Below are 144179 nucleotides of genomic sequence, written 5' to 3' on the forward strand. Positions count from 1 at the left end.
ACTGATTGATTGATTGATTGATTGATTGATTGATTTGCATTTGATTAGATGCACTCACATTAAAGTGGTGGGTCCAGTTGGATCTTTTGAGCAGAAACAATGCCCCTACCCCCAAAAACAATAGAAACTGCTACACTGGAAGACCAGTAGAATTACAAGCTTACGAGAGCTGTTCCCGGGGGGCACTCCCTTATTAGGGCTTAACGGGGACGTGCGGCCCGATAGGGTATGGTTTTCAGGCTTTTCTGTCTTGAACGGAGTATATATTTCACCTCTTTTTGTCTTAAACGGGGTATCTTTGCATGGACCAATGTCAAACAGGATAGGCTTATATGCCTGCAGAGATGTAACAAGCCAAAGTTTCACAAATTCTTTCGTATTGCTGACTTACATTGATTTCGGCATTGATACTTAGCTTAATTCACGATCACAATAAAGCCAGTGCGGTACTTGTTTATGTCTTAGACGGAGTATCAAAAATTGGCATTCTGTCTTAAACAGAGTAGGAAAATCAGAAGTTCGTGTCTTAAACAGGGTCAGGGTTTAAGAGGCCGGGCCGCACCTCCCTACCCGAAATTATGTCGAGTACCCCCCCCCCCCCCCCCGGGAGCTGCTACACTAAGATTTTCGGAGTCGGGTGATTTTCTACCTACCGGTCCCTGCTTTGTTGTTCTCTTTTATAACCGTTATTCACGGGTCGTCATGCAATTGTGTGCAAGTTTGGATCAGTGACTGAACAGTATTAGCAGCCCAGTTTTGATTTTGTAAGGAGGTTCTGCATTCTGTGAAATCTTGGTATATATATTTCAATCGTCACTCTACATTTTGTGGCTTCGTTTTAATAGGCAAAACAGCCATATCCCAGTTGCCTCTTACGTTTTAGTGGCACAAGATGAGGTCTGCCGCAAAACAACTCCAGCTGATCAAAGTGCGTTTCCATCACTGATCATTTTCATGCCAATAAAACGCATTTTCAGTTGGACAAAGGCGTTGTAATTTGCCTCGTTTTAAAACAGAGGGAAATGTTACTCAGGAATGACTTATTGTATATTTCGTGTCTTTTACATGAGGCGAGGTTGAAACCCAGAAATCGCGGGCTCAGTTGCAACCAGCCTTCACTCACTTCGAAAATGTTGAGCTTCATGGCGACTGCGCATGGCTATGTTTTACGGCATAGCAGTTTTCTTTTATGTTGTACAACTTTTTCAAAAAATGTTTTCATTTACTAAAAGCTTACACTTGATTAGACTAGTAATAATCATGGATTAGCGGAGTGCGTTCGAGACAATTTTCGTCGTCTTTACACGACTGACCTCCAAAGACGCGAACACAAGCACGTCGAAGAACATGGACAACTTCGTTGTTTATGCGCATCCTTACTGCGCACTTAATTTATGTCGTAATAATTAAGCGCGCGCTGATGGTCTCCGTTGCGTTCACTTCGCTTGCAGCTTTTAAATGGCCGGTAACCCCCAATTTTATTACATTTCTGACATGGGTAACTCATAATCTCACAGCGGTGAAAGTTTTACACTGAAAAAGTCAATGTGGGAAGATTTTCGCGCGGACGCACTAAACTTCAAAGCGACACACGAAATGACTCACTCGATTTTCACTTTTTTCGAGTTCGATGGCTGACTCAAACTCTACTTCCCTGGATGACATGCTTCCCATGACATTTTCGGTATTATTTTAACTTCGGGTACACGTTCCACGCATTAATTTTGTTTACACAAAAATGCAAATTCGATGCCATTTTGTTATGCATGAGATTGAGGCCCTCTGCATGAGGTCGAGGTCACTTGTAGCAGTCCAAAAAGTCTCAAACGGTTATGGCATCAGGCGATCGATACCCGCGGGACTGAACCATAGAACTCGCGGGACTGACGTTGGACAAACGACGCGATTAGTATGCGTTCTCCTTCGTCGAACGCAAAAAGAGCTAACGGCCGGACAGGGCTAGCGCCAAGTGAACCTATGTAATCCTCATTTGTTTACTTCCCCAAACTTGTTCCAATCTATTCTATCAAATTATTTTAAGGTTTAATATATCGTGACATACCCCTTTTAACTTTGACCAACCTTTCTCCCTATAACGGGATATTAAATCAGTGAAAATCAATAAAATAAAACAAGATTACTTCCGAACGAACTAAAGACTTCAACAGACAGAGTTTTACAGACAAAAAAAACGGAAAGTAGTTTTTAATGTGGTCAAAACAGCATGTCCACAATCACAAACACATGCGGTGTTGAAATCTATAGTTATAACACGGTCTGCCGACAGGAAAACCTGTAAAAACGTAATTTCCGTTTTAAGTTACCTCCAGTCACGAAACGGCAAGTTCACGACTGAAGAACTTGAACTCAAGAATACTTAAAGAAAGATATTTATCTTTTTTGCCAAGTATTTAATGACTATGTACTTATTGATAGGTCGTGACATGAGTGGAACGTGATTTTGCGTGACAATTAATTGTTTGGCTTCCTTCAGAGTTAAACAATTTGATCAAGGGGTTTGTATGTACTTGTCTTTTCAAATTTTTATAGTACTGCAATGTATGAAAGCACCTTTTCAACACAATGGAAAGGATTAGGACAATTGGATTAGGAAATGATGGGGTTAATTCTGGCCCTTAGCCTAAAAAAGAGCAGGAAATTTATCAAAAGCGTAGACTGAAATTTGAAAAAAATTACAATGAAAGTCATCAAGCGTGAGAAAAAATTGTGTAATCATTATTTCGCAACTAAATCAACTGTACGCACAGTTTTAATTTCAACTTGAGTGTGTTTTGTCTAATGGACGGATTACTTCGATGTGGGTCTTAATTGGGGGTGGTTTTAGCGGTTTATGGTTTTTGTCGGTCGAGGGTTTAAATGCTTATCCCTTTTTCATAAGCCCTTTGAGAACCTAAATATGACATTTGGCGATAAGCATCATTGATCGTCGGTTGACATTTTTTAAAAGCTCTATCATTATACTTTAATATACTTGGGTGTACTAGTGTATGCTTGAAGGGGCTGACTCGGTTTAATAGTCCAAGTGACGAAGAGGTATCGAGAAGTAGTTAGGAAGTGATGAGTTTTAAATAAAAAAACTTTAATTTCCTGTCTGGTGAACCACTTGATGTCCCTCACTGGTGGTCAGAAAAATTCTTATATCCGGCAAGCCAGACTTTCTCTGACTATATATTAGGCTCTGTCAGTTCTTTAAAACTACACTCTCTATCAAGACGAAAGGACGAAGCACGTGCAGCATTTTCAAAAGATTGAAGTCCCTGAATCCTTTGTAGAGTATCAGTTAGATTTATAAGGTATGGGAACTGCCTTGATTTGTTATTTTTATTTAAATCTCAAGACGCCTCTGTATGTTCTCAAGTACTACGGCTCAGATACGACTGGTTTAAGAGTTAAACGGGCTAGGTCACGGTATTTTAGGTAACGCTATTTATTTTCGTAAATTAAGAGCTCTAAACTTCAAATTCGCAGAGCAAAAGTCTTTTATTGACAAAATCATAGCCATATAACAAACAAGGATGATTTTCGAGCATTGTAAATGACACTTTCATACAAATTGAGATAAACTTGAAAAAAGTCGGACCGACGTTTTTCAAGTTTACCCGAACGCAATCCATTTTAATCTTCTCGAATTTTGCCCATCCATGCCCCTTTTTGACCTTTCTGTGTTTCTTTTGAGTTCTTCTATAGTTTTAAACCGTTATTGTGATATTTCAGTTAATTCTATGACTAGTTGATCAGTGCCAAAATTGCCTAAATTGCGTGACATAGCCCCTTAAATCATGAGCGTAACTAAAACGTCCACAGTAGGGCGATTTACCTTAAGTTTTTTTTCCTGACACTTCTGAACTAAAGTAATAATTAAGAAGGAGAACTTTGTGCAAAAATTTCTCAGAACGGACAAAGCCGGTTTAAATTGGTCATCAGCAGCGGTCTCTAGACTCGATTTTGACGCAATGACGCGATTCAAAGCCGAAACTTCAGACCTCTTATTTGTTCTTCAGGCCCTTGGTCTCCCATCTCAATTTCAAAGCTTGTCATGTCCGCATGTCGCGCGCTGTCGTAATTTTGTCATTTCGTCTAAAGGCGGACGCGAGTAACAGAGCAGAAGTTTCTCAGATATTTTAATTTCTCAACCAATTAAAAATGCGCGAGTAACCTTGGTACACAGAGCAGGAGTTTCTCTGGTATTTTCAGGGGCACCCAACGAGAAAATTTTACTATAGGTGTCGGGACATCGTGTCCTTTTTGTGCGATTTGAAGCCTTACTTTTAATAAACGCAAAGTAAAGTGTATCTTTTCGGATACGCTAGCTGAACTTTCAAACTTTAGGGACCGAAATACTATTACCCGAATTTACACCGAAACGGTCTGCTGGGTGCCCCTGTATTTAATAAGGAGTTCTTTTTTTGCTTTAAATTAATTTAATTTAATTCTTTGACAGATTAATTAAAAAACGACGTGTTCTCAAGTCTCAACTGATCAAAAATTCTCGATCGCAAAATATTTCTCCACCGATTTCTCTACCACGACGGGCGATTACTTTTGGACCGCTGTCCACTGTTTCAGGTGTTCACTGTCAATTTTTCAAAGGTGGGTTTGATCTCGCTCGGATCGGCTGAAATGACATCTGGGCTTATTTGTCGTATTTCCTTATACTTTGCTATGCTTTGCCAGGATGAAGTACGTTAGTTGGTTACCTGCTCAGTGATTAAAACAGCAACATTCCCGCTCTAATGCAAACCCTCATTAGTTTAGCCTGAGTTTGTTCCTTTCAACTTTTTCTTTATTGAATTTATAACTTCTTGATCAGCCACAGCCATAACGAATAAGGATCTGTCCTAGGCATGAATAGATTGTGCTAGTAAATTCAGGAAAAGTTGCTTCACAATATACCCAAAAGTTGCTCTAAAGTTGCTTCACAATATACCCAAAAGTTTCTCTAAAGTTGCTCAAATATCAAAAGTTGCCACCAAAATTTAGAAAAGTTGCTTGCTCTCTAGAGTCGTCTTGTTCTAGTTAAATACTCAAAACGTGTTTGTTTGTTTGTTGCCCGCCATTTTAATAAGGCCATAAACACAGCGTAAAATAGAACTTTTCTATCACAATTTTTTAGCAGTTGTCATTCTGAAATCTTCGCAAGCTGTAATTATTAAAACTGAACATGCAAACAGTTTTAACTGAGCGAACTCAGTGCATTGGAGACCATTGGAGGAAGAGTACAATCTGTATTTTCAATTTTCGACACATTTGGCCTACTTCTAAACGTTAAACCTTTCACAGAAAATTGTCAGAGAAGTATGTGAAAATATGGTTATTATGTTTTTATTATGAACTTGAACTTGGGTATTCTAATGAGTCTAAAAGTATTTTAGGTCAAATTTGAAATATAATACTAACGTTTCACAGGGATATCTCGTGACATTAGGTATAGCTTGCTGTGCTGTTACGGAAAAAGGGTGTCACATTCAATTACTGATTTTATCATCGGAAGTCACGCTAGTCAGTGCTAAAACCGGCAGACCCCTGATAAGCGCGCCGGATTTTTCACTATTTGCTTGTCTATTTAGCTCATTTGTTTGGTTGTTTAAGCAATTACAACTGCGACAAAAAGTTCACAGGGTCAGCCCTCTGTCTGCAAAAATAAAATTTGCACACTGAGTCCAAACTGCTAAAGCAAAGCGGCTTCTAATTTCGTCTTGTGAAGTTTTTCAAACCAACTAACTCACTGCCGAGTAACAAACAAGAGAATAGCTTCAAAAGAAGAAAACTGAAATCAAGCAGACCTAAAAAGCTGGATAGTTAGGGCCTCTTCACATGAGCCCGGTTTACGAGCTGTCTCAGTTACCAGGACGGATTTTGACCTCTGTTCATATGGAAAATTTTAGCCCGGTTGACGGGGATAAAATTCAAGAAACGAAGGCAAAATGGCGACACATAAAGTTGCATCTTTCGCGACTATCGTAGCTTTATTGACCCATGTAACTTTATTAATAAAGCTAATTCGCATATTTCTGAAGTGGAAATAGATACAAGGCAAAATTAAACCATTTGGACTGCCCAATTACGAAAGGGAAGCTATTTTCTCAAAAAAAGTTGCGTCCCGGCGACCGGGCTGGAGCGTTCATATGGGAAAATATTCTTCCCGGTTGTCGAGATCTCGGTTGCAGAAACCGAGATATCGGTAACCGGGCTGGCCCACCTTCTCATATGAACACATCCAAAATTTTACAAGAAAATAGGAGTGAGCCGAGATCTCGGTAACTGGGCCAGCCCGGTCAACCGGGATCATATGAAGAGTTAGTAGCGCAATCCGTGACACACACGATGTCTGAAAAACAAACAAAGAACCCATTAGTTAATTGATTAATTTACTCCTAAGTGAGTTTCTGACACATGAAGAACTTGGAATTTGAATGTATTTTCCAGAGCATACCTTCCCTACACGAATTAAAACCATTCATGAGATTTCGGTGAAAAATATATAGCAAGGTTATGGTAAACTTAATAATCATGTGTCAGAAAGACTTGTAACGTCGTTCAAATGTGAATTGATCATCACACTGCAGCATTCGGTCGGGTTTTGATGACTTTCTGTTTAAAGTGGAGACATATTAAAACATTTCGCGAGCTGAGTTGTCGATAAAACAAACCAGAATAATGTGGACAAGTATAAAAGGGACTAGTATTCTTCTAGAAGCCTTACATTTTTTGACACATCTGTCTGTAAATTTCGCGCCAAGTTTGTACGTACTAAATTGTGGAACCTTTTGGCATGTGTTAGCTTGTATTGGAGTTTCGACGAGGCTCCATAAAGAATTGATATACCCGCTTTCTGTAAGCTTGATTCGCCTTTTTGCAACTGGCTTCTCCAGTACAGTTGACGACGTTAATTTAATTAAAAAAGTATTACATACAAAATTAGTTAACCACAGTAAAATTGATGACCAGGGCATATCACTTCCTTTGCCGAGACAGCAAAGGTAACTTGTAACATTCACGCGACATCAGAAGACCTAATCACAAAATCAAGATTGAGCTGAAAAACAAAACATTATGACAAGGAATCGAATGGAAATTGAACAAAACGATTTTACCTTTTATGCAGGCTTTAGATGGGCTTAAGGAAGAATGTGTTTTAGCTGATAGAACGATTAAGCAATTGTAACTGATTTAGCTTCGAACGTCTTGAGGGCACGCAACTTAGTGATAACCATCTTCAGTAAAGTGGTTTATATGACGCGTCACGAGTCATCAATTAAGGTGATCACAGAACCCACTGCTAGACTGTTAGCCTTGACTTTCTTTTTTCTTGTGATTGACAAATCCAAATTAGCCACCTCACAATTCAGTTTAGCTCACGGTTGGACGTTTTTTCCTAAACAAAAGATTTCGTTGCTTTTCTGGGAGAGATGTAGATTGCTTTTCTCGCTAACAGCATGCCCCTGACATTTCACACGGAGTTCTCGACCCGAGCTGCCTAACTACTACAAACCTAAAGACAAAAATGTTCAAGCTTTGATCATTAAAATGCTTCAGATTTAAAATGTGTTCCATACGGAGCTGAAATTCTCGAGCTGCTTTAACTTACCCTACCCTTAAATTGCTTAATTTGTTTTCCCTGACAGTTTTTCGAAAGCCAACGGCAAAACCAAATGGCTCATTATAGCTGCTAGACAATCAACCTATTTTCAACACTTCGCCACCGAAAAGGGGACAACCGCTAGGAATTAGGGTCATTTTTTATACATTTGACAGTTCAGGGTCTCCTTGTGTAGCATTCAGTTTCAAAGGAATCCCAGCATTTGTCCAATACTAACGAACACTGTGTGTGAATCCAAAGGAGACATGTGATTTAAGGTTAGTGAAGGTAGATTTATCGAAATAATGGTGAAACACTATTCTGTTGAAAGTGGTGTGCATGCGGTAGAAGGCTTTTAAAGTGATATACTTCTAACTAGGAGGGAAACACTTAAACAAAGTAAGTGGCTCAGGATGGACTGAACAAACAGTCATTGAATGATGAACAACAGCTATGCTCGCAGCGAGAGCTTCACGGATTGCTGCTTTATACATTAGGGTTATGATGAAGTGCATTTAGATTGTTTTAGATCATCAGAAAAACAAGCTATGTGATGCCATGGCGTGGATAATGATGTAAATTGCACAAAAACGTCACGACAATTCCCTCAGATATGTGTAGCAATCCCGCGCACATCGGCTGAAATCTACATATCTTAACCAAGCAAAAAATGAATGTATGGGTGTATATAGTCAGATGAAAACGCATAATTTTAAAACAGCACTGATAAACAGTTCATGGAACAATTTGGCAATCACCCAATTAATTTCGATCAGCTGTAGGTAAAAATACAAACAGAACAATAACAATTACAACTTGTGTATGATCAGGTTTTAAAATAGTGTAAATAATGTTTTTGCAAATTAATACATGTATTCCCCATTCGATAGCATTCGAACAAATAATCAACACTTCTTTTATCGTATTTTATCAGTGTACCAGTCCAGTTCCGCATGGGAGATTCGCCATGTGAGTCCTGTTAACTGCCATACTTTGATCTCACTGTATCTCGTATCAGTTACAAGGCAATTTAACTCTTGCTGCATTCTCCTGAACGATGCGGGTTTTGTGGGAGACCTGTAAAACACCCATGCAGGGTGAAACTAAGCGGTAAGAAACGGGCAGCACTGGTCAACACATGATTATTTAGGTGCTGGTCCACTGCAAAATGGCAAAATCGTCTTGATGTATAATAATATTTTCCCAAAAAAGGCGGACTGTTTAAGAGAATTTGTACGCGTACGCTTTTCGAGGGCTACAGCATTTTCGTGGCTGCATAATAGGTATCATGTTCAAAAACTCTTGTCGGTCTTAGAACTGCTGTTTTGTGTGTTGAAAAAATTGGCGCAGTTTCAAGCGAAAAGTGAATTAAACCATAGAAGTGGTTTTATTTTTAAACCTGTGTAATTTAAATAGTTAAGCTTTCAAGTAAGTTATATTATTTTAAAAAAGAGTGCCACCAACCACTTCTGTTGAAACATAAGCCTTTCAACCAGCTCATCTCAGTTGCATCTTCAGTTAATTTTACCTGAAGGAAATTCGTGCGAAAAAGGCAAACAAAACGCCTTCTTTGGATCGTAGCTAATTTTCATTTTATAAATCCGCGGCAACTGGAATAAATTCTCAAAATTTGCACTCAGCTAAAAAACAAGCGAGAAAACTATTTTTGAACGCATTATTAACATGAAGCTAACTAATATAGAACATGTTTCTAATCAATTCAGTCGTTATACAAGGTCGAAAGCCCAGCCCCAGAAATCAAGGAGATAGTCGGGCAATCAGAGTGGCTGTTATCAATAAACTTATTTTTAAAGATATTAAGTTTACCAGTTCATCAAAAACATGTTATGCTTTCTATACATATAATGGCATAGTTTTGATTCTTTGAAAAGTTGTTCAAGTATTTCTCTTACCTGAGCCAGCCAATTGAAGTTCCGGAACTGGAGCAGATCAAATGAAACTTTGATTAACGGAGACATCGTGAAGTAATGAAAATGACACCGTTTTTATCTTGCAAAGAGAAAATGATATATAGCATTGTCATTTCAAATGACATCCATATGCACGCGAGGTGTCAATAATGTCCATTTCATTACACTGAACTCGCGTTCGTTGTAAAAGCTAATGATCGCGTTCTAAAACCCGCGTCACGTACTAGTATGTGAAAATAAGTTCGAAAACCGGCTCATGTTGGATCGTTGTCAAAGCTGTCAACTTATTTTTTTATAGTGACCGATTCATGAGTGGATAAGGTGCAGCTTGTGGTTACTTAACGTGAGATACGGGAGCGCGCGAGGGAAATAAATCACTTGTCAGCCCCGAGTAATGAGCTCTTGATTGAAGATGAACATGTGTTTGGCATATTTACGCATTTTCGGTTTTAAAAATAAATTGAAGAGTTTGATATTCCTTTTCTTGCTCATTAATGGCTGATTGAGCGCTGATGTTAGCAACTGTCGAAACTGAGGTATGTTAAAAGCCGTATTTTTAAGGTATTTCACGGTAGATACTTTGTTAAAAAAAATAACATTTATATCGCGTGAGTGTTGCAGCATGCGCTATTTTTAGTATTTTGCAATGGGACGATTTCAAATCTACTGGTGTAGAACTAGAAATACAGGTTAACGAACTCACTCAGTTGCGAAAATTATGATCGTTCGTTAAAGATGCGTGACAAAGATACAGTTAATATATTTACAGTCGAACTTCTCCTTACGGACATCTCTATAATACGGACATCTTAACTCCTTATTACGACAGTTTACTTGGTCCGAAAGAGACTAAAACTTAATTCATATAATCACTACCCATGTATTACGGACACTTTTCTTTGTCCCTTGAGTGTCCGTATTAAACTGAAGAAGTTCGACTGTGCAGGCACTGATGAAACGGCCGGTTCAGCAAGGTTTGGTCCTTACGCCCAGAGCGAGGTTTGAAGCAATTTGTTATAATTGGGTTGCATTTTGTAGCTGGTCCTTTCGATAAAATTCCTCATACGTTCGTTATCAACAGAAAATCTTAATTACCTTTAAATTATTGCACAATTGATAAACACTTGTTTTAAGAGATAAACCCATTAGATATATGTTTCGGTTCTACGTGGCTCTGTTAGAGGTGGCCTTGTGTTTAGGTATACTTCATAACATTCCTTATTCATTATACAGTGGAACCTCAATATAACGAAGAGCCAAGGGACTGGCAAAAAATGTTCGCTATAACGAGGTTCGTTATATCGGTTCTTTTTTATATGTTTTACTATTACTGGGGCGAAGAATATCTTTCGTTATATTAAGGACTTCGCTATAGAGAGGTTCGTTATAAATCGAGGTTCCACTGTTTATGGTGTGAAATTTCCATCATCTTAATATTTCCGTTGTAAAAAGTCTTATCAGTTCATTGTTTCAAAACCAATCTTGAACTTCCGTCATTTCAAAGGAATCAAGGCTATGTTTGTTAAAGTTAATTATTTCAACCCTAAAACTTATATTGTCTACATTATTATTCGTCGTTGTTTTTCTACACGAGCTCCTAACAGTGAAACTGCAACATTTGTGTTGCTTCAAGCATTGCACATTTGAATATAGCTCGTTTTAATAGTGAACAACAGTCTCTTGTCTAGGTATTGCACAGCGCTACACTCTAGTGCATCTTATATGACGAAATTTGCAAATTTTATTTCGTGTCGAGTTGAAAGAAATATTCTTTTGTGTATTTTATATAAAAACAGCGGGTTTATCGTTTATAACTTGTTTATGAACTGTCTTTTCTCTCTTAATTTGGATAGTTTTCTTTCTGCCATAAAATACATCAAGAAAGCATAACCAACAAAACTATCCTATTAGCTTCTCATGTTTCAGTATGTAGCAATTTTACAACCAGGTTTTCATGATCTTGGGCAAAAAGGTCAAATCGAAAAGGTCTGTGCTTCCTGCAGTGAGCAGTGATATGAAAGATCTGGAACATCGTTTCTATTTTGAAGATAACAAAAACAATTTAATATGGAGATTACCCTGATCAAATAACACGACTAAGAAAATATATCGCTTTCGTTTGTTAAACTGACCACCCAAGATGATTGGATTCTATTGGTGGCAGATCGATTCGTACAGCTAATGAATTTTTACTTATAAAGAGCTATTGGAAATTAAAGTGAAGATCGTGTACAACATTTATAATAAAGTGAACGTGCTATCGAATTTTACCTTACTTTACTTATTTCCGGGCATATATTCAAATTACTGGTCATTTAATACTGCAATGGATCGAACTCCAAACCGATATGTTCGATATATGTGACCTTCATGGGTTTTTTTTTTTGAGGTCGTAAAATTAATTAGAAAAATTTGTTTCTTAGACTTGGAATCCTATTTAAACCAATAACTCTCAAATTTGGCTAAGTTACTAATTTTTGGATGTTCTTTCAGATAAAAGGCCCAATTTTTCAATTCAATCGATATTGAATATTTGTACCCAGTCCCCTGCTCGTTTCGAACATGGCTAATTGATGAGTATAATACTCAATGAGTATTTTGTAGGCACAGAATACGTGCAGACATTTGTTAAAAACCTCAGACAGGACCGAGTAGTTGCGTCTTCCCGGAGATTTGTTTGATATTTGCCTGTCACGCAATCTTAAACGGGAAGAAACATTAAACTTGTCACAAGCGGACAAAAGTTCGGCCTTTTTTTTTAATTGGTTTAAGATTTTCGCATAATTTGCTCGTTATGTTTGATTGCCGAGCAGATCTTACTCAAAGCCAAGAGCATTACACAAGTATCTTTTTTAAGTAGTAGTGCTTGATTGAAGAGAAAAAATGTTCAGGCCCTGCAGGTCCTTATGTTGTTGAAGGCAAAAACAGTCAAACGTGATATTGTAAAACGAATATGGTATCGTTTAACTGTGAACTACAAAAAATCTTTTATGAGGGTTGAGTTTGAAAAAAAAAAAAGAATTTCCGGCTTAGGAGGAAAAAAAGAGTTGAAAAACAGCCAAAAAAATTCACTCCATTTTGCACCTTTGCCAGCCGACTGGCATTCACTACTTCAATAGCAACTTACGTTATCACTAATAATTCGAAATAATTCCACTAATGTTGTCTTCACACTTGCCAAACTTTACATTTTCCCGCAACTTTGTAAAGTTGCTTTCCTGTGCAAACAATGAGTTGTTTAACGGTAAATAACATACATATTTACTGACCTTAGGTCATTTTGCGGGGTTTTAAGCGGCAGCGGTATTCGTGTCTAAAAGCCGTTTAGTATAATTGCATTAATCCCGGCCTTCATTAGAATTGTCTGAAGTTAAAATAGTCTCTTTCACGAGCATTTTCAATTCCTGGAATTAATACCACTCGTGTAGCTATAGCCCATTGCAAGAGTGATTTTATATTCTTAAAGATCGGATGATATTGCTTAAGAGGCAACTAAGCATAAGAACTACCGTAATTAAAATGCTCAAAGACACTCCGCTTTTTGAGCTTTTACGGAATACCGACAATAGATTGACTTTTATACAATAGCTTTACCCCGAAATTACCACTTTGCAAGACCGGCCATAACCGAAGCGTTAGCCTCCATTAAAGACCGCTACCATTGTACAACATCAAAACAAGTCGGCGATAAAACACACACACAGCGAGCGACGTGTTTAATCCGCTAATATCAACAATGGAAAAACCAATAATTTGTTTACCGCAAAAGCAGTTATATTGTCATCGTTAACTTCCGGTGGCCATTTATTGGCGCGGTTAAGGCGCGTTTTTCGTCATCTCTAAAGCCCTTCACTGCTGGAAATGTACAAGTGAGTCGCGAAACGCGGTCACTCAAAGGTTGCCGGCCTTTGCATGGTGTTGACGGGGTTTTCTAATCGGGCTAATATGGAATGCTTTGATCAGCTTATCTTTTTATGAGCACGGATGTTAAGAAAACTAAGTTTCCTTTTCGTAAGTGGAGCGTTGGGATAAAGACTTGCAACTTTGTAATGTACGAAGAATGTTCAGAAAGGAAGTGAGTTAAATTTGAGGTGTTTATTCAGGCTATTGACGCTACGTTAATACACTTATAATGGTCGTAATTAATTATCTGCCGTACTTGGTTATTTTCGCTTTACAATGTAACGAAGCTTTGCATATATTGATCTAACTGATGGATTTTTTGATGTAGTTTTCAAAGATTGGTTCCTTTCGATTAACAAAGCTGAAGTTATTCTCTGCACTGTTTGATGTTTGTAAACACGGCGGCCGATGTAAACATTGTGAAGATTGATGGCTTTAACGTGCTTCACAGACCGTGTAATTTCGCGTTGAACAACAAAAAGCCTTTTATTTCAGACAAGACTAAACTACAATGAAAGAATCGCTTTGCACTTTGCGGCAAAATAAAAATATTTCGTGAGTTCTTTATTGAGCTTAAAAACTTTTAAAGACACCGCAAAAACGAGCTAAGAATTAACTTCCCCGGGGAAGCCGTGAAAGTATGCATACGAAAAAACCGAAATTTTTTAAATGTTTTCTTTTATTTCATGCAGTGAAAACACAAAAGTGAAGTCACACACCCGTATGAGGTAATGGAATGGTATATATCAAACCGGGGGCGACTTAACGAAGGCAGTTTGTCCGGACAGGCTTAGAGAACGTCTCTTAAACAGCGACAAGAATTGAAGCTTGTTCAGGTCTCAAAGAACCCAATGGAGTGGAAAATGGTAGGTTACTAGTGAACAACCTTTTATTAAATTAGGTTAGATATTTCATAGATTGTACTGCTATAAAATGAATTTAGTTTCAGTTCAATTTGTGAATAATACTTCACTGTTAAAAAAACAGTCTTGGGGTTAAATTGTCGAACCTCAATATAGCTACGAGTGTGCGAGGCACACTATGCTTTCATCAAGTGCATCGAAAGTAAACGGAAGTTTATTAGTATTGCACAGTAAATCAATGCTTAAATATTGTTACAGCAGCGCGTGTTTCATTGTTAATTGAGTTTTACTGCCTCGAAATTCCAATGGTTAAAATGATTAAAGACCCACCCTTCAGAACTCACAAGCCCCTACACTAAGTGTAAAAACAGCTAAGAGCTCACAACATCTTTTTTTTCGTCCCCTAAGAGATGCACATTTGAAGAAACAAGCGCAAATTTTGATTATAGATTTACGCAGACAAATCTGTACACTCCCACAAATATTGTTTGTTGCAGTTTTCTTTCAGACGGAACATTTGAAGACCAACATCATGTTGCATAAAATACAGCTTAACAATATTTTCTTTAAGTCTCATTTGATTATTTACATAAACGAAAAGAATGTTTGACCAATTAATATAGAAAAGTAACAGTTAATCAACATGCTAGATTCTTCTGAAGAGCTATTTGTTGTTTCTGAGAAGTTCTTCAGATTATCGCCACGTGTTATCCGTATATAACTGTAGCTGTATTGATCACTTTCGGTTCGATAACGGAACCCTACTGATGACGAAAATTTGAGGTCGCCGATATTTGAACGTCAAATTAACTTAAGAAAAACGCTAAGATAGCTTGTACGCAGCGTAGGAAAATGAACTATTGATTTGTTGCTTGTTTAAGTCTTTGTTTGACTAACAGTTGGCTAAAAAATTAAGAAAGGCATTACTGACGAATCATACTACCTATGCATTTTCTTCAGTTCAAATAACAACTGAAATAAAACTGCTTTCTGATTGGTTAGAGTCCAGCGAAAAGACCTGCAATGAAATGAACGAACTGACGTCAACTTTTAAAAACTTCCTGAGTGTAATTACGTCACGATGTTGTGGGTGCATGGAAATTTGAAGCATGATATAGTTCGAATATAGTGGTAAGTGTATAGCCCCGCTGATACAATCACTGACAGGCTATAACGTTTTATTTACCGCCGAGTAGTTCAAAGTGGCGATATTAGACATATTAGTTATGCCATTTTAAATGATGTTTTGACAGGATAATTTAATACTGACTTACAGCATCTGACGCACATTATATTTTAACTGAAAGCAATTGTTTAGTTTATTTTGTCACTTACAAGGCTTATATCAGGCGTTTTAAGCTGGGGGCCGGCATCAAATGCACTGCCCGATCTTACCGGGATCGCTGGCCACATTACACAGTAAAAGCCTTTTTGGTCAGCTTAAAGATGTTTTCAAACAAGACGTCGACTGAGCTTTTTGTTCGAGTAAAAAAAAGTGCTCGTATTAAGGGGGTACGGTAGTACGTAGTAATGTATTGAGCGGGAGTTAGCATCTCCAAAACACGTTTTGTGCCCATGTGAGCAAAAGCAACTTACTGTTTCAAGACATGAACATATTAATCATAATCATTTTGGTTTTTTTTTTCCACTAGATACTTTTATGTGTGATAGCGTTTATTATAACGACAAGATTGTCCGGCGCTAAGCCCAGACCAAAGCTGCGAGGTAACAATCAAGTACTGAGACGATACAAAGTAACATCAAGAGACTGCGATCAGCACGCACCACCAACATATCGACGACTGGCACTCCTGTGGAGTAAAGTCGGATTCCATCTCGCGGTTTTGTCCAATGGTACGCTACATGGAGTGAATAGCTCTTACTGTCGACAAACTCGGAGATGTAAGTAATACATCGATTTGTATTGTAGCTGTCTATTACTACTCCTATGGAAGACGCGGTGGCCTAATTGTTAGCGCGTTGCACTCGATAGCGGTCCGGGTTCGAGCCCTGGCTGTAGTCGTTGTGTCGCGTTCTGCGAGACTCTTTATTTTCACAGTCACTGTCTGTCAGTGCTTCTCTTCACCCAGATGTATAAATGGGTATCAGCGAATTCAATGCTGGGGCTAGCATTTGTGACTCCTAGTCGCTTAATGCTACAGAAACGGAGATAAGGTCCGGCGGTTTGAGCCAATTTGCACGACGCAGACTTAACCTTTATCTTAACTATTACTACCCCTAGGAAAATGAAAGTTACTTAACGACAGTTTCTTCATTCATGATCAGTATGCACACTAGGTAAAAAGTAAAGTCTGCGTTCGAGCCAAGTGGCCCATACCGCCGGACCTTACCCGGTTTCATTAGCATATAACGAGTTGGAGTATTTCTTCTCCCCCCTAAATGGGATGCTAGTTCATCGCAGGGTTACCCCCCAGCATTAAATTCGCCGGTACCCATTTATACACCCGGGTGGAGAGAGGCACTATGACAGTCGACAGTTGTCCAAGAGCACATCGCAGTGACCCCGGGCACGGGTGCTCGATCCGGAGTCCAGCGCGCTAGACATAAGGACAATGCGCTTCCCACAATGCACACTAGAATTGAAAGATTATGGCTGCTACCCCCTGGAATGGATGCTAGCCCATCGCCCACGGTTGCTACCAAAATAGGCCTAGACACAAAAAGCCGGATATTTTTTTAGGATTTTTAGAGCATCACGAGATTTTTAGAAATTTTGGGGATTTTTAGAAAAAATGGGATTTGTGGGGGATTTTTAGATGATTTGTAGAAAAAAAATTGTTCTTTTTTTGCCGCTTTATTTAAAATTCCTATGAAATGATATTTTTGTCCCATTGTTTACTAATAAGTGACTGCTAGACTGCAATCCAATTGTGCAGCGTTGTTTCCTATTCCTAATGCACCCCAAGATTTCCAAGGGAAGTAAGTTTCAAGCATGGCGGAGCCAGCGGAGGAGCCAAGTGAAGCTATTTCTACTGAAGATGAGCCCAGTGTCACTTGAGAAAGACAGAAAATTTTGGGATATTTAGGGATTTTTGGCAAATTTTGGGGATATTTAGAAAATTTTTGAGGGATTTTTAGGGAAAAAACTGGGAATTTCCGGATAGATTTTTAGAGCATTTTTCGGGACATTTGTGTCTAGGCCTATACCAAAACTAATGCTGTTCCTAAACCTTTCAGTTGAAAGTCTAGCCAAAAATAGCATCAATGGGCTGGGCTGGGCTAGGGCTGAGATTTTCATCATACGGGCGGCATTCTTGTCTACTTCCTAAATGGAAACACTTCAGTCAAGTTTTTTTGTCTGAAAACGTTAATTACTCTATGCAATATACTGTTAGCCATTAGGAATATTGATGTTTAATATTTTTAATACATTTCCTGTATCAGCGATGTTACAGCCGTCTGGTTTGTAGGCGGAATCGTTTTTGACCGTTTAGACCGTTATCAGCGATAAACTGAATGATTTAGGGACGGACCTTTATTTTCTTGGAGGGGGGGGGGGGGGGATGAAAAAGTTTCCTCTGCAAACTTTTTTTTTTTAGTTTATGCACCTCTGCAAACATTTTTTTTTCGAAATTCTTACTATTTTTTGTTATACATATCGTGTTTGCAAACAATTTATTTTGTCTTTCAAGGCCCTGCAAACAATTTTTTCAATATTTTTCATCCCCCCCCCCCCCCCTCCAAAAAAATAATGGTCCGTCCCTTACGTATATCGCGGTTTATGCAACTTTTTCCTCTCAACACTGAAATTATAATCGGGCGCCAGCTTACTAAAAACGACTGTGCTGTATAATAAAGTTCTCACTGAATGAGTAGAAAGTGCCTTTAAAACACTTCAAAGTTCCAAACGTTTCGGGCTCAGCCCTTCATCAGTGGAAAGTAACTGTGCTGACCTGTCTTATCCCCCCACTCACTCCACCCATGGAATGAATTTTTTTGGCGCACTAGGGGTGGTCACAGTCAGGGTTTTATTCAAGCTAAGCCGGATAGGACAGCCATTCCTAAAGTCATGTTTTCAAACAATTTGCCTTGCTTTATTGCAACTAACGTATCCTGTGTAAATTCTATTTCAGGTTTGTTTGAGCTGCAGGCGTGTAGCACGAGTGTAATAAGAATAAAACACGTCCAGTCTGGATTGTATGTTGCTATCAACAAAGCTGGGAGAATTTATACTACATTGGTAAGTAATTCCACTCAATTAGCTCTTTCTAAAAGTGTTTTGTTAGTATGGTAGCTTGTGATCAGTGAATGTTGACTTAGGCTCGATTTCTGCCGTATTCTCGGGTCCGGTCTTCGTTCCTCCCCGGGGAGATGACCGCGCGCTCATTTTCCCGAAAAAGCGGCTGGAAATCGAGCCTAATGTTGAGTTGGCATAAGAATTTTCAAGGTTTAAAATGATGGATAATATAACTAACAGTCTTTTAAGTGCCGCGTAGCACAGTAAACCGCATATCCACTCGCGTCCCTGTCTAGCTCTGCGCTTCCTGCAGTCCAGGTGGCCCAACAAAACTTAAGAATATATTCATCGAATATTGCGCGTCTATTGTGCTGGAACTTTAATTTGCCTTTCAGCTACTTGCGATGCATTTTTTCTCATTTGTAGTAAATATTTAGCTGTGTGTGTTTCGTTAACATTTGTCTCGGGACTACAACGATCTTCCTGACAACTGACAAGAAACCAAACTTTAAACAAACAACCAGCCCGAGTTTTTAATGGAGTTGATATTTATGTCTCCTTTAAATATATTTTCCCACTCACTATCAAACATTAAGATATAAGAGGGGTTTCCACTCGAGTATCGAAAGTAATTCGCGTTTGTTTTGGTTTTGCTTTACTTCGTTTAGTGATTGGTTTAAACAACTCGCGCCACTTTCTTAGCTCTCAGCCAATCAAAAGTAAAGGCAAAACCAATCGTGACTCGCACGAGCACGTTTTCCCGCGCTTCATGCCGGCTACATGTATCTGCTTCGAGTTTTGATTGGTTTAATGGATTGTGTGTCCTTTGTGATTGGCTAGAGTGATTACTCAGGTTTTGGTTTTGCGAAACTCAATTGAAAGTCGCACTGTTAATAATTGTGTATTGATCTTTGCGGTTTTTCTTTTTTTCAACAGAAGAGCCATAAGCCGGATACAATGCTAGTCCAAGAAATCCTTTCGAATGGTTTTACGGTGTTTTGGTCTGAAAGAACTTACAGAAAGAGTAAAGCCATGATGTTCCTTGCCCTGAAGAAAAACGGGGCAGCAAAAAACGCTTCTAAGCCAATACTCAAACACAAGTCTGTACAGTTTACAGTATGCTTTGTTAAAGACAAGAAAAATATTTTGCACTTTATGGAGAGATGTCTTTAGCAACATGTTGAATTTTAACACACAACAAATATGGCTGGATGCACTAAAGTGAGGCTGGATGTTCTTATTACCAAAGCGAGGCTGGTTGCACTCATTACCAGAGCGAGGCTGGTTGCACTCATTACCAAAGCGAGGCTGGTTGCACTCATTACCAGAGCGAGGCTGGAACATACCGCGAGCCTCGTTTGTAAGCATATGCATCATAGTGACGTCATCTCCCCTGTCCATCTCGTCCCCGATCAATGAAAAGAACTGGTAACGAGATTACTCCAATTCAGCGGGGATTTATTTGAACCAAAGGAACATTGTATACAATATATTTATTGAATCATTCTTGGAATCTGTACAACTAAGAAAAATACTTCCCAGCAGCTATTCGTCAATGTTCTTACAGAATACGCTTCAAGCGCTGGTTTTATATTTACACTCAAAACCAAGATCTATTTATTTATTCTTAGGATTTTATAAATAATCTATTTTACTGTAGACTTTGTAATAGTTATCGACAAGAGAGCATGACATAAGAGAGAGAATTCTTGTTACCCTGAGCACAGAATCCAACTTGAGCTATTTATAGATTCGCGCGCGCGATGAAGATTTCTCCTCGCGCGTTCTTGTATTCCTCACAGGTTTATTTTTCTCTGAAACAGAGAAAAAGGCGATGGAGTTTTACATAACTGCCATGTAAACTTCCAGCCTTTCCACAGGCTTTTTGTGGTATAATTTTTCGAGTTTGTTAGCTTCATATTTCGCATATCCCTCGCTTGTCGCTGATTCCTCCGTTTCGCGGGAAAAACACTGTCCACGCGAACTGTTTAGGTAAACTAGTCACGTGTTGTCGAATTGCAATAAGTTCTGGCTCTTGCTTCAACCATTAAAAAAAATAGCTCAAAATGTATTCTCTCTGTAGTAGGGTTCTCGTAGGCACTTCCTCTTCTTAAGTCATCTCTCGTTTGAAAATAATTCAGCCACGCTAGGTCAATAGGAACGGTGTCATTTTAAGTACTTTTACCGAAATACACAACCATGAATATATTTTCAACCAACATTTTCTTAATCTTAGTCTATCAATTAATCTTCATAATAAATAAAATGGCTTACAACAATTACATTTTTAACGTATCTTCTTTTTTTAATTTTGCTTTTTCAAAATTGATTAACACCAAATAAACTAGTGTCCTATACTTGTATAGTCAGATTTTTCAGTGACTCGACAAAACTTAATCAAGTCACTACTTCTTCACCCAAAAACCAAAACAATTTTCACTCACAATGTATTCTTCGCCATGTATGACGAGTTTTGGGTGCTTTCCTTTGTCGCAACCCCCGCCCTTAGCTATTTGTTCCCTTTACGGCCATTGTTACAGTCGTCACGCAATCTTTTTTTGAGTAAGTGTTGCGTAACGCAGAGAAGAACCACGTGACGACCCGCAACAAAGGATGCGACGGAAACTAAACAACGCAAATCCCATTCGAAAACACAACAACTAGGAAAAAAAACTAGAAGCAGGTAGCCTCCTATGCAGACGTTACTTTGGGCTTGTCACGCGTGACAAACGCGAGACGAGCCCAAAGAACGTCTGCGAATGAGGCTAGGAAACAGGGTACCAGTTTTGCACGCACGTTTATCTGGGATCGTTTGTTGTAGATTTAAAAAATCTTGCAAAATAAAATACTGACTCGAGTGAATTCCCGTGTTCGATTTCAGAGGGGAAATGACATTCACAACCTCCCCCCCCCCCCCCATTTAATTTTCTCCCGTCTTTACAAACGATTTCAAAAGTGCTTGCACGACAAATTTTTCTACCGATTAAACTCCACCATGCAATTTTATAAATTCTCAATCTAAATAACGCACACCATTGTCGTTAACTTCTCGCAAGATTTCAAGGCTGGTCCATATTTTGCGTTGAATCCAGGCAGTTCTCAAGGATAAACCGTGCCACATCACATGACGTCCAGTATGACACATGGGACGTGACCGCAGACCAGTAGTTATTCTCCATATATCCTTCTCGTAATGTGAAGTCGAGTCTCTCTTTCAAAACTGAAAAGGAAGTACAACCAAAACGACATTTTATTTGAATAGAAAATTACATAAACCAAAGCTGGTTTGGGTGATTCTAACGTAGATATCTATAAGTAGCGAGGCCGTTACATTCAGGTTTTAAGGTTACCATTGTTTCAACATGACAAATTAGTAAAACGACTTTTTCGCTTGGGCGTTTTGTTGCCCCATTACAGACCATGTGATGATACTCTTGAGAATTCTCGCTTTCAAATTTTCAAATAGTCGCGTGTATCTAAATAAATAAATTTTATGTGGATAAAAGGAAAATTCTCTAGAGAACATCACGTGGTCTGTAATGGGAAAACAAACCGCCCAAGCGAAAAAGGGACTATTGAACAGTAGTTTAGTAGTTAAGATTTGAGTTGAGATTTCCGAAATTTCTCAAATTCCAAGAAATTGTCCACAAACAGTCGCTAAATCTTGGAAAGAAAATGCGCCAAATCTAATAGCCGTTCAAACCATTCTGCGCGAAATTTTGCGGCGAGACGCGCGAAAAACAGCTTTTTTCGTTGTGCGACCAATGCAGACTTCAGGCCCCGGTTTTTCAAAGGGTGGATAACACTATCTACCGGATAAATCACTATCTAGTAGATAGCGCAGTATGTTTAGTTAACATTTATCCCCGGGGGGGACTCCCATATGGAAGGGACGGGGATGCTCGTCGGAAATTTTGAATTTAACCCCTAAAAGAGAAGCTTATGAAGACCCCTATTAAAAAGAGACTTTGTTTATATGAATCAAGTAAATATAAGGAATGAAAATTCTTTCGTTTTGGTTATTTTTTCGCGTACAACCCTAAACGAGACCTTGACGGCTAAAAATAATGGCATTTTGCCCAGAACACCCTAAGCGAGACCAAAATCCGAAATTTACACCCCTAAGCGAGACGACGAGCATCCCCGTCCCTTTCATATGGGACTCCCCCCCCCCCCCCCGGGGCATTTATCCAGTGAATAGCAATTTATCTGGTGAAACAACTGGCCCCAGACCTGCAAACTTGACCTCCGGTTAGCCTGAACAATTGCTTCGATTAAATAGCGCTCCGGTTAGCCTGTTTATGGTTAGCTTTCAATAGTGGTAACGTTAACACGATATTTACTTAGTCTGCAAGTCTGCTGTCTGTTTTTGTCGCACACCGCTGTTTTTTCGCTTCACGCTCGACGACTAACTAAGACTGAGAAAATAGGGACTGCTCGTTGTCTGCAATTTTCGATGCGAGGGAGAAATCAATTAACTGAAATATGGACTAAAATAAAATAAACAGAAAAAACCTTAAATTTTCGAAAATCAAGGTGGCTCTGAAACCGCTCCAGAGAAATGTTTTTAACTTTGCAAAAAGTTGTACCTTAACATGCTGATCATTATTCAATAATAAAAATTGGGGGTCACCGGACTCGTTTTTGAGCACTTAAAGCTAAAATTAAGGGTGTTTTTAACTGGTTATACCGTTGCTATGGTTACAAGTGATGTCAAGAAAATAATCACAATTTGTTTGCCAATGACTGGGCAATTGTTTGATACCATTTTTATAGCAGTAACTGAAAAATGTTTGTAGCAGTGACTCATCAAATTACATAAGAGCTGGAAAGTGCTGAAAACTGTTTTGTGCCTCCTTTACGATCTTACCTTTAGCTGGGACTGTGATGTGTTCCTCTTTCTTTGCTTGTTCATCTTTCTTGCCACTGCCATCTGTCTCTGACATTTCTTCTGACTCCTGACTCGAGTTACTTGACGTGGATGGTTTGGAGGAACCGAACAGGCTGGCTATCCACCCTGTTCTCTTGGAAGAAGCCGTCGAGCTTCCGTCTGTAACGGTATGTGGTTCAGTGTATGCGCCGTTAACTAACAACAATGAAAAGATTCAACTTTCAGGTTAAACATACTCGACCTCTATAAAATTAAGTCTGTTCATACCCTAGGAATCAATGGAGACTGCAGTCCCTTCTGTACCACTGACTAACACACGTTGCTTTAGCATGAAGCTAAGAGCTTCAGGAGTATGGCTACTCCATCTGGATGAGATGTTAGTCAATCACACAAATTGCGGTACCCATTTATACACCTGGGTGGAGAGAGGCACTATAAGAGTAAAGTGTCTTGCCCAAGAACACAACATAATGACCCCAGCCAGCGCGATTTCCACGCTTCTCACGAAATAAAGTGCATCTCAAATCGACGTATTATGGAGTATTTTTTACTCTAGAACTAAGATAGAAACAGTTTTAATATCATGTAAAGTTTGAATTTTGTTTTTAAGCCGAGACAACAGGTCATGCCACTTAGCAACACCCGTGGAAATTTCGTGGGGTTAGTCAATTTTCGTAGCAAGGTTTCCGCTCAAGAAATGTTTTGATTTTCAAAGCTTTTTGAGATTTCTTTTAAGAATCTTTCTCCAACAGCTCTTACCTGCACCGCTCTCCTTGGACGCAGCGTTGTGTACAATCACAATGTCGTCGTCCTCCATATTTTCTTCACTGTTAGGGCTCGCTGATCTGTCGCTAGCCTCTTCCTCCGTTTTATGCTTGGAGAAGCCGACTTTAAACAGCCCCCACCTACTAGCAGCACCAGTCTTACTCGGCTTGGCTTCAGAGTAGCCTGACTGTTTGCTGTCAAAGCGATGCAGTTGCACTGGAGGAATGTTAGTGTACTCTCCACTGATGAGCGGCTCTATGCGGTAAGCCTGAACAAGACAAAAAGCAACTCGTTAATGGCAAATAGACATGTTAGAGCCACCGTAGACAACATAATAGTAGCACGTGAAAGTACTGCTCAATAGCTTTCATTAAAATGGTCACACACTAGGGTTTTATCCATTGTATCCACAGACTAAAAGGTTAGAACCACCTTGTACAGCATAATTAACAATACCACATGAAAGTACTGCTCAATAGCTTTTATTTGAATGGTCAGACATTAGGGTGTCATCCACAGACTTAAAAGTTAGGACCGCCTTGTACAGCACGATGTTAGTTATTTTCATAAAATGTCTTACCACAGGGTCGGCTGGATGATAAATATTCACCAGACGCTTACAAACAGACTTTGGTAACACATGATCTTCAACATCATCTTGAGGTCTGAGCCCTCGTAATGCCAGGAATACCGCCAGAGGTGATCCCACACAAAATAAGGTTTCCACCTAAAAGTGAAACAAAACAAAAAACGCTAAGCTGAGAAAGAAGAATCAATTGACCCTTGAAAATACTATAACTTGTCAACTACACCTGGAAACAGCTTTTTGTCACATTTACGCACCTACATGTATCAATGTTAAGCTGGAGGGGGGCGGGGGGAAGCCGAGAAAAGGCAGGGGATTTGACAACATTGTTCCCAGGGTCAGTCTCTCCCCACCCCCCCCCCACCCTAGGAACGAGGTTGGGGATTTGACAGCAATTGTCTGCCTGTAACCGGGACTTCTGACCATTTTAGTGGACTCTCTAACAAAATTTTATTAAAGTTCAGTGACTTTTTAACCACCCACAAATGCCCTTTGGTGGGGCAGTTGAACTGAAAATCTCATGTAAGTTAAAATGCTCCTTCTATACCCAGCCTCCCCACGCATTTTTTTACGCCCACTTACGGTCGTCGACTGGTAACTAGTATCCGCTTGCCTGCTATGCACTCCGGTTAGCCTACTATTCACTTCGTTTAGCCTACTATGCACTCTGGTTAGCCTACTATTCACTTCGGTTAGCCTACTATGCACTTCGGTTAGCCTACTATGCACTTTGGTTAGCCTGTTTACGGTTAGCTATTGATATTTGTAAGGGAAACACGATATATAAGTTAAAATTTACGCATTCTGGGAGCCAGCTCCCGGTGGCGTAGCGGTATCACACTCGCTCTTCAGGCAGACGGCCCGAGTTCGATTCTACCCCGGGGCACATTGTATTGAACATTTTCCTTTTTCCTCCTTCATAAAATTCGAAAAAAAAAACTAAGTGTCTAAAGTGGGCGTAAAAAAAATTGCCCTCCCTACCCCCTCCGGCTTTACGATGATTGGAGCACAACATGAAAGCTTCAGTGTGAACTGTGCATTTGATTACTTATTTTAATAACAGCAAAACCATCTCTTACCTTAAATGGCAGCGCAAAAGGACACTCACTCGAACCTTTGTCAGCTCCATGTTTTTCATGTTCCACTTCACTGACCATCATGGCCTCAAGCCTCATAACCTCACCCCGAGCCTCTGCCAATTTCACTCTTAAGTTCTCCTTCAGATTACTCTCACACCCTTTATCCATTGGCTCAGGACTTGTTCTGCTAGTGACTGACCGCAGGTAATGCAGGCTCTCTGTAAGAAAGCCTGTGGTTTCTGTTGCATCTTGGGAGTGGTGTCTCAATTCAATGTCCCAAAGTGTTAAAATGTCATATGCAATCACACTTCCCAGGGAGTGGGCAATGATTGAAACTTTGCCATTTCTTTCTAGAAAGAAAGGATTCCTGGAGCAAAATTTTTTGTATAAATACATCATTTCGTCTCTTACACCATCAATGATCTGAAACAGAAAACAACACTGGTGGATATTTGAAGTTCTGTTTTTCTCAATAGTTTGTGATACATAACCTTTTCAAGAGATGTATGCAACTTTCAAAATTAATGATTCTAAACAACATAGGGCCGAAACACATGGAAAGATGTATACCTTTGCATGCATTGCTGACCTATGATAAACCGACTACTGCTCTTTCACAAGCAATAATTTAATTTAAAAATACTTTAATTAAAATACAAAAATTGTAGTTAGCTGTTTACATATTAATGATAAGCATTACCTCATATCTGTAAAATGGACTTGTGTAATACATAATATCCATCATACTTGTGTTAAGAACTTTCCTGAGCCCTGAGACTGAATTAGGTGTGATACACTCAATGGTACCTTGAATAAAGAAAAACCTGCGGTTATCTTAAAGGGACTATGTCATGGGGATTTCGCAGATTTTTGGTCTCAACTGTTCTGAAATAAGTTGTAGGCAACTTTACCCATGAAAAACATTGTCTTTGAACATTTAACGGAAGAAATAACCTTTATTTGGGGATAGAAATCAAACTTCGGCTATAAATATCGATTTTTTTGAAGGCGCGTGGAAACAACTTGAAAACGTTGGCTAACGTTTTCAAATTGCAATCCTTTTCCATCCGAGCCACCTGCAGCTAAACGCGCTTTTAAACAGTTTTACTGCTCTAAGATAGCAATTGTTAATAAAAATGGACCATTATTTTTAAGTTTCCTACGACACAAATATAAATTTGGGCTGTTAAAAAATCAGTTAAAATCCGTGACATAGTCCCTTTAATATTACTTAGGGAACTGTAGTCTGTATTCATGTACAGTGGAACCCTGGCATAACGAACCCCTTCCTAACAAGCAGACCAGCCAAAAACACTTGATGCAGTAAAATGCATGGAGTAAAAACTCTTCTATAATAAAGCCCTGTTATAACAAAGATGTTTTGCCAGTCCCTTTGCACTTGGCACTCTGGGTAGCCTGTTTCAGGCGTTCGGTTCGTTGGGGAGCAGCACGACAAAAACAGCGAGCAAAAAATCCCCTCACCATTTACTCTGGGTTGCATTGTACCCACTGTAGGTTGACGCAATAACTTTTGAATCCCATTAAAGGCCCAGGGGGGTACTCCGGCTTGTAAATGACGGGGATGATCGAATGGAGGCAAAACTCAGCACCCAAAAAAATCCCTAAGTCTTCCGACATTACCCAAAAAAATCCCTGTACCAAAAAAACCCCCCAAAATATCCCTTGTCAAATTACCCCTTAAATTGCCAGGAGGGGCAATAATATAACACAAAGAAAATCATAAAAAAATTGAACGCTTGTGTTTGTTTATTCATCATACCATAAATACGCCAAAGGCCGCACCAAGGCACTTTAGTTCGTTTTTAATACCCAAAAAATCCCCTATTTAAATCAAGTCACCCAAAAAAATACTTACCAAATTTTCCAACCCAAAAAAATCCCGGAATCGAAAATTTCAACCCTAAAAAAATCCTTCGATCATCCCCGTCATTAACAAGCCGGAGTACCCCCCTGGGATTAAAGGTAACTAAGAAATGAGCATAGTCTTGTGGTAAACGTACAACCATCTTGTCCCCACGAGTTTTATAAATCTGCGAGCCAGCGAGCCATGCGAGCCTGGTGCGAGTCATGCGAGTCATGCGAGCCATGCGAGCCATGCGAGCCACGCGAGTCAAGCGAGCCACAGTATAAATGTGAAGAATTTTTATTTCTTACATTTACATTTTTCAAGTAAAAAGACATGAAAAAAGGATCGGAATCGGACTGATCACAGTCCTTGATTTTCCGTGCCGCCATCTTGCCTCCTAAACGCGAGAGAAAACTGGGGAGAGTGCAAAATTACCGAGAGTAGGGGTGCAGGTAATTAGCGTGGAGGTGGAGGTGGAGGAGCTATTTTACTCGCCACTCTAGTGGCGAGTTTTGAAGAAACACTCGTCTGAAGAAAGAGGCAACCACATGCGACAGTCAGCGTACTGTCAGAGGTCTGGTAAATTTGATTCACTAAAGAGCAAACCTGTTAAAATTACGCGATTTACTTACCATTCTTGTCGCAAATACACGAAGTTCGAACTGAATTGCGCTGTTCTCTTTTTTTCTTGAATGATTTTTCACGTGAATAGCAATGAGTGACAGCTGTCATAGGATACCCATTCGAGTAGCGGAGCGGTACCGGTGGAGTTGTAAGTTTCATTCTCATGTTAAATGTTATTAAATTTTATCGAAATTGTTTTCAATATTCTTGGCGGATATCGAGCGATTTTAATAGAAAAAAAATAAAGAAATAACAACAAAGAAAAAATGAAAAAGGAAAGCATCGCCCAATTGAGCCATCACGAGGAACACTGTAGAGTATTTCATACTTCGGCCGCCAGCAACAGGGAAAGAGAGAGGACCCTGGGAGCGAGCGAGGTACCGTGGTACCGTTTATTCGTACCCAGCATCAACTCTGTTTACAAGATGGCGGCTTAAAGCGAAAGTCGCAGGTAAAACTCCACTGAGGTGCAGGACTTTTGCTGGTGGAATAAGCGACGACCTTCCCGACCAATTGAAGAAAAAGGGAATCGCTCACAAATGGCGTACAGACATGGCTCGCATGGCTCGCATGGCTCGCTTGGCTCGCATGACTCGCACTGTGGCTCGCGTGGCTCGCTGGCTCGCAGATTTGGTAGACCCGTCCCCACACAGTTCATGTAAAAATATGCCTTACAGCTCTCACAAAACCTTGAATGGATGGTTTGAGTATGTACTAGTATACAGCAGATAACTAAATTGTTTCTGTCAAAACTATAAAATTCATTAACTGGCACTGCAATTTATTACCTTCATCCAGTTTAAGTGATGACCTCCATTCCACAGGAATGAACTCAACTCGCTGATCATGTTGACCATCAGGAAACTGTTTTTCTAGCACTGTAGCTGCACCCTGACGAATGCTGGCAAATAATAAATTTTATAGAATGATACATTAGTGAAACTGAAAAGAAATTTATAATAAATTTAAATCATTTCTAGGGAAACTTACTCTGCACAACTCTTGACAATATTGCTCATATGTAGAAGCTGCCCGATTCCATGTACAACAAAAACCAAGTGAGAAATATCTGGAGGTCTGTCTTCAGGGCGGGCATCTGTGTGATAACCACGGTGTAGCTGGGTAGCTGGACCTGAAACAAGCAAGGCAGCATCCAGAACTTAGCAAAGTCATGATAGCCAAAAATTTACCCCATGGCATCCGTAACATTAATTGACTATAGTAAGAGTATTGCTGCTGCCCTTGGGTGAGATACTAGTCCTTAATATGAGTTACGTCATATTATTATATAAACTGCAGTGGTATAGCGAGTGGTGGCAAATCGAGAAAAATGGTATCACACATGTGTGATATCATTTTTGACCAATCAGCTCGCAGTTTGCCATGTTTCAATGCTCAATGAGCCAAAGTTTATCGACGCTAAGTCAAAACATCTTCGGATCTTCCTCGGGAATCTTCGGTAACCTTCGGAAATTCTGGGAAAAGTTCGGAAAATGTTCGGAATCACTCGTACGACCTTCGGACAACATTTTGAAGATCTTCGGAAATCTTTGGAAAATGGTCGGAAATCTTCGGAAAATCGTCAAAAACATCGTAATTAGTAGGTTTATATAATAAACAGAATAATACATGGTTGCTTGGATACATGAAATTTATCTTCTCGTGTTCAAAACCAATATCTAACTCGTTCCATACGCTCACTCGTGAGCTATCGATTTGAACACTCGAAGATAAATTTTACATCTCCGCGCAACCATGTATTATCCTCTAAAGATATAATTTTGCCAATACTCATTTATACTCTTGAGTTGAAGAGGTATTGTAAGATTTAAGTGTCTTGCCCAAAAACACAACACAGAATTTTATAGTTTTGACAGAAACAATTCTTTTCTTAGTAATCTTTTTAAATTATGTACATATTTTATTATATATTTTTAAGGTCTTTTACTGCCCCTGCCCCCCTGCTTATTTATTTTTTATTTAATGTCTTGCAGTGATGGGAGCATGCCTCCTTTTGCAAGACCCCCTGCAATGTAGATGTAAATGTAGTACTCACACCAGGACCGGTTGATCAAGCCTCAATCCATGTTACTATGCAGATTGGATTTAATCTTAAATCCAATCTGTATAGTAACATGGATTGAGACAATATAAACAAAAACACAAATTGGATTATGGCCAGCTGGAAGGAAGGGGCCCCAAACAAGTGTATGCCATGAAAAAGTGAAGATAAAGCAAAATAGCTTACCGTAATGATTCGATTTAGCGCCTGGGTGCTTATTTACTTTTGGCACCTTAAGGGAGGGCGCTAATTCGAGACAGGGCGCTTATTCGGAACAGGGCGCTTATTTAATTTTTTGCGAAACAACCAAATGTTCAAAACAAAACTTTAAAATATATATTAAAATAACTAACAATAACATAAACTGTAACAGTAACAAATTGTTGAAAGTTCAGTTACTTTTACAAGAATTGTTCATTTTAGCAGTAAATATATACATGTACAGTACGGAGAATGTTCATGAGTTTATCTTTTCGACGTTGACGACTTCAGTAGGGGCAGTTAGCCACAATAGGAGCGCTTTTTAGAATAGGGGCGCGTATAAGAATGGGGCGCTTATTAGAATGGGGGCGCTTATTGGAATAGGGCGCTTATTAACAAAAACACATTCGAATGGGGGCGCTTATTGGAAGGAGGCGCTAAATCGAATCATTACGGTACTTGACAAAGTAGCAAACTATTGTAAAAATAAAAATAAAAAATCACCCAATTTGTAGACCAAGTGAAGTTTCGCAATTCAGTATTACCTGAGGAGAATCCAATCTTTTCACCAACATTCCTAATGATTCTGGACTTAACGTCATCCCAGTAAAGCCATACATCTGTTAGATCATTCCACTCCACATAAAAACCTTTTAATTTGAGTCGGCCTAGTCCTACAAGCAAACAAGCAAAAAATAAAAGAAATCAACCAACCAATTAACCATCCCAGGCACAGTTAGTGGGGGCAAGGGAAAGACTGAATGGGTAAAAAAAAATTGGGCAAGAAAATCAAAAACATTTTTTTTCACCCCTTTCAACTTTCCCTCATCCCCACTAACTGCCCCTGGGACGCTGAGGATGCCAATTAACTGGCTTTGGGAATCTACTTGTCCTGGATCATTGGATGATGAACAAAATTTGTTAGTAACGAACTCAATTACCTTGTTGAGAAGGTGCTTTATCATTTTCAACTGGTCCAACTTGTAAACCCTAAAAAAAGTAAAAATGTCAATTCAGTAAGCCTTATGATGTAATTGTCTCATCAGTGCACGTTCCTAATTTGCTTTCTGTTTTGAAGCAACTAGAAGAATTACTAGAAGCATTGCTAGTCCCTCTAGATGGCAAACTAGTGCACCTGTTCCTCAGAGAACTTTGACTCTTCCATGAATAGGGTTTGTCATGGGCCCCTTTGTAGCTTACGGTCACATGGTACAAAATCTGCCATGCTGGCGGGCAAGCTATGCTTTGGGACATTCAAAACAAAGGAAAGTCAAGCATGTCTGGTTGAAGTTGCATTGTTTTGGATGTCCCAACACCTAGCTTGCCCTCCAGCAAGGTGTTAACTTGTACCATGTGACTGTTAGCTACAAAGGACCCATTAAAGCACATAATGACTTAGGGATTTCTTTTTTTTCTTATTAACACTATTTTTGTGAAGTTAGTTTAGTAAATTGCCGGTACATGTACACCAGGGTGGAGAGAGGGACTGTCTTACCCAAGCATGCACAGTAATGACCTCAGCCAGGTCTCAAGCCTGGTCTGGACCCCCTTGATCCAGAATCCAATGTCCTCTACTTCCCATGTTATAGGTGAGGTACCAGCTCCCTGCCCCTACCCCCTTAAACAACAAAAACAACAAAACCAGACTGACTCACCATAGACCTCCACATGGTCTGGTGCGACAACTCAATTTGCTCACAGTCTTCCTCAATAAGAGGCTGCCATGTATCATGAGAAGCTGATCCGGTAAACCAAGTTCCTCTACAAACTGGCAGGCTTTTATCTATTAAGATAACAACAAAGTTATCAGATTAAAGAAAGATAAAGCTATACATCAACACTGATATTGTTGGATATGGAAACTAGGATATGAATTCAGAATAAAGGATGGTGGTGGTGGGAAGGAGGGAGGGAAGAAGGATCCAAAAGCTTAATTTTACTGAGTTTCACCTGGCATTTAACATAAGGACTGTGTGAAATGTTCCCCAGATCAATCAAGTGCAGACAGTCAGTGTAAAACGTGGATGGAAGTGAGGGTAACATGGCTTTGTAACCCATATTTTATTATTTTACCCTCCGTCTGCATTTTCCCTTGGTCTGCAGTCTGTCTGCATTTTACCCCCAGTCTGCAGTCTGCATTGTCAGGGACGGTGGAACATTTTTCCAACTGGGGGTACTGACTAGTGACTTGAAGTGGGAGATGGGCTTTAAGCCTGGTTTTCACTAGCGACGCAAGCACAAGCGCAAGCGCAAGCGTGATCACGCAAAAAGGGCAAATTCTAATCCTTGTGCTTGTGCTTTCCGCAAGCACAAGCACGAGCATCCAAATACAATGCGCTTGTGCTTTTACTTGAGTCGAAGCCTTTTTCACGGAGAAAAAAGAGCTGTTATCCTTGCACTTATGCTTGCGTCGCTAGTGAAAACCAGGCTTTAGAGACTCTTCTCCTAGTAAGTCTATTTTTCAGAAATACTGGGGGCTAAAGTCCCCCATGACATGTTATTTAAGAGATGTTACATCCGGCTACAGCTGCAAGCAATCCATCGATCAATTAGACAACTTCTACATGTACACCAACCTTTCCAGTATATGGGAGTGCACTGCCTAGCAACCACATCTACTTCGTACAGGCCTCCTTTAACAGTAGGCATGTCATAAATCGAGGACGTGTTCAGGGGCTTAGTGCTGTCTTCAATTCGGTTCTCAAGCGCCAAGATTTGTTGATAGCATTGCTCAATAGCCAACGAATCACTGCCATTGAAAGGCGTCCACTTTTTGTCTTCTTTCACAAACCAACGAACTCGATCAGGTTTCAGCGCTTGCAGTTGATCTAGATGGTGCTGAATGCTCGCGGGACGTGGCATTTTGGAGGAATTCGATGGAGGTGGAGGTCGTGGAGGTTTACTTGGCATTTCCGTTTTCTTGGAAGAGGAAGGTTCGTCGCCGCCATTTTCACTCATAGTTATCTTTAGCAGATAGTACCTTTCCCAATAAATTGAACATAAACGTGGAGATCTCTCTGAGTCCCAGATCTGCAGCTACGGTTAATTGTGTGATAAATTCCTCATTCCAAAATTTATAAAACACAAAATTCAGCCAGAAAAAAATCCTTCGTCATACGCCATTTTTAACTGCGGTCTGTCCCAGTCTCTCTGTGAAAGACGAGACCGCGAGATACTGGGAGTGCAAGCTTAGCATCCGTGCCGTGATCCGCGCCAAACTTGCATTTCGTTTTCTGCAGGGATTTCTGCAGGAGGTTTTCTGCAAGTGAAAACCGTACAATTACCTGGAAAAGAATAGAAAATGGTTAGTGATCATAAGAGTGTGAAATAATGTAGATTGTAAGGATTTCTTTTCTTTATGAATCGCCGTCATTCCTTTGTTTTTTCCTTGGTTTTCTTTTCCTCTTTTATAATACAGTTCTTTTTCCATAAAACAACTGTACTGGCCCTGGTTCTGTCATGTCACATACTCCGGGGTTTTCTTCAGATTACCACTAGCGTCCCAGGCAGACGCTCTTTGCCCTCGTCACGCGTGGGTGGAAAGATTACGTGACGAGCACAAACAGCGTCTGCGTCAAGATGGCGGATCGTTTGTAACGCAACGTTTTGCTCTGGTTTTGTCACGAACTTCGTGGTTTTCTTCAGATTCCACGTGCTTTTCAAGATGGCGGATCAGAATGACACGGGCCGTGCAACTCCAGCACTGATTTTTCTGGCAGTTGCTGTGGTAAGCAAGGAAAGCTCAGCGATAAACCTGACTGTGCGATTAAAGGTACGTTCAGTGTTGGATCTGTGGCGGAAAGGGGGAAGATACACAGCGATATATCAAGGTAAGTGTTTATAGGGAAAGCGTTGGAGCAGGGTGGCAAAGGAGGGGTACCAATCACGCATCACGTTGAATTTTTGAGTTAAATCACGTATCACGGAGAAGATTTCCAAACAATCACGCATCACGTAAAAATGCATGAGAAAGTGTGCTGAGCTAATTTTGGAGGATATCAACTTTTTGATGATGTGTTATTGAAAATTATATTGTAGGCAAATTTTCTTGGATTGGTTGCCTGTTATTGTTAATTTTTAAAACATAAAATTACTAAATTGTCTTTTGGACAAATTTGTAATAATCCCAATGCCAAATTTCGGTGAATTTTTTTTTAAACTTTGAAGACTGGCGAGGTTATTTAGAATAAAGCTTAGTTCCAGAATTGAAAACAGCGAGCCTCTTTATCGACCTTCATTTAAATGTATTTTACCTTGAAGAGCTTTAAATATCACGGATAACCTTGAAGTAAATCACGTGTCACGCTCTTGTAAAATAGGCAAATCACGCATCACGTTGTGATGTCCAGTCCCGCATCACCCGGCTTATTTTGGTTCCATCACGCATCACCCTGCTAATTTTGGGGACATCACGCGTCACGCGAAAACCCTTTTCCACCCTGTTGGAGGAACCCCCGAGGAACCGTAACACTGCTTGCAAACTCCCAAACATTATCGATGCTATGTGCTAGAATATGAAGTAAATAAAATAAAATAAATTACCTTTATTTTGACACGGTAAAGATTAAAGCCATATGTGGGGCCGTGATCGAATTGGAATTTGGAAGTGTTGATTTTTCGAAGTTTATGACTTCGAGAAATTCCAAGCATAATCCTCGGAAATCAGCATACTTTTTTTTAAAAACGTATCATTCAGAAAGAAGCATGATATAAGCCCGGCTAGTGACGATGATATAAGAGCATACTGTAACTGAGCTGAACATTTATAAATCATGTGAATTTTTGAGCATAAACTGCGTGATCGACATAATAATCAGTCAGTCAGTCACGAGTGTTCAGGTTGTTTTGACATCAAAAATTCTTTACCATGGCAACATCAAAGAAGGTCAAAGGTGCCCAATTTTTGACCTTTTGAGGCTAATCACTTAAAAACTACTCGGTGAAAGTTTTTGTTTTCAATAAGTTTTTATCTAATCAGCAAAAATACAACGTTTTTGAAAATTTTGAAAAAAAAATGTCGGCAGAGTACAGAGCTATGTTATTTTTATATAAATTCAAGGTGACCCTGAACCCAATTGGCCATTTTTTTCTCAAAATTTGCAAAATAAATCATTTCATTTTTATTAGCCGTAAACGGTCTAAAAGAGGGCATTTTTAACTTTTTTCATGTTGCCATAGCAACATATTTTTGGAGTCGGACACTATACAGTGTTTGTGTGACTTATATGGAAATCTGAAGTCAAATAACTTCACAAAAAGAAGAATTCTGAAAATAAACGAATTGCAAACTTAGATACGAGGACTTTTTTTTTATTCATTTTAATAATCTCCCCTGATTTGTAGCTGCCAGCTGAAAAACAGCAGACCCATTTTATAAATTGTCTGTATCAGTTTTTTCAGGGACTGTGAGCCCAGTGTCAATTCAAGTTATTGCATTTGCGACAGTCGAAGGGTTGTGTAACTGTGAACATTAGAAATCTAATAAAGTCATTCTGCTCTGAGAAAAAAAAAGAAACGTCGAGAAATAAGGGTGTCGCCTAAGTGATGTGCAGTCCACTTTGAACTCAACCGTGAAAAAATCGCAAAAATGTAAACCCGCAAACGTTTCACGCCATATCATGACTGCGTCAAGCTTTAGAGGGCGTACAAACGAGCAGAATATTCTAATCCCTCATTGAGAGCTTAATTTAATTTGCTCGTCGAGGGCCTTGCTCGATTAAATTTAACTTGAGTTTTGACATTTCAGTACCTCAAAAAACCATGCGTAATTGCTTTAAAACCGTATTCTGTATTAACTGTTAGCAGAACCACGAAACGAACTTCTTCAGATATACATTTCGCCGATAAAAGGTTAAAAATAAAACTTAAAAAGAAGAATAAAAGAAGCATTCTACATTGCACGCTACCACCCTGAACTAAACAAACAAGTGCAATCACTGGACCTCACCTTGTTCCCAATGGGAACGGGTATTACATAACTGGTGTTATCTGAACTATAAGAACGATGAGCGTATACAGATTTTTTCACTCTGATGATGATCGAACAGATCGAAAACGTTTAGAATCAATTTTTAACAGCTTTTACCTTAAGTTTTATTTTGAACTTCTTCAGGAATCGGGCGAAGTCAAGTTGCGGAATTTTTGAGGAAGTAAAAGACTTATCAGGTATGCTGGCTCCCATGAAATGAGATCTCTAAAGACCCCATAAAACGATTTATAAAAGAGGTATGTATATATGTATGTATATTTCAGTCATGGGAAGCATGGATCGCGCAGTGGTGAGAGCGCTCGCCTCTCACCAGACTGGCACAGGTTCGATTCCCGGACCCAGCGACATATGTGGGTTGAGTTTGTTGTTGGTTTTCGTCCTTGTTCCAAAGGTTTTTCTCCAGGTTCTTTGGTTTTCCTCCCTCCTGAAAAACCAACATTTCCAAATTCTAATTCGACTTGAATAGAGAATCTGCATGAAAACCAGCAAGAGCTGATGTGGCTTCCTCTTTCAGTAAATATAGTATTTGTCACATACAAAAGTATTTTCAAATTGTCGAAAACCTCAAAACAATAGTTTTCTGAGTTAGAACGGAGTACGAACGACAAACTTGAAAAACATTGGCCATTTTTTTAAGCTCGTGGTCCGACGAAAGGATATCAAGCGTCCGCGCTTGGCCACCGGTATCGCTACGCGTACTTGAAGAACAAGCTTTTAGATTTGTTTGTTCATACGGAGTGTCTTTAATTAGCACGGCATTTTTGATATAAGGACACTTAAAAAGTTGATTTGTTTTTATACCTTTATCGAAATCTCGACTAAATTTGCTACAGAAGTGTAGGGCATGCAAGACCTCTCATGATGATAAGCTCTTGATTATATACTAAATCCGCTTAGTGACTTAAAAAGATAGAATGTTATAATTTTATCCTCTCAATGAAGTTGAGTGAGATAAAATAAAAACCGGATTAAGGGGTCTAGTGCACCCTATTTTAAGCGATTCTACTGCATAAAAGCTCAGTTTCTTAAAATTGAATGAAGCCTCGTTACAACTGGATAAAACTGTGTACAAACACGAAAGAAACAGAAGATTTCTACCAGGTAAGGAAGAAAGCTATAGGGGGAGCGACTCCGATATAAAATTGAGAAGAGTGATAACCGTACCGTTTACTAAGGGGTTAAAAAAAAGTGTGGTTTGCTGCCGCTACCGCTAATCTAAAATCCAAAATGACCACCGCTAGAGTTATTAAACCGGAAAAACAAAATACGTGAGGAATTACTTGTCAGAGAAGATCAAAGAAAACATATTAGAAGTAATCGTTCGTGTTTATAGCTAATAAAAGTTATGAAAATTTATAACCCACCCATAAATTTTTGCGCGCGCTCATTGGACAAAATGCATCACGTGGTACAAAATCGGACGACGGGTATCAGCGAATATACCCCGTCCGATTTGATATCCGTCGCCCGATTTTGTAGGCAGGCACAAAACAAACGAATGAAGTCACCTTATTTAATTCTAACTTTTAATGAAATCAGAGAGTTAAAAATAACGTAAAGCAATCAACTTACATTTGTTTCAACCACAGTTACGCCAGTTTTATTACTTAGGTTTTTCCCTATAAATTTACTGGCGATGAAACGCGTTGTAGAAATAAGTCGGAGGGTTATAAAATAAATAAACCCCTTTCTGGCTTGCTGGTGTATTGGAGGATAATGCCCTTGGCTGAAAGATTGTCCTCAAAATTTCACAGTTGCCCTCGAAGCTTCGCTTCTCGGCCAACTGTTCATTTTTCGACAATCTTTCAGCCTCGGGCATTATCCTCCAATATACCAGCCGCCTGAAGGGGTTTATTTACTAAATATACCAAGGATTAGTGTTTATCGGCTTTCGAACAACCTGGCCCGGGTTAACTTCTTGTTTTAGAATATGTTTCTACTTCTTTGGGGGTGAAAATGGATTCGAGCTAGTGCTACGAACACGAAACGGGATAATATGGTACAGTTTAAAGGTTTCTTTTTAAAAGTTCGACAATCGCCTCGGCACTTTTACATGGAACCCGCCCATCCCCCCAAGGAGGATTTTTTCGTGGTGAAGGCAATTAATCAAGTTTGAAATCGATCAATATAAATGAAAGTCTAGTTTCAGATAAGGCTCACGAATCAACTTTGTTGTTTATGTACTGCCGGAGATTTTATCAGTTGAAATGATTATTACAATCTCATGTAAGTGTGTAGTTTTTAATTAAAAATATTCATGATAAACAAGAGCTATCGAGAAACAGAACGTGACCTCAGCAACAGGAATGAGACCACGATTAAAACGGTGATAATGGTTTGAAATTATAGAAATGCGCTGTTCAAGTGCTGGCGTGATCATAACTAACGGGATAAGAACGAACGTTCTCAGAAAATCACGGAAAAGCAAAACTTAAATTGTGTTGGGCTGACACCTGAAAAAGGCTTCTTTAAGATTTGAACCCGCAGATTTTCACGGGAACGTAACAGATACCTTTTCTAGGAATTGGAAATGCGGAAGGACTCGGATTTATGTATATATAAAGAGGGCTTAATTTTTTGCATGTTTTATTACTGTCTGTGTGGTGAATGGGTCATACATTAAACCGATTTTAGCGAGTTTAGCCCGCATCGAGGACAAAAACACATACAAAAAACATCCAAGAAAACTCGTTGTCAGAGTATCTTGGTTTTCATTGTGGGATGACCGGGGTACATGGCAATTTTAAAATGACTGAATTGCAATTAAACAAGAGATCCGTTGCACAAGATAAGATAAGAAATAGCTCAATTCCGGAAACCACTACGGCACGAAAGCAAAGATAGATTTAGAAAGGGCTTGGCTCGCCTGTTAATCTGGTCTTTAGACGTCGTATAAACCGCTTAAATGTTGAATGCATACATTAATGATTGTGCCGTACCTATATATTGTTGGTTGTTATACGCTGATCATAGAGTTATAAAGATAACGTTGGATGTTGCATAGGGCTTGGATGTGATTGCAGAGAAGATTCTGTGAAGTTGCATTCATCTTATCACACAAGGAAACAGTCAGGTAGACATCGATATTCTATATACTTATTTATAGGTCTATTGCTTTAGGTATTATTTACTTCTTTCAAGTTTAACACCAATTTTATAGTCGGGTAGGTTACGACAGCAAAGAAATGCTTTTAATGTCATTTTCCCAGCGATGCCGAAGAAATTAATTACGCGCCCGTTTTCGATTGCGGTCTACACGTTCATCTCAGTGATCCTTCTACAGTCTCTACATTGTTAGCAAACAGCATGCATGAAGATAACCAAAATATTTAATTTGATTCACTATTGATTTTGTTGTTATGTCCCACACAAGAATCCTAAAACATGCCCCTTTCTGATCAATTTATGAAGCTTTTTTAATACAGTTTGCTCAAATTTTAGCCACCCATTTGCCTCGACTGAATACAGCATCAAAATTAAACTTTTAAACTCAGCTTCGGCTCAGTCCCATAGTTTGCTAGCGAAACAAATAAACAAATGCCCAGTGTTACTAAAACTCAAGGCATACATAAAACAACGATACACTCATTTTTACGTCTTTAAAATTATTAGTCAATTTTCTTTTATATATCTGACCCTCACGTAACTGGGATTAGCGGACTCTCATGAGGGAATAAATTTCTGGTTTGCCGATATCCACTTTGAGACCGACTGGGCGGGTAAGCAATGCAAGGGATTTTTTCAGTTTCCTTTCGTGAATCACCTGCAACTTTCGCTAAGGGGCAAAGTTGTTTTAGGTAAAACAACCGCTGAAAGTTCAGCTACGATTTTCATCTGTGCCAGCTCTCCCGGATTATCAGGGCGTCTCCGGGTACAGACTTAATCTCTCAGCCTTCCGTGTGGTTCATCAAGTTTCCCGCGTACAAAGGAAACTGAAGTGCTTGATATACATTTTTTTAATCGGCAATTTTGAGAGATTTTTTTAGACATTTGACACGTTTTTGTGGTGGAATCAGGTCAGATCCATTTGATTACTCCGATTGGGTTTTGGCCGGGTCAAAAAGAGGTGACCTTACATTGACGCAAATTGCCAATATCCTGGACTCGATTTGTTTTAAGTTTTAACACTGGATTTTCGGAAAGACTGAAGTACTTCCCTCAGTTTTTAAATTCCTTGGACGATATAGCAAACCGAAAAAAAGGCATTTTTAGTCTCTTGCGAAAACAGTAATTCTGGCAACAATGCTGTACGTTTCAAACAAGTTAAGATTCAGATCAGCCATGTTTACCCGAGTCCAGAGTCACTGAACTATATAAACTGGCTGCCCTATCAACCTGTAGAGTCGGACTGCAGACCCACGAAAATGCTTGAGGCATATTTTGGCGTTTTCTACGTGAAGGCTTTAATTTACAATTTGTTATTGGAATAAGCCGGTACCCTAGCTTGTGTTATAATTAGTTGGATTTATCTGGGAAGAAGAATATAAGTCTGAGACCTATATAGTTTGTCTGAGACATTGGACTCAAGATAAATGCGAAAAAAGAAGACGAATTAACCATCAAACGAGCTTTGAACAGAGACTTGTCACCCTAAATTAAGTCATGTTTTTTGTAATATATAGAAAAAGGAAAACCCAAAATAAAAGACAAACGAAAGAGAGAATTTGATATTGATCAACCGATCGAAACCTCTGTGGACGACAATTTACCCAGTGACGTTTCTTTTTTATTTTATTTCATTTTATTATTTTTTTTCTTTAATCTACGATTTATGTGCGTGGTCTGTTCTTTTTGTTTGATTTTTAAGATGTAACAGAGCCAAGTTTCCTTCCTAGATTCAAAATCATTCATTTGCCCTGCGGCTAATCTCTGAGATTTAATTATCTCGATACGAAAATCCGTCAGGAATGATTCAATGACAAGCTACACTAACAGAACTTTTAGCTGCGTTAGTTTAGTTTAGCACTCACTCCACATTAAGTTTGTTTTTGAAATAAAATAAAAAAAGTGATCCAGATGTTCACTCCATAAACAATGCGTAGAATGGAAAAGGCCTGGCAGTGATTCGATCGACCAAAACACAGTGAATTCAACTCATGGCCGCCCAAACAATGTTAATTGATTTCGCCGAGGTGAGAGCTTTAAAATGTACTCAATGGTTCCACGAAGCTAAAAACTATGCTTAGATGAAGTCTTTCAAAAGTCGTTGATAGTCAATGCAAACCTTGAAGTCAATGGGACTACGAGTGGGATACATTTGATTTTGATTTGTATATGAATACACCAACGAAAGCTTAGTTCTACACAAGGCAAACTGAGTTGTCATCTTGCATCAAAGGTACCGCATTTCCCTAATTTAGGAAATTATGTAAAATTGTCAGATTATAATGGAAATCTGTTGGCGAATCACAAACTATATCGCAAACAAAATTATTGTGTTGTTACGACAGGTGCGAGAATTGACATTAATTTACGCTTCGTATTCAGTTCTGCTTTCGTTAGAGCTCAGATTAGGATAGAGGACGCAGTACACTAAAAGTTTTTGCCACTTGCAGCCCCGTATAACTTAGCAGAGAAAGAAACGAAAATATATCAAGGTGAGATTATTCTACGTGTTTAATTGATCAGTTTTGGTTTCATTCGACACATACCAAGTAATTTTTTCCCACGTTTTGACAAGGAATATGGTTTTTAGCTCTACGTTCGATAAAAGCCGTGTTCCCTTCTAGATAACCCATTTCACATTTTAAAAAACAAACAATCGAAGCGGTTCAGAGGAAGTTAAAGCTTCTCTTCCAAAGACAGAAAAAAATAGTTATTTTATTTTTTATGCCATAGATTTGTTGATGTTATACGTACTTGTATCTGGAATATGACAGAGTTCTTAATCTGTGATTTCAATATTATAAAGAAATTGCCGTCTCTCGCAGCGATCTGATTTGTTTTCGCGCAAATAACGTCCAACGCACAATTTTTATGCCGACCCCTACTGTCAAAAATAAAACATCTTTACCTGGCAAGTAAACAATCATTTTCTTTTTTATGAGATGTAGATAAAATTTTTAGCTACTCAATGTTAATATATTCGTGTAAATTGAAATTTTACTATACTGATGTACTCATTATGTCAAAACGGACTTTAAAGTGAGGGTTAAAAATGAAGAAATTGTAGCTGATTTTCACATGTTGAAGTGTGGGATTATAATCATCGCATTCTCGATTTAATGTGCAGAATACGGGCGAAGCTGTTGAAAAGAGGACGTAAAATCGATAAAGAAAAAAAAAAAACTCAATTGCTATGATATATGATTCGTGTTGTTAACGAAGTTTTGCAATTTATTTCTGACAATGGGTTTTAAGGGAGGATGCTAAGCGAACAATGTGAAGCATTATCAGTGACATCTTGTCAAAGCTTGGGGGTTTAGTAGCATAGAAAGTTTAATTTTCATTAAAAGGAACCCTATGCCAGTTTGCAAAAAACACAATGCACCGATTTGTGGCTTGAATTTAGTTTGCCAGCTGAACTAAGATCTCTGTAACTGACTGTTTGGAGGATAAATTGTACAGTGGGAACCGAATTCTCGACTCCCAAAAACTCGATTCGAAGTCGCTTCCCTTGAAATTTCGTTTTTCAGTAAAACACTGCAATTTTATCCCAGATTTCCCGAACTCCCTGATTTTCGAACCAATTTTTGTTTCCCTTGAACTGAGATTTGAGAAATTAAGATTCCACCGTATTTCATATTGCATTTAGTACAGCATCGATGAGCTACATGACACATGGACAGTGTTTTTAGAACGCAGTGTGTATAAAACTTGTCTTTTTTACGCCCGGCCTAAACTTCGCTTAAATAATCGGCCCAACAAGTTCAGCTGCGATCTCAGTGGGGGTTTGGGGTGGAAAGGGAAAACATGTTGTAAATCAGAGCAAGAACAGGCTGAATAATTATCCTAAATAATTATTGTGCGCGTTCGGTTGTTTGCTTTTTGAATGAGGGAGACGTGAAAAGTTTGTAAAATTCAGGAGTAGTCTTGACGTAAACGATATTTTATCTAGCTTCCGGGAAGTAATTAATACTCCTTTTTTCAAACACCAGCAACTTTTAATTCGATCGTTGCTATTTTGAGTCTTTTCTGTCGGATGCTGACTCTACATGAAAAACCATTAACGTTAAATTTGTTTCCGCCTCTTTAATAGAACGTGATATATTTTTGCAATTAGTCTCTGAACCTCAGATGCGCATTTAAGTGGAACATTATATTCACCTTCTTTGATTATATTTGACAATTTACACAAAAAAGTCATATCCAATATTATTTTCTGTTTCGTGGGACTTTCAGATAAGTAATTGCCCCATTGAAAATACAACGCTGTACTACTTTACGACTTAAAACAAAAACAAATCAATTTGCAGCCCGCCTTACGAAAGTCCCACCCACCTGCTTATTTTAAGCACAGGCAGCCCAAGCTCACGTTTCGAGCGGTCGGAATGTGGTGGGAATTGTTCACTGAGAAGATTTTGCCGTATTTATGCTTAAAATTCAGGAAATATACAAAATAAAATTACTTTTGCCAATTGCTGAGTCCTTTTGCCTGTCTTGCGTCTTGAAGTGGCGTTTTAGGCGATTTTTTTGCTCCCTGTTCCTTCTTTCGACGCGCGGAAAAAATCGCCTAAAGCAACAAGGCAAAAGTAAGTTTATTTTTTATATTTACTGAATTTTAAGCATAAAAACGGAAAAATCGACAAACGGTCAAGTGTAACGCAACACCGATTACCTACCGTCCGCACGAAACGTGAGCTTGGGCTGCCTGTGATTTCAACAAAAGGATTTGTTTAATTAATTTTCGGTAGATATAATTCACCACCAATTTTCGGTATGATTTGAATGAAAACTGGAAATAAAAAAGGCGGCCTGGTGTTTTCAGAATCATGTTATTAGTTTCGGTCCCAGGGCGCTCTCGTTCCCTCGTTCGATTCTAGCTACGAACTGAATCCCGAGAAGAAGATTATAATGTTGTATTTACTAAAAGATTAAACGGAATGTAAGATTTCGGGAAAGTCAAACTTTCCCTTTAAAATTAAAAGTATAATAACAATAAAAGTTGCTGCTAGCATAATTAGAGGTCGGCCACGGCTCAAAACTCTGCAACATTGGTGTTCAATGATGAACCAAATGCTTGCTAAAATTCATTACTTCTTCAGTGTTTAGCTGGCGAAGAGAATCAGTACCAACTTACGAGATAATTAAGCCTTTTTACGGCCTTCAAACGACAAAGGTATATCGTTTTTTTTTTAATTTCCTTGTGAGGAGCCTTGTGTGTTTTCTCAGGATTGAGCGACCAGGAATCTGATTGATTTGAAACACAGGCGGCCCAAGCTCTCTATCAGATTACCTTTGGACGTGACTCTTGCTTACGAGCGGTGTTGTGTTACAAAGATTCGATTTATAAGGGCTTGTATGGGAAACAACGGTTTTGCTTTAAAAGAAAAAAAAATGTATATTTTGTGAACAAAGTTGACTTACTATGATTCGTTGTTTCATTCTTTGTTGTCTGCCAGATTCTCAGGTCGATACAACGCGTTTTCGGCGAGTTATCGTTATTTAGGTGTCCACTGCTAAAATAAAGACAAGGCTGTACACTGATTTCCGGAGTGCCCGCCGCTCGAAGCGAATAAATCCTCTGAAATTAGTCCTGTCGACCCAATTCCTCCACAGAATCAAAGAAGAGATGTTGAAGTTCCATGTCTGTTCACTTGATTCGCAATTCTGCGCTCAAACGCCTTCGCTACGAAAGCTTTTTTCCGAAATTGCTTCACTTCACAAATTCGAAATAGCCGCGTCCAAACTGGCGTGGACGTTCTCGTGGTTCGCATAGCATGTTGGGTGACTATAATTAACCCGACGGGGGTGGACAGCATCGATTTGTTGACAGCCATGCACTGGCGACAAATCGATGCTGTCCACCCCCGTCGGGTTAATTATAGTCACCCAACATGCTATGCGAACCACGAGAACGTCCACGCCAGTTTGGACGCGGCTATTTCGAATTTGTGAAGTGAAGCAATTTCGGAAAAAAGCTTTCGTAGCGAAGGCGTTTGAGCGCAGAATTGCGAATCAAGTGAACAGACATGGAACTTCAACATCTCTTCTTTGATTCTGTGGAGGAATTGGGTCGACAGGACTAATTTCAGAGGATTTATTCGCTTCGAGCGGCGGGCACTCCGGAAATCAGTGTACAGCCTTGTCTTTATTTTAGCAGTGGACACCTAAATAACGATAACTCGCCGAAAAACGCGTTGTATCGACCTGAGAATCTGGCAGACAACAAAGAATGAAACAACGAATCATAGTAAGTCAACTTTGTTCACAAAATATACATTTTTTTTTACTTTTAAAGCAAAACCGTTGTTTCCCATACAAGCCCTTATAAATCGAATCTTTGTAACACAACACCGCTCGTAAGCAAGAGTCACGTCCAAAGGTAATCTGATAGAGAGCTTGGGCCGCCTGTGTTTGAAATTGCGCAGCAAGAAATGGAGACGAAATTTTAATGTTGTTTTTTTTTTTCTTGTTATGATAATCTGTTCTAAATAAAGATTTTTTGATCATTTTTTAAAGTCTGTCAAGTGGTTATTCCATGGATTGTTTCAAGAAAATGTTTTAACGCGATTGACATATTTCAAATTAGTTTTAATTAGTCATTTTTTATACGCGTCCCATACACGCGAGATTACTTGTTTTGCATTGAAAGTCTTGAAGACCAACAAAAACATGTGTAAAAGTTGTCCGTGCGGGTTGTTTTCTCGTTTTGAAAACTAGCACAAAAGATGATGCACGAAAAGTTGCATGCTCAGTTGTTTGTTCAAGAATATGATCCAAATGCCAAAGGATAAAAGAAATACTGTAAAATGAGTCTGAGCATATACTGTAACTTTTATTTAAATCGTGTTTTGGTGGGCTTAGTTTTAGGTGCGATAGAGCGGTTTTCACTTGAGCGTCGAAAGTAATTCGTGTTTGCATTGGTTTTGCATTGCTACATTTAGTGATTAATTTAAAACTCTCGCGCCATTTTCTCAGCCAATCAGAAGTAAAACCAAAACCAATCTTGCCTCGCTCGCGTACGTTTTCCCGTGCTTCGTTCCAGCTACATGTATTTGCTTAGAGTTTTGATTGGTTTACTGGATTGTCTGTGATCGTTGTGATTGGCTAGAGTGATTACTTTGGTTTTGGTTTTACGACACTCGATTGAAAACTGCTCTAATGACTTGGGGGGGGGGGGGGGCTTCCAATCAGAAGGAATTTCGCGTTCTAAAATTGCCGTGGTAATCGCAAATGAAAAGAACGGTGAATGCTTGTCGTGTCGCTTAGGGTGTAAATTACGGATTTTGGCCTTACTAAGGGTATTCGAACCTATATTTTGGCAGTGTGGCGGCTAAAAAACTGTCATTCAGGGTTGCACGTTAAAAGAATACACAACGTTATTGTCTAGCTAGACCAACCAGGCATGATAAAAAAAATCTTGAGCCACGCCCAGACTGGCTTAGAGGTTTAAATCAAATTTTCCGACAAACATCCCCGGAGTCTCCCCTATATATTTTTAAAAAAAGAAAGACTGTTCTCTAACTAACTGAACGTCTGAAACAGGCTATTTTTACACACGTACAATTCTAACGAGAATGTATGTCTTTAAGTGTCACGTATATAAAAAAAATAATAGAGATAAATGAGTTAATATAAGCCATGGGATTATATTCGAGAGAGCTTATTATTGGAAGAATTTTTGTGTCTGAGATTTTATAATCTGGGGGCCTACGTTTTTCGGGTTCGGTCATTATCAATTAAAAAAAATTCGGTATTTACGAACAATAACTTCAGAGAATTTTTTCTAGATCTCCGGAATTTTTTTTTTGTCTGCGGAAAGGGGAAAAATCGCAAAAATCACAAAATTGAAACCCACAAAATTGTCCTATCCGTAGTGAGTGAAACTTAATATGTGCAATTGACCATTACAGCTTATTTTGTGACAGGGAAGATAAATGCCATGTCTAATGCAAGGTCAACACGAGCGGCTTGTCAAATAAGAAGTTGGTAAACATGAGGCGATGCTGCACAAGTCGTCTCCTTCTATAGCATCGTGATAGAGCAAGTGAAGTTGCGACCGACCAGCCCTTTCTCTGTGAGCTTCTGTGTGGTAAGGCTACAAGTTTGTATTATTTTACGTAAACGGAGTAACGAGTTTCTTCTTATGCGCTGAGGCCATTGTTAGAGGGTTTCATATTTGAGTGGTACACGGAATAATCCTTACAAAATTTGAAATGGTTGACCCCAGTAATTTTATGAGACAAGTCATAGTTTCTTAGCAATTCAAATAACGAAGAATGGTCGATTTTAATTCAGGACCTTGCCGAAATCTGCGAAATTAACCGTTAATAAATAAATACATGTAATTGGTCAAGGCGTAAAGATTTATCGATCATGTTCAGCAAAAATTTGGTTATAGCAGACATCTTGCGGCACTTTTTAAGCATAGATGTTGAACTATAGAATTGTTTCGAATGATTGCCTGTTTTGGAATCGAATGACTTGATTAAAGATGGCAGTCGATGAGTTATAAAATACTTTTCACATTCCAGAGTGAAACGATTCGTGTCTTCTGTGAGGGAAACTTTGAAAATCGTTTATTCCTTCTCCAAAAGACCGCGATAAAAAATGTATTTAACTCAGAAAAACCGTCAAGTTTAGATCAAATGAACCGCGAAGCGAAATAAGATTACACCCCTGTATTTTCCAGTATTTTGCTTTTGTCTTCTGTTTTGTTTTGGCGCGGCTGGGGGCTCCGGGGATAGGCGGCTTTAAGACTTCACATCTGCTTTATAGCAAAACATTTATGCGCTGTCGACACCGACGAGGACGATTAACAGCTAGATTTTTATCTTGGCTCAGTTTTATTTTCACGCCTTCACCTTATTGAAGCTAATGACGGTCATTTGTTTCCTGTTGCCTGTTAACCTGCGATCAGGCTTTCTTTTTTCGCCGCGAGAAAAATAACGCCTGATCGCAGGTTAGTTGCCTGTTGGTTTGCTTCGCTGATGCCAGTCAGCCATGCTTGCTTTGCTGTACATGCAATCCTACACACGTACTTTTTCATAGTTGTGAATGACCAAGAAAGATTCGTTTCCAATTTATTGGACGTTTACCACTTTGTTATTGCATCATCATACTTTTAATTGTCACTGCTATGTGTCTGCTATGTTCAATCATGGACCAATCATTTAAAAATACAAGATTACCGCCGTCAGTGGCATATTTTGCAAATGTCGTATGTTGTGTTTTATGTCTTAAGCAGGCTCTTGTCGAAGACATAATGACTAAAGAAATGCATCATGATTTCTGGCTTCAGGTATTCTGATTTGGGACAATTGTAGAGTCATTGTAAAGAAAGTCAAATGGTCGTGTTATGACGTGGGAAATTCAAAGGACCTCAAAAAAGGGACACACAAAGATCGAAGGAATTTTCACGTTAAAATTTCAAGTTTCAAGTTTATTGTTTCTCCCATTTATTTTGTAGGTAGACCTACAAAACACGTGACTCTCATAACGGAGCATTCGATGCAACGGGCAATAGTCACTAAAAATTTTGTGGAGCCAAGCAAGTTCTTTATTTCACAGTATACCACAGCACTGTGGATAGCGTGCCAAAATATAATACAATCTTTGGGGTATCTATCAACACAGGTTTTTCAAGCCCAGCATTTTTGTTTGTTCTTCATATCTCACACCACTCAATAATGATTAGAAAAACATATTATGTTCCTGTATTGTAAGGTGTGAAAGATATGATAGGATCTGTTTCACTCAACGAGCTTTTTTTTTCAAGCCACTGTGTTTTATTTTTCGAGAAATGTGTTCTAAACTCCCTCCACTGTAAAAGGTAAATTTCAAATCGAATGAGCAGACAAATTTTTGATATGTTTTAATAACTTTTACAGTTTCAAATAACCCAGTTCCCAGTTTGAAATGTATGTGTGCATTTTCTTGCCGCAAGAATTGTTCTCCATTTATCATTACTTATCTCAAATATGTTATTTATCCACTGTAAAGGGGACTGTAAAGTATCCGGTAGATCTCATCGGTTTGTCGCTGTGGTTTTGCTTATCTTGGAGTCTTGACATGATTTAATATCTCGAGTATCATATGATAAGGGGAAATGTTTTTTAATTGTTTTTTGCGGGATGCAGAAGCGCTTGGTACAACAGACTTGAATGTTTGTATCAACATTAGTTTGCTTGTATATAAAACAGAAAATAACCAAAAAAGGGTCAAGGTTACCCAACTATTACCCAAGGTTACCCAACAAATTAGCCATTTTTTTTTCAAGAAGCACCGTCTGTTATGTTACTTCAGTTAAAGCTAGCCGGGTAATGTTCATTGTTCATCAAAGATACATCTAGGGACTTGGCGTCCAACCGGGGAGACGGGGGCTGGGTGGAGGGGTTGTTACACCCCCAAAGTTTTGCTCCATAAAGCTATACAATTTTGATCCTTTTTCAGCCCTTCAAAGAATGTTAATCAGACCGTAGTTAAAATTTTTAAGAGGAAAGAATGAGAAAGTCTAATGTCTGGACGGACCAGAGTGCACAAAACATGCTCTATTTCTGGTAAAAATGGCCAAACTAGTTCTCGAGTGACAAAATGTCGTCTATCTGTTCACTCATTACTTTTTTGTAGCCTTTAATTGGGATTTCTTTTTTCTGTTTTCGTCTTCAAGACTGCTGATGATATATTTACCACAGAATGGCAAACTTACTAAAAAATGGCAAAAATTAAAGCCACAACAATTTCTTTCCATGAATAGGATATTTCTGAAAGTAGCAGGAAATAATTTACATAACAACACAGAACCTTAACTGGCAATACTCCACTGAAAGAATAACCAGCTGACGTAAAAATATTAAACCATTTGGCTGCGGGAAAAGCCAATTAACAATAGACGTACATAATTATGTTTGTTTTTCTTTGAAAAATCGCAATGAGCCGATTATCTGTAAGCCTGTGTAGACGTCTCAAATATTGCGACGTCGGAAGGAAACGCGGGAGGCTAAATCTTTCGGGTGGATATTCATGATTCATTTGTCTGTCTACAACATACATTCCTGGTTAGAAAACTGAATACTGTGGCCAATAATCCAGTGTATTGTGACATGTAAATAACTCCCCGCTTTATGAAATACGTATTTTCTTGTTTTTAATAACATATTGAGCGATAACAACTAAGTATAGTGCCAAAGATTAAATTTGATTAAACATGATTGGCCCGAATTGGTTGTTGAAGGGGTGGAAAGTCTATAAATAACAGAAAAAAACAGAAACGTGCGTATGTGAAACGTCCAAAAATACTACAGTGCCAATTGCGATAAGTACATAACTCGGTTCCCGTTTCGTAAAATACCGTATTGCCTTCGTTTATCTTAGTTCACAGTTGATAATTAGAACTGAAGTAAATATTCTAGAAAATGCTTTTAAAGGCGCGGCGATGTGCACTTGAAATCTAGAAGCGCTCAGGACTGTGCTAGCAGACTGCTACTGAAGTGAAATATTATACAGCAATTGAGCATTAGTTGCCAAGCCGCAAAGAAGTTTGAATTGGGGTCAACTTGAAAGGCGTGTTACGGCTAACATCAGGGGATGTCGCATACAATTCGGATTTTTTTGCACCTCTGTTCTGAAGACAAATTACGAAACAAAAGACGAGATCCGAGAGGAGACGTTTATTCGATCCGTGAGGTAAGCTTTGAGTTCGTTTAAATTTCATCAGTTTTTCAGCTTTGTGAAGAGGATAAATGGTTTTGTTGGGAGTTTTGAGTGAAATACGGCATAATCCTGAGATCTAGAAAAATCGACCATTAATCTCAGGTCTCAGAATAGCATTTTCTTAAAGGGACTGTGTCACGGCTTAGTTAAGTTTATTTTGTTAGGTTTGCTTAATACTTGCTATGAAACTTAATGTTTAAAAAGACTAATTCTATGGATCTAAGTAACAAACCCATGGCTTCATTGCAACCGAATGTGTCTCCCGGGCGTTATAATTTAAAGTTACCAGCAAGCGAGACCATCTTTGAAAACTGTTTAGCCCAACAATATTGCAAACCCCATATCGCAATCCGTCTCAATCTTCGTCACTTTTGGCCATCCGTACCTTCTTTTGTATTTACGGTGTTATTGAAATGTTTCTTTACTATATTTTAAGCAGTTGTTTTTATTTTTTCACCGAATTTAATGGGCATTTCCAGTGACTGAAATTGGTTAAAATTAGTAACAGTTCCTTTAAATAGCCTGAGTTTTAGCAAACTGGTTTTGTACGCGTGGTCGATTTTGAGTCTGGTAAACTGCCTTACAGCATATACGTAATCTCAACTGAGCGTTTTGCCATCATTCATCGATCGTTCAAGTAAAGAACTCAGTAAACCAGGTGAGGTTTTAGGTGAAGCTGCATGCTTGGAGGCTGGTTTAGGCCGGCGATTTATTGCTGAAGTGCGGATGATTGGAATTCAGACGATTGTCTATTTCCGAAGTCTTGATTAATTAAAGGAGTGTTGACACATGAATCAATGCTAAGAACAGTCATTTCCAGAGCTAATGTTCGATAATGCGTAATTCAGAGTGAAACTTATATTCAGTTATTCACCTGTAGGGGGTAGAAACAACGAACACATCTCCACTAATAAACTTAATAAACAAAACTAAATAAATAAAGGTACGAATCTTCAGTGCAAAGAAAAAGTAGCGGGAAGTGTATCGAAGTGCAGATCAGTTAAGGGCTCGGTCAGGTCTTCAGGCATTAATTCGCAGAAACCTCACGATTACGAGTTTTATGGCATCTCCTCAGCGAATTTCCGTTGCCTTTTTCTCTGTTCATTCGCGGTCTCTGATTCCAGGATGAATTAATATTCACCCATGCTTAGTAGCTTCAGATTCAATGGCGGCGACTCAGGCGGGCAATATTCTGATTTTAGATCCTCACTGGCAGTTATCAGTTTTACGTATCACTCATTCGTAGTCAGAAGAGACATTTGTTTCTAGGTTTTTCGTGTTGTTTTCTTTGTCATGTTTTCGTATTACGATATAATTTGAAGTACAAAATATTAAATTGTCCCAGCGAGTACACGAGTGTTATACAATGAATGATTGCAAATCTACTCCGTTTAGCGAAAATCCATGTCGTCGTTTTCATATTTTACAGATCTAGTTATTGCACTGAGAATACAACACAGGCCCCAGTTGTTCAAAGGGTGAATAGTGTTATCCACCGGTCATCATATCTTAAAAGACAAGCTGTGCATACCAATGGATAGTCGGATTTTCCCAGTGGATTACGCTATCCACTCTTTGAAACCGATTCCAGACCTGCGTAGAACACTGTTCTGAAATGATGTCTAGGACATCAAAGTCCCCAACACAAATTTAAATCTCTCACAGACATTTCTCGGCAAGGTATCTCAGCTATCAAAAGAGAGCTGTCAACGCAATGTTACTCAGCCCAGCATGTCTGTTTATCGTCCCGATCGCGAGTCGCATATCATCAGCACTCAGTATTGATGAGAAGAAACATATTGTATTTCTATAATTATTAGATTTTTTAAAAAAAAGCTGTTAAAAGGTTACCGGCTAGACATCACCTGACCCTATTTAACAGTTTTTCCTTCACCCCCCCCCCCCACCCTTTTTATTTTTTGGGGGGGGGGGCTTAACCCAAACCAACTAAAGAAAGCCATTAAAAAATTATTATAATTAGTAGCTTGTAATTTTAGAATTGACAATATTTTAGGTCAAACTCTAAGACACCATTTACGTAGATTTTTATTTTGCCTTAGGGATAATGATTCTTAGACCAATGGGTTCGAAAGAGATTCTTTCTTCTGTTTCTAAACTTTTAGAAACCGACACACATTTATTATAGAAAAGAAAACATAATTTCATTCTAACAAGTGCCTCCCACCAGCCTGTAGCCTGTAATTTTCTTATTTGTTTTTAAATGTTCTGTCCAAAACTCAGAATGATTTTCCTTCATAACCACTTTGTTTTAAAACTTAAGTAAATAGAAACATTTTAAGAATGTTTTCAGGCTCAAATCGTCTTAAAATTAAGCCCAAAAATTGACGTCCAATTCCATAGTAAATACTACTTTATCCGAGCAAAAACGTATCGTTTTACTTTGGAATTTCCCCAGAAGGATGCATCAGCTTTAAGAACATTGTTCTGTTTTGTTTCATATTCAGATTTGGTTTTCTTTTATCAGAGCTGTCATTTTTGCTTCACTTAAATCCGGGAACTAGGGCTTCCTGTTTGTTGGCTTCCGACTATCTGGATCGTCTGTCTCGTGTTGTCAGCCTGATTACCGCGCAGACCTTATTATTAATCATGTTTTTAGGCTCAATACTTAATTAACCAGTTCAGGTGCTTTATAGTTGGTAAATTAAAAAAACCTACTAGGCCTATTAACATAAAATTTGGTAATAAATATTAAAAAAGGAATAATTGTGAAAAGCAAATACAAGGCACCTGGTATAATTATTAAACTTTAGATCGGAAACGTCTCGCTTAGATTAAAACTATCCACAATAATCTGATAACTTTTCTGACAATCAATAAAATTTAAGAAGCCCGCTTCTATTTATAAATTATCGCACGAACGTGCGTCACATTTTCATATCATGTCACGTCTGCATTTTGATGACGTAGTTTGGCGCTGCGCGCATGAGACTGATTAAATTGTGTTTAGCGATGCACGTGGGATACTCGTCTCCTTTTCGAGTGGTTGTAGACTTCACACAAGGTGTACATTCGCTATGTTTGGAATCCACTTCACCTAAGCTTGACGCAGAAGGCTGGTTGGGTTCATAATTTTCATATTCAGCACACCCAGAAGGTAAATAAGTTGCACATGTTATCAACAAGCCCTACAGGAGCGACAGCCGGAAACTTTCCTGACATGACTGAGTTTGACTTCCTGGCTTTGCATTTGTCGATCTAAACATAATTGTATTACCAATATGGCGGATTTGTCTGTTTAAGCTCCTTGCATAGGGAGGGGCGGGAAAGGTTGGTGAAGCACGTCATGGAAATGTTAATGATTTAACAGTTTACTTTAATGAATGAAAAATGATCTAAATAAGGTCAAAACATGGAAATATGGGCATTCCAAATCGCAGGCAAAATGATAAAGCGAAGGCAACACTCCGTTACTAAGGGAGATCGCTTTTTGAGAATGAAAGACGCGTAGGCATTTTTAATTTAATCATTTAAACCATCTGAAAAAAAGGGAATGCGTTGCATTTTAATCGTTGGATCCACTCAAGATGTCACACTTAGCATTTAACACAAAATTTGTTTCATAATATCTACGTGTACTTTTACGTAATTACGTCAATTCGGACACGGACTTCCTCGCGAAGGTGACATGTTAAACAGTATGTTAAAGGAAGTACGAATACAGAGAATAAAAAAACACGGCAGCTGACAGATGCTTAGACAATCAGGCACGTTCATGCCAAGGAAGCAATTTAGGATTCGCATTTTGAAGTTTTTAATTAACGACTGTGAAACATCAAATAGCAATGCGCCGTGTCCTTCATTGAGTAATGGTGTAGCGTGGATCAAACACATCCTGAAGTAAGCAATGTCAGTATTTTTGTTTCACATTTAATGTATTATATTTCGGGGAAATTATTCACTGCTCTTTTGTTCATATTTAGCTTATAATCCAACAACGAATAATTTGGCGTTATAATTGTTATGCGGACGGTTGTTTTTATTCCAAAACCGATTTGGATTCGCGACTTCCGCAAATGCCGTTTGGAAAACGATCAATTTCCAACTATGGCCATCCCAATAAAATTTTTCGTTTCCCATCGTCCCGTCTCTTGTGATGGTGGGTCGGTCGGTCGGGCAAAAAAAAAAAAGGAAAAAGAATGAACGCTTGAAGGAAGAAACCCTGGTTACAAAGTCAACGCGAAAACGTGGCCTTTTCGTTCGTTATTCCTTAGTTAAAGACAAGGACATCACATCATACCAATTGTTGTTAATAAAACAAGATCGTGTGCTAGTAAATTAAAGTACTTGCTCGATACTTGCTTCTTTGACTAGTGCATCTGGATTTTTTTTTTTTTTTTTTACTTTTCGAAAAAAATGGGTCGGTCGGGCGATGGGAAACGAAACATTTTATTGGGATGGCCTATGTATCTATTCAAAGCTCAGTAATAATATTGGAAAATACGTAAAATTACTGCATCTTGTTATTACTCCACTGGAAATTTGGTGCCAAAACATAAATCTTAATATGGCCACAGCTCATGTGACGAATCAATCGGTCATTGAATTTTTCGCAAGACACAGAATAGAGTAAGGAACAACTAAGTTAGCCTTTTGATAAGGTTGTGTCTCAGTTTTAATCTTTTATCTTTGAAGAAGCAAAAAATGAAATAAGATCAATTCGTGAGGCGACTTCCGCTACCTCGCAAATGGCTGAGAATTTTGCAGTTTATTTGCCAATGAACCAGATTTAGTGTCATCGAAATTCATCAAATCGTCGTACTCAGTGTGATTCGTTCAAGCAGTTCAGATATCAAGTAAACTCGTGAAAAGGAAGTTGAAGCTACTTTAACTTGCAGGACAGGGGGATATAGACGAGTAGAATGAAGGGGGCCGGGGCCGGGGGGGGAGGGGAAGCATATGGTTTTGTCCATGTTTTCAGTGTAAGGATAGTTCTGTCTATTCTCACTTTCCTTATCGAGACAACGACATGATATTTCGAATTCTTGACCTATTGAGTAATAGTCACGCGGCTATCGTCGATGGGCGGGTGTTTGAATTTGAGCCCATCCGGATTGTCATTACCACGATCACTTTATAGACAACTGTCTTTGCGCTGGTTGTTCTATTCTGTGCGGCATACACTCTGCTGAAGAGACCCAGTGAGGTCGAAACAGCTGTCCAGAGTTTGCATTTTTGACTTTCAGTTTGGACTCTATCATGTCGTTGTCCCGTTAAGGTTTTTTCATTTCTACGTAGTGTCAGCCTTGCTTATCCAGCTCCTACGTACACTAGCAGCATTTTCGTCCGCGGTCCCTTGCTTTCTATTGTCGCTATTATATTCCATAGTTTCAAATTACATACTTCTTCATATATAGGTAAGTCTAAATTGAAATTGTGTTTCAGTTCGTAAAGCAAAGGGTATCAACGGGGTATCATGGTGATGATGATGATGATAATGATGATGATGATGATGATGATGATGAGGTTCATAGCTTTTTGTTTACCACATGTACAAAAAGTTCGAAATAAACAAGCTAAGGTTTCACTATGTTGTGCAAAAACTAAGATTAGATATCTACTTAGTGAATACAAAAGAGTGGTACTCTTGTAAGAGCGTCCCCCATACCCTTTGCAAAATTGAATCACGTTCAATTATTTGGCGTTTTCACGCATCGCGAATAATAACCGAAATGTTTCATGTTCACTCAAAAACCAAGGCAATTCCTGATTAGACCGATACGCCCGTGTGGCAAAAAAACACAGAAATTTGACTTCAGCGTTGCAGATAGACGTGTCTGTGAAGATCATAAACGCAACAAAATACCTGACGAAAGTTTCATTTTCAAAACCCAACCACAGAGCTCAAAAAGACGTATATTTACTAGAACACTAAACGAATCAGAAATTAAGTCACGCCAAACAAGATGAACCACGTATCCCATCTAATTAAAACTGAGTCCACGTGCACGTAAACTTGAAGATCTTAAAATTGGAGATCACGAATCACGAAAAAATAAAATTTTAGATCACGTTTCACGGGAAAATAAATAGCCCTAATCGCGTTTCACGTAAAAATTATAGATAGCCCTCTTGGAAATTGTTGTAGCTATTTTGTAGTTTCCTTTGGAAGCATTTCTTTTCTGACAGTGAAAACAGTCTGAAAATAAAACAACTTGAATGCAACATGTTTCACATAAATTACCCTATAATTATTCCTTTTGGTCACTAGAACAAGAGCGCACGTGTAAACAAATTATATAATGAAAACGTCACTCTTACACGGAGAAAGAGTTGGCAACGAATATAATACTTCAACCCATAAACTGCATTAAAATTCACCTGACTTCCAGATCCAAAATATATAAAAGGAAATTTAATTGTCTGGTGATGTATTGTAAACACTGAAGGCCCCTAAATGAGAAACACAAAACAAAGAGCTCCAATAATATGCGACAAAGGTGAGAATGCTAACCATACTACCAGTAAATGCTAGCCATACTAAACGGAAAATGTTTCACACACTTGCAATATGAGGGTTTTGGCGCAAATCCAAAAAAATGCGTTCGGGGCTTCGCCTGGCTCGCCTGCCGGCTTCGCCATTCTCGCCCCTCACTGTTTTTTTGGATTTGCGTCCAAAACCCTCATATTGCAAGTGTGTCGGGGTTAGATGACAGCCTTTCAACCCATGCACATGTATCTAGGCAAAGGCACCCTTTTAACACTTGTTGAGGACTGTCCTAAAACAAGTGGCCCCCGCCAAGCCCCAAAGAACAGGCGCGCCAGAATTATTTTTCAATTGAACAAATATTTTTTACTTTGTATATGCACCAAATGGCTGCCGCAAGATATTCGTCAGAAGTTTTGCAAGCTATGATGGAGGAAAACCTCCGTGAATTTCAAAGAAACCCGCAAAGAAATTTGTCTTTTTTACTGGCCAACACCGATTTTAACGATTGGCTCCGAGTATGGAAAATGGACATACCCGAAACCGAAAAAAACAACAAAGATCTTTTAATTTTTGCAAAAAAACACAAAAAAAAGTTTTATGATCTTTTGGAAAGTGAAATTGAAGAATTGAATGACATAAAAGCAAGCTTCGGGCTTAAAGTAAAATTTTCGATGAAAAGAAACGGAGTTACGCAACACATGGAGCACTATTTCAGAGAAAGAGAACCGCGTCTTTTTACAAAAAACACCAAAGACCGAATAAAAAAAGAGTTTGACGAATTTATTGACAAAGCAAAGGGAGAAATCGAGGCTTGGTCGGAGAGGGGCTCGGGGTGGGTTGTTGAAAGAATAACAAGGGCGTACACCTATGTTGCGCGTTATCGGCCATTGCGCGGAGGAACTTACTTGCCTTTGCCTCCCAAACTGGCAAACAAAAAAGCAATTATTAACGTGCAAAACAGTGACAACCAGTGTTTAAAATGGGCTTTGAGAGCTGCTTTATTCCCGCCTGCGAACGGAAAAGATCCTCAAAGAACAAGTAAATATCCCGTTGATGACGGCATAAACTACAACGGAATCGATTTTCCGACACCCCTAAAGCAGATTGACAGGCTTGAGGCGCAAAACAGAAACCTTGCAATAAATGTTTTTGGGTGGCACTTGAAAGACGGGTGTGTGATACCTCTCAGACAAAGCGAAAAAGAAAACAAAATACCCCGTATAAACCTTATGTTGATTGAGTCAGGATTGAAACAGCACTACTGTTTTATAAAAAGAATTAGCGCTTTGTTACACGACCAAACCAAACACAGTAACAAAAAACACTTTTGCATGATGTGTTTGACAAATTTTACAAGAGAAGACTTGCTTGAAAAGCACAAAAAGTATTGCAATGGGGTCAAAGGCAAGCCAACAAGAATCGAAATGCCAGATGAGGAGAAAAACACCCTTTCTTTTAAAAACTACCAAAAACAAATGAAAGCGCCTTATACGATTTACGCCGACGGCGAGGCATTGTTAAAAAAAGAGCGCCGAGAAACGCCCGAGAACCGCCAGAAAAGTTACACGTACAAAACAGAAAAGCACGAGGCATGCGGATTCGCTTACACGCGTGTAAGAAGTGATGGTGAACACGAAAAACCATTCGTTTACAGAGGAGAAAACGCCGTTGAAGTATTTTTGAACTGTCTTTTAATTGAAGAAAAGAAAATAAGATATGAATTGTCAAAGCCAAAACCTCTCCTTATGACGCAAAAAGACTGGGCAAACTTTAAAAAAGCCGAAAACTGCCACATCTGCGAAAAATCGTTGGTGAAACAAAACTTTTTAGACTCTTTGCCGGTTTGGCTTAAATCTAATAAAAAGGAGTTTGGTTACTTAGGACAGTTACACAAAAAATGCTATTACGAAAGAATAGAATTGGCGAATACTCTTAATAGCGGGAACCATTATAAGCTAAAAAAGCTTGAAAAAAAATCACACAAATTAGCCGCTGAAAACCAAAAAAACTGCCTAGCGTGCAAAGAGCCGCTTATCCAGCCGAACTACAAGGATGCGGTGAGGGATCATTGTCACATAACAGGCAATTTTCGAGGAGCCGCGCACAACGTGTGTAACTTAATGATGAAAATAAATCCAAAAAATATTCAAATACCAGTTGCATTTCATAACCTGAGTGGCTACGATGCTCACCATTTGATGCAGTCAATTTCGAAGATTTCAAAAGAGGCACAGAAAGAGGTAAAGTGTGTTGCAAACAACATGGAAAAATACATTACATTTTCACTGGGGGGTTTAAGGTTTATTGACACTTTGAACTTTTTACTTGGAAAGCTTGAAAAACTTGTAGAAGATACGCCGAAGGATGCATTAAATATGACGAAAAAGGTTTTCTTTGAAAAAAGTGAACTGTTGTTAGACAACGGAAAATATCCAAGCGAATACGTTGAAGTGTGGGAGGAATTTAATTATAACAACTTGAGTGAAAGTTTTTTTAAAGGTGGAGACGAAACTAAAGAAAAATGGCAAATTGTCAATAACATCCACATAACAGATGAAGGATACAAAGAAGCAAAAACCATTTTTATAGAAAAATTTGGCTTGTTAACACAAAAGGGGATTTATCCCTATGAATACATGGACTCATGGGAAAGATTTAAAGAAACAACTTTGCCGAAAAAAGAAAAGTTCTACAGTAAACTTACAGGCGAGCACATAACAGACAAAGAGTATGCACACGCGCAAAAAGTGTGGGAAACCTTTGGCTGCCAAAATCTTGGAGACTACCACGATTTGTATATCAAAACGGACGTTACCCTGTTAGCGGACGTTTTTGAAAACTTTCGAAAATTATGCCTTGAGAAGTACAATCTGGATCCCGCAAATTATTACACGTCGCCAGGTCTTTCTTGGGATGCGCTTTTGAAAAAGACAGGTGTGGAGCTTGAGTTACTCACAGACTACGAAATGCACCTCTTCGTCGAAAGGGGAATAAGAGGCGGGATTTCGTCGGTAAGCAAGAGATATGCAAAGGCGAACAACCCATATGTTAAGGGATTTGATCCGAGTCAACCAAAAAAATACATAATGTATCTCGATGCGAATAACCTTTACGGGTGGGCAATGAGCAAGCCGCTTCCGAAAAGTGGTTTTAGATGGAAAAAGGTTATGCCAACAGAAAAAGAAATAATGACAAAAAAAGAGCATGCAAAAACTGGATGGATTATGGAGGTGGAGTTAGAATATCCGAAAGAGCTGCATGACGCTCACGACAGTTACCCATTAGCGCCAGAGAAAAAGAAAATAGACAAAGAAATGTATTCGCCTTACCAAAAGAAATTAATGAATGATCTTGAATTAAACCCCCCAAACACTGAAAAGCTTGTTTTAACGCTTGAAGACAAAACCAATTACGTCGTGCATTACCGAAACTTGCAGTTTTATTTAAAACAGGGAATGAAACTCAAAAAAGTGCACAGGGTTTTAGAGTTTGAACAGGAATGCTGGATGGAGCCCTACATCCGGATGAACACAGAATTCCGAAAAAAAGCAAAAAACAACTTTGAAAAGACCTTTTACAAGCTAATGAACAACTCGGTTTTTGGAAAAACAATGGAAAACCTGAGAAACCGTGTAGACATAAGAATAGTAAGAAGCGACGAGACAAATAAAATAAGAAAATTGGTCGCAAGTCCATTGTATTCAAGGCACGTGATGTTTTCAAACGATCTTGTCGGAATAGACATGCGAAAAAGTAAGCTGTTTCTCAATAAACCGGTCTACACAGGCATGACTATCCTTGACGTAAGCAAGCTATGCATGTATGACTTCTTTTACAACCATCTGAAAAAGGAGTACGGGGAGCGTTGCGAGCTTTTGTATACAGACACAGACAGCCTTTTGCTTGTGATAGAAACAGAAGACGTTTACGCGGACATGGCAAAAAACATCGGCGAGTACGACACAAGCGACTACCCCGAAGAGCATTCACTTTATTCGAAAGAAAACAAAAAGGTGTTGGGGAAAATGAAAGACGAATGCGCAGGAAAACTGATTTCAGAGTGTGTTTGTTTGAGGCCGAAAATGTATTCAATAATGACAGAAGGTGAAAGCGAAAATGAAATCGAAAAAATAAAGAAAAACTTTCCTGAGGCAAAAATAAAAGAGTGCACTTGCGAAGGGGAAAAAATGCAGGTAATAATGGCAAACGACGAAGAATTGGTCAAAAAAATAAAAGAGAAACATCCGAAAGCAAGTGAGTCAAAATGTTGTAACACGCTGAAAGTGGACGAAAAAAATATAAAAAAGGCAAAGGGGGTGAAAGAGTGCGTGACGAAAAATGAGATAAATCATAAAGACTTCAAAGATGCACTTTTTCAAAACAAGGAAAGCTTTCACGAAATGCACATGCTAAGAAGCTATGCCCACGAGATGCATTCAATAGTGGTAAACAAAAAATCGCTGTCGCCATTTGACACAAAGAGATGGATAAATGAAGATGGGATAAACACTTTGGCATATGGGCACTATCGGATGGGTGCGGAGCACGAGAGCGAAGCTCTTGCAGAGAAGGGGCAAAAAAAAGAGCCCACCGCCCCATAAAAGGGAGTGAAAAAACTAACTAGCCGCCAAGCAAAGGTCTCTCTAGAGTGCTTTAATAAATAAAAAGCCACTCAGGAGTGCCCAAGGGGCTCAAGCACTAAGGGCTTGGTGGTAACTGTGTATTTGGAGGAATAACAAGCAATTCTTCACGCACGAAGCCGCGCTTTGGACCATCGTGCAAGTAATAAAGAACTGGCTGATTAGGTTTAGTAACAGACCTTTCAATGCTGTAGACTTTTAATGACCAAATCGGATCTGTAGCCCTTTTTACGCCGCCTTCCAGCTCGCCAGGTTGGTAGAGATAGCGCACATTAACGAGAGAGGGGAGTTTTTTTTCTTTCTTGCCAACAGGTCTTGTATATTTTGAGGACGGTTTTGACGAAACAGCCTTTTCTTTGATTGCAGCAGCAGGTTTCTTACCAGTAAGACTGGTTACTTCGTTGTTCAGAGCGGCAACAACTTCGGGTAGCCTTTTTACCCACGCTGTCGACCGCTGGCCAGATGGCAGGTTCATCTCGACACCGTACTGATAACCAAACAGGCGCCCTGCCAGTGTTTGATTAAAACGTTCAACAATAGCTTGATCTCTGTGAATGTTAACACGCCCGCGTCTAATATAGGTTTTGTGATTTTCCATTTCTTTAGTAACAGATCCCATGAATTCGCGACCAGGGTCAACTTGCAGCATCTGTGGCCATTTTAGTGCACTTCGCCTGTAAATTGTCTGAAAACCTTTTGCAACCTCAGTTGAATCTTTGGAGGTCAAAGGCTCGGCCTCTTTGAAACGGCTGGCAACGTCAACAACAGTCAGCGCGTATTTGTAAACTTTTCGCCCTCGCGGCAGTTTGTCGTGTGGCAGAAAAAGAAGGTCCGCCTGGTGGACCGCGTTTGGAGAAGAAACATCGAATTTTGGGCGAGGAACGTATCGTGGTGCCGGAAGGTAGATCTGCCAAAGGGCCTGCTTAACTAGCCACTTTTTTGCGGCATCTTCGGAAACCTTGGCAGCCTCGGCTAATTTTTTTATCGCAGCAATTCCCTTCCAGTAGCCCTGGGGGCTATAGTAGACTTTCGAGATTTTCTTCGAAAAGTTTTGCTCCCAAATCTTTGCATCCATGCGTATACAAGAAAAAAAAGAAACGTTTAAAGAAACCGAAAGGCAGCGTACCCAAGAGCAAGCGCGCCTGCGCCAACAAACATCAGTTCACCTTGTTTCTGCTGCTCGCTTGGCTGATAAAAATCAGAGAACTTGGGTTCTTTCGGAGGAATCATTTGTTTGTCAGGATGTGCCTGGTTGTAGAGTTTGAAAGCGTAGTCAGTGTTTGTGAAGTTCTGTTTGGCCTGCTCTTTTATTTCCGCGTTGGTTTGTATCCAGTCGAGGAGCTTGGTGCGGTCTCGAGAGTATTTAGCGTAAGCTGCCTGGTAAGCCTCTAGAGCTTTGTCGTGCCTTTCTTTTTCTTTCAAAGCGGCGTCATCTCCGCCACCCAAAGCTCGAGCAAGATAGTTGCCGCCAATGAAAGCAGCAGCGTTCAAGATAGCTCCGCCAGCCATAATCGCGACGCTTGCCATTTTGTTATTATACTATTCTAATTTTTTTTTAATTGGTTGGGAGAATTTTCTGGTCCTCGAGATACTGTTTAAGTGCAACGCTGCCAGCCATGACGGCTGTGAACTTTACATAGTTCATAAAACTGCTGCTTGGGTCGGATGTGAAGTTTTCTTTTACAACTTTTTTGGCAGCCCAGCCGATTCCGGCGGCAAGGCCAGTGAGAGTCGCGGCATCCATGAGTGTTTTTACGAGTTTGTTGTCAGACATGGCGGTTCAGTATAAAATAATAAAAAATATTCAATTGAAAAATTTTTTTGTTTATTCTTCACCGTTTTGCGAAGCAAAGTTTGCAACTTCTTCACCAGATTCAACTTCTTTTGTTTTTTTTATACCTCTTTTAAAAATTGTATCCTCATCCTTTTGCACCCGAATAGCGGTTTTAACGCAAGTTTTGGAAAATTCAAACCAAAGTAATGCAATACCAGCCATAGCTGCACCTTTAACAAGGCTGTCAAGAATAAAACCAAGGGACATTGTCGGTATAATAAATGAAAAAGAAATGTTCAAAAGAAATTTTTTAATCCATCGGACGGATTCCTCTTTGTTTGCGAGGTCTAATGGCATTTTGGATTGTCGAAGGCGTGTCTGAAGAACGCGTTGCAACCCTTCCAATACTTTCTGCTGTAACGCGCAAAGCGCGGGGTTCCTCTGGGACCCCTGGTGTGTCATCAGTTATAAGAGTTGGCGGAGCTTTAAATGTTGGACTTCTTTTTTCGTTTATAAAGGCTTTTATGTCTTCGCGTTTCACATAAGTTGTAACGATTGCAACGCCGATACCAAGCAAAGATATCCATTGATTTGTGGTGAGACCGCTTGATTGCGGCTGAGCCTCGGGCGGAGCTGGTTCCGTTACGGCCGGTGGTGTTACATTTCGCTTTGCAGCAGCAGATTTCTTTTCCTTTTCTTTTGCAATTATTGCAGCAGCCTCGACAGCAGCTTTTTTCTGTGCTTCACGAGCCTGTTTTGTTTTTTCAGCTGCAAGCTTGCCAGCAGCAACTCGCTTTGGATTTTTGGCAGGCTTTGTTGCTGGAGTTGTTGAAGTAACTTGTTTCTGTTCTTCTTGAGCGATCGGAGTTGGTTCGAGCTCGGCCATTTATAATAAAAAAAAATAATATTTAAATAGAAAATTGCTCAGCAAGATTTTTTGCTAAGCAATTGCTAAGCATTGTTCAGTAATTACTTAGCATTTTCTTAGCATTGCTCAGAAAAATCTTCAGTAGTGTTTGTGTCCGCATCTTTGGAAGCACCTTTGGTTTCGCACAGCGAAGTGTGCGACTTTGTAGGGACCCCTTGGGTCCCCCCCCGCTTCGTTTAAATCAATGTGCTTTGTTGTGATGAGCGCAGCATTTGCAACGGCAAGAAAGCGGCCGCATTTCAAAGCCAGACCGCCTGCCAAAGTGGACAGCTCTTTGCTGATGATGTAGTCGTTTTTGAGTTCCTTCTGATAATCATTGACGTCCTTGATATTTACGGCCATACCAACGACTTTAGTAACAAGAAAAATAAAGCTGTCAATCAAGCTGTCGGTTGTTTTGGATCCAACGTATGCCTCATATCTCTTTAAGTACTTTTCAACTTCTTTATCTGTCAAGCGCTTCACCTGCTCGTGTGTCAGTTGCACACCGATTGCTTCTTTGGCTTTTCCTGTTGAAACAAGGATTGCAAGCTGTTCACGCAAAGCAGGAATGTCAGGGCCTTGAATGAGTGCCATAGCGCTTTCTGTACTTTCTGGTTCAGCTCCTAGCAGTTCCATTACGGAAGCTAATTCTTGTTCACTTGCAGCGCCCTTGACGCTCTCGGGAGGAGAAGTTGCGAACGGGTCAGCCATTTATTACTCTAAAAAATATGTTCAATAAGAAAATTTTGTGCCGTAAGGGTGGCGATGAGAAATGACAAGATGCGAAAACTTATTTTTTTTTAGCTTTAAAATGATTTCTTTGTAATCCTCATGGGCAAGTTCGCCAGCGTAATCCTCAAAGATTGCCTTCGTGGTCTTGGCAGAGGGGGTGTAAAAGAAAACGATTGCCGCAACATTTTCGCGGAATGAGGATGTTATGCTTGTCAATTTTTGAGTTAACACCCATATGCTCAAGCCTGCGTGGCGAGCAGAGAAAGCAAGATTCACCAACTCCCCTGTTCTTCCTTTTACATCTTTCGAAGCAGCACAGTCGTCGAGGATGATAAGCGTGTTCGTACCCTCAAAAAGAAATCTTGAAAGCCTTAACCAAGATTCCACCTCGTGCTGCTCGCAAATTAAAACAAAAAATCGAAGATCTTCCTCAGCAAAGCGATAATAAGTCTTGTTGTGCGCGAACGTCGGGCAGATGAGCACGATGTAGTCAAACTTGCCTCGGAAAGGGCCACAAAGCTGATTGACCACGTATCTTGTTTTTCCTGAGTTCGTTGGTCCCACAATGAGGGCGTTGAAGGGTATATTGGCAGGATCCATCTTCGTTCGTATATGTACCTAAGGTACACTTTTTCAAAGAAAAAATTATAAAAGCACAGATTCTAACTGCCTGCCAATTATATTCATTTGGGCGTCGCTGATTACGTAAATGTGGCAGTTCAAATTACCTGAGCCGCTTGCTTTCCTCTCTAGCTCAAGCTGGACACCGTCCTTTGTGTTCACAAGGCGCGTGCCGCTTCCGTGCATCGAGTGGTCAGCCATGGAACGCAGATCAATAAGAAGGCCAAACTTGTCTTCTGTGTGAAACTTTTGCAGAGTCATGTGCTGCGTTTTATTTTTTTCTTTCATGTAGAATCTTTTAACTTCTCCCCAAATGTCCATTCCTTCGATGCCGTTGTTGTACAGCATGTTTGGCGAGCCGTTGACAGTGATGCTTACTTTTGTAAGGTCCGGGTTAATGTACTTTTCCGAGCTCCTTGCACCTTTGTTATATTGCTCAATAAATAGGAGCAAGATACCTTTCATGGACCTCCTCTGCGGGTTGACCCTTAGATTAAGACGTGTGTCGGAGCCTTTTGCAAAAGTCACCACTTTAACACGCTGGATGTGGTCGTAAGCGAACTCTTTGCCGCCCGAATAAGCGCTGAACGCTTCATCTGCAATTTCCTTGCTTCTTATCATCTCGTACTCCAGCTGGATGTTTGTCAACTTGTATTTCAGTTTTGTTGTATCTGAGCCTCTGACCACATGTTCGGCTGCCGCGAGCTTCAGTTCGAACACAAGATCGTTGTATAGTGCCTGAGGATAAAATGCCCCATGGTCAGTTAAAATCTGGTGATCCAGGCGGATGCGGTATTTATTTCCATATAGCTCATTCAGCTTTTTTTCTGCTCCGACTCCTGAAGTTTTCTTATCGCCAGCATTTGAGCGAATTTTGTTAAGGTCCTCGCTCTGAATGCCCTCTGGCACCCTGTCGTCGCGCTCCTCCTGCGAAAGGAAAAAATCCTCAAATATTTTGTAGATGCCATAGCCAACCGTGTCCTGCACGACGGTGCCTTCGTACTTTACAACAAAATCGTCGACCAGAGCTCGGCTGACGTTGTCAACCAGAAAGTTGTTGGCATGGCCTCCGCTCAAGTCGATGTTGAAGCGCAGCGCCAGCGAGCCAGGCACAATGACCTCGTTTTCGTTCAGCTTGGGCACTGAAACATACAACGTTTCCTCTGGATTGGCTTCTGTGCGGTCAAAAGTGATTCGTTTTACCGCGCGCTCGGCTTTCAGTGCGCCGAGTATTTTCTCTGTGCGTCCCGGTCGAAGGTTTTCTTGAACAGCAGCCATCTCTCGATTGGTTTTATTGTTAAATTGAAAAGTTTAATTTAAAAATATATATATATATAAATTAAGCGATGGCAACAGGTGGTGGTGATTTTGGATTCGAGGACCCTGATTTGGACCAAGATCTTGACCACAACAGTGATAACGATGATGAAGAGGAACAAGAGGTCGACACAACCCGACCATTTCAGCCCGGGGAGGCATCCACACCCTACCATGGGGGTGAACAACATGAAATGCAAACGATGCAGCACGAACAGAGCGGGCTGCCAGACACATCCTACGAAGAAACACCTTTTTTGGGAAGCTTTATTCATCAAGATGACAAACCGGCAATGATTGACAGAGCTAAAGATTTTATCAAAAGAAAATTCCCCAAAGTGAACTTCGCAAAATTAGGCCCAATAGGTTTTAGCAAAAAGAGTGGCAATGAAACTACAATTGTATCCTTTGGATCAAAAGGTGGCGAGACCGAAATTTTCAAAAAAGACGGAACGGGCCTTCTCAAAAAATTCACAGACAAGTTTAAAGCCCCCCTTGGGCCAGAAGCGGAATCTCTGATTGCTCAAGACAATGAAGAAATAAGAGAAAGGAGACAAAGATTAAGAGAAGCTGAAAGTCAACTACAACAGGCAGAAACAATTGCCATGCAGAAAGAAAAAGCCACCCAAGAAGTAGAAGATCTCAGAATAAGAATCGAGCGAGTTGATGCCAAGATTGAACAACTTGGGTCAAATGTTGAAAATGAATCAGAATTGCGCGAGCTGCAGCAAAGGATAAAAAACTATAAAACGGATTTTGAAAACGCAAAAAAAGAAGTTGCTGCTCTTGAAAAACAAGCAAAGCAAAAGGCAAAAGAACAAACACGAGTCGACCAACTAAGGGCAAGCCTCGCTGCCAAAGAGAGCGAAAGAAACACTTTGCAAGAAAGGCTCAACGACACAAGAGCGTTGGATGATCTTAAAGAGCAAGAAGATGAGCTCAAGCGCCAAAACGAGGAAGACAAAGATGTTATTGAGGATGAGAATGCCTCCCCCACTGACAAACAAGCTGCGGAAGAAAGAGTTGCGGAAAGAACCGAGGAGCTTGGACGCTTGCAAACGCAGATTGCAGAAAGAGAAAGGGCGCTTCCACTTCGTGAGAGGATCAAAGAGATCTTCAAAAAACATGGCGTGACATTAACAGCAATACTTCTGGCTGCTGGTGTCACGATTGGTTCTGTTATTGGAGCCATTACAAACGCGTTGAAGGCCACCGGCAAAGCGTTGGGAAAAGGCCTAAGTGATATTGGCTCAAAGGTAGCATCAGCTCTGCCTGGTCTTATTGGCTCGATTGCGAAATTTCTTTTCAAAACCGCTGGTCAAGTAATTGGATTTCTTGCAGAGCACACCTGGCTGCTTATCCTTGCTGTGGTTGCTTTTCTTGTTGAAAAATACATCAAAAAGAGACGTTAACGCATAAGGGTGTAGAGCAAAGCTGCTGCTCCAACCGCGCCAACAGCAACAGTTGCTTTGTTTATTTCGTGTGAATCATTGGCTACGGCCTTCGTAGCTTTAGCGCTTTGCGCGTTGCTAGCTGGTGTTTCAGCAGCGCTTGCGGCGGGTGCCTGATTTTTTTTTGCTGTGGCGCTCTTGTGTATAGGATTTGAAGGGTGGCTGTTTGGTGGGTTGATTTTTGATTTTCCTCCGGCCATCAGTTTAAGAGCTGCTTTTTTTGTAGCTTTATTAACCTCATCATTCACTCCTAATTTCATCCCAACAACAGCCTGCTTAAGCTGGTTATTGTAGCCAACAACGCTTTCTGTGTTTATCACCATACGAGCGGGCATCAGCCAGGCACCTGGGCAGACTGCAAGGTTAAGCCGAACCTTAGCTTCGTCGATGGCTAGTTGGTATCTTTGGACCGACTTTGCCAGATCAGGTTGCCTTATAGCGTCTTCAACCAACACGAGGAACTCACTTTGCGCTTCCTTTGCACGGCCGCCTGTTCCAAGTATGCTACTTCGAACGTTCACCTGCGAACCGAGAATACAGTAGACAAAAGCCTCTATCGACTGGTTTACTCTCGACAAACCTGCCTGAGTAAGCCCTTCAGTGCCGTTAGGACAAAACCAGTCTGCCTGTGCATATGCAGCGTCGTCTGGCTCGATGTATTGAATCAAGTTACCTTTGCTTGCAGTTCCACCTTCATCCGAAAATTTATCGTAATCGGGGTATTTTGCTCCAGTTTTGTTTGGTCCAATGTTAGTAATCCAGATATAAACGTTACCAAGTCCGTGGTTTGCGCCTGTTGTGAAACGGAAATCGCTTGACGGGTCGACACCGAACTCAGCGCATATTCTTTTGTAAGAAGCCACGTCGTACTTGTTGTCGAACTGGCTAAAAGTGGGGTCGCCTGGCAAGGCGCTTACGCTCTGAATTCCCCCCATCTGAAACAATATTCGCCTTATCGTGAAATAAACGTGAAAAAGATAAAAATTACGCACAATCGGTGGCAAGCTAAGAGCTGAGTGCTCTTCATCGAAAATATCTCGACTTATACCGCAGCCTGTTGTCGCGCACCATACCGCAAAGTTAAGTTGCTGTGGCCAATAGCCCATATTTTGGCTAGCAAGCCACCTTTTTGACTCTTTTCCTGATGTATGCTTCAGTTTTGTTTTTTGAAAAATCTCTCTTAATTTCGTTGTGAAATATTGGTCTGGTGTGACGTAGATGTTGATTTTGCTGTTAAATATTTTTTTCAAACTCGGTGCGGCTTCGTGAAATCCAACCGCGGGAATTGGCAAAGATGAGCCTTTTGCGCCGCTTGGTGACAGCTGTTGTGGAAAACCGCCTGAAATTTGATTCACCCCCAGTGCTTTTTTCATCTCTGGGCTCCAATATTTGCTGTCAGAGCCAAAAACATTTATCAAATGGCCTTGCCCTGCCTTGTAATAAATGTCTGCCGTTGCTGTGTGGTTGTACGCGAACTCAACCTGTGCAACAAATTTTGTTCGGTCAGAGTTTGGATATTTTGCAAGAAAAGGTTTCCATGCATTGTCTTTTGCCGCTTTAGAAATTGTAGTTGCTTCTGGGGTTTTCATCCACTTCATAAAACCTCTTGTTTTTGCATCCATGGTCCTCTTTTATATTAAACATTTTTTATTTTTATTTAATATAAAAATGGTTGTGCTGACTGTTACCACAAAAGAAAATCCGAACACTGTTTATTTTGACCAGCCTATTCCAAAACCAAGCTATATCCGGCTTTTAAGTTGTTCTCTTTACAACAGCTGGAATAGTTTGGAAAAGGATGGAATAGTTTTTTATAAACAAGTGAACAAGGAAGAAAAGGCGCGTTATATACGGCAAGGAAACTTCTCACTCGATGACATTGGGAGTATTTTTGAAAAAGGATTTCCAGAGAAAAACATGTTTTCTGTAACAAAAGGCATTGCAGGCCGTTCATTGATAATAAAAGCAAAAGAGCCCAATTTAAAAACTTTTGGACTGAATGAAAGTCTTATTAAGTTCTTTAATTTGCCTGGGTTTGAGAATTACGCAAGTATTGAAAAGGAATTTTTTGAAACAATTGAGGTAAATAATGTTTCAAATCCTAAAAATTACTTCATCAACTGTGACCTTATCGACAAGCAACAAAGCTTGCTAAATGGTAAGCCATCAAGCCTTTTAGCGTTTTTTGACATACGTGGAAAACCGTATGAAAAAGTTTATTACCAAAATACACATTTTAACGTCTTGCGCGACGTTTCTGCTGAAGAAAATGTATCATCTCTGACTCTTTCGATTAGAGATGAGAATGGAAAGCCATTCGATTTTAACGGCTCAAATCTTACATATGAGTTGGAATTGAATTAAATTAAATACAAAATTAACTTTTATGTATACGAGACCATGTCATCTGCTAATGTTCTCCCGAGTGCCCCTGCTTATGGTGATCGCGAAGAAACACAACTTTATCCAAGCCTCCCAACAAATGCCGAGAATTTTCGGCTGACTGAAATAAGTAAAATTGAAAAAGAAATATCCGCTGAAGCTGAGCATTACAGGCTTGTGTTAAAAAAATATAAAAAAGTCCGGAAAGTTATTCACTATTCCGTGGTCTGTCTTGGCGCCGTGACGGCAGCTCTGTCTTCTGGAGCTGTTGCGACTTCACTTACTGGTGTTGGAATTGTTATCGGCGTTCCTGTTGCAGCAGTAGCAGGTATATCTGGCGCAGCTTCCACTGGCCTGTCAGTTATCAACAAAAAGCTTGAACGTAAAGTTAATAAGCACTCAAGAATCCTCGCTCTGGCTGTTGCAAAACATGACTCGATAAACAGCTCTGTCTCACAAGCTCTGAATGATAATCTTGTTTCTGACAAAGAGTTTCAACTGATCACACGAGAAATGCAGAAATATCGCCAACTTAAAGATACTTTACGCTCAAACTTTGCACAAAAACAAACAAATTCACTCCAGCCAGACATCGGAAAAATTCGGGAAGAAATCAAGAGAGAAGAACGACAAAAGATTGGAAAAAAAACTTCTCGAAAGCGCCACCGACATTTCGAAATAAAATTTCAGTCCAATAAAACATTTTTTCATTTTATAAAAGAATGATTGTCTGCGCTCATCTTGTCGTTTACTTTGTGATTGAATATTTCACCCCAGAGTGGCAAAAAAATATTCGAGTCATCACTAAAGAGGTTGTTGATTGTCTGAACAACATTTGAGGCTGTCGTTCCTTTTTCCACGATCCACGATCCACGATCCTTCTTTTCCAAAAGACCCAAGCCCCCTCGACCTGCACGTCACGCTCTGACTGCGACAAAATAATTTAGCGACCGCCAGCAAAAGATGGGCCGCACGTATTTATTTGTTTTGACCAAAAAAATAGGTGTGAAGCAAGGGGTTATTTCACTTTTATTTATTTTTTTTTCTTGGGAGCCGTGAAACAATATTGTATCTATTAATATAAGCAATCAATAAACATTACAAGTGTGTTAAGTAAAAATAATTTTATTCAGTTGCTAAGTTAAATGTTTCTTGACAACGGCGGACATCTCATGGCCGCGGTAACTAAGGTAAATTGTTCCTTGACAACGGCGGACATCTCATGGCCGCGGTAACAAAGGTAAATTGTTCCTTGACAACGTCAGAATATTTTAAGCTTGTAAACTTGCAAGTTTTTGTCAATTCGGGTTACGCCGTAACCCATTGGCATTCCAATGTGATGACGTTTTTAAGGCCTGTGACTAAGATAATTTTGTCAATTCGGGTTACGCCGTAACCCATTTGGCATGTGATGTTGCCTGTGACTAAGATAATTTTGTCAATTCGGGTTACGCCGTAACCCATTTGGCATGTGATGTTGCCTGTGACTAAGATAATTTTGGTCAAGTTTAGCAAACGCTAAAGTTGTATCATCCCATCGTTAGACATCTACAAATGATTTATGTCGATAAACTGAGTTAAAACTTCTTAATTTTTGATCTAGAAAGGTTTGATAAACGTCTTCAAGCATCCGATATACTTAACCTTGCGATCAAACTTCACGACCAAGCATCTGATTTTTGTCCGTAATTATTGCTTCGGCACGAATAGCTGATATGAAATATTAAAATCGGATCCTCGTTTGTCGTTTCCAAATGATTCATGTCCGTAAGCTGTGTCTTTGCTTCTTTTTCAATGAAGGTTTGATAAACGTCTTTATACATCGGCCATACTTGCTTGTGTAATACAAAAAAGCTTATGTGAATAATATAAAGTTATAATTTTAACTGTGATTGGTCACAAAAGACGTCATTACATCGGGAAATAACCTATTAACTAAAAATAGTAATGACGCCTGGTGAATAAAAATACCGTGATCTTATATTGTTCTTTTATGTGCTAGAAAGTTCTTAGCTCAATATTTCACGGTATATTTACATGTTTGTCAAATTAAATATTGTTGTTGAATAAATCATAGCTCTTACAACACACATACAAAGAGTTTGAGTTGTTTTCCGGCTAAAAATATTCAAAATGAAAAAAAAAAGAATTAGATTACGTCAAGGGGGTTTCCCACGCAATTGGCACAGGGTAAACAATGACTTCCTGTGTTACTCGATAATTTATGCACTCACCAGAGCGTGCAAGTTTTGTTTAGCTTGTCAAAACGTTTGCGACAACACTGCTGTCTAGTTTTTTTAATTTTTCAATCAGCTCGTCTGTTAAAAAGATTGTTATTTGTTTTTCATTTTCTTTAGTTTTTTTGTAGGTTGTAAACGCTTTTCCACGAGATCTTTTCAAGTTTTTCTTTACATTCAAGTTAATTTCTCCAGTTCTCCCTCTTCCCATCTTCGTTTACTCAATAAGAGCATTTGTTCAATTGAAAAATAATTCTGGCGCGCCTGTTCTTTGGGGCTTGGCGGGGGCCACTTGTTTTAGGACAGTCCTCAACAAGTGTTAAAAGGGTGCCTTTGCCTAGATACATGTGCATGGGTTGAAAGGCTGTCATCTAACCCCGACACACTTGCAATATGAGGGTTTTGGACGCAAATCCAAAAAAACAGTGAGGGGCGAGAATGGCGAAGCCGGCAGGCGAGCCAGGCGAAGCCCCGAACGCATTTTTTTGGATTTGCGCCAAAACCCTCATATTGCAAGTGTGTGTTTCCCTTGAAAATCCTGGCAGAAATTTCGCGGTAGATATAAACTCACGGGAAGAATTGTGGTGACAATTTAATCGATTATCTAATTTAACAATTGTGTGACGTGTTGTCAATTTTATAAACAATGTCTCTTCTTCTTCCTTCTTTAAGCCAAATATAAAAAGTTTTTTCTTTGGTAAACAAATGATTTCAAGTTTTTTCAGTTTCCACCAAATTTTGCCCGAAAAGTCGAAGTTAGTCTTTTAAAAAAAGTTTACTTTTTAGCTGCCATTTCCTATATTCGTAATCAGGAATTGCTCGAGGAGAAATTTAGTTTTAGATATGATGTGTTCGTATTATCATATTGAACAAGGACTGCGAGAGGGTCCAATTTTTTTCAGTGGTAATGTTTTGTTCTTTAGTTATATACATGAGTATTTCTGACAGTGTAATAAAAGTATATATATATTGCAGACCGTTATAAGATATTTGCATATATAAGTGCCAAATGCGTTTCCATTAAAGTCGTTAAGCTGTCAATGGCAGGTGTTGTGAGAGGCGGCAACTATCACAAAGAAAACGTAATACACTAAAGATAATTAGAACGTTATTTGACGTATCTTTGAGACAGAAAAAAAAGGAAAGGATGGCAAAAAAAAAGAACAGGAACAACTATAGTAGACGCATTTATAGCTAAGTCTCTTGTTAACGTCCCTGCGCAATCTTACACACATCACCCTACTGATTCAAACTTTCAAAGGGTGGGAAAGAGGGTCCCGGTAACGTTTCACGCAAAAATCGGTTTTTAGCACTTCACGATCTTTCACGTAACACGACGTATGTTGCGGTCACATTTTAAATTAGTTCAAAATTGACAGAAACATGAAAAAAACGCGACATGACTTTTTTATGTCTCGTAAACCGTGATCTGCTAAATAACCGTGGCAAACCTGACATGCCCATCTGTGCTTTAAAGTAATTATTTTTTTAATATAGATAGATTAATTTTAGCCATGCAATAACCTCAATAACTCAGAGATATGTCATGAGTTATAATCCTAGCAAATATAACTCAAAACTTACAGCTTTAGAAATCCTGACATGGAGAATGACAACCTGAGCGGAAGTCATCTTCAGAGTCAAGATGACTTCCCCTCAGGTTGTCGAAACGTCAGTCACCAACAACAGTTCTTCTCGTTCTTCTCAGAACTACTCTCACCCGGACGATCATACTTTACGACCTACTCGGATACTCCTGGGTTCAAACCATTTACTATAATAATAAAACAATTCGAGTCCATGAACGAAGAAATAGAAGAAGAATAACGTTTTATAGGGCTACTGATTTATTATTGTCAACGGCTTTGTAGTAGAAGATGAATAAGTCTTTTCTTAATATTAAGATTGTGTTTTTAATAAGTATAACAGTAAATGAAGACTATTTGAATTTTGTTATCATAACGTCAACTTTCGGAAAAACGTGATCGATAAAATAATTGTTTTCATATAGATCATTTTGTTTCTGTCTTTGTACTTTAGTTATGAATTGCTTCATAGTTAATAAAAAGATCAGGTGTATTCACTTCTCCTAAATATAACCTTAAAGGGACTATGTCAGGGATTTTACCAGATTTTTGAACCGCCAAAATTTATATTTGAATTGTGTCGCATGAAACCTAAAAATAATAGTCCATTTTAATTCAAAAATTGCTATATTAGAGCACTGAAACTGTTAACTAGCATTATTGACTGCGGATGGAAACGGATTTCAATTTGAAAACGTTAGGCAAACGTTTTTAAATTGTTTCCGCGCGTCTTCAAAAAAATCGTTATTTATAGCCGTAGCTTGATTTCTATTCACAAATTAAGGTTATATCTTCCTTTAGATGTTCAAAGATATTGTTTTTTATGTGTTAGATTGTCTACCACTAATTTCAGAACAGTTTAGACCAAAAATCCGCGAAATCTCCGTGACATAGTCCCTTTAAGCTAACGCTTTTTTAATAAGAGGTCAATATGTGTTATTATTTCAATACATGTATCAATAAGTCAGCTCATTTATTTCTTGCTTCAAACCAATTCACTCGCTTTCTGCTAAAAGAACCTGTGGTTTTTCTTAACTTTTTTATCTTCTTATCTTGTACGACTTGCATATTTTTTGTCTAAATCGAAACTCGTACAATCCACTTTAAAACCGCAAACAAGCAATGACCTAAAATAACAAATTAGATAGTTGCAAAGCGCTAATGAATCATTCAATTTCGGCACATACTTTATTTCGCTTCCTTTCTCCACTTAATAAACTAAAAAGGATTTTTGATTTTTCGTAACAAACAATTATTTCACTGCGGGAAAAACTTTTAGTGGTTTGGCCAATTATTTAAAGGTTATACCCTAAAATACCGACATTCAAACACAAATCAAACTTAATTAAGATAACCTTTTAAAATAATTATTAAATTTACTGTGGCATAATCCATCATTTTTAATTGAACTGAAATTAAAATTAGCTAACAATAAAAACTATCATTCGCAGGATTTTCATGGTAATTTTCTAGCATGGCATATTCATGACATTTAATAAAGTTTAAATTAGAACCTAACATATGATAAAATACCGTGATTGCAGGTTAATTGAGGACTCTTGTATTTAAATTCATTTCTAGAAGGCCATAAACAGATCAGAGACGCCGCTTTTGTCGATAGTTCAGTGCATCTAAAACTCAAGTGAAGCTTGGACTTAAAAAAAATACTGAGCAACCTAGAGGTGAGTCGATGTACCGACACAATAAGTTGTAATTATGCCCAAAGCGTCAAATTGTGAGATTGTCTTCCTCGTAATTGTTCCCAATACACGATTCCCACTTATATTTAGTTATTACTTCGATCAAACCACTACGACTAGCTGCGGGCTGTGATTTAAAAGATCGTCGAGTTCAAATTTAAAAGATCGTTGAGTTCAAATTTTTCTAAAAAGTGTTTTTGAGAGCAGTGGCTGTTAAAAGAATTCAGTGAGACGGGGCAATACACGAAATATGTTGGCGCTTGTTTGAGCTGTGAACAAAAAAACATGTAAAGACTTGACATACAATATCAGGAGTGGCTGTTACTTACAACTTACATACAACATACAACTTCTCTAATACGATCATGACCTACTTTTAAGCGGAAAGTTAAGAGAATAAAGAAAACCATTAACTAGGCAAACAGATACTGTCTTGATGCACAACAAAATTATAAGAATTTTAGTAAAAATCATCCGAAACAATTACAAATTTACAGCTTTGGTCTAAAAGAGCTAAAAAATCAAGAACGAAATGTTTTCGATTGTTACTTAGAATAACAAAAAAGTAATCCGATTTAGAAGTAGAAAGACTAGCTATTTGAAAGATTTATCACTTAAGTCTAATAAAACCAGAAATAATCACAAAATACAGCTTTGGACTAAAAGAGCTAATAAACCAAGGGCGTCAACGTTTTCGATAGTTACTAAGAGTAACAAAAACGTAATCCGATTTAGGGGTAGAAAGAATAGCTAATTGAAAGATTTTTTACTTAAATCTAATAAAACCAGCTATATTTCTTTGCATTTCTTTATATAAGCATTTTTTATGGAAGAAATTAAAGTAGAACTTTTCTGATATGTTGCCACTGTACGTGACCTGGCATATACTATCCGAAGGTGTTTTCTTGGAAATTTCACAGACAAAGAGAATAACTGTCTGAGTTAGATTCACTTTTAAGTAACATAACTATAAATAATTGGAAATTAACCATTTTTGTGTTAATAATAGATTAAGTGACTTTCAGTTTCAATACATTTTCCAAGGTTATCGGAACTTGGCTTAATTATAGATTTATCTCAATATTCGTACTAAACACATTCCAGCAACTCATATACTTTTTTTCTTGTACAAAATTAAAGATGACAGTTCTTAGAAAGTTATAGTATTTCGTTAGCTTTCATTGTCCTTACTAGGGTTAGTTTAACTACAAGTTGCAGTTTAAGTTTGTTTAAAATGGAGAAAAAGAGTTAATGACAAATACTGATTATGGAATAAATTTCACAGCTTGACGTTTCCATGACAACTTTAATTTACGGCACGAACAAATTCATTTCCAGTGTTAGTTTTATTGGTTCTTCTTAAATTTTCTATGGTGGCTTGATTTAATTTCGGTAAATTGGAGTACATCACATTACCAATACAAAAAGATTTTAGAGGGACACTGTCACCAGTTTCACTTCAAAAACTCAAGATCCTAAAGACATATGGAAATTGTGAATACTGGTGCAATTTTGTTACAAATCACCATGCAAGTGTACTGAAGCGATAAACAAGTGATATTATTGTGATGCCATCAGGAACTTTATATCTCAACTTGAAAAAGTCAGGCTGATTTTTTCAAGTTTTGTCCTTGTGGACTGGAAAAAGACCTAAAAATCATTATATATGGCTCGCTTCTTCCTTCACCAATAATTTACTTTTATATATCTCCATCTTGATGTACTAGGGGCATTTCGTGTACGAGAAGAGCTATTCGCCAATTTTAGTACTTTTTTTTTTACCGAAAAGCATTAAAATCCCCGTGAAAGTGTCCCTTTTAAGTCGTGAGACTAGAAAACTTCTGAGAGTAAGCTTTTTGTTGCCTTCGTTAATTTTTCTTCTGTGGTTCGATGTGGTTCTAATTGCATACAGTGTATTTGCAAATTTCCATAAGGGTACGCCACGCAATTTAATTTGGGGAACGTCTGCACGATAACAAGTTGCTTGTCTGATTTTAAATTGAAAATAAACTTAAAATTTCAGCAAAACTCGACAGAAATTTTTCAAAAAATTAAAACAAGCGAAGACGGTTAAGATTACACAGTGAATATATGAAAGACATATATGTTAAAAAAAATTTCAGGCTAAAAAAAATGCAATTGCTTAAATTGCTAACACACTGCGAGGATCACATTATTCATTTTACGGTTAAGATAAGATAGAATTGAAAAGGATCCAGAAGTAGATTTGAATTGAGCGATTGAATCAACAGAAAACAAGTTTGCCATTTTACATTGTGAACTGGATTCAGGAAGACTTTTTGCGGTTTATATGCTTGTTTATTATTGAATAATTGAAGGGAAAAAAGCATGGTCTTGTCTGCGCACATACGCCCACTTCTGATTATTTTTTCTCGATGCACTGACTTGCCGCATCGTGTGACTTAACCTGCAATCAGGCGTTCTTCCTCTTTTTTTTTCTCTTTCCTCTCTCCGCGAAAAAAAGAACGCCTGATCACAGGTTTCGTGTGACTGATTTTGCTTTTGCAACTCGTTGGAGAGAAAAGTGGTTAAATATAGAATGACAACTTTTCATCAACACAGACAAAATTAGTAAGAGAACAAAAGCGATACAGAAATAAACACATAATAATATTACGTAAGTGCATTAAGCCACTCAAAATATTCTTAAATATGTTCGGTTAGTTTTTTAGCTATTACCCAGCATGTTGTAGCTCGTTTAAGCAATCTTGTGGAATATTCTGGGGGCTTTTTCACTCTAGGCCTCCATTGAACAGCCCAGGGACTTAACTGAATGAAAAATTGCTGATAAACACGCGATAGTGCTACCCTACGTGGAAAAACATTATTGTACTAAAAGCTTTATGCATGTTGCTTTCAACACGTCTATTCATAACGGATAAAGGCTATCCAGTCTTGTTAATTCAACTGTCTAAAACTAATCCACCACAAAACAAACGCTGTTGTTTTTTTCATTCAGTGAAAATTCTGGGGTTGTTAGGCGCATTTTTTTCGTGTTTTATCAGCGGGGGCGGTACTATTTTATTTTAAATCTAGCTGTTACTTTACCACTAAATTGTTTTTCCTTAAATAAACCCCTAAAGGCTTTTTCATTTATGGTTAAATGATATCTCGTGGCGCAGCATTTCGACGTTTATTTTCTTCAAATTAAGTTCCCTTTGGTGTTGTTTCTAATTTAAAGATTTAGTAATGGAAAACAGATAAGCTATCCCGAAAGAAACACAATCATTTCAACGCCGGCGAATTATAAATAGCACGGAAATTCGCTGAAAGCTGGTATTACTTTTATCTTCATAATAATTAAGTCCATTGCTCAAATACACCGCCCTAATGTGCATTTTACACTGAAATTTTGTGTTGATAAAGTTCTCCAGGCAGGTTCGTCTGTTGGGTATTTTAATCAAGTATAAACACTCTTCTAATTGGCTGCTTTTTAATGGAAGACAAAACACTTTTATACTTATTTTACTTTATCTAAATAAACCGCACAACCCGAGTGCTGACAGGTTTTAAGGTTGCACGCAACTAACAGTTTTTCTCGCTCAACATAGATTAACACAAAGGGAAAAGGGCGAGCACACACTTTTTTAAGAAAGTGTTTTCAGCGATAAAAAGGTAGGTAGCTGAGATAATGAGGAGATCCATTTATCTCGGATAATGTGCAATGTGTAGTGTTTTGCAGACGAAAAAAAAACTGTATTCTAAGACTATATCTAACCCAAATTAATTCACGATGCAAACTCGTGAATTTAATAAAGTGCGTTTATCTTACGAAAAGGAAACAACTATTTGATTGAGAATTTAAAATTTAAAAACAACCATAGAGAACTTAAAAGGAACTGTGTGACGGCTTTTAGCTACATTTAGACATACGAAAATGGCCACTATTCAAATATGAGTAAAATATAAAAATAACCACTTAAAACAGCGAACGTTTATTTCAATAACACAGCAAATACAAAAGAAGGTACGGATAGAGAAATATTCAAGAAGATTAGAATGGATTGCGATATGGGTTTTTGAAATGACTGTTAGGCTGAACAGTTTTCAAAGTTAATTTGGTTTGTTTGTAACTTTTAATTACAACGCCTGGTAGACATATTTGTCTGTAGTGAAGCTATGGTTTTATCATTTAGATCCATAGCAGTAATTTCTTCGCTAACATTAAGCTTCATAGCGAGTATTTGGCGAATCTTAACAAAATAAAATAATCTTAACTGTGACATAGTGTCTTTAAAGTTTGTTTTTAACTGAAGCAAACTTAGAAGCTCTTGAATAGAAAACGTTTTACTCATAGATTCAATAAAATAAATTTCTAAACCATCTGCTACTCTGCATCTGGAATCAAACACACGTATGCTTTAAGGAAGAAATACTATTCGCAAGCTTATTAATAATTCATCAAGTTAAAACAAAGGAAATCACAACCGTGGAGGAGGTTTGGATACCCGTTCTTAATTAGCATAGATTTTTACGATTTTTTCTATCCGTTTCCTCCGTAGTTTTTGTTTCGACTGAGAAGAAATATCAAACACTTAAGACAGTGCTTCATCGGCTTTCCAAACACCTCGAATTCCTTCAAAAATACTCCGCTGCGCGTCGTATTTTCAACTCTTTTCTCGCTGTTTGGATATCCCGATAAAACAGGCTGTCGCTCTATTCCTTTTTTGATATATTACATCTTAAGTCAGGGTCATACACATCCGAGCTAAACATAATGCGTGTTACTTTATAAGTGGTTAATAATGATTTCATATGGTTGTCAGAAATACCAAGTTTAAAATTAGCGCAATATCATTTTCGTTTTACATGTTTAAATCGTATCCATAGTTTGTTTACGTACGCTCAGCGAGCTAATGGATTGGAAATGATGTTCTTTTATTGCGTTTCCGTTATATTCACCTAAATCAAATTTTTAGAAAACAGCGTCTCACATAGAGTCACTACAGGTATACACTTTTACCTGTGTCATAACATATGCCTCCATTAAAGATTAAAAGTTGTTATACAATCGAGTCACAGCCGGACATAACCTGAAATCACGTCGCAAGAGAAAAAAACGCCTGATCGAGGTTAAGCCGGATACTGCTGTGGCCTCCCATGAAATCGAGAAAAGTTTCCGTGACGGCCATTTTGTATAATTTGTTCGCTGTCCGGGACTCATTTGGGAAGACTGGAAACAAACAACAGTTTTTTTGAAAATCATTCCGATGAAAACTGTAACAGCTGAATGTCTAGTTGAATCTTTTATCTGATTGTATAGAAGGTAAATTTCCTCGAGTTAGCAGAAAATTAACACAACGTTCATATACAGTATTTTTTCGTTACCAGTTCTGGAATTGTTCGTGTAAATTGAGTTTATGTCTTGCTGAAGGTTTTATTTGATTATGATTACCAGGAAAGAAGCTTCCATTTCTAATAAGGTCTAACAAGCTCCTTTCCTTTATAGGTGACTTTCAATCCGTACTGCGCAGTCTCGGAGTTTTTTTTCAATCTTTTTTTAAATTCGTTATACGTTACACTTCGTTAGTAGCGTACATGAAGTGTTTGTGTCCGCCATTACGGGTCGTTTCGTTCAGAAATGCTCGTTAAGCTGAAACGTCGGCTTAGAAGAACATGGAGGTTCTTCTACTCGTTATTATTCTTTTGCAAGGATAACTAGCGTTGATAATGAAGAAAAAGGTATTTTAGTTTGTCCTGGAGTTTTTATTTTGGCAAATACCGTAATGATTCATTTAGCGCCCTCCTTCCTATAAGCGCCCCCTTCCGAATAAGCGCCCCCCTTCGTTTTTTTTTTTGTCAATAAGCGCCCCTTTTCCAATAAGCGCCCCCTTTTTTATAAGCGTCCCCTTTTTTACAAGCCCCCCTTTTTTAATAAGCCCCCCTTTTTTGGTTAAATCCCCCTTAGTTTTTTTTGTTTAAAAAATAAAATTTATATTTCTTTTTAGGTATATATTTTTTTTTAAAATTTAAAATTTTTTTTAAAATTATTTTTTTTTTTTTTTTTTTTTTTTTTTTTTTTTTTTTTTTTTTTTTTTTTTTTTTTTTTTTTTTAATTTTTTTTTTTTTTCAAAAAAAAAAAAAAAACCCCCCCCCCCCAAAAAACCCCCTCTCCAATAGGGCCCCCCCCCCGTAAAAAAAAAAAAAAAAACCCCCCGGGCCCAAAAAAAATCACATAAACATTTCTTCCTATGAGGCATATGGAGGTTGCGCTGTTTGGACTGGAAATCATCTTTAACCCTACCCCCTCCCCCTCAAGGAGATCTTGAATCGAAATAGCCCCCTGGGGGCTTAATAGAACATTTTACGGTTATTTGCAAGCCACAGAAGCCTGATTAAAGAAATCAGAAAAAAATAAGAAAATTGATAAGAATTCACTTCATTTCCAAAACAATAAAAAATCGAGGAGGTTGTATTAAGAAAGGTCTAGAAACTAGAAATACAAAACGATTTTTAACTCTTAATGAATACAAAAAAGAAGCAATGTACAAAAGCTCGCCAGGACGACGTCTAAAGCCAAAATTTCACATGGGCTTCGGGTATACAAGCAAGACAAGACAAAAGATTTTTATTTATCCATAGTAAAGCCTAAGGTTTAAAGAAACGCAATACTAAAAGACAAAAATTGGCCCCACCAGTGTGGGCCCGACAGGCGCCAAACGCCACATAAAGGACTGTGATAGGCTGGAAGCGACGCGGTTTCACTGTTTGCCTGGTTTTAGTGACAGTTTAGATGAAAACATTTCTCTTTATTTATGCACAGACTCGGCATGTCGTCTGTAAACTTCATAAAAGACAAGAGAGATTGTGGTTCTTATAGAATGCGAGTTTCGCACACAAAAATAACCGCATCCGCTGGCCATCAACAACAAAGTCCACAAAAATAATTTATACTTAACATCTGCTTCATGCAAACGATGGACGCAAGGTTTTCTCTAGTTTTAGAAACAGCAGTGTATTAGCTTTCGAATACATGGTGGGATTTTCACTTTGGATCGTCATTCAGTTTTAACTCAGCCTAGAAAAGAGAGATTATTGTGGCCGTAAATGCTGAAGAACTCGAGTTACGCGCTTTTCGATGTTTTGACGCCATTCCTATGTTTGCGATGGACGCTGAAATATAATCAGGTATATTGTCACGTAAACTTTAAGATGTAGCCGTGCCAGACAACAAAAAAAGTTAGTGGCAATGACTTTTTAATGTACTTTTCCAAGTTTAGGAGAAATAATAGTATCATGTTTACAATTTTTAGGTGTTATTAGTACAGGCTGTTCAAAAGCCTAGTGGATTCCCCTCATAAACAATATTTTTTGTAATATATTTTTTCTTTTTTGTTAACCTAGCACATATGGTCGACATCTTGTGCTGCGTTAAGACGGAGCATAAAATTCGGACTTCAATTCTTGAAAATCTCTTTTGAAACACTCAAAACATAAGCTTAAACACGTAATTTCAAAATAATTACTGCGATATATTTGATTGGGGTTAAATGCCAATACTTAAATGGAGTAAAATCGGGCTACCCATTGAGTACAAATCCTTTTTTTAATAAGATTCGCGGTTACTCACTTGTGCCAAAGTTCCAGTGTTTCATCCTGAGATGATTGGGACACTGCCAAGGCACCACATGTTTATCCAACAAATCTTTGCCATTGCATTATTCAGAAAGTTTTGTCAGCACTTTTCTCTTTATATTACATATGGTTTATATTTGCGGCATTTAGGTGTCCTGTAGGTATTTATTGGACTGACAGGCCCCTTTTAATTTTAAATCGCGTTTTTGAACAGGAAAACCTTACATCGATTTCTTAGAAATTTCATAATCTGACAGAATAATCTTTATAGAATAATGCAATTTATAAATATTGTAGCAGTTGAACTTGATTTGTTTTAGTTCTAAGTGGTTCAGTTCCCTGTACCCTTGTTTTTTTTTAAATAAAATGCGATTATTTTTCATTTGCCACGGTGAATATCTTACAAGGTGCCAAATAGTTAAGGTTTTCTCACAACAAGTTACTTGATAATCCAAACCGTAGATTTCCCAAACGAGTGACTTCGTAAGTTTGCTCTTAAATTTTTTTTCTCTGTCTGTCTCAACTGTCTTTCAAATTCAGCTTACAAAATATTTCTCGATTTTTGCTGCCGGCGTCCCGTGCGTTGGCGGTCGACGGGGACGGAGCGCGCGCGGGGTGCGGCGAGGCGGCGACTGCCCCGGAGGACAGGGAGAGCGGGAGATGGAGGGACGGAACCGCAAACTGAACAAGTTGTCTGTCTGTAGTGTGAAAAAAAAAGCTGCCTGCCAATTTTGTGGTTAGCACAATGGCAGAGCCAAGGCCAAGACCACCGTCTTCTTTTTGACATTAGTCGCATTTGGTATAAATAATATTTACTTATTGACATTTGGTAAAAACAATATTTACTATTTTGACTTGTCATGTTTTTTTTACCATTTATCACACTATATATGCCTGTATTTTTCCTATTCCTATTCCCATTTCAATTTGTTTAGACCATCTTCTAGGCTTTTGACAGAAAGTTACATTTGATAATAATAATATTACCATTTTGATATTTATTTTTACTATTGATCACCCTGTTTTTATCCTTATGTCCGACGCAAATTTGACTTCCATAGAAACGTTTTATTTTCAGACGTCAGTTTTTGTTTACAGAAAGGAAAGTCTATGTCATAGTTTATGTATTTTATTTCCTATTCCTATTTCAATTTGTCAAGAGCAACATATATGACATAAGTAGGTATCGTGATGCACTATTTAACAGGTATTTTTGAGATGGTCAATTTCCTGTGTTGCGCATTCTGGGTATCACTTTGTAATTTGCACAAATTTTTGAAGTGCTGTGCGTAATTGTGCATGTTTTTTCGCTGCAATATAAACGTGCTTTGGCCGAAAAATTAGTGAAAATTAGGGAAAATTAGTTAGGTCTAGTTAAAACAAATTGAAAATAATTAACGAACACAGTAGGGGGGCGCATTTGAACTGTTGAAACTCGAGTTTTCTTTATTTGGCATTTAATAACTAGAATTTATTTCGTGACAGTAACTTAGACGGCCGAGAGGGGCAAAGTTTTTTTAAGTGTCGTACCGGGCAGAGTTTCTTTCCTCCTTGCAACCATAAGTTTAAGTAGTTTTGTAAAAAAATATTCTTTTTAACTAAGCTTGCTGTGGACCGTACAGTGAAATATCGGACCTCTTGGTCTTTTCTGTACGTGTTTCGCTCCCGGTTTCGCTGCGTTAGATCCGTACTGTCAAGATCTGGAGCAGATATTTGTTCAGTACAGCCTTCGTGTTTGGTTAATAAGATACTTATCTGACACTTACAGACACCAACTCAAGAATTGACAACCAAACTGTAGCGTCGTGACACCTTGTGACAGCTTACATACAGTGGAAGAAACTGCTGCCCGCGCTACCCGTTTATAAAGCTCTCCCGATGAGACGTTGATTGACAGGCTCAAGTGTTCTCGATGCCTAATTGGTGGATTAAAGAACCAATCAAATCCACAAAGGACTCCTGGTGATACCACAAGTACTGTCAGCCAAGCCGCGAAAGGAAACAGTAATTTGTTGAACGAGTTGTAGAGTGGGCACAGTTGGTGAATTATTCGGTGAGTTAATTCTGATTTTATTTTAGTCCTGTCGATAGCTCCAAATTTTAAACTCACTGGGTTGATTTATACACAAATCTGTAGAATGGTAGAGCTTTTTTTTAAAAAAAAAAAAAACCTGTTGTTTTGTTATGAGCTCCGCACTTAAAATGTTTCCTCAGTTGCCAAATTTCTTAACACACTGATTTATTTGACGTGTTCCTGTTCAGTAGACCTAGTTCAATTTTCAAAGTAGATGTTATTACCTTCCAAAATGCATTTAAGTCAAAGGATTTGCTTAGAGACTTTAACTTTAATGCCACGACGGTAAAATGTGTCCCGCTGAGCCGTTTTATTGGTTTTTTCTTATCAGAAAAATGATACATTTTCGTTAAGTCTGAATACTTTAATTTCGCAAATAAATATCTATTTGCCAGTGGATAAGAAAATAAAAAGACTCTGTTTTATCTCGTTTTGAAATTTCCAAGTAAAAAATAATAAAATCGTATATTTTTGTCAGTGCTTATTCAATGTGTGTTTTATATAAGTGATATTTTCTGCCATGTTCAAAGCGTGCGACAAAAGTCTCCAGTAGGCACGCTTGAAATATTAATTATTTTATGAATGATTATCTCAATTTGCACTTACACAATGTCTAAATAATCCAATTTTGTTTGAGAGCAAGGAAATTGACTGTTAAAAAAGTAAAAGTAATGTAGTCTGCTACAACGATTCTAACAAGGTTTTTTTTTTATTTTGTTAATTTTAAGTGAGTCGTATTTTAGCTAATTGGTATGATTTGCACATTTAGTAATTATTGCTTTATACAACTTAACACGCCGATGCGGTTTCAATTTGTTTTACAATTTACCACTTTGCATTTAATTAGGATAAACCTTTCCAAGAGTGGCCAAGTTCCAAGTAAAAAAAAAATCCAAATTTTATTTTAACAAATTTACTTCCTGCTGAAAAACTTTTACTTGGATGGCCGCACACTAGGGTTTAAAAGTTAAAACCTAGGGACACAATAATTTATTTAAAGCCTTCCTCTTTTGTTGTGGAAGGGAGAAGATAAACTTACGAAATTTTACCAGTGAAATTTCCGACAGTGGTTCGGCGTGTTACAACTTACCAGAGGACAGAATAAGTACAAAAAAAATTCCCTTCGCAATTAAAAATAGCTTTATTCCTCCAAAAGGCGGTTTCACCCAAATCCGCCGATTTCTGGCAAGAATATTTTTTCGGCGGCTGGACCGTTGACAATTTAAAGCAATGAGTTTACAGCTGAAGAATTGTTTCGCTTTCCGATTTGCCACATGTTTAATTATTTATGGAAGTTTTATTGCAATTGTGAAGCTCAACAAGACCTTTGTTTACATTCGAATCAGTGATATGTACAGCCAGAAGATGCTGAAATTAATTAAACGTTCGGTTATCAGTTGTTTACAACACTCTGGAGACCTTTGAGCTACAGGGGAAATAATCTTTGGTTTGCTTTTGAATGAAAAAAAGAATTTTAACGGACACCTTTAAAAAGAACTTTAAAGACCTTTCGTGAAATAACAAGCGTGCAAGTTTGTTTACAGTAGAAGGTACAAAACTGTATTTCATGTTCGGGCGTTGACATTTATTGCTGTTTAGTGATACGATCAGTGTCAAGCGATATTGATATTTCAAATAAATAACAAAAGTTTTTTGAACATGTTTACAATATAGGTTCACATGTTTTGACAGCATATTGGAAGTATATACACACAGATGAAAGAAACATTAATTTCTCTTGCAAAAAATACCTTTTATTTCCGGTATAACAAGAATTCAGAAGACATAAGTGTTTATTTCCAACTCCACCTAGCTAGAAGGGTACATGTAGTAGAAATATATCCGTGGACTTTGAACCTTCAACGCCCACAGTGAAAATTCACGCCGAGTTTTGTCGTGATGTTGATGCGTTTTCTGATGGAATATTCTTTGCACACCATCACGTAAACCATCGCGTGGGACAGTCCCTCACGCGATCGTTAACGCCTGTAGGAGGCTGGTTACTAGGGTAACATCGATCATAAGTTCCGTTGGAAACGAATAGGCCGTCGCACACGGCAAACGGCCCAGTCCCAATTTAAGATGAAATCCACCAGGACTTCAAGCAGTTATTGGACAGCAGTTATTATTATGTACCAAAATTATTTACACCTTACTGCAAGCTTTTGTGTTACTGCTTCAAATACCTTATTAAAAGAAATCGTTTTTAACAACACCAAACACCGAAAACCAATTTCGAGTTTCCACTGAATTGCTAAAAAGACGCGAGCTTTTGCCTATAGCTTATGAACTTTTTAAAAATATCAAAATAAATATTGTCTAACGACACCAAACATCGAAAATAAATTTCGAAGTTTCACTGAATTCCACTAAATCGCTTTAAGACGATTTTACAAAATCTCTACACGTTAGATTTTGCCTATAGCTCTTGAACTTTGAAATTTATTTTCTCAGGCTCTGATAAGAAATTGTTGTTGGTGTTGTCACGGATAATTACTTACATCTTGCCTTTTTTTATGGGTAGGAAATAACGCAATAGGATTTACCGTAAGGGACCTTTAGCACCGAGTTGAGGTTTTTCGCGAAATGCTTAGAAATGGCGCAATATCACGGAAAGCTTTCTCTACTACTGAGAAAGCGTAACAAGACAAAAAACAAAATTTAGTTAGTGGTTTTAAAATTAGGAGCTTTCCTTCGTTTGGGAACTTGGTTTCTTGTTTCAACACTAAGACATTTTCGCACAACATCATAACAAGATCACTCTCACTTTTCTCGGCCGAAATGACTCTTTTTTTGTTATCTGGTAGTTGTATTTGCGCTAGACGTTATAAGTCGACAGCGGTCGAGATTAAACGCCATATTCTCATAACTAACATTAAAAGAAACGTTCAGCAGTCAGTAAGGAGATTTAATACAATGGACTGGTGACGACTAAAAACGTCAGAGATTTGATGCCTATCATTTCTACTGGACAACACTTTATTTTGGCAAGAAATTTTTCTTGGAATACTGAACTGAGTATATAGAAAAGTAGTTTTATCTTCTCTTGGTTTTATCAAGAGAACATAAGGCACAGCTTGGACTGAGAATAACAAAATACACTTTTACCAGTATTTTCGTAAAAGCGCTCACAGTATGGTTTTTACTTGCTCTATTATTCTACCTCAGACTTGAGTATCGTCGTCTCATATTTAAAATATTGTTGATTAGCCTAATGCAAATTTGATGTTTTCTTCTCGGGGTGCTTGTGGCTTCGATTTTTTAAAAGTTAAAAGGAGACTGATGAAAAAATAACCATATGAAAATTGTTTCGATGTCACGATATTTTTGATACTAAGAAAACTGGTGATACAGTCATATTTAGTTGTTGTTTTTCCATACGCGATGTTCAGTCTTTTGTTAAGGCCATTGTTGGAAAAAGGGTTTACGGAAATTTATTTTATCCTTTTTTCATTTTGGGTAATAACCTAAGAATTTATTAGTCCAGAGGTCATTTCGTCGAATAATCTGGCTCGATTTTTATTTGCTACAATGAAGATAAGATATAATACAAAAATAGCAAATAATTTTGGATTTCATGACATTTCAATGACTTACAAATCGAAGTGAAACAATAGCAGTATTAATATCATATTGCTTCACTATGATTTGAAATCGAACAATTCGAAATGTTCGTTTATTTCCTAAAATATTGCAAAGACCCTTCAAATTAAAAATACTCTCAGATTGTTGCAAATTAGAAATTTTCTGACACTGGAAATGAAAACGAAAAAAAAAAACTTCAAACATTACATTTCTTCAATCTCCAAGAAAATGAGTTTTTCGTTGATTAGATGATTGTCAGAGATTCAATATTTGTTCATGAAACGTATCTAAATGCGTTGAAACCGAAATTACACTTCGACCAAAATCACTTCGTTGCTATAGCAACGCAAATGTTAATTTAAAAAAGACAATATTGTATTCGGAAAAAAGGTTTCAAGGGGTTCTAAGTTAAATACAACCAGTTGTTGAATTCAATTCGTTAGATATTATGTTTACTTACAAAGCCTACGTTGCTAATAACAAAAAACTATCGTTCGATGTCTACCGATTGAATTCTGGATTGTAATCAGAAAAAAGCATGTTTTACTTGTATACATTTTTTAGGGTGTTAGAAATGATATCTTTTTTCTACGTAAAACGGGTTTATTTTTGTTTGCGTGTTACCGATAAGGCGCCTTGCCTAAGCTTATTTTCGCAGTATAACAATAGTACCCTCACAAATGTATACAAATCGTTTGTGATAGCTTCCGGTATTGTTCATGATATTTACCAAAAAACAATAAGCTGGGAGTTGTTTCATTGAAAATGCAACTTATATTATGGCGAGCCTTGAAAATTAATCTCGCTAACTATCACGCATCAGCCTGTCTATAGGAATACACTAATTTGGACAAAAAATAAATGCAACACCCCTGTGAGCCAGACGTGAGTCTGATTTGAGAACATGCTGGATATTACTTCCTTTATTTTGCAGTTGTAGTTTTAATTTAGTTTTCAGCGAGGCAAATATCACGCCGTGATCGTTGTTATGCGCGTTTTGATCTTTCTAAAACATATTTTAATTTTTCAATTCAGCTTGCAATTAAAAATATATTTATACAATGTTTTTCATTTTGCTACAAAAATGAACCCAATTCACTTGCCTGTAAAATAATTCTGATATTGTATTATTGTGTTGTTTGTTTCGCGGCAGTTATCGACTCGTACGTGCCACCCCGTATATTGGAAACTTGTAATTTTCTAGAATCTCACGATACGCAAATATTAATAACACTTCAATATAAGTGAGATTTAAATTGAAATAATTTACAGCCGACAAACACAGTAGTGTTAAGGAAACGAATGAGACTTTCGTTCAATGTTGCACAACTTGGTGTATTGTTCGGCGCGTTTCAATCATCGACAACTCACAAAAGACCAAAAGCTTTTGTTTAAACAATGAGGAATAAATGGAGCAATATCAATGATTTTCTTGCATTCTGAGGCTAGCAAGAAAACAGCGCCCAGCTTCAAAAAAGGTAAAGGCTGCAACTATTACGTTAACAGATAAAAGCGAGCTTGTGGCTTTGAAAAAATGTATTTTTGACTTTGGTCATAAATAAGAAACAAATAGAGGTAGATATCTCGCTATAATACTAAAATCGTACATGATAATCATACTCGTTAACAGCCCGTATTGGATAATGGAGATACCTCAGAGATTGTGGCGAATTGAAGCAAATTAAAACAATACCACGTAGTTGAACACGAAAAGTAGCCTTCCCTCAATGCTCTAATTTAGCAGGAAAATTAGAGAAAAATTTAAAGTATTTTTGCAAGTTTGTTAGGTTGTGACTAAGATGTAGAAATCTAAAAAAGGAAGGGAAAGTCGTGCTAAACATTTTGTACAATAACTCGGATTTCACGAATCTTTGTTGAATCAAAATAGTGGTCTTGAAAGATTTTTTCTTTGCATTGTCCTTTTGTTGCAATCTGCTAAATATTTCAGTGTCTGTTATGAACTTTTTCAGTCGTTAGAACATTCAAACCAGGATCACTTATATGCAGTACTTTCAATGGTCAGAAGCTACTGAAAGTCAGCGGGCCTTGGTTGTTCAATTGGGCTTATCAAGTAAATAAAATAGTGAATATTTGCTGTAAAGTAATAAACCAAAAGAATTCTCTAGGCAGCTATTCCAATGGTATATTTTTTACAACAACCTCTCCTCGCGTCTGCCAGTCGTTTGATTGAATTTGTGGTTAGTAATTTTTATGCCTGTTCGGTCATCGCGTGAGGTAAAATAAATTATGTTACGTGAATTCATGATTGTTGTACATGACGCCCCCAGCAAAACTACTTAAACCTGCTTATCGAGATTACATTACTTTTCTTATTTTTGTTATATCATATATTAATTTTTTGTTACAATAAAGCTCTCTTATCATTTACCACACACTTGATGAATTTGACATTGCGATCCAGCAGTATGCATGACGCGTGTCACATCACCTAGTAATGGCCCAGCCACCACGTGTCCCCGAGCCAGTGGTAGAGCGCCCAACCGGACTGGGAGACCATGGGTCGATTCCGTCGGGGACCAGAACTGTCCCAGCCGGCTGTGAAAATACATATAATTATCACCGAGTCAAATTTACTATCTTTATTATTTACAACATGATAATCCTTTTTGATGAAAAAGAACTTAACTACTACACGGTTTTGTGAATAAAGCGATTCCTTACCCAGATTCATAGTGACAATGGAGTTGAATGTATTGGGTTTCAATGAACGGATATGAACGTCTAGGGCTTCTCTCTTCTAATCTGAGAGCCTTCGATCTTTCTTGCCTTGGAAAACGTTTTCCCAGGAAGCTAGGTTATACACGCTATTTTAGGCGTCTTTGTCGCCTGCAGAATCGGCGGATCATGAAAAAGACCGCAAAAACGCAAAACATTAGAACCCGCAGAAATCAATGCCACGCGGTTCTTTCAGCAAAAAAAGCACAAAAGTTGGAAAAGAAAATGTAAATTAAACAGCGTTAAACCAACTCCAGGATTTGGTAGTCACGAATACGAAACCATTTTCAATCACAACCTAATTATATTTGGGGTCCGCTCGTCTGAAGCAACTTCTGTCTAGCTCTTCCATATAAGGAGGTACACCCACCAAACGGGGGGGAGTATAAAATGATCCTTATTTTTGCCAGTTTTTGCCAATTGTGTTTTCAAACACAATGTAACCACAAAAAAAAGTGTGGCATTTGCGCGCAACTGGGATGTGAATTCTTACACAATCTTACAAATTACAGCATGTATTTTTTCTAACAATGTGGAACCACAGAACATATTTGACATATTTCTTGCCTTTAAAAAAACCAAGTTCATTTTCTTTTATTGTTACAGGAATATTTTCTTTTCTATTACCTTTCTGTCCTTCACAAAAAGTTTTTCTTGTTCAAAGTAAAATTTTCTCATATAAAGTTTTATGTATTTTTTTTTCTAACAATGTGCGGGAACCACAGAACATATTTGACATATTTCGTGCTTTTAAGAGAACAAGTTCATTTCGTTAATTACAGGATAATTTTCTTTTATATTTACCTTTTGTCCTCCACAGACAGTTTTCCTTGTTTAGAGTAAAATTTTATCGAAGAAAAGTTTATGTAATTTTTCCTAACAATGTGAAACCACGGAACATGTTTGACATTTCTCTAGAACCTCTACTACACAATTTTTCTTTTCTTTACCCTAACAAGTGCACCCAAGACTTTCATATTCGCCTTCAAAAGACTTTTTTACTACAAAACAGTTTTCTTCTTTGACCTTTTGTCTAGCTATTTCCATAGAACTTTTCCGTGTTTAGAGTAAAATTTTATGTGGTCAAAAAATAAAATTATAATATCAATTTCCGTAATATACAAAACACATATACACAAAAATGATGTTCTTGCACGAACAACGAAGTAAAAAATAGACAACGGATGTTTCTTGCACTTTAACAGAACCAAGTTCATTTTCTTTTACTAATAGATAATTTTCTTTTCTATTTACTTTTTTTTTCCTCAACCGACAGTCTTCCTTGTTTAAAGTAAAATTTTTGCGAATAAAGTTTTATGCATTTTTTCTAACAATGTGAAACCGCAGACAGTTTTCCCTGTTTAAAGTAAAATTTTATCAAATAAAGTTTTATGTATTTTTTTAACAATGTGCGGGAACCACAGAACATACTTACATATTTCTTGCCATTAAAGAACCAACTGAGTTCATTTTCTTTTATTTCACGAACAACGAAGTAAAAAATAGACAACGGATGTTTTGCGTGAGTCCCGGTGCGTCATCTGTGACGTGCGGTTTGCGTTATTGATTATCCTATTCAGCAATTTGCAGAGTCTTAACACATTTCCGGGCTTTTAAGTTTTCAAATTAAAACCCCAATGAGCTGAACTTAAGTTGAATGCAGTTAATGATCTAAGGCAAGACAGCTGAGTGAAAGATGCAAATTTAATACGGGTAGATGAAGTCAACGGTTACAGCAAAACTGTAGTGTGTATGAGTTTATGCACTGCATTTTGAACACTGAATGTGTTTGACAGTGTCGTATTTTTGGTAATTTTTACATTTTTTAATATCACCGTTTTCAAGTTAGCGTAGCGTAAATGAAGATGACAGCTTCCCCACGGCGAAGAATAGACTTGTATACTCCTTAATGATCCTGTCAGACTTTGATAGACGTAAATGGAATTCATGATTACTCCGCCGGACCTCACATGTTTTGAAACTGCTATCAGCAAGTTAACCTACAATACCTGAAGGCTCTCAGATAATTTTTAAAAAATCAGTTTCATTAAATGATGATAGAACAGGAAATTTATTTTTGTTGTATAAAATTGATTTCTTCTTGAAGGCTGCGCTGCCAAAAATCGCTTACCCACCGACGTTAATTGTTTCCCACTCGACCATTAAGATAATCAATTTGCATAACTATTTCGCCGGCGGAAAAAATACAGGAACATTTTGCTCAAGAACTTTCACGTACATAGCCTCCATCGCTGTTGTGTCTAAAGAAAAATTCGTAAACTTTATTCCATGTTAAACTGAGACGAATGCAACGTGGTGCCTTTTTGATCTTCAAAGATTTTTGGCCTTGGTGGAAACTGTCGGAGCCATACTTAACAACCAGAGATTTCCTTCGTATGTTATTTACAATCTGAGCACTTGAAGAAAGGTAGGATTGATATTTCGTCAAGGAGTTCAATAGTTTATTCTTGTTCAGCTTTTTTGGGAATGCAACTGCAAAAAATCAATAGTAAACTTGCAAATCTGGAGCTGTGCATTTCACGAAAGTTTCATTCGGGAACGAAATTTGATTTGGTAAATTTGTGGCTTTGGAGGGTTTTTGAATATCAGGCTTTACGAAACCAAGTCTAGTTGTTGCATTAAAGTTCGTAAATACGGCTGAAGAGTCTTTCAGTCGAAACTTGAATAAATATGCACACGATATGCTACCACAAACCCTTCCGGGCGCGCGTCTATCGTTTTGTGTCCGTTCTCTTAGTTTAATGCGTGCATGCCAATTATTGTCAGTATAGTCCATTTGCTCTTCATTTACCTCTTCAGCTGAGTGAAATAATAAAAGATAAAAATCAGTGCCTAACGAAAATCGATGATACATTATCCGTCTGTTAGCCATCGTAGTGCTTTCACACTCTGCTATAGTTTTTTAGATTTTTATGTTTACTCGCAGCTCCATGATAAAAATAGTTCAACTTCATTTTAAATAATTTGATGCAAATTGCCCTCTTCCTTCAAAAACATATTTGAAATGTAGATTCCATGTCAGCCGGCTGCTTTCACTCCAAAAATATACTCTTCTTGCGTCAAAGCGTGGTATATGATAGCAAAATGCCCATGCCTACGCGACAAAAATACTAAATCGTGTGAGTTTTACATTGACCACGATTTCAAAGACAAGGCCTCCTGATGTTAGTGAAGGTTTGTTTACTAGCTGTAATCGATTCGTTTAGAGTTTTCATCAATGAGTTAATAGCTATAGCCAAGAGAAAAAAAAATGTTGTCAAGTGGTGTGAAAAAAGACCATATTCGGCTGAGTTAGTGGCGTTTTGTTTTTTGCTGGAGTAAACTCGAGTCATCATAATGCTTAATAGCTATTTATTAGATACTTCCTTTCCCCTTAACTACAGAGTAATTATGGAATGTCTGCATCAATGTTGCAATTTATATATCGCGACAAAAATGGAGGGTACAACGTCTTTTGAAAAGATGAATCTGTGATGATCGATATTTTACCGAAACACCTCGCTATAATCTCGACCCTTCCACTTTGTTTATTCGTGTAGCTAAATCGTGTAAGAGACATTCGCTAAAATAAAGACCAGCTTGACACAAGAAAAGTCCGCAGTTTACTTGTGGAGTTAGAAACTTAGGGCCTGTTTACATATTCCGAATGACTTTCATTCCGGAGAAACTCGTTCCGGAATGAAGTTCGTTCTGCATTTACATGACAGAGTCGACCGGTCAACCAGGATTTCACGTGGTGGTTTTCGCGCGAGATCAAAACAAGGTGGCGCATGTTTCTCGCAAACGTGTTTTGTGCCCATTAATGGCCGATCTGCAATTTTAACGAGTAATTTGACCATAGAGCGCTTCTGGGCAACGAATGCTTACGTTTTCGCCGAAAACTGTGGAGTCCGTATGTACGGTGTACGAGAGAAGGGAAAACGAGGGGCGGAGTGGAATGGAAGCGATTGCCGAGAGCAGTTAGGGTTTGTGATGAGTGTCAGTCAGATAGTTTCTATTGTTCGGATCAGTGGACCAGCGAGGTGGGTCGAGGGCGAGTGTAGGCTAGCGGGGGAGGATGCGATGAGTAGCAGCGAGGCGGAGAGAAATAAAAAGCGCGATAAGGAGCGAAAAAAAATGAGGGATAGTCACGCAGCGGTGGACACAAGCGCACTCATTGACGGGAACGGATGCGAAGTCGGAGAGTAAGATACCGGACCGTCGCGAAGATGCGAGATTTACTAAGAAAGATCTCTAGAGATTATGTCAAGAAAGATATGTAAGATGTAAGAAGAAGAACGACACGCGGGATCGACTGAAATAAAAATGCAAGACAACCGACATACCCAAAAAATGATGGGAAACGAGAAGTACGGACATTAAAAGGCCTTAGAGTTTTGTCAATTCACTTTTGGGAACTAAGAATTAATGTACTAAGGTGTTTAACGCGCGTGTAGAGCTTTGTTCTTGTTACTGTGGAAGATTTGTTTTTGTTCCTGGCTAATCTGGAGATTATTCTTCAAAATCAATTAATTTAAGAACGAATGTTTAAAACAATAGCTTGAGGGTTAATGTATGCCTGCAGTTTTGTTAGACCAACATATTCATCAGAGCACCACATAAGGGTATGAAGAGTAAGTTTAGGATTTTAAGAAAAAACAACTTTTCTGTTTTGAAACATGTTCGACAGAAACGTCTGGACCGTCAGTTACAATATCCAAGTTGAATTTGAATATGGTAGTTAATATACATGTTTGTGACAGTCTGATGATCCCTTAGCACATGGAACTCGAGTAACGTAACTACCTTAAATTTCCTGTCCCAAAATTTGTATTCAGTCGCTCTACATGTATTTTATCGAGCACTCCTGCGGCTACTCGAAGCAAAATAATTTTTTAATTGTTTGTAACAATAGATGTTACTTAGAATAGAATAGATAACTAAGGGAATAAAATTACTTCGATTGACAACAAAACTGATACAAAAAAACATGCAAAAGTGACAAATTAACAAAGCGACAAGTTAACGTGAATGATGAAGCTTCTTTCCCTAATTTTGACTTGAAACTTAGTGGCGGCGGAGTTAAGATGGTAAATGACTTCGCTAAGCATGAATTCTGGCATTCCTCTGAAGCCTGGAGTTGTTTGTAGACATGAAAGCTTCTATCCAAATACAAATGCTCACGTACGTGAAAAAAGTGACAAGTGGTTCCGCGAAGCGCGCGTGTGACGCACGACCAGACAAGACTCAGACAAACAAACCGAAATGGCGGATGATTTCCTAAAACACTTTCAAAACAGCGCCCGCCACTTCCCCAGAACAAGATGATGTTTCGAGCCTGGGGGGTATCTTTTTTGACCCGGGCGCTTCGCTGTAGAGCAACATTACATTAGCATTCAAAAGTTTATAAACAACCTACGACCGTAGCTCTTCTGGGATAGTCTTTAACGCTGAACATAATTGACGTAAGTAATATGTTAAATTATTTGCCATATATAAGAGTACATGCAGGACTTTATTTAATCCACGTAAAATGATGAGAGCTTGAATTTTTCTATATTTCAATAGAGAGAACTATATAAACATTGTTTACTGTAAAAACCAAGGGCTTATTTTATAAATGTTATATTATTTGAGAATAAGAGCAAAAATCTTAGTTTGGCAAGAGTTCAAACGAGGCTATGTCATTTCTCTGATGTAACTCCCAAATGTACGATAAAACGAAATTGATGGGAGTTTGTATAGTACTGCAAAAGCGTGTCCTTTGAGATGGGCAACAAAGTATGATGACGTCATATAACGCGGAAATTACGTCATTATTTCTGAAAAGGCGCCCTCTTGGACCTGCCATCTTAGATTCCATGACGTCAAAAAACACAGAACTGACTCAAAAAGTAATCAAAACTACTAAATGATTCTAAAATGATTTAAACATTACTTTAAGAACAGTTAAAAAAGTTAAAAAGACGATAGTTCAAAATTTGGACGAATTTGCCCGCAAAAATATGTATGGTCACATGACCATGACAACATTATACGTTCTGTAAACAATGAAATGCAATAGCAAATTCTACAAGTGAAAAAGTGAAAACGTTTGGTAGCATTTGAGTAAATTTTGAAAAGGCTATTAGCGTTTGTTTAAATTCCATGTAGGCGAATTCTTCCCCTTCCCCCTCCACCCCCGGTCTAAATAGGGTTAAGTTGTTTAACAGATTACCCCATATCTATGGCTAATTGCACCGTGCGCGTTAATATCAAGACCTTGTTGATGTTCTTAGCCAATGTGAATTTGGATAGTGAATAAAATATGTAATAATTTATCGTGCCATACAGAAACTAAAGCTGCCCACTTTATTGCGTACTTCAGTGAGCGTTCCAGCACGAAGTTCAAACCAAATATTGGGTGGTTTGCTTTGTTTTCTCCACTCCCTTAATTGATGAAAAGTAAGCGATAACCATGAATGGGCCCTTCGGTATTTCCGCTTACGAGGGGATCATGTATGAGGTAAAATTCGCCACAATCAGAAACGAGACAGAAAAAAAATGAAAATTTTCCCACGTAAATTTATGCCAATAAATGTTTGAGAAACAGGAGTGCAAACCAGTTTTAAAAAACATCTTGGGTGGTTTGCTTTTTTTTCTTTCCTCTCTTAAAGGGGCAGTGTCACTCGAGATTTAGTGCTACTTGAAAATCCAATGAAGATGTCGGTATTAATTGGAAATCCACTAATAGTGGCCTGGCCTTGCTAAAATGTACTGACATACTAGTCATGAAAATTGTAAAACGTGGTCTGGCTTCAGATGGGTAGGAAAAAGTGGCCTAAAACTTGAAAAAGTCGGGCCGACGTTTTCAAGTTGACAGTGTTACTTGAAAGAAAATCACATGAAAACCATTGATTGGGGTTTATTTCCATCCTGGAGAATGAATTTATGCCTTTTCTAAAGGTTATTATATTGATCAGTGAGTGCACCCTCATAGGTCTAGAATATTTTTCACGAAAACTTAGAAGACTTTTCGTGACACTGTCCTTTTAACTAGTGAAAAGTATGTGATAATGAACAGGTATTTCGGTATTTCCGCTTACGAGACGTACGTAGTTACGTACGTGAGGTAATATTCGCAGCAATTAACAGAAGGCGACAGAAAAAGATGGAAGATTTTTTTATATGCCAGGAGGTCATGCCATACACTAATTTCATAACTGCACCCAAAATAGATATATTACAAGCGAGCCAAACGGACTAGCCACAATGTTAACGAGCAAAGTCTTATCCAACCAATCATCAAATCAGGATTTTATAATATTTGTTTTTGTCGCTGGTTGTCGGTATTGTCTGTTAACTTCTGCATCACACTAGGACACAGACAACAGCGGGAATAGGCAGCAGAAATATTCACGAGAAGAACAATTTCGTTTGAGGTTAGATCTGTTAGATTAATGTAATTTTTACTGTACTCGTGAACTTTCTTCTTGAGGGATAGTACAGTTCAGAAATTTATTTGCTTCCCGTTAAGAAACCAATCGATGCTTTTGAGATAGTTATGAGCCTGTGGCAACGAATATTCAAGTTAAATTTTGCTTGCATACAACACGAAACGTTTTCTGCTGTCTAGACCTACAAGTAAAATTACATTTGCGATAGTAAAAAAACTTGCTTGAACTAAAATTGGTATGTTTCACAGTTTATACAAAGGGACTTTTATAATCAGACGTGTTTTGCGCCTCATTCACATGTAGATTTGGTTCGTTCAGTTCTATTAACAGATAGGCCTTTTCCTAGTTCCTATGTCTAGACCTTCAAAGAAAAAATTACATTTGCGATAGTAAAAAACTTGCTTGAACCGAAATTTGCCTGTTTCAATTTACACAAACGGCACTTTTATAGAAGTGCTTTGTGTCTCATTGACATGTAGATTTGGCTCGATCTAACAACAGATAAGCCTTTTCGCAGTTAACAAAATTCAAATGAAGCAGATAGTTTATATATTGACAAAGTGTCTGAAAATCCGTCTTTTGCATGCTCTTTTTTCTTCTGGAAGGTGTTTTGAAGTGAATTTTAATTTAAATTTCCCTTACGTTCAATTTTCGTTCTGATGATTGAGTTAAATTGATATTTTAGACCAAACTGGCTAAAGGTTATTCTGCGGTCTGGACATTGTGGCATTCATACGTGACTAGAGGAAAGTCATTTTATCGTAAAGCTATATCTACCGTCTTTCTTGTAGCAAGTGAAGAAAATACAGCTCTCATAAATATGCAAGTTTTATACGAGGATATATTTGCATTTTCAAGGGGTAATCTCACAATACCATTATTCAGACTCGTGTAGTCATAACATTTGATATGTATAAAATTAGAGCGTTTATTTGTTAACTCCCCGCCCCGGGCGCTCCGGGGGGGGGGGGGTCTGCAACGTAAGTTTGAATGGTACTTTTTATTAGCAAAATAGTCAAAAAATTGCGTTTGTCCTTCAGGTTCACACAGTTTGGTGTAGGGAAACTAATTAAACGAGATAGAGTTATTTCAAGATTTCTCTAATGAAATACTGTATTAAAATAAAATCCTTTTTTGAGAATTAGCATCTTCTTTCGGGGGCGGAGGTATCGGTGGAAGGACATGCTTTTTTTTTTTTTTTTTTTTTTTTTTTTCCCCGGTGGAGGACTAATTTAACCCCTTTTTTTTTTATACCCGCCCGCCCCTGTTTTTCCTCCCTCCCAAGCCAAATAAAAAAAACCCAAAAACGAGCTCAAAACAGAAATTTTTTAACAACTATGAACTTATTTATGCGCGTTTGCTGGGAGTACATTACTGAACTAATTAGGAACTAACTGTACACTCTCTTTTCACAGTTTTGTAAACGGAGAATTATAATCTTTTGCTTGAAGTATAATAGCAGTAATAAATTATTGTAACTTTAAATGGAACTTTTTATTAAAATTGAGGCTCTGCACAAAATTTAAATAGGCACGACATTACAATTTCCAAAGCGAAATCAGGAAACTGCTGTAGCCCATGTACAAATTGTCTCAAATCTATTTTAGATTCGCTGATTCTAAAAATTTTAGACTCGCTGAAATTCGTGAATCTAAAATATGGAGTGTTGAAATGCTCCCCCATATAAACAGAAAAAAGCTAACCAGATGTCGAAAAGATTTTCCTTGATCTGGAAAAGTCTATAAGTAATTTAAATTTCACGTGTTCAATATAAGTTCAATATTCTTATAATTTTACGCCGGTGGCGGCCATTTTGCCATAAAATTGGTCATCATTCTTTTGCACTGCATTGTTCTTTCTCTACATGTAGCTTCCACGGTAATGTAGGAACAAATTTTTTTTAATAATAATAATAATAATAATAATAATAATAATAATAATAATAATAATAATAATAATGATAATAATAATAAAGAGCTTTATCCAAAATTTTTTCCACTTGGTGGCTCTTCGCTTGCGAATATCTAAAAACAGTACAACATCTAACTAAAATTATGCTAAATTATTCAAGTATATAAGTATAAATATTTACAGTGTTAAAATAAGCAACCTAAACTATGAAAATAGAAGATGGGACTAAGCATTATGTAAATTATCTAAGTATGAAATATACAAGGAAAAAATAAACAATGAGCTACCTAAAGTACGACCTTGAAAAATGTTATATGTTATGTTAATGAAGATCGATGATGACGATGATAATAAATCCAAATAATAATAATAATAATAATAATAATAATAATAATAATAAATGCAATCTTTTCATTGCTGAGGCTACTGTTCTCATTTATTCCAGCTCTAACCTTAGACAAAAATTGCTCTAAATTTTAGAACTGTAGTGATTCTTAAACAACCAAAAGAGTGAGAAAAATTATTTTAAGAATTTTACAGCGAAAAGCATACTGTCGCCATTTTGGTGCACTTCTTTGGTTGGTATTCCTATCTGACCGACGTCCAAAAAAGAATTGATTTTACCTCAAATGTAAATAGTTTTCACTTAAGAACTCATTCGTAGATATCTCTTTTAGGATAAAAATTTAAAAACGAGAAAAAATTGTTGCTTTTTGGTAACATTTTAATGATTTAAAACAAACACGTGTGTGGGACCTCACAACTTTGAAAGTGCACACTTTCCAAAACGAAGAACTCTGTGGTTTCTCTATGGACTTGAAAACATACAAAAAAACTAACATTTTTACGATATTAAAACTGAGTTAGCTTTCTTGGATTACTAGTAAAGATTTTTTAGAATTTGACGACGGTTTAAATAAAATTTGTATGTTAATTTTACGCCGATTTCAGGATGGTCGCCGATAACTTTTTATGTTTAGCAATTTTGAAAGGTTAATGCTTGGCGCTACACAGACGACCGCTTACCATTTTGTGGTTTCGTGGATAAGCAACCCTAAGCAAAACCTTTGCGACTTAGAATTAAGAAAAACGGCTTGTCTCAGATGTTGTTAAACTAGTACATAAGAATAACAATGCGGCTATCGACGCCTAGCTAGGGACTCAGTATTGAAGTGATACAAAATCCGTGCTACATATCAAAGATTGTTTTCTTGTTTTGGAAGAAAAGACTTAACGCCGCCATCTTTGTTGTGATCGTGAGAAAATAATTTATCCCTATTAAGAAACTTACACAAGGTTCGGAAAAAAATACGGCAAAATAACAGATATGATCGTATATAGTACGACTTGGATCTTCACCAGATGATATCAACCTGGATAAGTGGGATATATTTCACTTGTTACTAATCCCAGGTGACGATTTCTGATTAAATTAAGGTAATGGGATTTTGTAATTTAAGATGATTGTGGAAATGTATGTCACAGCACAATTTGTTTGCGGCTTTTGTTGGGTGAAAGGATATCCTCTTTAAAATATGTGTTCGGTTTTGCGATTCTAATTTAAAAAGAGAAGGAAATAGCTCACAAACTGATAGTTTACTGTGAACACTTAAGTTCAGCATGCACTATATCAGTGTGCCTAAATTTCTGACATTGAATATAATTACAGTTTTCAAAATAATTGGAATTTGTTGTCATATGATGTCTTATTTAGTAATTCAAGTTATATTTGAAATGTGGTACGTGATATTTTACAATGATTTGAAGAATTTTAAATGTTGATAATTTAGCTAATATTCGTTTTCGTGTCGGTTATATTCAGTATGGCGCCCCCGGAAGCGAAACGAAACAGGGGAGGCACCATCCGACGTCCCGTGGCCGAATGAAAAAAAAATGAAAAGTGAATGGAAAGGAAAAGTGTCTGAATGGACGAGCACGAATCATTTTACAATTTTTCTTTTCCTTTAAATTTATCAACACAGTAATGCTTGTGAAAAAAATTATGTTTGTCGATGTTCGTTGTTCGTTAACTTTTACTTCGAGATAAAAGCAAACGATGTTCTTTACAATATCTCAATCGTGCAGTATATGTAACGTAAATTTACATCAATGTGGTTGAAAGAAAAATGATAGTCGATGATAGCAAAATTATCCCAAATCGGGAAAAAAAAGTTGTTTTTATAAACCACCGTGACTGTGTATAAACGTATTCTTTGGCTCACATTTCAGTGTTAATTTAATCTCGGTGAATTATTAACAACACATTTATATGTCATTAGCACCATAGAAATCGTCTTTTAAAAGCGGCAATTTTGTAACATCCGGACCGTGCACTCGTTATGTGCCAATTACGTTATTTGGAAGAATTATTTTTCACCTTCGTGTTAAAACTGTTTAGCTTAGTTTTTCATATATTAATTTCATGTTCGCCTTGAATTACAAACAATGTTCCTTTTTAAAATGAGATTTTTCGAAAGCTAACAAGATCATCAAAAATCTCCAGTAATACCTTGCTAAGATGCCGGAAATATGTTCGGTAATATGCTGATGCTATTAAAAAAAAACACTCTAGATAATCTATTCGTCAATTCACATTTGCACATCGTTAAATTGATTCTAAGTTGGTACTGTTATTAAGATGTATCCTCGGGCAGAATTTACTCATAAATAAAGTTTTAACCCTTTGAAATTGATTTTCTGTTAAATTATTGCTTATTCAATATCCTCGCTGCACCAAATTTGTTGTTTATGACCGCACTCGGAATAATACACGATGGGTGCTATAAAAATTGATTTATTTCATCCGTTACTAATTGATGTTCAAGTCAATACAATTATGAAAAAAGTTACTTCGAAATAACTTATAAATAACTGTTGGAGTTATTCGAGGGTTGTCCCTCGCAGCAAGATTTTGGTTTTACGTGCGGGTTCTACAAAAAAAGTGCGTACTCAGTCACAGCTTTCACTGTTTTGTTCACAATCGAACTAATCGAAGGCTATTCACTAATTGGAACGTAAAAGGAGATTTAGTTTGTGTCGTTTGTTACAAAAAAGACAGCACGATCATGCAAGCACGTCTTAATGCTAATGAAAAACGCAGGATGATTATGTTTTAAGGGGCCTGAGCGGCTTTTAAAATTTGCAAAGACAAAGTGTTTTGAGCGTGGCGTGGAAATGAAAACAAGATCGGTCGGAAGGGGTGTATTGTAGTAAGGGCTTAGTGCGTCTTAAGGCTCTGAAGCCTTATAACTGATTAATTGCTTCACAACAATAGCTCGTTTCCGTAAACGCACGATAATAAATTGTGACTATACAAAAGTGGTGGATTTGGACTCTCTGCTACAGTAGACAATTATCCTTGCTCGTCGATGATTGAGGGCAAATGTAAATTTCGTAATCACTTTGCCAAAGACGTCAGTCAGATAGCTATAACCACACGAAAGACCATCCACTTAGCCATAGGTTCGAGAGCTTGTTGGTGAGCAGCTTTTCGAAACCTCTTTACACTAAAAAAAAAACAATTTTTCAGACGACTTTTTACTGTACTATACATACTACTTAGCATGCAATGTATGTCGGTCTTTTTGGTAAGCCATTTTCTTAGGCAGATCTTTGACGCAGCCTAACACAATCGGCTGCTTAAATATCACTTTTTCCCTCCTATCAGGCTTTAGGCTTTTTGATATTTATTATCTGTAGCTTTAAACGAGTTTTGTTATGTTTAATTCAATTTGCTCTTCAAACACTAAAAGCAAGAAATTTGCGTTTTTGACACGTACAAGAGTGCTCTCGAGATCTTACACCAGGGTTTTTTGTTTCGTTTTTTCAGATGAGATGAGCAGCGGCTTCTGACATGGATAATCACACGTCGAATAACTTAAATGGTTCTACAAACGATGGAGACGGGAACAGCATCAATGACTCTTTTTACTACATTCGTCTGGTCTGCTACGTGATAATCTTTATTGTCGGCGTGATTGGAAATATCTTGGTTTGCTTGGTGGTGTGCCGCGAACGCAAGATGAAAAATGTCACCAACTATTTCATCTTTAACCTGGCCGTGAGTGACTTGTCGGTATTGCTGATCTGTATTCCGTTCGACTTCGGTGAGATTGTTACGGGAACTTTCCCCTACGGCGCGGTGATGTGTAGACTTGTCTACCCTCTTCAAACTATGGCCGCCACTGCATCTGTAGGCACGCTTGTCGCTATAAGTCTAAATAGGTAAGTTGTATTGGAATATTTAGTTTTCGTTATACTGATTCATTTTACTGCGGTCTTTATATATTACTGCGAAATGTTATTGCCAATGTTTGTTTTGATGTGCCTAAAGAGCACCTGATAACTTTGTAATAGCCACAGAGCCCGTGCTTCTTGGCACGATTGTTTTCTTTTCATGATTCTTAGTAGAAATAAGGTTTTTTTTTGTGTACTTTTTTATTTGAGTTGAAACGGTAGGGAGGACCATCGAATACAATTTGTGCACTCAAGTAAATGACCACTATACGTGTTACTTCAAATTTTCATTTTACTATGACCTTTATTTGCGTACAAATGATACGATGATAAAAATCGTTTTTGCATACATGTAGCTTCCAATGTTGTATTTTAAATACTTTAAGTTAATCTACGTGATAAAATATTTCCTCGAGTCGGAGGATTTTTTTTTCACAGATTAAAAGTGGGCGCTGGTGGTAGTGAAATGAATAAAATTACAAAAAGGACGCGTTAGTTCAGATTTGACAAGAGAACTGATAAATATTGTTTTTTTCTTTTCTGCTTAGCGAATGTAATTTGTACCGTATTTTTTCCGTAGAATAATAAGCCTTATGGACTAATAGGGTTTTCCTGCCTGCGTTATTTATTGCTGTGTGTATTTTTTTCTTTTTAAAATAATGAACGCGAACATCCTTGTACAGCGTTTAATATTCCACAAAACTACCTTTGCAAATTATTTCAGCCAATGTACTCGATATTGCATTCAAAGTTAGCGAACTGACAACATTAACTGTGCTTTCCTTGTTAAGGGGGTGTCACTTTTTTGTCAAATGGAAAAAGATTTCAATCATTCAGGATTATTATAAAGGAAAGAACTAATCACTCGATTCATGTTATGACAGTAATTGCATGGCAATGACCCATTAACGGCTTGGGACAACAATAGATAAATATATAATTTACGCCTTCTGTAAAGATGATAATGGACAAATGAGTTTATGGGTACTGTTAGAAGTCGACGCTACCGGATAAGATGATTAATGTAGCTGTAAAAATGGCTGTGTGATAACAAATAGAGTATTTAAAACGCTTGCTTCCAGATCGACCAAAACGTTGTTCTTTATCTTTAGAATAAAGCCGGCCATTCCAACTTTTCGGTCTGTGAATGAAACCGTTACCCTAGTGTGTGACCATCGAATGAAAGTTGAGAGTACTTTCATGTGATATTGTTTATCATGCTGTACAAGATGGTTCCAACGTTAAGTGGGCAGATGAAACCCTAGTGTTTGGCCATTCAAATGAAAGCTATTGAGCAGTACTTTCATGTGGTACTGTTTATCATGCTGTACAAGGTGGTTCTAACTTTTAAGTCTGTGGATGAAACCCTAGTGTTTGACCATTCAAATGAAAGCTATTGAGCAGTATTTTTGTGTGGTACTGTTTATTATGCTGTACAAGGTGGTTCTAACGTTTAAGTCGGTGGATGAAACCCTAGTGTTTGACCATTCAAATGAAAGCTATTGAAGCAGTACTTTCATGTGGTACTGTTTATTACGCTGTACAAGGTGGTATTAGTAACGTTTAGTGGGTGGGTGAAACCCTAGTGTGTGACCATTCACATGAAACCTTATGCTGCACAAAGACCGTCTGTGGTGAAACCAAATTTAGTGACCAACCACTGGCAATTGAACGCCATAGAGAGGTTTTTTTGAAAACAGTTTTTTTGCAATTTTGAACGTCTTTGGCACTCGTGGGAGTAAAAGATCAAAATTTTAAAAGCTTTTCTTTTCAAAAACATGTTTATACGCTTCAAAGAGCCAGTCCGCCCCCGAGCTATTGGCAAACAAAAGAACGCGGTAGCATTTGAATGGCTTCGCCCAATTAGTTAGCTTACCCTAACCGCGAAAGTTCAACATTTACGTTCAAATTGCTACAAATTTAGAGTGTTTCTTCCTTTCAGCGCCGGATTTCCGAACCTGATTAGAAACTTTCTTATAAACAATTCAAGATTGACGATAGCCGCAAATGCTCTCGGGGCACAATCTTAATCGAAGGAACAACAAATAATGTGCGCAGCTGACGAAACGCCACGCTGACGGAAATCTGCACCGATACTGCAAGATTTCTGCGAATCTTAAACAACTTGCTGTCGATCATTAGTCGAACTCTCAAGAAAATTGTGTTTTTCTTTGTGTTATTCAACTCTTTTAGAGCTGCGATCCCTGAAAACATTCATACAAAAATGTGCCAAATGACTTAGTTTTTAGAACCTACAATTAAAAGCGCCGCTATTGGATAGGTAGCGCAGCGAATATTTATCATTATTGATAACACAACTCTACACACGGAGGGGGTTTTCAGCAATATCGGAAAACAATATGAAGAGACTCTTTGGCGACTTAGGATGTTATCACTCCGATTAGAATTCTGTTCTTCAGAGCTAGGTGTTCTGATAAAATTGTCCACTAAAATTGATAGCAAATTTCACTTGTAAATCGTGGATTATGACAGAACGATTTCCAGGGAATTTCGTTTGTTTTTTACTGATAATAAACTTTTTTCCGTTCATTGAGTTCAACATGAAAGAAGAAATATTCTGCACTCTTTTTCCTCCACAGAGGCCCCTTTTATTTTTTCGTACGGGCTGGGGGAGATTCTGCATGGGAGAGAGATTATGTCAGATAACAAATGTCAGTGAATTGAAGTGAAGCTATCTGAGAGTAAATACAGTCTACAAGGACACAAAACTGAGAATCTTTTCGCTCAGTGCGTTTTTTAAAAATCTCGATTCTAAGTGGAGTGAAAATATCACAATTCAAATATTTAAAACTGAAATCGACAACTTAAAAAACTGGAAAAAATGGATAAAAAAGGTGAAAAGTAAGAAATCGTTTTTGCATTGCATAATGTAAGCTTTGGCTCTATCGGAAAACCAAGTTTTCTACTTGGTACATTTTGATCTCGATATAGATAACTTTCACAAAAGACGAGACTAAACATCAGCCTTTTGGATATGTATCCTGCAATCATTCGCGTATCTATCAAAAAGAGGTTTTCCTGAACCAAATTATGCAAAACGTGAATACAAATCTGGGCCAACGAGGCAATTTTAGTAAAGAAAATAAAAACAGGTTTAATTTCTGAAGACAACTTTGTTTAAAAATCACTGTCAGTATAGTTTCAATGTCTTTCTGTAAGCTAAGCTAAAAGCCAGATTGACTGAAAATCGGGGCTGTTTGTTATTAAAGGCAAAAAAGGGAGGCTGGCACTAGCTAAATAGCTAGGGGAGTAATTCTTTTAGTAATAAGATCAGGACATCAATTCTCTTTACCAACTGGCATACAGATGTTTAATGTACGTTTTGAGAATTTGGCCATACATCTGTTACTTGAAGATTTTCTATGTTCTCGACACCTACCTTCTGGACAAAATATTTAGTTCGTTTGGAGAAAATAGATTTTGATCACTTGCGTACAGTAGCTGCAGATCACCTCGAAATTTTAAGTGTCTTTGGTATTCACTTGGAGGTTGACGGATATTGGCTGTTTTTATAAGGACGTTTGTGTTGCAGTTTAGTTTTCTTTGACAGCGGGTTACCCTAGACGATTTACGCCATCCAACAAAATTGCTGATCATCTTTAAGAGACACATATAAGTAGCGGATTAAGAGGTACCAAAAGTTGTTTTTGGAAGTAAAAACATTTTACTGTATGTACGTCAGCCAAATGTTTGAAAAAATGAAAAGATGAACTCATGCTTCTTTACAATTCTACGCGCCTATACACAGAAACGATGGGCGGCGCGGTGGCCTAATGGTTAGTGCGCGGTACTCTGGATCGAGCGGTTCCCTGGTCGGGGTAATTGTGTTGTATTCTTTAGCAAGACACTTAACTCTCATACTGCCTCGCCCGGGTGTATAAATGGGTACCGGCGAAATTATGCTGGAAAGGAGGGTACCCTGCGATGGACTAGCATCCCATCCAGGGGGAGTAGAGACACTCCTAGTCGCTTAATGCTACAGAAACTGGGATAGCCTTCGGCCTCTTGGCTCGACGCGGACTTTACCTGTACTATTACTATACACAGAAACTACATTAATTTGTTTTTCTTTGCAGGTTTATGGCAGTGGTGTATCCACTTCGTCCGCAACTACAGACACGTGACGCCAAAAAAGTCATTGGAGTAATCTGGGTGTTTGCCTTGGCTTTAGTTTCACCGTACATTGCTGTCTTGGAGCTTCATGACAATATATGCCTTGAAACATTTCAGGATAAAGGACTTAAAGCTGGCGCATACACAATTTCGATTTTCCTTCTGCAATATGTCGTCCCGCTATCAATTATTGGACTGTCGTATATAAGGTAAGAATTAACAGCGTGATTTTGGAGTGATTAGTACAAGAGACCCTTCCAGGCCGATCTTAATTAATTCATTGAAATTCTTGTTTCTGTTTACGCGAGCCTGGGTCGTTTTGTTTTTGTCTTGTTTTGTTTTTGGTGGGCTGGGGGTAGGGGGTATCGTTTTGGTTGTTGGTAGACGCACGGCTCCACAAGCATTGTGCTTTACATCGGGCGTGTTTAACCCTCATTTAAATAAAGGATGTTGTTCATGATGATGATGATGATGATGATGATGAGAGGATAAAGGATGATGATGATGATGATGATGAGACGCGAATGACAAAGACTAGTACGACGATTTTTTTTTACATGTTGTCAACACAAACTCATTTCAGGGATTTCAGATCTTTACGAGATTTCCTCGTTTATTTGCAAACTTATTTCAGACCCGTAAAGATTGTTTTTTAGGTTGTTAGCGGAGGAGTGGGAAATTCGTTTACTGATTAACTTGTTTACTACTGATTATTTCTTTCTTTATACATCAATGTCAAATCCCTTTTTTGGTCTATGTACTCTGCAATGTCAAATCAGTCAGATGTGAGTAATTAAAACCGTTTTCCCCCTCACAGAATCGGCCGAGATCTCCGGCGGGACAAAGGCTCGTATTCAAACGATGCTCTTCAGCGGGACCAGGAGAAGGAAGCACATAAAGTGATGAAGATTCTAACTGTGGTTGTTATTGTGTTTGCTCTTCTCATGCTTCCCAATCACATTGTCTTCCTCTGGTTGGACTTTGGAAATGGAGGTGAGTCATAAAAGTGAGAAAAATCATTCGCTCTTTGCTGTGCAAAAACTCAAAGACGATAACACCTTTTTCTCGTCCTTATTTCTCTTATCCATTTCTTCATTTCACGTTCTCTCATTCCTTCTCAATCCTTCCTCGTCCCCATGCCCCGTTGCTGATCCCCCTCCCCCATTCCTCATTCCCTGTTCTACGAGAACTATTTCTTCAATTCCCCTTTGGCTAGGTTGTACCCCCCCCCCCTATAGCGTTCAACTTCCAGTGGTCACTTTATTTCGTTTAATCCACAGTCTTTGTGCAGCATAAGCTTTCATTTGAATGGTCACACACTAGGGTTTTATCCACCGTCGTAAAAGTTAAAATCACCTTGTACAGCATAATGAACAGTACCACATGAAAGTACTGCTCACATGGGATATTAGTCCAGCCAAGGTTGCACCACGCTCTTTCTAACCCCCAATGTCAAACTCCCTAATCAGTAAACGAATTTATTTGTACTCGTGGATAGAAAGCACTAGGCAACTTGAAGGTGATTTACTTGCCAAAGAACACAACAAGTCCGGTTAGGGCTCGTACTGAGGCTACCGCAAGTTCTAACCAATTACTTTTCTCGACAGGCGACAACCCGCATGCGCCGGGCATCATGGCCCTGTGTCAGATCTGTGTTTATGCAAACAGCGCCTCCAATCCTCTTATTTATAACGCTGTTAACGAACAATTCCGAGAGGGATTCAAGAATTACTTCCGGTCATGGATAGAATGTGTCCTAAAGATTAAAGGCAGCAAGAGAAGAGACCATGTTGAGATAACCAACAGGAGGAAAGGAGCCAAACCAGTCGGCAGCTGCACCATGTGTAGGGGAGGTAGTGAGACATCTCTAAACGGGACGCTTTGTACTCAGAGAGACTCGCAAGTCAATAACAATGACCAGGTTGATATCACGCAGTGTACAAGTTATGATATCAACGTGACAACCGACCAGGACAAACTGGAAGAATATGAGGAGTTTTTAACAGCGGTGTAATAAGGAGCAATGCAACGATTTTGTGTCAGGAAAAAGTCCGGGAAGGGCGGAGACACCCACACAGGAAAACGGCTGCAGACCGTAAGACACGTGACTTGAGTCGCGGTAGCCTGGATGGAGCGAGAAATCTCCATTGCAATGGTTCCATGGCAACGTAAAATAACAGCTGTTTAAGATCAACGCAGTTGCATTTTCGAGTATTAACTTGATGCTCGCCTGTTTAACGCAGGCACCAATTTTTCTATGAGGAATTCGTCAAAGCACAACGTCATTAAGGTGACGTTTCGAGCATAAGTCTTTTTGATCGGACCAAAATTTATCAAACTGCTGTGGTATATTTACCTTTAAATATTTCCGACTTGATAGCTAACCAAACTATAAAAATCTTCATACGAAGCAGATCTCATAACCCAATAGCTGATCTGTTGTTATACATATACTTAAATCTTTATGACATTAATATATTGGCCGTTTTTTGTTTTAATCGGCAAGAATGTCCTTAACCCTAGCCTGTTCCAGGCGCTCGGTTACTTGGGGAACAGCGCGATAAGGGAGGGGGGGGGGGGAGGGTCCCAAGTCGCCCCAAGTCCCTCCCATTTTTTTCCACGCGCCGTTCTTCGCTCTAGTCTCGTTTTGCGAGCTGCTCCCAACTAACCGAATGCCTGGAACAGGCTAGCAAAGCCCGCGCTCCGAGAGTCTTGCATCGCAGAATAGTTGGTGTATTTGTAGGCAATCAGACTGCACGTTTTCCAACAGTCAGCGTCTGGGTTATGCCTAACCTTCTTTCGGGGAAATACTATAAATTCATCATTTAAACTGAAATTAAAACCTACTATGAACAGCAATTATCGTATCTTATTGTATATAAAATCTGTGAATGAATTTCTGAGAAAATGATGCCAACTGTGAATTAATATATACAGGTACAGTAAAATAATTTATAACATACACCTATGATATAATGCCAAATACAAAGAAACTATTACCTTATAAGTGAAACCTATGCACACAAATAAAGAATTTCGTCATTTTATAGACAATGTCTACTTGTTCGTTTCGCGCAAAGTACGAGGAAAGGCATAGAGGGAAATATAAGGGAACGCGCAGCGAATACAAGGAAAACGCAAAAGAAAATGCACGAGGGAATGCATGTTGAAACCAACGAGAAAACTCATAAGCAAACCCATTGGGAATGTACAGTATTGCGTATAGGAGAAAACGGGAACACCAGCATAAAGCTACGGAAAACGCAAGGGAACTTACGGGGATTACATGGGATAAAACACGAGGGAACGCATGATGTAACAAACGAGCAAACCCATAAGGAAACCCACCGGAGAATGCACAGTGTTGCGTTTAGGGGGAAACGGGAACGCGCGCCAGCATAACAAAACCCACGGGAAAGGCAAGGGAATTTACAGGGATTACATGGGATAAAGCACGAGGAAACGCACGATGTAACGTAGGAGGATACGCACCGGGAAAGTAAGAGGGTCCCACCGGGAATCCATGGAAGAACACGCGAAGTTACTCGGAGCGCAACACACGAGGGGCGGAAGACACGGGAAACGCAAGGGAACGCACGATGTAATGGATGAGTAAACGCATTATGGAAACCACAGCGAATGCAAGCGAAACGTAGGCGGGAACCAACAAGGACCCCATCGACGCAGGGGAGGGAGGGGGCGCAGTGTTGGGTATAGCGGAACGTATGGGAGACTAAGGGGAACACACGGGGATCGCAGGGGGACTGAGCACGAGAAAAATCACGAAAAAACGCGCAGTGTAACAGGCATGGAGACACATGGACGAAGTATAGAGGAGAAAAGAAACAACGGGAACCCATGAGAGAGCGAACGGTGTTGCATTTAGCACAACGTAGAGGAAACGCACGACGGAACGTACAGGCGACGCAACGCCCTTGGGGGACGTAAGAGGAAACACGTGGGGGGAACTAACAGGGAGCACACGATGCAATGGATAAGCAAAGATAAGATAAGATAAGATAACTTTATTTATACACGGTTTTTCCATCAGTCAATTAAGTTACTGGACTATCTACCTATCTAACTAACTACAAAAAATTAATAACAACAAATTCAAATAATAAAAGAAAAGTCTGCTTTTCATGGAGGCCGTGTCTAAAATTTACTTAAAATTTAGATATTACTTTAAACTTTGCCGACTTAATTTAGATTTGAAATCGGCCAGTGAAGATGCTTGTCTTAGATCTATAGGTAAGTTGTTCCACAACTGAGCTCCGCTGTACGATAAACTTTTCTTGAGATAATCAGTTCGAGGTTGTGGAAGAACTAATTTGTTTTCGGTATTCCTTAAACGATAAGCACTAACATCGTCACGATATACGAATCTTGATCTCAGATAATCAGGAGTCATACCATGTAATGTTTCATACATTAGGATAGACTTCTGTTCCAATCTTTGATAATAGAGTCTTCGCCACCCCAGTGTCCGGAACAAATCATCTAAATTACTATCATAGCTCGCAGACATTAGGGTACGAGCTGCGCGGTTTTGAAGCCTTTGCAGTTTTTCGGAAAGGCCCTTATTACAGCTTCCCCACACTACGTTGCAATAATCAAATTGTGGTTGAATAAGGCTATTATAAACTTTAATTAAAATATTAAATGGAGTAAGATGCCGAATTCGTTTAATTGCACCAATGGCACAAGCTATCTTCTTAGAAATGTTTTCAATATGACACTCCCAGTTTATATTTTGATCAACATAAACTCCAAGGGATTTAGCGGAGGTTACTTGTTCTATTGCGTTCTCATTTATAGTAAGAGAGGGACTTTCCGTAAATTGTGATAACTTCTGCCTTGATGCAATAAGCATAAACTCAGTTTTCGTCATATTTAGAGTAAGCTTGTTAGCAGACAGCCATTCGTACACATTTCTCAGGTCGTGATTAAGGCGATAATTTATAATATTGGGTTCCGAATATGTCAGACAGTGTGGTAAGTCAAAAACAGAAGAGGTACCAAAATTGTTCCCTGGGGAACACCACATCTTAGACATTTCGGAGTTGACTTACAAGAATTAATATGACAAATCTGTGTTCGATTATCTAAATAAGAAGCAAACCATTGATGACTGGTCCAACAAACGCACAAAGTTGCGTGTAACGCACACAAAGGGCAACGCAAGACGGAAAACTCCGCATATGCAACAGGAAATGCAAGAGAACGCATTGGGGAGACACGAAAACATGGAGATGAGAACGCATACTGTTACGGACGACAAAAAGCATGGGTGCACGGGGGACAGAAGGGAAGCCACCGTTTTATGGTATGCCCAAGTTCGGATTTTTTGTCAACTGGAAAACCAACAAAATTTTTGGAATTGCTAAGGAGATTGAAAGAACCTTTCAGTGGAAATTCAATTCTGTGAAAATTTCTGACTGCTGAGAATTTGGTCCATTTAAAACAGCTTTAGCACAGCTGCCGGGCATATAGCCACCCGTACAGCGTTCATACAAATCCCTGTCATTTTGCCGCCGCCATTTTTGACCGAGTGGTCATATCGTGAGTCTGGGCACCCCGTGGTAAAAGGAACGTATGCAGGAATGCACAGGATTGTGTGTAGGGAGGGTTCGTAATTTACCGAGACGGGGGGGGGGGGGACGATGATATTTTTGCGGGGGGGGGGTCACGATTTTTTTGAGTATGTTTGGGGAATTGGAGGATTTTGGAGAATTTGTCCAAAAGTAAGGCAAAGTATGTTAGGGTCGATAGGGGGCATCAAAAAATTCCAGTTTGATGATGATTATGATAATAATAATGATGAGGGGGAGAATGCAAGCCATTTTGCAGTTATACACTCAGGTAGGTAGGTAAACTTTATTTATACACGGTGTCAATTCATATTACATTCTCTTCCATCAAGCCGTGTTTTTAGACAACAAATGATTAATTATTACTTAACTTATTTAAATTACCTTACTAAATTAATTATATATTCAAGATTAATACTTAAAACTATTAAAACTAACATTTATCTGGCAGGCAAACACATCTGTAATATTGTAAATTACAAGATTAATATAGGCTGTATAACAGCAGAACTTGAATCTCCACTCCGAAAATAACAACAAAACTACACAAAAGGTACAATATAAGCCAAACTGCGAGAAAAAAGTTTTTTTGCCCTTCAGCCATATGTACCACCTTAACCCACATATGTATACACTGTGGAACTACTCTTAGTGACCTTAGTGATTTTTGGAAAAAAAACCACAATAGCACTGCAATTAAAAATTTGCTAACCTGTATAAAAATGCAAAAACCCTAGAGATTTGCTAAAAGCACAAAAGAACTACAGTGTTCAAATAAAAGATAATCTGCATCATAATTTGCCTAGAAAATTCCACATTAACCTACAAAGGCACATTGGCTAAAAACTGAAAGTGCATGGGGACTTCACAGGCCTGCAAAGAGAGCCAACTCCTCTTTATCAGACCCACTGTAAGCCACAGCTGCATCTCTAAGGAATTTAAGCAATGTATCTTGTGGTATGGCTTCACTTGAAACAAACTGACAGTGGGTTTCTAAAGCATCATACAGTTTCAGTGTCAGTACATTTAATGGTGTCTGACAAGGATCAGGCCTTTCACCTTTTTTACGAACATCTTCTGCACCTCTGATCTTGTGCTTCAGATCAGTAATTTCACTTGTTTGATGTGATTCTTTTATTTTTTCAATAGTTTCTTTCTCGTATGGTGTTAAAATGTCTTTCATGTGCTTTTTTGATATAACACCAACCACTTTTACTTCATTATTGATGCGATGCAATAATGGGCCGCCTGAGTTGCCATGACTGACAGGACAATTTAATATCACCAATGGTGAAATTTCCCCCTGCCCATAGGGTTTAGAAAAGCCTGAAACAGGGCCAGTTACAAGAAGTGCCTTACGTCCAGTGTGAAAAAAGGGATATCCAAAAGAAAAGATTGATGTACCTGGCAACAGTTCATGGTCAGACCTGCACAACTGCAATGGTGTAATTTTACCTATGTTAAGGTCTTTGCAATAAAGCAATGCCAAATCTATACATGTAACTGCTTCAGAGTGAATAACCTCACAGAGGACAGGGTCAATAGCTTGGTTGTAAATATAAACATCTTCACCACTGGCAGGCACAACATGTGCATTGGTGATTACAAAATGCTTTTGAACTATGAACCCTGAACCATGATCAATTTCTCTGATGGTAGTTGCTTCCTTATACTCTCGTTCAATAGCAGCCCTGCATTCCTCAACAGTGATCTTCGGAATACTTTTATAATAATCAGCCTTGTTTTCATAAGCTTTTCGGATTGCCTGAATCTTTTTATCATATTTCATTTGCAATTCAGCAGCCCTGTTTTCATTAACTTTTTGGATTGCCCGAATCCTTTCATCGAATTTCATTTGCAATTCAGCAGCCTTGTTTTCATTAGCTTTTCGGATTGCCCGAATCTTTTTATCATATTTCATTTGCAATTCAGCAGCCCTGTTTTTATCAATTTCACGGTTCCTCTGAATAATCATTTGCAATTCAGCCGCCTTGTTTTCATTAGCGGTGATCCTTTGGTTCATTTCATCATAATCATGCTGTAATTCATTAGCCCTGTATTCATCAACTTCACGGATCGCCTCAATCATTTTTTTATGTTTCCTTTCCAGTTTAACTTCACTGATCCTCTGAATCATTTCATTAAATTCTGGATCCTTAACAACAAGCATCTTGCTATCATAATAATCAAGTGCATGTTTAATATCAGATATCTGATATTTATCTTTGCTAGGATGACACTCGATGGGAAGTATATTTTCATCTCCCTCAATGCTCCCAACAAAACAATCTCTTACTCGGCGCTCTGCTTCATCCTGGGAATATATCCGATTTTTTCTTTCAGGTTCCGTTTGTGTAGCCTTTTTCTTTTGATATGATACATCATAATAAACACATCCATCATGAAAATCAATAAGAATACCCTCATACTTTCCATCAGTCACTTCGACTTGATATTCTGTTTTAATACTCACTCTTTGGTTATGAATGAACTTTCTTAATGTTCTAGTATAAGATCCTGCATCTTCCTCTGGCTCTGGATATTTTAAAACGTGGCGTTTGTCCACACAAACAAGCGCACTGTGAATATCAGAAATGCTATACGGTCCCTCTGGATCTTCCTTAAGACCATTAAAATTAAGCTTTAGTGTTTGTACATCTCCAGGGAAGTTACCAGAATAACAGTCTCTCACTCGGCGCTCAGCAACATGCTTAGAATAACAAGTAGCAGCTGTTGTTCCATTGCAGACTTCTTGATACTCTGTCAAAACATCATTCCTTCGTTTTTTAACTTTCTCTGAGCTTTCTCCTATTTCGACAAATTTTCTCTTGTCAAACTGCTCAAGTGCTTCGTAAATGTCCTTAATGTCATAGTCTTTCTTTTTGTTTCCATTGTGATCTCTTTCTGGAAGAAGAACTGGATCTAAATCCTTGCCAAGACTGTCAAGCGTACGATTGGGTAGCTTACCCCCATAGCAATCCCACAACCTGTTAAGCGCTTTGTTTCTGCTGTATCTTCGAGGTTCTGGTGTTCCAAATGTTGCCACCTTTACACAAGCATTCACAGCTTTCCTTCCCTCAACACCTAAAAGATCGCTCATACTTCAGTGACTTTAACGGTTGAAGGCGAACCGTACAACGCTGGGCAAGATTTCCGCACAGGACCTACATTAATTATGTCCTGTGCGGAAATCTTTCCCAACGCTGTACAACGAGGGAATGAAACACGAGGCTAGCGAGCTGATTGCACAATCGATCGAACTAAATATTTTAATATTTAGTTCAAAACGCAGCTATGCTTTACATCCCTATTCGTACGTAAAGCGCCGAACGACAGGCAAATGCAGGGTCGATGGCAGGGGGCACGGCAGGGGGAGGGGAGGAGGGTATAAGTTGGGGTATAAGCGAAAAGGCAGAATGATGGCCAGCGGTATATAGTGAAACAAGTAGCTACGTCATGTAGGAGTAACGGAATGTCACTAGTTTGTGAAAAATTAGTATGGGTAATCAAATGGTGACGAGTGAAATTAGGAAATAATTTCACGCGCATTTTGTCAAAATTCTAATAATTTCCCGAGCCTTTAGGCGAGGGAAATTACAAGAATTTTGACAAAATGCAAGTGAAATTATTTCCTAATTTCACGAGTATACCATTTGATTTCATATTAATATCATAGGTGACAAATTACGCTTGGAATCTTAGGTTTTTGAATGGTATACTGCATCGCGAACTCCGAGCGTGAAAGCATACATTTTGTTTAAGTTCGCAAGTTTTTTAGTCTTTGAAGAAAACCTTTGTTCGACTCCTTTCTGCTGTTTACAAAAAGTTTCAAATATAGCTGGCTAAGATGAGCAAAATATACAAAGTTTAAGCTTTAAAAACTCTTTTATTCCGAAAGCTAACTACGTTGCCATGGCAATTTTATAATTTCACATGTGAAATTATAAATTAACGTTAAAATTTCACCTTTGATATTAAAAACATAACTCAGAGATTCCAACCCTTTTTGAAGGAAAAAAGGGAGTATTTTTAGCGCTGAAGGTGTGCGCCTCTATCTGGAAGCATGTTCCACCGAGAAATTTTTCCGGCATTTTGACATCATTTCTGAGTTATTATATAAGGTCCTTATTCTTTTCACAAACATTTTTGGTACTTTTCTTTACTTTTGCTACACTCAGATCGCAAAAAGTACTAAAAATTAGCAATTTTTCTCTTGTTTTCAGAATTTCATGATAAATCGGGAGAATCTGATATAAATCAGGAGAGCGGGAGGCAACGCATCAAATCGGGAGACTCCCGATCAAATCGGGAGGGTTGGAATCTCTGAATAACTGAACGCTTTATAGTCTCCCTCGCAGCCGTTTTTAGTGTCGTCCAGGTGTCGTCACGCAACATTCCACCCCAAATGTGAGCAGCCATTTAATTGTGGGGAGGAATGTTTCGCGACGACACTAAAAACGGCTGCGAGGGAGACTAAATGCTTTATAGCCCAGCGACGACCTTCAAACTTGGCGAATAAAAACTTCTGCCAAGCATCTTAACTTTACAATTCATAATTTAAGCGTAGTGAGTCCAGTTCACTAATAAACATATTTCATAATTTGTCTAGAATTCAATTTTTGTAGAAGATATTTGCCGTCGGATTACCATACAAGCATTGTAATTTCTACCTGCTTTGCCTAGTCGTCAAGATGGCGTCGAAAACCATGATAAGGTAACACACCCTCTGTGTTTGATGCCGCGTGATGTAAATGTCACGATACGCCCTATTTGATCTCATAAATTACGTTCACTGTAGTTATCCATGTTCTAAACGAGCAGGGGACTAAGCACGAATTTTAAAAATTGATTAAATTGAAAAATGAACCCTGACATCTGAAAGAGCATCCAAAAATTAGTTTATTTACAAAATTTGAGAGTTATTGGTTTAAACAAATCCTGGATAGGTATCATTCACTTTTAGAAATCGTTAAAATAAGAGGGCCTAGTATGGATTGGAGGTAGGCCTTTCTCGATTATGCTAGCATTTTTTTCGGCATTTTTTGGGAAAACGAGCATTTTTTTCGTTTTTTCTTCAAAAAAGAATTGCTAGCATTTTCTGTCACTTTTTATGACTGTGATCCAGATTTTCAGCACTCAGAACTAAGAAGGATAAATAATCCTAAAGTTTCTCAATTTTGATTACATAATTTGATTGTTTTCTGTTTGTTTCGACTGTTTGTGCGTTGTGTTACTTGTGTTTTTTTTTTTATTATTATTTCTTTTTTTAAAAAAATTAATATTTTTTTTTTATTTTTTTTTTATAAACAAACAATTATTAAGTATCACCTGTTGTTGATATGAGCATATAATGTGAAAGTTTGTACGTTTTGTTTGAAATAAAATAAAGCATTTTTTGGAAATCAAGTGGCATTTTTTAAGGAAATCAGGCATTATTTTAGCATTTTTTTGGCTTTATGCGAGAATTTCTAGTAGCATTAAATGCCAGTTTTACTAGCATAATCGAGAAAGGCCTAATTGGAGGGGACGAGACAGCTGTCCATCCAATCCATACTTAGCTTTCTTATTTTATCGCTTTTTAAAAGAGTACCATGCCTTTGCGTTTAGGCTTTTATAGATTGTGCTAGCATAATTTTTGGCATAATTGGAGCTAAAAAGCATAATTTGTGAAACGAGCACTGCCACGGCATAATTAGCAATTTTTAGCACTTTTTGGAGCATAAATTCATAAAATGTAGTAAATATGGTGTACTTTCTACAGAAATAAATGAAATGTAGGTAGTTTGTTCTTGCAATGCGTGTTTTAGCTATACAATTGTGATTGTTAAGTCGTTGGAGGCATTTTACAAACGGTTTAGAGATGCGAGCAGCTAATTTGGACAGCTGACGGCCGTGATAAACTGCCATAAACACAAATAAATTTACAACAACAGTTTATTTAAAAAACATCATAATTTGGTGTCGTTATTGCGCACCTCTATGTATAGAATCTACGTCATTTTGTGAGCATAATTTCGGAAATCAGAAGCATAATTTGGGAATTCTGGCATAATTTTTGCATAATTTGGCAAAATTTTGAGCACTGCTAGTAGCATAATATGCCACTTTTAGGAGCATAATCTATAAAAGCCTATTTGCGTTTAAACCAATAACTCTCAAGTTTGGTTAAGTTACTAATTTTTGGATGGTCTTTTAGATGACTAGTCCAGTTCCTGAACTCTCCCTTCCGCGCGCCCTTTATAGGGGTTGAATAATGGCGCGAGAAGAGAGAGTCCAGGATAACTGGCATGCGCATGCGCCAGTTTTTCCCCCTGGGGGAACCTTAAGGACTCTCTCTTCCCGTGCCTGGGTTCAAGGGACTGGACTATCAGATGACAGGTCCAATTTTTCAATTCAATCGATATTAAATATTTGTACCCAGTCCCCACTCGTTTCGAACATGGCTAATTTGTAACGATTGACCTCGGCTTGAGTCAACTGATCGTGAGAAATGCTCCATAAAATACTGAATTTTGCATCTTTCGATTGCAAACTTTGATCTACTGTAAGCCAGATAATAGGTAAGTTCACTTACCTTTTATCGTTTGTGTGCGTTAATTCCTCACTGGCCGTCACCGCCCCCAACAAAAGTAAGAGAAAGAGACAAGTGTCTTTAAAGTGAACTTTATTTATTTGGCTTACAGTTGATCAAACTTTGCAATCGCCAGAAGATGCAAACTTCAGTATTTTATGGAGCATTTCTCACGATCAGTTGACTCAAGCTGAGGTCAATCGTTACAAATTACAGTGAACGTATGTCAGAGATCAAATAGCGCGTATCGTGACATTTACGTCACGCGGGCTCAAACACAGAGGGTTGTCTGCCTGTGGTGAGACATCAGGTGAGCCTCTCCAGACTCTCTCTATGGGTACCCACGGTCTTCGTTTTCTTCGCAATTTTTTTCAAATCTTCGGTTTTTTTAAGCAGATTTTCGTTTTTTTTTTTCCCTTGAAATCTGGTCAAATGCCAAAATTCAGAAATTCCAGATATTTTCTGTAGTGTTTACGAGTTTTGACAGGTTTATATTGTTCAATTTGATCACGTGAATTTTGGTCAACTCCAGATCTTCGCTTCAATCTTGAGATCTTCTTTTTTTCGGCGGTGATCTTCGATTTTTTCGGAAATACCCATAGAGAGGCTCTAAGGTCTATCGTTCAAGCTTCACGCGAGCGTGCACATCAAGGCGCGCGCGAACAGTTTTTGTATAGTTTGCACACGAGTGCAAATAACAAACGGTTTTTTGCTCACCCTGATGAAGGCAGTATTGCCAAAACGTCGGTAACATTGAACCGAAACTTCTAGCGTTAATAACAATTTTAATTATGTTATTTCATCACTTCATGCATGATATCAGTTCATCATATATGATGTACCTACCTTAGTCCTGCGGCTTAGTTTGAAATTTTAGTTGAATTGTGCACTTTTTGGTACAAGCGTGAAACTTGGCACAATGAAAGTGGTCACCAACAGAAGTTTTTTTCAGATATAGTGCCAAGCCCGAAAAACACCAGTTTCCATGGAAACTGAAATTTATTAAAATCAATGAAATTTCGTGAAATATTTGTTTTTTCCTGGTTTATAGACAAATACTATTATGTCAGGCAGTGATACCAAGTCGCACGTACAATGAATGAAATGCTGTAATTTAGACTGTTCACAGCCCTCTATATTTTCCTATTTTTCTTCTGTTAGGGGTCATGAATGGTCCCTTAAAATGTCGCAGTGCTCGCAAAATTAAGCTTTTGCTCAGAATGCTCGCAAAATTTTAGTGGGTGCTCGTTTGCTCGTGCTCGCACATTTTTACAAGTTCTCGCATGCTCGGTTTTTTGTAGCCTGCGCCGCCGACGAAACTAAATCCTGACCGGGGTTAAGTTACGTCTGCGGCGCAGGCTAGGTTTTTTGTGGGGTATCTTTTTGAAAAGTGCTCGTTGCTCGCAAGGCTAATTTTTGTCAGTGCTTGCGCTCGCAAAGAAAAACGCTGTGCTTGCATGCTCACAAATGCTCGCAAAGACCATTTGATACCCCTTCTGTTTGCAAACGGCGAACGCTGGGATCGCAGAATGAATCGCGAGAGACCTGGACGCTAGCGCAAAACGGAAGACACGAGGGAGCAGAAAGGGCGGGGAACGAAAAATCTTTTTCCATGCAATAATTTCCTAGTAAATTATTGGTATTAAAAAGATGGTTACAAAATAACAATTGTAATCCTAATTTAAAGCATTCATATCTGTATTTTTGAAATAAATCTACAATAAAAAGTGTATTAAAGCACAATAAGAAGTACTTCTGGGGGAGGGGCCTCTTGGCTCAAAATTTAATCGCTGTTTACTATCTGAAAATAGGAAGTTGGAGTTGGCACTATATCGAAAATTGATTAGTATGTGAATGCTTGTAATCCTGCAAAGTTTGGTGCTTGTATCAAAAATCGCACAATTCAGGAGCTTAGCCGCCGGACTCCCTGCTTCACACTCTATGCCGCTGGCCATCATTCTGCGTTCTGCAAAATACCCTTGGAAATACCCCTGTCGAGCGCCGAACGCTGGATTATAAACAAAACTTGACCTTCTCAACGTCGACGTCAACACTTTTTGTAGTCATAACCCAACTTCCTTCACAGGACCTGTCTCCTTTTCCTCCCTGGTTGCGGCTGGTCACTTGGCCACCCAAAATCTGGGTGGCAAAAAATAAGTTGGTAGGAAGAGGTAACATAAACTAAATGCAAGGCTGATCGGACAGCTAAAAAAAAAAATTTATTGACCAATATTTCGGCTAGACAAAACTAACCTTCTTCAGGGGCTGGAAAAGCTAAGTAAACAAATCTACCATGCCGGAATAAGAGGGTTTAAAAAATTGTTGCCACTCGTCGCTAAAACAGGTAAAAATATTATTTACAAGGCTAAAAAGTTATAAAACTTTAAAAAGAAACCAAACGTTTTCGACTTGTTGTCATCATCAGGGTACAACGAGTCGAAAACGTTTGGTTTCTTTTTAAAATTTTATAACTTTTTAGCCTTGTTAATAATAATTTAGTTCTTGTTTTTCAATTAAATGATGAAAAGTCACGTATTGAATAAGACAGTTCTGACGTATTAAAGTGCACGTTAAAATATTATTAAATGTTTGCAAGCAAATTTTATGCAAAAAAGTGACACCGTGGGCCGCCATACACAAATAGCTCAACCCATGACATATACCATCCCAACAGGACAATCACCCAGTCTCACCCCAAGCCACCCCATAAATTGAAAAAAATAACTCCTGCACGCTTAGCGTGCCTATGTTTTCCCTTAGTTCGAAAGTAGCGACCAAATTCTTTCTATAAAATGAATACAGATCAATTTCTATGGCAGAATAATACATTATCACCAAAAACGTGTACTTTGCCAGTACTCGCAAAGGAAATATAAGCAATTTTATGGTAATTACAAGGTGTTCCTGCTCCTAAACGAATACGTTGACCCCCTTTTTATTTCAAAATTTAACTTCCGTTAAGGTAAACAACCAACTGGCAAAGTTTGGTTGGAAATCTCTGAGCAGTTCTATTTTAAGGGAATTAAACACTTCATATAAAATTTTCTGAAAATGTTTCGCAATGTTCGAAAATCAAGCAATCTGAGTGTTTCGGTCCTTTCTTTGTACTAAAGTTTTGATTTTTAATGTAAAGTGTGCCATTAGCATAAACTAAATTCAACTGGATAGTATTACACTCTCATTGTATTTACATTAATTTTTTCAGTTTGAACTATTTTGCTCAGACTTACATTTGTATTAATTTAAGTCGCGTTAATATTAAATACTTTGATAAACACAATTGTTTCTTTCTCATAACTAGGTAGCTAGCTTGTTTTTACACCCATGGACCATTCCATTTATTAACATCACAAACACATACATCCAATTCACCCGAATACACCTGAATGCATCAAGCTCAGTAGCGAGATGGGTCATCCAGACCAAGCGGTTCGCTAACAGGATTATCCGGTTTTTCATCAGGCTCAGTATCTTGATTGTCCAACTTTATACCGAACTCAGTAGCTTGTCGAAATTTCTCTTCTTCCAGCATAGCTTTTGTCTGGTCGTCGTACTTAGGACCTAACGTCCACAGTTTCTCTAGTTCATAAACCTCTCTTACTTCAGGCAGAAAGAAGTGCACCACAATGTTACCTGCAATACAATGAATTTTGTCTATTTCTGTAAGTTGCATATACTACAGTAGAATGGCAATTTCCCAAACAACCTTCGCTTCCTCAAACCTCCTGATAACTCAAAGCAAAAGTCGTTTTACTTGGATTTCTTTCATTTAGTCGAACGCTGCAGTTTTACTCCCGTTTTCTTGAACTTCCAATTTCTCAAACCAAGTTTCTAAGTTTCGTTTTCCTTAGAGGTTTGAGACCCCTTCCTCCCCCACCCAGGTTGAGAAATCAAGATTCTATTGTACAAGCAGTGAATCTCGAAAAACAGACTGATATATCAGACATTTTGCCCTTTTAGACCCTGAAAAGGGAGGGGGGAAACTTGGTAGTCTAATGGTTCCAAAGTATGTCCGATTCTAACTTTGTGTTTGAGCACTTTGGCAATTATTTTCGTGTTACGTTCTTTGGCAAGACACTTTACCCAGATGGCCTCTTCTTTCGAGCAAAAATTCTTCAGGCTCAATGGGATGAAAATTGGCCCTCTCCTTTTTTGCAAAAATTTAAGTCCCAAAGGGCCAGAAAAAATTTTGGGACTCCAACTTTTTAGCCAATCTGGGTCTGTCACTGATCAAGTGTATCACTGGGTACCTATTGGTAACTTGTAAATTAAGCCTAATTATCTTTGAAATGCAAATTTCTTTTTGATAGTAAGCACCTCCCACTTTAAAACTAATATCCCCCTTAAAAATAGGTATTTTTTCGTTTGTCTCATGTGATGGAGATCGCGACGTTTCGACTGCACACTGCTAGTCTTCATCAGGCGATAAGGTCGACTGGTTTGTGCGTGAACTTATAAAGCACGCTGCCATACTCTACCACGATGAATAACCACAACTTTTTTTTATAATATCCCCCTTCTTCTTGGCTTTAAACCAGAATTTTGGTGCAAATAAATGAATGAAAGATACATATGGGGCTTATTCCATTTTTTTGCTAACAAATGAACCTTTGGCTAAAAATACATCATTTTAAAAAAATACCGTAAATTTGTCTCTCTAACAAATTCAGCTTCTTTTTTGCCAATTTACGATACTACCTGTAAGAATTTAGCTTGACTTTTCTTACCTATATCCAAAGCTACCCAGTGGTCACTCTCCAATCCCTCTGCAACAACACGCCCATCTTTTCCAATGCCCTGTAACACTCGACCTCTGAACTGCGATGGACATGCACATACAAAAATCAAATCTTACAATAATAATACCTAGCTCCTGGTTTTTTGTACTAAAGAAACTGGGACAAGCTCCATTTTTTAAATTAACTATTAATTTTGACCCTAGCACTAGACTGTCCACAGCCTCTATTTTTCAACGCAAAAAAAGTGGGAGCCCTTGCGTCTCCCATTTTGCGCTGGCATCCAGCTCTCTCGCCGTTCTTTCCCGCGCTCATTCCATAGAAAAAATATGAAAAATAGAGGGCTGTGAACAGTCTACCCTAGCACAGTCTTATAAACCTATGTGTACACATGTACAATGTAGGAATACATCATTTTGAATGCAAATTCTTTCTAAAGCAGGGTGCTCATTTGGAGACCAGGGCAGCAAACACCCACCCAAAAACCCAAGTACCACCCCACCCGGCCAGGGATGGGAGAGGGGCGGGCTGCCTGTGAATTGGCTGAGAGCCACCTGCCTTGCCCAGGTAGTGATGCGTGTGATCCACACATCACGACATCAATATCTCGGTTATCCATCTTAGTCCTGGCTTATTATCCAGTCCATAAGCACCTCATATCTACCTACCAGTTGCTCCAGGTTCTTTGCCATTGCCCGAATATGTCTTGTTGATACACCGCTTACAACCACAAAGTAATCAACATAATTTTGCCTGATTCCACTAGTTTTGATCACACAAATATCTACAGCGCTCTCTTTTTTTAGGAAGTCTACAAGATCCTGTATATTCATGTAACCATCTTCATCAAATGTGTACTCTGCAACAGCTGAGCGAACCTTCGAACGAGGCTGTATGCTCAAAATCTCGCCATCTTTCTCGTCGAAGAAGCCTGAATTGAAATCAGAAACGTTCGCCGATTCGTCCTTTAGATTGTCTCCTGATTCACCAGTTGATTTACGACAGTTTGTAGTATTTAGGCCTCTATAACAAAGTTGAAAGGATCTTTTTTCGAGTTTATCAAAAACCTTGATAACACAAGGCTCACGGCTTTGAGTGACTCCGTGATTCTTTAAAAGCCCTGATGAACAAATCCGAACGCACAACGACGCAGTGATGGATGACAACGTTCTAGCTTGACGAAAAAGTGCAGAACTTTGGGATAACATGACTTGAACAGTTAAAATAAAACCAGAAAACTACCTCATGCCCTCATGCACGTACATAAACATCCGCCATCTTGTAACCTCGTTTCAATGTAGCAAATTTTTGTACGAAGTGCAGACTGGGGTGGGTACGGATGGCCTTCGTGGGGCCGGGGCAAAATAACGTAGGCGGTTTTTTTTGCCAGTACCCATTTAAACACCGAGATAGAGAGAGGCTCTGTGAGTAAAGTGATCTTTCCAAAAACACAGCACAGTGACCCTTAGCCAGGGCTCAAACCCAAACCTGTCTTGATACTAAGTCCAGTGGATGCCAACCCCACCCCGCCCCCCATCCCCCAAAAAATCCAAATCTCGTGGACCCCCAAAAAGGCAGAAATGAGAAGCTCCGTCAATTTAAGGTGGCTCGTAGTAGTTTAGATGTGCCTGTCTTTGGCATTCTATTGCTGCTACACCTGTAATGTTCAGGTTTAACTTTTAGAACATCCTTGTAAAGGTTTTACCAATAAACAAATTGGAGTCACTGTGACGTCAAAATTCGTTGCCATGGCAACTACAAAAGTAATCAAAGATACCTTATTTTTAACCATTTGAGGCTAATAACTCTAAAACTAGACGGTAAAAGTTTTTATTTTTCATATATTTTTGTCTAAAGGACAAAATAAACAATCTGACAATTTTTTAAAAAAATCTGTCAGAAATAGCTCCGAATCCTTTTGACAGATTTCTTTAAAAATTTGCAAAAATGTTTATTTTGTCAGTCGGATAAAAATATGTAAAAATGAAGAACTTTCACCGAGCAGTTTTTGAGTTACCGGTATTAGCCTTGAAAGGTCCAAAATAGTGCATCTTTAACCTCATATGACGTTGCCATGGAAACAGATTTTGACGTCACTATGACCTCAAATTGTTTATTGGTAAATGTTGTTTACGTTTGTGCTCAAAGATTTTCCTTAACCTTATTGGTATAGCTGTGATAGAATACCAAAGACGGGCATGTCTAATTCTGAAATATTCAAAGTCCTCCCAAAATCGGTCAAAAAAGTGTACTTTACACTCTTATTTGTATCTGGAAGATTTGGTGACCCATACAGAAGCCAACTGAGGAGATTCACTCTGCTTGTCCACAAGAGTTTATGATGGCATATAGGTGTAACCATTAGCCAACCACGTCTTCTCTTAGTAGCTTGCAAACACAGTGGAGGGGGACAGGGGGGGCCGGAGTCCGGGAGAAAAGGGGCGGGAAGCGGGAGGAGAGAGGGCAGGAAGTGGGATTCTTAAGGTGGCGGGAACCGGGAGAAAACGAGTGAAATTTCGTCACTTTTCATTATATTTCACAATAGACATGGAACAAACAGGAGAGAACAGCTACGGAAAGGGGCGGGAGGCGGGAGTAAAAGGTACGGGAAGTGGGAGTAAAAGGTACGGGAAGGCCGGAGGTTCAGACCCCCCTGTCCCCCCCCCCCCCCAATACAGCCACTTCTCACAGTTCCTGGGCAGTCTGCTGTATTTGCAGGCGGACTTCAACCATGCAAGCAAAATTATCAGGACAATAATTATTGGAAATAAATAGTTTAATAATTGTCATAATTAATATTTTTTTATACAATACATTTTTACAAGCTTTATACTTCACATATAAATTGCGGTTCAGTCATCTTACAGTAATGATGCAAAATAATTTGATATCTTATAAGTAATTGATCCAAAAATGTGGCAAAACAAAATATTTTAGAAGCCAAAGCAAACACCACAAAACTATTAAACATCAGCAAGCTAAATTCTGGACTGTTTTCAGCCTGTCTTTTTTCCACAACTTAACGGTATTGTTAAACATGGCTTGTTTTACTAGTTTTAAAGTGTTTGGAGTTTTTCACTACTTGGCAAAATACCTATTTAAAAAAGTGGGAGGATCTTTTTTTAACATCCCAAAAACGATTTATTTCTGCCTTTCTTCTTCACAATCAGTGATTCTGGAAGTCAGGCTGGTTTTTCTTTTAAAGAAATGTTTTTAATTCATGTGGCTAAAGCAAACAGAAAAATTAAGAGTCTTTTTACTCTCCATTCATCTTATTCAGGTCTAATTCCAATTGAAAGTGTATTGCTCCACCAAGAACTAAGCTGAAAATCTGCCAGTTAGGGACAGACCATTTTAAAGGGAGGGGGGTATTTACAAGAATTTTCTTGAGGATAAGTGTTTTTTTTTGCACCATCCACTCAAAACAATAATGATCTGTCCCTTAACAAAATAAAAGTTACCGGTATCCTTTAAACAAACAAAGATAATTATAATTATTATTCTTAAAAAAATATATCAAATTAGTAATGAAAGAAAAATAAAGAACAAATCTTTAACTTAGTATGAAATAATAAAGTTGTTGATAAGTTGATTTGTGAAAATATTTAACAAATGTACAGCATAATGACTTGATTTCGTGCCAAGGATACAATTTCAGATTGCAAAGTCTGAGGCACAGCCTACAGGGCAATAATTGATCAAAATTTTGTCTTGTTCTGCATGATTTGGGTAAAATGAGCTGTTCTCAACTCAAAAATACCGACCGGTAAACTTATAAACTTGGTAAATTTTAATCATATCTGGAGTACTTCAGACCTCTCAACCTCAAAGAACTGGAAATCTGGAGATCGAGGTTAAAAAACCGGGAGATTCAAGTAAAAACCGGGAGATTAATCAACTGACGAACAAAAATAACTAAAACCAGGTGCTAATTAAGAGAAAGAGTTTTTTTCCTGTTTTAGCAACACAAAAATTAACGTTATTTTCACGACTTGTGTCTTCTATATATGGTTATCGATTGTGTGTCTAGCGAACAAACTAATGAAATACCTTTGCTGGCTACGGATATACACAGAATTGGCGCAAGACAATCGCCTTAGTAAGCCAAAAATGACATTATACAAGAAGTTGTATCCTTACAGCTTGTGACTCTGTTTATCATAAGATTTTTCTGTCTTGTCGTGAGACCGTGAGATTGAACTAAAAATCGTGAGTCTCACGGCAAAACCGTGAGACTTGAGAGGTGACTGGTACTTCTAACTTGTGGAAGTGGGCTATACATTTTTGGTGTGGTTCCAGAAAACACTGGGGTGGTATGGATATTTTCTGGAACAACAAATTGCAATAATAAAAATTTATTATTATTATTGGTGCTTGTATTAGAATAGGGGTGCTTTAAGATGAATTCCAGTCCGTACTGCGCAATCTCGGCTGCAATGTTTATGTGAGCCTTACACGAAGGTTTGTTTGCAAGCGAAACTAAAAATTCCGCGACAAACTTACCTTTTTCTTCATTATTAACGCCAGATATCCTTGCATAACAAATAATAACGAGTAGAAGAACCTTGACGCTATTTCAAACAGACGTTTCAGCTCATCGGAAATTCTTGAAAGAAACGAACTGTAATGGCGGACTAAAAAACTTTATGTATGCTGTCACCGAGTTTCAACGAATTCAAAACGAAAACGAAAACAAACCCCGAGTCTGCGCAGTACGGACTGGAAATCAGCTTTAATGTAGAGACAAAAATAAATCATTTGTTTGACAAAGGGAGCTAAATGGAACGGGGTGGAATTGTCAGATCATTACAGTACATATTTATGAAAGCTGAAATAATCTCTATACATGTTGTGTACACTGGCTTGCTTTTACCAATAACCTGAAATTTATATCCTTATAATTATTTATTATAAATAAATGTGTTGCTTCTTTATTTTTATGAGGCAAATCTCTTTGTCCACTCCTTTGCCATCCTGTCATGTTCCTGTCTGTTTGTCATGTACTGGTTTGCTATGCTGGCAACAAGTGGATCAACTAAATAAAACAAGTACATACCAGCAGTTAGTTGTTGTGTTTTATGTTCAGGGAAAAGAGACTGGCCAAGTGGCCAAAGTTCTGGTCAAAGAAATCGAATGGATAACATTAGACAATGGAAAATCACTATACTGACGACAAGTGGATCAACTAAAATAAAACAAGTACATACCGGCAGTTAGTTGTTGTTTAATTGCAGGGTAAAGAAATACTGAGGTCAAGTCGTCAAAATTATAATCAAAGAAATCAAATGGATAACACTAGACAATGGAAAAATCACTATATCCTGCCCCCCCCCCTCCCCCATTCAAATCATATCCCTCCTAAAATCCCTTCAAAATCGACAACATAGAAGGTGGAGGTGGGGGAGGGACCCCCAGGGGGGGAGGTAATCCAGCTTGTAAATGGCAGGGATGATCGAATGGAGGCAAAACTCAGGACCCAAAAAAATCCCTAAGTCTTCCGACATTACCCAAAAAAATCCCTGGACCAAAAAATAACCCCCCAAAAAATCCCTTGTCAAATTACCCCTAAATTGCCAGGAGGGGCAATAATATAACACAAAGAAAACCTTAAAAAATTGAACGCTCTTGTTTGTTTATTCATCATACCATAAATACACCAAGGCCGTGCCAAGGCAGTTTAGTTCGTTTTTTAATACCCAAAAAAATACCCTATTTAAATCAAGTCACCCAAATAAATAGTTGCCAAATTTTCCAACCCAAAAAAATCCCAAAATCAAAAATTTCAAACCCAAAAAAATCCTTCAATCATCCCCATCATTTACAAGCCGGAGTGCCCCCCTGGGGCGCTGGATTATAGGCCTAGGGTGCAGCAAGACTACGGCATGTGAGATAACAGATTGAAGGTGGGAAGCAAGATTTCAAGGTCCTGTGAACTGGAAGGAAAACAGTTTTGCAACATGGTTAATATTATTTTTCACTAAAAAAGCACAAATTTAAGAGGCCGGAGCCACTATGGGAGGGACAAAAAGCAGGAACACAGACCCCTTACCCCCCTTAACCCCCATACAGAGTTTGTGTGATGATATGTTACCTGGATTGCAGTCAGTAAGAAGTGAGCAAACTGAGAGGAGAACTTTAGAGATGGTAAGAGCTGGGCTCCAGTTATCTTTTAAAATATCCAGACAAATCACACCCTGCAACAAGAATGATGGGCTTTATTAGTTCTGAGCTTAAACATATTAAATATTTCCCTGTAGGATAATTAAATAAATAACACTTTGTTTAATACCATAGGTTCATAAGACATGCAGACAGACAGACAGACAGACAGACAGGCAAAGTTAAGGTCTCTCTGCAGACTTACATCAAATTTGAGGTCTGCAATGCATGCACAAAAATTCACAATATTATTTTACATCTTACTTACTTGGCTGTTTATGTTACAATGGTAAATCCTGGTTCTAAAGGTAACCTAAAGACAGAAATGAAAAGAAACAAAATTACAATTATCAAAATTGCTTCATTGTGCATATCAAAGTGTGTGCTGGCAGAGCTGCCACAAGCCTGTTGGAACATGAAATTTTCATATTTTTAGTTTCAAGCCAAAAAACCTTAAATTATACAGGTTGAACCTAGTACCATCCATAAGTGGACAGCCTTGAGACCAAAAGTGTCTGCTTATGGAAGGTGTCTAATGGCACTCACGGTGGTCTAATGGTTGGTGTGCTGGACTCGGGATCGAGTCGTCTGGTTCAAGCCCTGGCTGGTCATGGGGTCATTGTACGTGTTGTGTTCATGGGCAAAACACTTTACTCTCATAGTGCCTCTCTCGACCCAGGTGTTTAAATGGGTACTGGTGAACTAATGCTTGGGGGTATTCATGCGACGGACTATAGTATACCTGCCAACTTTTTCTGGGCAAAGGGCGTGAGATCTTTATCCTGAGAGTGCCAGGATTTCCGAAGACAATACAACAATGTGGGAAGTTTTCCAAAGACGTCCGAAGTATTCCAAAGACGTTCCGAACATCCCAGTGTGTGGACATGTTTTGCTAAACACGACTTCGGTCCCAATGCTTTTCTTGTCAAAATTTTGAGATTTCAGGGGAAAATATCAGTTTTTCGTTTCAGTTTTTCATTTCTCACATTGCTTTGAGTTTACATATTTTTGGAAAGTATGTCGGTTATGATTGTAATAATTCACATTTTTTTACTAGGGGTAAGAAATTGGTTTGTAAGCGTGGTTTGGCGTGAGAGTTGGCAGGTATAGTTTAACTGTATGATAGATTGAGCTCTAGGAGAGATCTCAAGATTCATTCTGGATTCATTTCTAACATTATAAAAGGCATTAAAAGCTGATTGGCAGAAACCTTTTCTATATCAATTTGCTGTGTTTACCAACTATGAGAAAACAGCTATTATTTATTTGAGAAATTTAAATACATTTACCTTTGGTGGTTTAAAAGGATAATCCGATGTGAACTGAATATCGAGGAAAAATACTCCTCCTTCATACACTGATCCTGGAGGACCAAGAATCGTTGAGTGCCACTCATACAGATTGTCTCCTTTGGGACCCGCACTGGAAACAAAAAAAAATCAAAAATCAGCCAGTTACACTGAATTTTAGCATTTAAACTATCTGATTTGTACCTAATTAAATCCTTCTAAATAACTTGACATGTCAAGCACAATAAGCAACTTATACATGCTAATGCTCTTATTTTCATGAGGATTTTTTTGAAAGAGATGAAATAAAGATGTTGATATGTTACCTACAAGAGATTATTGATAGCAATTTTCATGAAAATTATAATACCTCCAAATTTTAGCATAGGGTAGAGGTACAAAAAGTTACAAACTTAATTGTATATTTTGGTTTGGTTTAGACTTGAAGCAGATTTTACACCTAAGCACTAGTTCGGAAATCATTTTATCTGGAGTTGAACTGTGATACAGTTAGGGACCAGTCATTATTTATGTAGAGGGGGGGGGAGGGAAAAAAGAAGGGGGGGGTCAAGGCTATTTCAGAGTGGCAAGAGGGGGGGGCTAAAATTTTTTATAAAGAAGTTTAGGGGGGGATCAGCAGTTTGAGGTGGGTAAAACAGTTAAGTAGAAGAGTGCAAACACTATAAGTGAAACAGTGACGCTAAATTGTACAATTTTATGCTATTTCTATTGTTTTCTTTTGTTTAAACTCCACTAATTATGTACAACTTTTATAGTGATTTGTATTTTACAGAAATACTGTTTGCACTCTAAACTCCATTGTTATCTCAAATTTTAGTTAAATATTAAAAGAATCCAGACCTATCTGCTTTAATATCTGGTTTGACTGAAATTATTTCTTTTTACAAAATGATTATCACTGCAATAGCCCAAGAAGTAATAAAACATGATATAACAACAAGAAAGTAGTTCTTTTACACTTTAGGAAAATCATTGGAAAAGATTATATTTTGCATGGTTATTACATTTGTGTTCACCATGAGAGCATAATTTGTAAAAACTATCACTTTTCCAAAGTTGAGGAGTTAATAATTGAGGTATGTTTACTATACACATAACTCGTCCAAAATTTGCCCTATTGCTGGAAGAGTATCCATAGCAAAGAAGCCTTGGCTGACTAAGTGTTGATCCAGCCTTTGTGCATCACAACAAGTGTGCAATTAAGATTGTATGTAACATGCATTTAATAATTACTTAAGGCATATAAAGAAGATATGAGGTGAGGGGGGGGGGGGGTCATAACGTAAATATTGAATAAAGAAGGGGGGGTCACTTGCTACTTACATGGCCTGGAGGAAGGGGGCCTTACAGAAATTTTGACCTTTCCAACATATTTTTCCCTCCCCCCCCCTCTACATAAATAATGACCGGTCCCTTAGCGATTAGCCTGAGCCAATTTCTCTAACAATATTAAATACATCTAATTAAAATAATTCAATTGAATCAAAACACAATTGAATTTTTAAGGTCAGGATACAAATTAATAAAACTTCTGTCAATTAACTCCTTATCAGGAAGGTCATTTAAAATTTAAACATCTGAACTTCCAAAACTATACATGTGGAAAATTGTAGATAATTTCATAAGCTTATGATATAATTTTAATTTTCTTAACAAGAATGTATTTGTAAATATGCTGCAAAGTAATAGAATGATATTAATCTGTGTACCTTACTTTTCAAATTCAATTTCAAGTGACTTTAGTGCTTTGTTTTTGATCTCATTTTAACCCACACATAATTAAAATTCTTTTCACATCACAAACATCCCACGTGGTTTTAAAGTTCAGACGCATTTTTGTCCGCAATATAATTTAGCTGCAATATCCCGCTAAATACCTTATAAAGGTAGAACTAATCCGAATTCCTACGGCTCAATTTATTGTAAGCTGATCAGTCATGTCTGCTCAAATAGACTAACTTGTAAACAATCAACATGAATTCTCCTGTGCACAGCTATTGTTCTTGCGCAAACAAACCGGAAAATAGCGACCGGAATTTTAATATGAAGCAAAATCCTTCGTTTTAAAACTCTCAGCAAATCTTTCTTACCTGCAGTTTGGTGGTGGATCGAGTGATATCTCGGCCAGTTCTCGCTGAATCCTGTTAAAAAAACACAAATCAAATAATAAAGTTGGCAAAGAGGACAATTGCAATGTACATAGTGTTTGGATAACGGGACACGATCGTCCTTCCTAAGTACATGTACAGGAAATCGGCGATATATCGGCCATCCATGGCACAAATGACGCTATAAGAAGTTGAAGATGTAGTATAGTCAAGCCTTTATAACATCTGTTTTTCTGGGACTGATTAAACTAAACGATTCTTTTAGAACGATGAGTTCAAAGATTACTCTTACGACGGTTTACAGGGGGTTCACACACTCTCGCCACCCGGCACAATCTCGGTTTCAAAATTAAACTTATCGCGATTCCCCTTGAAAATCTGCTTTACTATAAAATAATCTACGTACTTGGTAGCTTTTATACACATCTAAAAGCGACATTAAATATTTTTTTATTGACGATCCTTTACCTCTTTGCGGCCCCGCTTGTCTTTGGTGGTCTGCTGGGTGCGATTTTAATTTCCTTGCGGATTTGCGTTGGCCGGCTTCCATCGACGTTTCGTCGTTCCTCGTTAACCGGGCCTGGTAAGCTTGCTGTATCTTGATCAGACATTTTCAGGGCAGTTGACCTGGAATTAAGGATTTTTAGTGTTCTTAAAGATCTCAGAAGATTACAGAGATAACCAGAGAACATTCTGGACAACAAGAAGGGGCGGTATTCTGTTCCCATATCAGTCACAGCGGGTGATCGTAAAATGCATGGCAGACCGACTACTAAACTTCTGATTTGTTTCATATTAAGCAAGATATTGCGACCAGGATTGTATAAATCAGAAAAATATACTATAAAAGATCTTATCTGGGTGTACGATTGATAAGGGTGGCATGTATAAAGGCAGAAGAGGAAAAAACTACATGGGTTGAAATGAGACCCCCGATGCGGCAAGCCGAACAAGAAGTGGTCAAGTGTACGCCTACATTGGTTTTCCTTTTCGTTCGCGAAAACGAAAGCCGCAATCAGACTAAATAATATACTTACGCATTCAGTATAGACTGAAGAATATCTCAGCTCAATATGAGAGCAATGCCTTGTTTAGATGAGCAAAGAAACGACTTCAAAGTTAAGCAGATCGAAGCAGCTGGCAAGGTTTTGCGGTTGAGTAGTGGGCCTCTCTCTTGTGTCTCGGTAGCTTCTTTGTAATCAAGACAGTTTGATGAAATTAATACGCCACCGAGACAAATTATACTCCTTGAATTGAAGAACTGTTGTGATTAATTCTGTTCCCCTTGTTTCTTGGCCAAATCTTGTTTCTTGCAAGTGAAGAATTAGGGATGTATCTTGCTCCTTTGCCCGGCTGACAGCAATGTGATTACTATTCAATCCACTCCAGACGTCTTCAGTAGCATTAATCTGATGTTTTGTTAAATTAAAGGCAAATGCCCACAGCAAATTAACAAATGACGTTCTAAAGAAACACTCAGTAATTTAACCTTCTAGCAGCCTAAACTATTGGACTAAAACCGAAATAACTTGAAGACAAATTTCACGCAGCCTTCGCATTCAGAAGTGATATCGAAATTGTGTATCGCAGAACAAAAGACAGCTCTCCCTTGGGAATAGCTACTAATCAACAGAATACTCAAGGGAATAATTATATGTCGAGGGGACCTGGTACTAAGAACTTGGCTGCACAGGTGACCCAGACTTACTACAGGAACGTAACGAATTTATCTAAAAGAAAAAATTTCAGGAATTCTTTACATGCATGGAACTTTCTAGGGTTCTGCGAGCTGGGAGAGAGCTAATTAAATTTTAAATGATAATAAACAACATGCCATTGTGATTAACTAATTAGTTGATGCTTCATAGTGAGTTTGACAAAGTACATCAAATGTTATGTGCTTCTCATCTGTACACTGTTATTTGTTTGTCTGCATGCTCTTAACAATTAGTGTTTGATTTTTAAATGAACATTTACTAGCTAAATCATGGACAAATCACTGAAATAAAAATTCAAAGCGGGAATTTTTTTAAATTGTGACAAAAATGATTCTCCAATAAACCGGCAATTTTTTCACCCTTAAATCAAAAAATATGCTATCTTCCATTGAATTGTAAAACAAGCATTCAACCTAAAGTTATGTGCAATGGCCGTTGAAGGGGTTTGAGAAGTTAATTTGTTTTTGTTCATATTTGAAGTTAATTTTTATGCTGTTTTTTATGTACTTTATTTGTGGCAAAATAAAATAGTTGTCGTTGTTGTTGTCGTTATTCCAGTTATTTTGCTTTTGCCTAGTATAGACTCGTCAATACTCCTGATTTAAAGCTTGTTACTAAGAACATTTATAATTTATATATTGTATCAAAAGGTCCAAAAGTGATTGAAAGTAAAATGAAAGTGAAATAGGCCTTTTTTCCCGGGCTTTCGGAGCAAGGTTTCAATTACGTCATATCTATGCATTTGATTACGTCATCTCTCGAGAGCTCGGCTCTTGTGTAGACTTTGTCATGAGTTGTGGAGTACATGAAATATATTAGTTTTATATATTAGTATTGAAAACATGCATTAAAGCTAGTAAATTAAAAGCGTCAGGTTTTAAATTGTTTGTTTTGTTTTCTGTGCGTCATCCTATCTTTCCAGTTTTCATTTTCGTCAGACATTTTTATTGCACAATATTCGCACATGCTGGGAGTCTGGAACTAGTAGTTGCAAGGTAACATGGCGGATCTCGAGAACACGACCGAGGAACAGAATTCTCACACAGAAAATGAAGTCATGGATAGCCATGAAGAAGTACAAGAAGAGCAAATGGATGTAGATCAAGAACCTGAATTGGACAAGTGAGATCAAATTTATCTCCCTGTATCTTGCCACACATTTTCATCAAGTAAATGTTCTGTTTCTAACATTTTTCATTTGCAGTTTTGCCAAGGCCGATGCAAAAAAAGCTGAAGGAAATCGAGAATATGTACAGAAACACTACGAAGCGGCTCTTAAATTGTATACAGAAGCGATAGGTATGTTTTGAAGTGTTTATCTTTGGATTTTGTACCAGAGAGAATCACAATTAACGTTTTATCTATGATACAGAAAATCTTGATATCGACATGATCATTGCCATGTGCATCTGATCACTTTACCCTTGCTACAGAAACTAAAATTTCACAGATGTCAGAACAAAACTTTCCATTTTCAGAGAAGATCTGATTATTTAGACTTATCTAACAAATCAGCGTTATAAAAATAATGTAGTAACTATATATAATAAGCTACAGAGATAAAACTTACACTCGCCGGCCGGCTATAACCATTACAAACAGGAAGTTGATGTTCCAAAACTACATTGGTTTCGTTTAGATACAGTTGTTATTTTTAACACTTCCAAAGATTGTTTTAGATTCAGTGTTCTGTTGACGACTTTGTGGCAATAAAAGATGATATATACTACAAGTATCTCTAGGTAGGTGTATTTTATTTGGGGGGGTGGCTACCCATGCAGTCAGACTCAAGTATTTTAATGCTGTTATTTTGTTCTTTATTTCAGAGTTAGCCCCTACTGTAGCAACATATTATGGGAATCGTTCAGCGGCTTTCATGATGATGGGAACCTACGACAAGGCACTGGAAGATGCACAGGCTGCTATCAAAATTGATGAAAACTTTGTCAAGGTCTGCTAATCCTTCATGGCATCTTTTAATAACGCACAAAGTCTAAGATTTTTAAAAACCAACCAATAATTGCATTCATGTTGCCTTTCTCAACCCAGGGTCCAGTTGTTCGGAGGGTGGATAACGATATTCTGTGGATAAATCACTATCCGTAGAATGTGTAAAATTTATCCACTGAATAGTGGTTTATCTGGTGGATAAACCTGGTTTATCCACCCTTCGAACTACTGGGCCCAGGTGTATAAATGGTACTGGCAAATTTAATGCTGGGGGTAACATTGTGATGGACTAGCATCCCATCTGTAGGGGGGAGTAGAAATACTCTTAGTCACTTTAAAATGCTACAGAAACTGGGATAAGCTCCAGCCTGAAGGGGCCTCTAGGCCAGAATGCAGACTTTTTATACCATTGTTATTGAAACTGTTGGCTCAAATCCTAGATCTCCTAACGTAGGATAGAAATGAGTGCTGTGACATCCTTCTCTTTTCTTGGAACAATCCGCCATTATCCACTTGTTTTTTTTTTAATTTCTTTAGGCCATCCCAATAAAATGTTTCGTTTCCCATCGCCCGGCCGACCCATTTTTTTTTTTTTTTACAAAATATAAAAACAAATCCATATTCACTAGTCAAAGAAGCAAGTACTTAAATTTACAAGCATGTGATCTTGTTTTATTAACAACAATTGGTATAATGTGATGTCCTTGTCTTTAATTAACATCGACACTAAGTTTTTCAAAGGCTGTTTCGTGCCTAGGGCATCAACGATTGTTCCAACATTCTCAGCGAGATCAACTGAAACAAAATCTTTCGGTTCTGCATCTCCCGGCTTCTTAAATGAACCGAGACCCCTTAAAGTGTTCATTCTTTCTTTTTTGCCCGACCAACCGACCCACCATCACAAGGGACGGGGATGGGAAACAAAGCATTTTATTGGGATGGCCTTATATTGTTAGCCTGTCTGCCTGACAAAGTATCAATATTCTTGTTATAAAGGGTTATTACAGGGCAGCCAAGTGCCACCTTGTCATGGGCTCCATTGGAAATGCGACAAATTACCTGCAGAAAGTGCTTGAGAAAGACCCAAAGAATAAAGATGCACAGAATGATGTGAGTACTTTTAATTTTTAAACTAAAAGATCTTGTCAGAACTTTGTGTTTACCAGTTACCTCGATCCTACATGTAAAAAACATGTTGTAGCATACATGTGTAGAAGGTCATATAAATTTAAGTTTAACATAACAGTTGAAAAAACTGTTAAACAATAAATTTGATGGACTGGTTATGCTCATTAACAGTTAGATGGAAAGCTCAATGTTTCTAGAGCAAGCCGTCTAATTGTTTCTGCATAACCCAGTGGCTGATCTATTAAACACACGATACTGATAGTGTTAATTTTTGGAAGGATTTGTTGAAAAAATTCAGATAATGGTGGATAGATACTCTCGGGTGTACATCTTATTGAGGGGGGCGTCGGGATTTTCCGTTTTGGCCATTTTTTAGATTGGTTTTACGGTTTTTGACCAGAAGAACTGCGGTTTTTTGGTTTTGGTTTCTTATGTGGTTTGCGGGTTTTCCTTCTGTTGGCATTTGGTTTTTTGGTTTTCGACAAAAATGCAAGCGGTTTTTTCGGATTTGGTATTGGATGTGCTTTTCGGTTTTTCCCATTTGGTTTCCTGTTCAAAATGCTAGTTTGAGTAGTATCATTTAGCTTGTAACTGAACAGAAATGTCAAAATGTATAAGAAAAACCTTTTTAAAAAAATCTTCAGGTGTCAATAGGTTAAGGCTTTTGAAATTTGAATTTTTTGTACTGCAATTTTGCGGGTTTTGATGATTTTTTGTTCAGTTTTGCGGTTTTTAATAGGGCCCAATGCCCCCCTCCTTATTGTCCTCTTGGGGAAGATGAAAGGGAAAAAGGCAACTTTTACAGTCAACTCTCGTTATAGCGGACACGCTCGGGGCTTCGTTTAGTGTCCGTAATAGCGAGAGTCCGTAATAGCGGGGTGTGAGGAAAAAAATGGCGTTAACATAGGTTCAATAGTATGGGTTATGACGAGCTTATCAACAGTCGTGAAACAACTCAGTAGTCGTTAGGTATGGAGAATGACAATGGTCGAGGGTTTGATCTCTCCAAAGGAGTCGTCTGGAAGAAAAGGGCGCAAGCTGAAGTGAAAAAGCAAAGTCTGGTGTACAGCTACTGAAGCAATTGATGCAAAAATAATTATTGCAGACTTCTGAAGTGTGTTTTGACAAATAGTATTCAACACACTGCAATTTTCCGTAATAATGTTATGTGAGAAGTTCATGGTGTCCGCTTTATCTAGAGTCAAAGCAATAAAATTGTTCTTTTGGTACCACGAAAGTGTCCGTAATAGCGAGAGTCTGTAATAGCGGGAGTCATTTCCAGTCAAACCTCTATAACTTTCGCCTGGGATCTGAATTTTGTCCGTAATATCGAGCGTCCGTAATAGCGGGGCGAGAGTTGACTGTAGAGGGTAAGTTGGTGGCTACTTTGTTGTTGTAGATTTTTAAATCAGTCCTATTTAATTTTCAGCTGCGTACAACAAGAATGGTACAAGAATTTGAGTCATCTGCATTTCAAGCTCATGATAAAGAAGATTACAGAAAGGTATGGGAGCATGCTCATATGGCCAAGATAGAAATATTATGTATTAGAATCATGCAATCTTTACTGCATATATGTACGTTTAAACAAAAACACCTTAAAAATTATAAAAAAGTAAAATTAGCTGTCTGGCACCCACATGTCAGCAACTTTCAAACAAATTACTAAAAAATTGCAACAACTTTCAAACAAAATTAATCACACCAAGTAAAGTTGCCGGGGCATACTGGTTGGAGAGGGAAGGGGCGTAGGTTGTAAAAAAATCAGATCGGCTTAAAAAACCATTTTATTTCATAAGTGACCTATATTGATCGTAACACTGGTTCCAGTATTTTTGGTAATTTCTTGGACACTGACAGATTTTTGGAATTTGCTTTATTTAGGTGGTGTACTGTATGAATCACATCCTTGAAACTTGTCCAGCTTGCACACTTTACAAAGTGATGAGGGCAGAAGCTTATTGCCTGCAGGGGAAATACAGTGATGCACTAACTGATGTACAGTAAGTCGAACATTCTTACAGCTGAA

The 144179-nt window shown here is 38.2% G+C and overlaps 7 protein-coding genes across 19 annotated transcripts in view; 3 read left to right on the forward strand and 4 right to left on the reverse strand.

Moving 5' to 3' along the window:
• The first annotated feature begins 3229 nt into the window (after positions 1 to 3229).
• On the forward strand, positions 3230 to 20725 carry LOC144629411 (putative fibroblast growth factor 1). 3 transcript variants are annotated; one of them, XM_078487607.1, is made up of 5 exons: positions 3230 to 3314; positions 14127 to 14300; positions 15950 to 16199; positions 18392 to 18498; positions 19432 to 20725. In XM_078487607.1, exons 2-5 carry the CDS (start codon positions 14286 to 14288, stop codon positions 19666 to 19668), a joined length of 609 nt encoding a protein of 202 aa, XP_078343733.1. In that variant the 5' UTR covers positions 3230 to 3314; positions 14127 to 14285; the 3' UTR covers positions 19669 to 20725. The 3 variants fall into 3 exon arrangements, with proteins under 3 accessions (XP_078343733.1, XP_078343732.1, XP_078343731.1); XM_078487606.1 differs by lacking the exon at positions 3230 to 3314 and adding an exon at positions 7809 to 7878; XM_078487605.1 differs by lacking the exon at positions 3230 to 3314 and adding an exon at positions 13278 to 13606.
• Positions 20726 to 21004: 279 nt separating this feature from the next.
• LOC144629410 (phospholipase DDHD1-like) lies at positions 21005 to 33707 on the reverse strand. Its single transcript, XM_078487604.1, has 12 exons — positions 33147 to 33707; positions 32226 to 32353; positions 31512 to 31560; positions 31116 to 31244; positions 29298 to 29439; positions 29096 to 29208; positions 26517 to 26623; positions 25817 to 26239; positions 24732 to 24878; positions 24146 to 24419; positions 23366 to 23581; positions 21005 to 21715 (listed from the first exon to the last, which is right to left on the reverse strand). Exons 1-12 carry the CDS (start codon positions 33526 to 33528, stop codon positions 21555 to 21557), a joined length of 2271 nt encoding a protein of 756 aa, XP_078343730.1. The 5' UTR covers positions 33529 to 33707; the 3' UTR covers positions 21005 to 21554.
• Positions 33708 to 39520: 5813 nt separating this feature from the next.
• On the forward strand, positions 39521 to 113079 carry LOC144631199 (galanin receptor type 1-like). 10 transcript variants are annotated; one of them, XM_078489607.1, is made up of 8 exons: positions 39521 to 39632; positions 47590 to 47753; positions 77053 to 77153; positions 86536 to 86820; positions 106339 to 106733; positions 110843 to 111088; positions 111697 to 111872; positions 112487 to 113079. In XM_078489607.1, the coding sequence occupies exons 5-8, from the start codon at positions 106363 to 106365 to the stop codon at positions 112891 to 112893; spliced, it is 1200 nt and encodes a 399-aa protein (XP_078345733.1). In that variant the 5' UTR covers positions 39521 to 39632; positions 47590 to 47753; positions 77053 to 77153; positions 86536 to 86820; positions 106339 to 106362; the 3' UTR covers positions 112894 to 113079. The 10 variants fall into 10 exon arrangements, with proteins under 10 accessions (XP_078345733.1, XP_078345738.1, XP_078345737.1 ...); XM_078489608.1 differs by lacking the exon at positions 39521 to 39632 and adding an exon at positions 42075 to 42156; XM_078489612.1 differs by lacking the exon at positions 77053 to 77153.
• A 3671-nt stretch (positions 113080 to 116750) lies between these two features.
• LOC144630654 (uncharacterized) lies at positions 116751 to 119765 on the reverse strand. The gene has a single exon (XM_078489020.1). It carries the CDS (start codon positions 119568 to 119570, stop codon positions 117336 to 117338), a length of 2235 nt encoding a protein of 744 aa, XP_078345146.1. The 5' UTR covers positions 119571 to 119765; the 3' UTR covers positions 116751 to 117335.
• Positions 119766 to 125952: 6187 nt separating this feature from the next.
• LOC144629882 (uncharacterized) lies at positions 125953 to 129054 on the reverse strand. Its single transcript, XM_078488126.1, has 3 exons — positions 128446 to 129054; positions 127769 to 127859; positions 125953 to 126674 (listed from the first exon to the last, which is right to left on the reverse strand). Exons 1-3 carry the CDS (start codon positions 128983 to 128985, stop codon positions 126439 to 126441), a joined length of 867 nt encoding a protein of 288 aa, XP_078344252.1. The 5' UTR covers positions 128986 to 129054; the 3' UTR covers positions 125953 to 126438.
• A 3657-nt stretch (positions 129055 to 132711) lies between these two features.
• On the reverse strand, positions 132712 to 138978 carry LOC144631210 (ubiquitin-conjugating enzyme E2 E3-like). Of its 2 annotated transcripts, none has more exons than XM_078489625.1 (7): positions 138392 to 138978; positions 137823 to 137981; positions 137337 to 137387; positions 135226 to 135358; positions 134205 to 134249; positions 133869 to 133971; positions 132712 to 132812 (listed from the first exon to the last, which is right to left on the reverse strand). In XM_078489625.1, exons 2-7 carry the CDS (start codon positions 137963 to 137965, stop codon positions 132715 to 132717), a joined length of 573 nt encoding a protein of 190 aa, XP_078345751.1. In that variant the 5' UTR covers positions 137966 to 137981; positions 138392 to 138978; the 3' UTR covers positions 132712 to 132714. The 2 variants fall into 2 exon arrangements, with proteins under 2 accessions (XP_078345751.1, XP_078345752.1); XM_078489626.1 differs by having other exon boundaries at positions 132712 to 132962.
• Positions 138979 to 140031: 1053 nt separating this feature from the next.
• Positions 140032 to 144179, forward strand: part of LOC144631179 (dnaJ homolog subfamily C member 7-like) — an 11868-nt gene continuing 7720 nt past the window's right edge. Inside the window, exons 1-6 of the mRNA XM_078489585.1 lie at positions 140032 to 140194; positions 140277 to 140371; positions 140899 to 141023; positions 142019 to 142132; positions 143580 to 143654; positions 144035 to 144153. Of these exons, the coding sequence (XP_078345711.1) occupies positions 140073 to 140194; positions 140277 to 140371; positions 140899 to 141023; positions 142019 to 142132; positions 143580 to 143654; positions 144035 to 144153 (650 nt within the window). The 5' untranslated portion in view covers positions 140032 to 140072. The remainder of the gene's footprint in view (positions 140195 to 140276; positions 140372 to 140898; positions 141024 to 142018; positions 142133 to 143579; positions 143655 to 144034; positions 144154 to 144179) is intronic.

This window comes from Oculina patagonica, chromosome 11 (genome assembly GCF_052425735.1).
Source record: "Oculina patagonica isolate OP01 chromosome 11, crgOcupat, whole genome shotgun sequence".
Classification (NCBI taxonomy): Eukaryota; Metazoa; Cnidaria; class Anthozoa; order Scleractinia; family Oculinidae; genus Oculina; species Oculina patagonica.

What these genes read in the sequence shown, in the direction of transcription:
- LOC144630654 (XM_078489020.1), bottom strand. Translation starts at nt 119,570, where the DNA reads ATGAGCGATCTTTTAGGTGTTGAGGGAAGGAAAGCTGTGAATGCTTGT.
- LOC144629410 (XM_078487604.1), bottom strand. Translation starts at nt 33,528, where the DNA reads ATGAGTGAAAATGGCGGCGACGAACCTTCCTCTTCCAAGAAAACGGAA. An exon ending in TAAAGCACCTTCTCAACAAG is followed by an intron (nt 31,245 to 31,511) that starts GTAATTGAGTTC and finishes GTTTGCTTGTAG; the next exon opens with GACTAGGCCGACTCAAATTA. An exon ending in GTCCAAGGAGAGCGGTGCAG is followed by an intron (nt 23,582 to 24,145) that starts GTAAGAGCTGTT and finishes CATTGTTGTTAG; the next exon opens with TTAACGGCGCATACACTGAA.
- LOC144631210 (XM_078489625.1), bottom strand. Translation starts at nt 137,965, where the DNA reads ATGTCTGATCAAGATACAGCAAGCTTACCAGGCCCGGTTAACGAGGAA. An exon ending in ATCCTTTTAAACCACCAAAG is followed by an intron (nt 134,250 to 135,225) that starts GTAAATGTATTT and finishes TTCTGTCTTTAG; the next exon opens with GTTACCTTTAGAACCAGGAT. An exon ending in ATTGTAACATAAACAGCCAA is followed by an intron (nt 133,972 to 134,204) that starts GTAAGTAAGATG and finishes TTCTTGTTGCAG; the next exon opens with GGTGTGATTTGTCTGGATAT.
- LOC144629882 (XM_078488126.1), bottom strand. Translation starts at nt 128,985, where the DNA reads ATGTTATCCCAAAGTTCTGCACTTTTTCGTCAAGCTAGAACGTTGTCA. An exon ending in CAAAGAACCTGGAGCAACTG is followed by an intron (nt 127,860 to 128,445) that starts GTAGGTAGATAT and finishes TGTCCATCGCAG; the next exon opens with TTCAGAGGTCGAGTGTTACA. An exon ending in CTGGGTAGCTTTGGATATAG is followed by an intron (nt 126,675 to 127,768) that starts GTAAGAAAAGTC and finishes ATTGTATTGCAG; the next exon opens with GTAACATTGTGGTGCACTTC.
- LOC144629411 (XM_078487607.1), top strand. An exon ending in CTGTCGACAAACTCGGAGAT is followed by an intron (nt 16,200 to 18,391) that starts GTAAGTAATACA and finishes ATTCTATTTCAG; the next exon opens with GTTTGTTTGAGCTGCAGGCG. An exon ending in GGAGAATTTATACTACATTG is followed by an intron (nt 18,499 to 19,431) that starts GTAAGTAATTCC and finishes TTTTTTCAACAG; the next exon opens with AAGAGCCATAAGCCGGATAC.
- LOC144631199 (XM_078489607.1), top strand. Translation starts at nt 106,363, where the DNA reads ATGGATAATCACACGTCGAATAACTTAAATGGTTCTACAAACGATGGA. An exon ending in ATTGGACTGTCGTATATAAG is followed by an intron (nt 111,089 to 111,696) that starts GTAAGAATTAAC and finishes TCCCCCTCACAG; the next exon opens with AATCGGCCGAGATCTCCGGC. An exon ending in GTTGGACTTTGGAAATGGAG is followed by an intron (nt 111,873 to 112,486) that starts GTGAGTCATAAA and finishes TTTTCTCGACAG; the next exon opens with GCGACAACCCGCATGCGCCG.